The sequence below is a fragment of the Rhamphochromis sp. 'chilingali' genome (assembly GCF_963969265.1).
Source record: "Rhamphochromis sp. 'chilingali' genome assembly, chromosome: 13".
Taxonomy (NCBI): domain Eukaryota; kingdom Metazoa; phylum Chordata; class Actinopteri; order Cichliformes; family Cichlidae; genus Rhamphochromis; species Rhamphochromis sp. 'chilingali'.
In genome coordinates, this window is record NC_137940.1 from 5,193,464 (window position 1) to 5,337,642 (window position 144,179).

A 144,179-nucleotide genomic window follows, 5' to 3' on the forward strand; every position below is an offset into this window, starting at 1 on the left:
TTACAGTTTACTGTGAGCATGAGCAGAGAAGTTATCTCATTCCACTCCAGCATATTTCATGAAGTTAGGCTCTACTCAGTTTTATTGTTGTAATAGAAAGTAGTGGTCTTTCAGAAAATCAAATCTTACTAATACCAAAACTATAAAGTGATGCTACTCTGTTTAGCAATAAAATTGCAGTGGAATAAAGAATAATAAGTGCCTGATTACAGACTGATTACTGATGGGGGGAAAAAACAGGTGAAAGCAATAAGAGAATCAGATATAGACATAAAAGTGACACATAATCTGAACGAACCTTAACCTCTGCCTCTCTCTCTCTCTCTCTCTCTCTCACACACACACAAACACACACACACACACACACACACACACACACACACACACACACACACACACACACACACACACACACACACAAAATAAAAAATGAACTGTGAGTTCCCAACAACTGATACTTAAAAGATAAAGATTGCATAATGAATAAATAAGTACTTCTTCAATCAATACTTTCTCAAGTATTTTTACCTTGTCCTTGTAATATTACTATTATTAACATACTTAATGAATTTTATGGGGGGGGGGGTATTCACCTAATTTTCTCTTCAAATTCAATTTATAAAATATCTGTCAAGCTCTAAAAGTCACTTCTACATGAAGCATTGCTTTTTCAATTACATGGGTAGTTAGATAATTCATAATAAAGAAGCTTACCTAGAAGAAACGCAAAATAAATAGGAACTCCATAATAATAAGAATCATTTTATCATATGGCTTACTAGACCGAAAATTAATTTGTATTTTCTTTTAAAATAATTAAGAGTTCACTGAATCCATCCCATGATTAAAATATAATTCTTGAATGTTGTAGTGGTTTACTGTTCAATTAACTTTGAAATTAAAGCGTGTTCAATCGGTGCAAGGCAGACCTGATGATTAAAAAAGACAAATGATGATATGACTAATGCTGATATACTTAAGCTTATTTAGTCATTATGTAAGAGGCTATCAGGTTGGTCAGTTTCATAAAGCTTCATTGTAAGTATGGATGCTGATTCAGGGAGAACCTTGGAACACTGAGTATATAAGAAAAAATAAATGGTACAAGAGAAACTGCTGCATACAAAAGGTCACTGAAAGGATGTTATTCAAAGATGAATACAATAGCCCATGCAAGGTTTGCTTTATAAAAAAAAACAAAGGGTCGTTTTGCAATTTTTTCCAAGGTACCTAGTGCCAGTGACAAGATAACGAACCCTGTTACATTCTTGAGCAAAGCAGTGATCTCATAGAGTACACTGGTGGCACAGAAGCCTGTCTAAAACTCAAAAATATCAAGACAGGCATTAAAGGCTGGCGTGAGTAAAAATAGGATAACCTGACAAATGTAACCATTTCTTCATCTTTAGACGAGTCCTAAAAGGTGCACCTGTAACCCACATACAATGAGGGTACCACTTTAAGGACTGATATGAGGAGAGATGGACAGCCTGCCCAACCAATCGAAATGCACAGGTCCCAGTATGTTTTGACCAATGGGAGAGCAGTCTGCCGCTGTATGTCCCACCTACGTGCTCTGTGTTTGCTGCTATGTGTGGAGGTAGTCGCGTGCTGGCAGGAGAAAAGAGAGACTGAAGCTTTTGAGCTGGAAAAAAGTATTAGATATAAGTTGCAACCAACTGTGTTGCACATAAGTTCACTGGTTATCAGCTACCTTTCATGTTAAAAGTAGCCACAGTGAGTAAGCAGGCAAATGCTGCATTTTTCTGGTGACTTTAAAAAGTACCGCGTGGAGCTAAACTGTTAGCCTTTGTTAGCTCTGGTTGCTATCAACTGCCTGGAAGTTCATCTCAATCTACTTCCAGAAGTAAGGTAACACTTGAAGCGCAACTTATGTTTATTTTTCCTTCATGTCGTATTACGGTTATTAAAGAGAAAACATGTCCTGTTACGTTATTTAGAGCCCTGCATTTTCCGACCGAGAGACACTATGCCATTGTCTTCGGCCGTGATGCGCTGAGATCGGTGAGCACATGTTGTATGTCTCAGTTAGTTCACGTCTGTTTCACATTTTATCGTTGAGAAACTGAATTAATCTCAATTGTTTGATTAATAATTGTCGCATATGCGACATATATGCATATGCACTGACTTTACTTGGTTTAATGCATAGTTTATGTAAGAGAGATGTTTTATTTAAAGAAGCTTACCTAGAAGAAGCAGAGAAGTTATCTCATTCCACTCCAGCATATTTCATGAAGTTAGGCTCTACTCAGTTTTATTGTTGTAATAGAAAGTAGTGGTCTTTCAGAAAATCAAATCTTACTAATACCAAAACTATAAAGTGATGCTACTCTGTTTAGCAATAAAATTGCAGTGGAATAAAGAATAATAAGTGCCTGATTACAGACTGATTACTGATGGGGGGAAAAAACAGGTGAAAGCAATAAGAGAATCAGATATAGACATAAAAGTGACACATAATCTGAACGAACCTTAACCTCTGCCTCTCTCTCTCTCTCTCTCTCTCTCACACACACACAAACACACACACACACACACACACACACACACACACACACACACACACACACACACACACACACACAAAATAAAAAATGAACTGTGAGTTCCCAACAACTGATACTTAAAAGATAAAGATTGCATAATGAATAAATAAGTACTTCTTCAATCAATACTTTCTCAAGTATTTTTACCTTGTCCTTGTAATATTACTATTATTAACATACTTAATGAATTTTATGGGGGGGGGGTATTCACCTAATTTTCTCTTCAAATTCAATTTATAAAATATCTGTCAAGCTCTAAAAGTCACTTCTACATGAAGCATTGCTTTTTCAATTACATGGGTAGTTAGATAATTCATAATAAAGAAGCTTACCTAGAAGAAACGCAAAATAAATAGGAACTCCATAATAATAAGAATCATTTTATCATATGGCTTACTAGACCGAAAATTAATTTGTATTTTCTTTTAAAATAATTAAGAGTTCACTGAATCCATCCCATGATTAAAATATAATTCTTGAATGTTGTAGTGGTTTACTGTTCAATTAACTTTGAAATTAAAGCGTGTTCAATCGGTGCAAGGCAGACCTGATGATTAAAAAAGACAAATGATGATATGACTAATGCTGATATACTTAAGCTTATTTAGTCATTATGTAAGAGGCTATCAGGTTGGTCAGTTTCATAAAGCTTCATTGTAAGTATGGATGCTGATTCAGGGAGAACCTTGGAACACTGAGTATATAAGAAAAAATAAATGGTACAAGAGAAACTGCTGCATACAAAAGGTCACTGAAAGGATGTTATTCAAAGATGAATACAATAGCCCATGCAAGGTTTGCTTTATAAAAAAAAACAAAGGGTCGTTTTGCAATTTTTTCCAAGGTACCTAGTGCCAGTGACAAGATAACGAACCCTGTTACATTCTTGAGCAAAGCAGTGATCTCATAGAGTACACTGGTGGCACAGAAGCCTGTCTAAAACTCAAAAATATCAAGACAGGCATTAAAGGCTGGCGTGAGTAAAAATAGGATAACCTGACAAATGTAACCATTTCTTCATCTTTAGACGAGTCCTAAAAGGTGCACCTGTAACCCACATACAATGAGGGTACCACTTTAAGGACTGATATGAGGAGAGATGGACAGCCTGCCCAACCAATCGAAATGCACAGGTCCCAGTATGTTTTGACCAATGGGAGAGCAGTCTGCCGCTGTATGTCCCACCTACGTGCTCTGTGTTTGCTGCTATGTGTGGAGGTAGTCGCGTGCTGGCAGGAGAAAAGAGAGACTGAAGCTTTTGAGCTGGAAAAAAGTATTAGATATAAGTTGCAACCAACTGTGTTGCACATAAGTTCACTGGTTATCAGCTACCTTTCATGTTAAAAGTAGCCACAGTGAGTAAGCAGGCAAATGCTGCATTTTTCTGGTGACTTTAAAAAGTACCGCGTGGAGCTAAACTGTTAGCCTTTGTTAGCTCTGGTTGCTATCAACTGCCTGGAAGTTCATCTCAATCTGCTTCCAGAAGTAAGGTAACACTTGAAGCGCAACTTATGTTTATTTTTCCTTCATGTCGTATTACGGTTATTAAAGAGAAAACATGTCCTGTTACGTTATTTAGAGCCCTGCATTTTCCGACCGAGAGACACTATGCCATTGTCTTCGGCCGTGATGCGCTGAGATCGGTGAGCACATGTTGTATGTCTCAGTTAGTTCACGTCTGTTTCACATTTTATCGTTGAGAAACTGAATTAATCTCAATTGTTTGATTAATAATTGTCGCATATGCGACATATATGCATATGCACTGACTTTACTTGGTTTAATGCATAGTTTATGTAAGAGAGATGTTTTATTTTTGCAAAATTGAGTATTTTTATTGCAAATTTATGTTGAATGTGATTTAAACAAAATCCTAAGTTGTGAATTATAGCTAGAACAGCATAATTAATATTTGAATTGCTCTTCTGACCCTGTCTGTTGACAGGTCAGGTTTTTTTTGTATGCTGATTTGTTCCTGAGGTGGATTCCTCCGGTGAAATAGATGGCGAGCCTTCCCACCTGGACTTAGAGAGACTGAGATTCGCTTCTTTTCCACTTGATGATCTGCTGCACCTTGCGGTGTGGTAGGACTGTATCACTCACACTTTCACGCACAGCTGGTTATACATAAGACCACTGACTGACATTCTTTCATCCCTATTTTCTTTCACACCCTGGGAATTTTTTGGACTTTACCCCTTGGACATTTTTTATTTGGGACTTTAAATAATGAGCTGTTGTGTAGAGCATTCTCCACATGTGAAAAGAGTGTGAAATTTTCATTTGAATGTGCATTGGATTTGTGTAATCTGTTTCTATAAGAGTTAAGGAGGCAGGTTACTAGGGTGCACCCGAGCATTGAAACCCGAACATTGAAAACCAAAAATAACACTTGGCCAAGTCATTGCTTTAGTAGTTTGTGTTTTACTTTTCTTTTAATTTTTGTAAGTTTCCTTTCTACCATTGTAAAGTGTCTTTAACCTGTGCTTGTCAACCTTATGGTTTATGTCACTAAAGTTGGCTGGTTCTTTTGAGTTACATTCTTGTCTCTGTGTCTCATTTGAACACACCCCTGTGCTCCTATAGTCGAGCCTATTGGCCCATTGATATATTCTTTTCAACAATTCCCCTTACTGTGTTACAGTGAGAGCTTTGGCGAGCCAGCCAGGAGCATGGTTGTGTGTGTTTAAGTGCTAGACAATTTGTGTGTGGTGTTTAAAAGTGCTTAATCTGAGCTATAACTTCTAGAGAGAAAATGGATGTTGTGCTAAGTGAATCCGTCAGAATTCCCAATTCTGTAGTTGTTAGTGGGATCACAGGATCAGAGACTGATGAGGAAGTGTCCACTTTCCTCCAAAAATATGGTTCCATCAACCGTTACTTTCGTCTAGACGATCCTGAGTCAGATTACCATAAGCACATGATCATCGAGTTTACACATGAGACTGCCATGCACACATTGGAGCCACTGTTACCTCTGCGGCTTCCAAGTACAACCCAAGCAGGCATCGTGTATGAGTTAAAGGCCTTAGGAAGTGTTTACTCCCTTGATGCCAGAAACAAAGCCACTAAAATGTACATGGAACAGCTCCGTGAAATTGCCAAACTGAGTGGAAATTCATTAGAGGAGATGTTAAAGGAAGAACTTAAAAATCTGGTTTCATCGGCAGGAAGTGCTATTTCCCAGTCATCTCAAACTGGTCCAGAATCCTCAACTGTACAGAGCCCACTTCCACAGAAAGACTTAACCAGCAAGGGAGACGTTTCATTTTCTGAGGACCCTCAATCAGGTGTACCTCTAGACTCCACAGTTTTGACATCACCAAATAACGCAAGTAAATCTCTTACCTCTCCCAATTTCAGTGAAAACCTGACTGATTTCAGCCCCTCACAGACTCTTCCAGCTTCTTCTGGGGCCGCTTCTAGCCCCATAATTGATGTTAATCCAACTGCTGTTCAGCGAGTAGTTGTTGAGCATGTAGTGCGCAGCAATGAGAGCTCACCCCAGTTCGCATCATCTGGTAGACTCAGGGCTTATTCGGGCAAGAGCCCACGTCCTAGCCATGAGGCAGATTATGATACGTGGCGAGCTAGTGTTGAAATCCTTATTAGAGATCCTTCTGTGTCTGATCTGCACTGCACACATCGTATACTTGACAGTCTGCTTCCTCCTGCTTCCGAGATGATTAAACATCTGAGTCCACAGTCTAGACCCTCTGCCTATCTTGAGTTGCTTGACTCTGCCTACGGAACAGTCGAAGATGGTGATGAGCTGCATGCTAGGTTCATGAGCACATTTCAAAATGATGGAGAGAGAGCTTCTGTTTTCCTGCAGAGGCTGCACACTGCATTAAGTAGAGCCATGAGACGTGGTGGTGTGTCCGCTCATGATTTTAACCAACAGCTCTTAAAGCAGTTCATTCGAGGTTGTTGGGAGAATGCACTAATAATCGATCTTCAGCTAGAACAAAAAAAAGAAAACCCACCTTCCTTTGCAGAGCTGCTGCTTCTTCTTAGGACAGAAGAAGATAAACAGGCTGCAAAACTGAGCCGCATGAGGCAGCATTTTAGTCATGCTAAGTCTGCCCAAAACTCTAGAAAGCAGCACGCCACGTCACACGTGCAACTCGCTCACCCCACCAATAATCTGGTGGACAAATCTGATCTTGAGACGCTAAAGCAACAAGTTGCTGACCTCAGCATTCAGCTTAACAGTCTTGTATCTGAGAATCATAAGACGAAACAACCTAAGCAGCAAAAAGCGAGGTCCGTCACACCTGACACCCACGGTGTGAAACCAAAAGTGGCCAGTCAGCATCCCTCCACATTTAAAGCTAACAGTAGACCACGTCCATGGTACTGTTTCCAGTGTGGGGAGGATGGCCATGTCGTCTCAGTTTGTGATAAAGCGCCAAACCCTTCCCTTGTAGCAGCTAAGAAAAGACAGCTGAAAGAAAAACAGGCTGCTTGGGAAGCCTCTAATGCTTCTCGAAGTGAGGCACATTTAAACTGAAGCCTACTCCCATAGAGGGACATATGGGAGTGGAGTCTCGCAATGTCAGTCCCAAAATCCTGAAACCTGCCATTAAAAACGTTAAAGTGGAAGGATCAAAATTTCCACATGGCCTTGTAGGAACTAAGACCACAGCTCAAGTAACTATTGCAGGAAGAGACACAAACTGTCTTTTGGACACGGGTTCACAAGTCACAACTGTACCCCAGTCTTTTTATGAAGAACATCTTGCAGATCTGACCATTCATCCCTTAAATGAGTTGCTTGAAGTGGAGGGTGCCAATGGCCAGTCTGTCCCTTACTTAGGATATGTTGAGCTTACCATCACCTTTCCTAAAGAGTTTGTAGGCTCTGATATTGATGTTCACACTCTGGCCTTGGTTATCCCCCATCTCCGCTCTACAGCCCATGAGCAGGTACTCATAGGCACAAACACCCTTGATGCCCTCTATGCTAATTACCAGAAGCTTTCACCCTTTCAGCCTTTGTTTAATGGGTATCAAGCAGTTCTCCAAATACTTGAGATGCGACAAAGAAACTTTAACTCTGGTAGCCTTGGTTGTGCAAAACTGACAGGTAAGATGCCTGCAGTCGTTCCTGCAGGACAGACTGTTGTCCTGGAGGCCTCTGTCAATGTAAATCCCGTGAACATGCAAAGAGATGTTGTCCTTGAACATCCTTCAGCCTCTTCACTACCAAATGGCTTGCTAGTTTCAGCAATTGCAGTCACTTTACCACGCAAACGTCAGTGTCTTCTCCCTGTCGTAGTGAGAAATGAAACCAACCATGACATTGTCATACCCCCCAAAACACCTTTGGCAGATGTTAATGCTATCTTGCAAGTGCTACACAAAGAGCAAACTGTCAGAGAACCAGACTGCTCTAAATTTCAAGCTAAGTCTTCCTCAGAACTGAGCTTTGATTTTGGAGATTCGCCCTTACCCACTGAATGGAAGGAACGAGTTACAAACATGTTAAACGACATGCCAAATGTCTTCTCTCAGAACGAATTGGACTTTGGACACACTGACAAAGTCAAACACCATATCAAACTCAGTGATGAGACACCCTTTAAACAAAGAGCACGTCCCATACACCCCAATGATGTGGATGCTGTGAGACAACATCTACAGGAACTCCTTGATTCTGGTGTTATACGAGAATCTGAGTCCCCGTTTGCTTCCCCCATTGTTGTCGTTCGTAAAAAGAATGGCTCTGTTCGTCTGTGTGTAGACTACAGAAAGCTGAACCTGCAGACCATCAAAGACGCTTATGCCCTTCCAAAATTGGAAGATGCATTCAGTGCTCTTGCAGGTTCTAAGTGGTTTTCGGTCCTAGACCTCAAGTCTGGATACTACCAGGTCGAGATGGAGGAAGCGGACAAGAATAAGACCGCATTTGTTTGCCCACTTGGATTTTGGGAATTTAATAGGATGCCCCAGGGGATCACAAATGCGCCTTCGACGTTCCAGAGATTGATGGAGAAGTGTGTAGGAGATATGAATCTCAAAGAGGTTCTGGTGTTCATTGATGACCTGATTGTCTTCTCATCATCCCTGGAGGAACATGAACAGCGTTTGAAACATGTCCTGCAACGACTGATGTCATATGGCTTGAAACTGGCACCAGAAAAGTGCAAATTCTTTCAGACCTCGGTAAAATACCTTGGTCACATTGTTTCCGCAAGAGGAGTAGAGACTGACCCTGACAAAGTTGAGGCCTTAAAGACCTGGCCCATCCCCACAAATCTTAAGGAACTTCAGTCCTTTTTAGGATTTGCTGGATATTATCGAAGGTTTATTCAGGGGTACTCTGTCATTGTCAGACCACTTAACGAACTAACCTCGGGCTACCCACCAATTAGGAAGCGGAACAACAAGCCAAGGACACACGCAAATTCAGAGTATCGCAACCCAAAGGAACCCTTTGGTCAGCGTTGGACACCTCAATGTCAGGAGGCCTTTGACCAAATAATAGCAAAGCTAACCTCCGCTCCAATCTTGGGATTTGCAGACCCCCAGCTTCCATATGTTTTACATACGGACGCCAGTACCATTGGCCTTGGTGCTGCCTTATATCAGGTACAAGATGGACAGTCCAGGGTCATAGCTTTTGCAAGTCGTGGTCTTTCAAAGAGTGAGAGAAAGTACCCAGCCCATAAGCTGGAGTTTTTGGCCCTTAAGTGGGCAGTCACGGAAAAATTCTCTGACTACCTATATGGTACAGACTTTGTAGTAGTGACTGACAGCAACCCTCTTACATACATTTTGACCTCTGCAAAGCTTGATGCAACAGGGTATAGGTGGCTGTCCAGTCTTTCCACCTATTCATTTAGTCTTCAGTACAGAGCGGGAAAACAAAATCTGGATGCTGATGCGCTCTCGCGTCGTCCTCACAGTCCACCAGAGGATGATTATGCATCTAAGAAGGAGAGTGAGAGAATCCGGCAGTTCACACTGTACCATCTGAGCAACCCTGAGAGTCCAGAGACTGTTCCCTTGGATGTAATTCAGGCTATTTGTGAGCGCCATATGGTCACCTCAGCCGTAGCTAATGTTGGATCCACCACTTCTGGGTTGACCTTAGTTGAATCCCTCACTCACCAGTCCACAGCTATTCCTGACTGCTTCCAACAGGAGCAAGTGGATGGGCTTCCCATTGCCCACTCAATTTCTGAGGAGGAGTTGAGGCAAAAGCAGACATTGGACCCTGCTATCAATGCAGTGATTGTACTCTTGGAGACTGGCGAAACTCCACCTCCCAGCCTTAGGTTAGAGCTACCAGAACTTCCCCTGTTACTCAGAGAGTTAAATCGGCTTGAAATACAGAACGGGGTGCTCTACCGTAAGCGGCAAGATGGTCCCAACACCTCATATCAGCTTGTGCTCCCTGAGGAGCTAAGAGCCACAGCACTTACAAGCCTTCATCATGATATGGGCCATCTTGGAGTCGAACGAACAGTAGACTTGGCAAGGGCCAGATTTTATTGGCCGAAAATGCACATGACCATAGAAAAAATGGTCAAATCTTGTGAGCGATGTATTCGTCGAAAAACACCTCCAGAGAAAGCTGCTCCATTGATAAACATTAAGACCTGCAGACCTCTCGAACTAGTGTGCATGGACTTTTTATCAATAGAGCCAGATCGCTCAAACACGAAAGATGTATTGGTCATAACTGACCATTTCACAAAGTATGCTGTGGCAGTGCCAACTCCAAATCAACGAGCACAGACTGTAGCAAAGTGTCTCTGGGACAACTTCATTGTCCATTATGGTTTTCCCGAAAAGCTTCTTAGTGATCAGGGTCCTGACTTTGAATCAAAGACCATCAAGGAACTCTGTGAACTTACTGGCATGAAGAAAGTGCGTACAACCCCCTACCACCCTAGAGGGAATCCGGTTGAGAGATTCAACCGCACTCTTCTCCAGATGCTTGGGACACTGGATCGGTCAGATAAACTCCACTGGAGAGACTTCGTCAAGTCTCTGGTACATGCTTATAATTGTACGAAGAGTGACGTGACTGGATTTTCCCCCTATGAATTGATGTTTGGGAGGCAACCAAGACTGCCCATTGACTTAATCTTTAGGTTGCCCACTAATGCTACTAAGCAGACTCATTCCCAGTACGTCGGTAACCTAAAATCTCGTTTGGAAGAAAGCTACCGGATTGCCACCAATAATGCACAAAAGAATGCAGGTCGCAACAAAGCCAGATTTGACCGACGAGTGGTTGAATCAACATTGCAGAGTGGAGACAGAGTTCTTGTACGAAATGTGAAGCTGCGTGGAAAACATAAGCTGGCAGATAAGTGGGAAACGGATGTTTACATTGTCCTTAAGCGAGCTGGAGAAATGCCGGTCTACACAGTTAAACCTGAGGGTAAAGATGGACCTGTGCGGACTCTACATCGTGACTTGCTTCTCCCATGTGGATTTCTGTCAGCAGCTGCAGAACCCGAGACAGTCAAAACCCATCCAAACAGGAGACCCAGAACAAGGCAGTGTTCTGTTGTCGAGGGGGAAGATGAAATTCCCTCTGATATGGATGATGTATCTGATTGGACATTTCGCCCTCTCATTACATCAAAGTCCGACGTATATGTCCCAGTACATGAAACTCACAAGTTGAGTAAACCTCCTTGTGTGGTCAGACAATCAGCAGAACCAGAGGTGCCTACAGTTTCACTTCCACCTGATCCTCCTGCCACTAAATCCCTTGTAGAGGAAGGTGAAGGAATGATTCAGGATGTACCTGACCATGGCAACTCACCTGACCGTGACAACTCACCTGAACGTGACAACTCACCTGAAGCAAACATACTGCATGGGCTTGACTCAGCCAAAGGACTTCCTCAAAGTTCAGAATTGCAGCAGTCTGAGGAAGCTCCTCAAGATGATGGGATGAGCTCTGATGCAGCATGTGAAGAAGGATTAAGTGATGTGAACAGACCTGTTACTGAACAGCCTGAACCTGTGATGATCCAGAATAATGGACTTCAAGATGCTGAGCCATCTCTTCGTCGTTCTAACAGATTGCAAGCAAAGCCCAAGAGACTGCATTATGTGACACTTGGGAATCCTCTGATAACGGTGGTGAATTCTCTTTTTCAAGGCCTAAGTGAGGCATTGACTAGCTCTTTAAATGGATTTGAAGATCCAACTAGTAATTATGTTGGAAAGGTCAAAGCAGTGTAACTCAGTGCTACCCTGCAGATGCCCAGGGACGGGCATACCATCAAGAGGGGAGGGTGTAACCCACATACAATGAGGGTACCACTTTAAGGACTGATATGAGGAGAGATGGACAGCCTGCCCAACCAATCGAAATGCACAGGTCCCAGTATGTTTTGACCAATGGGAGAGCAGTCTGCCGCTGTATGTCCCACCTACGTGCTCTGTGTTTGCTGCTATGTGTGGAGGTAGTCGCGTGCTGGCAGGAGAAAAGAGAGACTGAAGCTTTTGAGCTGGAAAAAAGTATTAGATATAAGTTGCAACCAACTGTGTTGCACATAAGTTCACTGGTTATCAGCTACCTTTCATGTTAAAAGTAGCCACAGTGAGTAAGCAGGCAAATGCTGCATTTTTCTGGTGACTTTAAAAAGTACCGCGTGGAGCTAAACTGTTAGCCTTTGTTAGCTCTGGTTGCTATCAACTGCCTGGAAGTTCATCTCAATCTGCTTCCAGAAGTAAGGTAACACTTGAAGCGCAACTTATGTTTATTTTTCCTTCATGTCGTATTACGGTTATTAAAGAGAAAACATGTCCTGTTACGTTATTTAGAGCCCTGCATTTTCCGACCGAGAGACACTATGCCATTGTCTTCGGCCGTGATGCGCTGAGATCGGTGAGCACATGTTGTATGTCTCAGTTAGTTCACGTCTGTTTCACATTTTATCGTTGAGAAACTGAATTAATCTCAATTGTTTGATTAATAATTGTCGCATATGCGACATATATGCATATGCACTGACTTTACTTGGTTTAATGCATAGTTTATGTAAGAGAGATGTTTTATTTTTGCAAAATTGAGTATTTTTATTGCAAATTTATGTTGAATGTGATTTAAACAAAATCCTAAGTTGTGAATTATAGCTAGAACAGCATAATTAATATTTGAATTGCTCTTCTGACCCTGTCTGTTGACAGGTCAGGTTTTTTTTGTATGCTGATTTGTTCCTGAGGTGGATTCCTCCGGTGAAATAGATGGCGAGCCTTCCCACCTGGACTTAGAGAGACTGAGATTCGCTTCTTTTCCACTTGATGATCTGCTGCACCTTGCGGTGTGGTAGGACTGTATCACTCACACTTTCACGCACAGCTGGTTATACATAAGACCACTGACTGACATTCTTTCATCCCTATTTTCTTTCACACCCTGGGAATTTTTTGGACTTTACCCCTTGGACATTTTTTATTTGGGACTTTAAATAATGAGCTGTTGTGTAGAGCATTCTCCACATGTGAAAAGAGTGTGAAATTTTCATTTGAATGTGCATTGGATTTGTGTAATCTGTTTCTATAAGAGTTAAGGAGTCAGGTTACTAGGGTGCACCCGAGCATTGAAACCCGAACATTGAAAACCAAAAATAACACTTGGCCAAGTCATTGCTTTAGTAGTTTGTGTTTTACTTTTCTTTTAATTTTTGTAAGTTTCCTTTCTACCATTGTAAAGTGTCTTTAACCTGTGCTTGTCAACCTTATGGTTTATGTCACTAAAGTTGGCTGGTTCTTTTGAGTTACATTCTTGTCTCTGTGTCTCATTTGAACACACCCCTGTGCTCCTATAGTCGAGCCTATTGGCCCATTGATATATTCTTTTCAACAATTCCCCTTACTGTGTTACACACCTCTATAACTCCATTCAAATTTTGCTGCTTGAGTGATTCTGCTATTCTATCTCGAATTATAGACGTTGTTAATATTACATTAGTCGCGTATTTCCATAACCTAGCTGGCTCATACATTTAGAATTTTCTAGCATCAAAATCAGTGGTGCTGCAAGACTTGAATAATCTGAGAGCCAGAGACTACATAACATAAGGCCACATAACTCTTTCTGTGGCATTCCGAGCTCCCTGACCTGCACTCAATCTACAGCAGGCGGTGCTGGACCAAGGCCAGGAAGATCGTGAAGGACCTCAGCCATCCCAACAACAGACTGTTCTCTCTGTTGAGGTCAGGAAAGCGATTCCGCTCCCTGAAGACCAACACAGAGAGACTGAGGAGGAGCTTCTTCCCGCAGGCGATACGGTCTCTCAATCACACCACCACACAGTACTGACCCACACATATGGTTCTTACACACACACTGGACTTTCTGGACATTGTTTTTGCACAACACTGGTCACTATATTCTTCATTTCCAGTTAATACTTGTACAGCTGCTGTTATTGTGTATATATTTATTTATATTTAGATTTCTTCATACATTCTTATATAGTTCTATATTGTGTATTGTGTATTTTGTTGTACAGTTATTTTATTTTCAACTTTAATTTATATATTTTATCTTATTCTTCCCAGTTAAATTTACCCTTCATTCTAATTTGTGTTGTACAGTTATTTCATTTTTAACCTTAATTTATATTTTATTCCTTCCTAGTTAAATTTACCCTTTTTAATTTTTCATATTTATTTCCTATCTTATTCATAGCCTTTCCTTTTTTTGTTTTCTTTAGGTCACGAGTAGTTGTCCAAGCATTTCACTACATATCGTACTGTGTATGACTGTGTACGTGACAAATAAAAATTTGAATTTGAATTTGAATTTGAATTTGGTTGCTTGTCATTTTGATTGATTTAAAAATTTGATTGATAACTTTTAGTGCTTGTCAAGGCCTTGCTCCCAGCTATGTTTTGGACCTTTTAACCATCTATGAGCCATTGTTCAGCCGTAGAGCTCCAGGCTCTATCGATGCTGGCTTTGTTACACCCAGTCAAACAGTGCTCTCTTTCAAATCACCTGTCAAGACACAGTTCTGTTCTTTTTTCCCTCCCTGATACACTGCTTTTTCATGGAGCCACATCTTGTTAACTAGTCACTTAAGGTCTGCCTATAATACCATAAGAATAAAAAAAATACTCCACATAATGTACATCATATTTTTAGGACACACTGGCCTATAATGAAATATGTGATAACAATGTTTAAACATTAAACAAGATTTTATTTTATTTTACCTTTTTTTAATCTTTATGATTATATAGCTTTTTATACTCAACTTCATCACTGTTCTGATAGGCCAGGTTGTCATTGTCATATCATCATAACATACAATGATTGTTATTATCACTGATTATATGATTATATCATACTATTATGAATGTAATATGTTAATTTATTTTGGTTTATCTTAAGTCTTTATGTTCATGTTACACATAGCATCAGTCAGTGGAAGCAAACTGACTGACTGACAATCAAAGACATGTTTAGCTTTCACAGGCATGGTTTTTACTATTCTGTTGTATGTACACACCATAACGACAGAATTTTGGGAGAATTTTGAATTTTAGATCAGCCATGTAGGATGAAATGAACAGTAAGCTGAACAACAAGCAAATAAACTGGACAGTTAGTTAATCCCCTCAAGGAACTCTCTCTAACCTTATTTCACCACCATATTTGTTTCTAAGTCTCTGCAACTGTGCGAGTAATTAAACCACAAGAAAACTATGTGCCACTGTACCCCAAGATTAACATTCCAGAGATCAAGAAAGAGCTCAAGAACCTTTTGAAAGAATAATTTCCATTTACCCTTTTTCTATCTTTTCCAAACCAAAGAGGGAAAAAAAAGCCTAGAACTTTTCCAAACCCAACTGACATTTTTCACAGAGGGAGACCTTTGATTTCTAATTGTGATAGAGATCACAAGGGTGTGCAGTAAACCCATGGGTGTGTTTCTGTTAAGGTGTAAGATGCTTTTTTTTCTTCAATAATGTCCATACTATGGCTTTTGAGGGTTGCGCGATATAAATCTGTGACATTTTGAGTCTCCATAATGACTAAAGGTGAGTGAGGATAAAATATGCAACCACAGTAACACATGGCTGGAGGCCCAAAGCTGACCACTCCCTGTTAAGTGTCATGTTAGATGACACAAATGTGATGTTTTACTGCAGAGCAAATGAACACGCGCAAATTTGTGCTTTGATGTGCAACAATGAAAAACAATATACCTGTAAGGTTTTTATAAAATATATCAGAGCATTCAGAGATTCTATAAAAATAAAACAAAGTTATTAGTGAATATCGTTCTCTCATTACTGACTCACTATTACACAGCTTTGCAACGATACAACTGTAACCTCCATACACAATAAATGGACAAATATTGGGCCAAACCTCTTAATCTTGAATTCAGGTGTTTTCAGTCACATTCCATGAGGTGTATAAATTCAGCCACCATGCAGCCTGTCTTCACATTTGTGAAAGAATGGATTATTGTAAGAGTTCACTGAATTCAAATGTGGTACTTTGGTTGGATACAACCAACTAGTGGTGCGTGATACAGCATATTTTAGTATCGATCTGATACCAAGTAAATATGGGCCAGTATCGCCGATACTGATACCGATACTTTTCGATAAATAAGTTGGATGTGTCATTGAATTGCTAAATCTCAATTAATTTTCATGACCTTAGGTGTTTGTTGTGTTATTTCCTTTTTTATTATTAAATAGTTAAAACCCAGGACATAATTATACAGAATTTATAATTAAATAGAAAATGCTTATAGAAAATTAATATTATCAAATTGTGTTTTTTTTAAAAATCTTAAATAAAAAGTCCACTCAAACCAGTAAACAAATTAAAACAAACAAGTACTGTTTGGAAACTATAATACAAAAATTACAATTAAAATTCAACAACAAAAACAACAACTGGTGAAAATATAAATAATATGTAAACAACTTAACGACCCCCAAAGCATCTAAATCATGTCACATGACGGCGCAACATCTAAATATAAGAAGGGGGAGGGGGAGCAAAGTGTGCCTGCTCTGCGCTGACACAGGAGCGGCCTGACTGTTTCGTCTGTGCCGAAACCGCAGCATTGCAAACAAGGGTGGAACTTAAAGTAAAGAATTGATCTCGCCAGGCTAGTATTGACCCGATACCAATGCCGACTTGGTATCGATACCGTTGATATTTGGATCGATCCGCCCACCACTACCACCAACGCAGCAAGTCAGTTGCTGAAATTAAATGATCCACAACAGCTCAGTCACAAAGTTGCAGACCATGTAAGGTTACAGACTGAATGCCAAGCTCTGCGGTGCAAAACATTTATTGTGTAAATGTTGACAACACTTCTGACTCAAGAACAGCACTATTCTAAATCTCCTCTGATATTAACATCAGCACAAAAGCTTCATGGCATGGGTTTCCATGGCCGAGTGGTTCCTGTAGGTGAAATGTGTAGGTGACCCAGTACTTATATTTAGATGACTAAGCATAGTATTGGTTATTTTCCTTTCAAAATGTCTACGTGATAGAATCGTTATATTTTCATTGAGATGAGATGAGATGAGATAGCCTTTATTTGTCAGTTGCAGGTGTTTTGCCCACAACCGAGATGACAGACCTTGCCGACCGTACATACAATACACAATTATCACATTGGGGAGACAGGTCAGGCTAGGTAGCGAGGAAAAAAAAATATCGAAATATGTAACACAGAAGGATAATACAGGAATGCACAGATATCAACACACCATAGCACAATAAACACAGACAGCAACATGGGAAAGAGTTCCAGTGTGTACATTTGATCTGGGACCGCTGCAATCTTTCGACTGCGCCTCCAACTGACCCGATGTCCACATCAGAGGGGAGGTAAGCGTTGGAGGTGGCGTTGGATCCGGGGTAGGGAGGGTGATGCGTCAGTGAGTGCTTATCAGTATCAGTATATTGTAACGTTCACAAGAACCAGACGGTTGGGGTCTCAGTTTGTCCGTTTATTCGGCACATAAGCCAGCGGGTTGTTAACTCAGGGGGAAGCGCTCTCGAACTACACCTCTCTTCAGCCTGGCACACACACAGAACAACCAGGTCCCCCCACCCCTTCCTGTACACCACCCTCACTACTTCCTGCAGCCCAACCAAACATGAATCTTAAAGGAACAACAACAGTGTGCAGAGAAAACCAACATGTCACTGTCCAGTAACACTTAACCATCGTTACACTGCCCCCCCAGCAATAAGTTCCTCGTCCCCGAGGGAACGACACAGTCTCTGAGGCGGGGCGGTAGCCTACGTTCCCTCCTTGACCTCCTGAGCCCCTGAGGAGGACGCGGAGCTTCGGGGCTTTGGGGTGAAGAGTCCGAGGGGGGGGAACGCAGCCCCGGTCGGGGGACCCTCTGAGCAGGGTCATGGACGCTCTGTACACGTCCCTCTGGAAAGGAGGGGAGGGACTGTCCTCTGTAGGGGGCCATCCGGTCTCTGTGCAGCGCTACTATCCTCCCCCTAGGAGGCAACTGCACCCTGTAAACAACCTCCCCCACTCGCTCTAGGACGCTGCAAGGCCCCACCCAGCTGCTATCCAGTTTAGGACACCGTCCCTTCTTCCTCTTTGGGCTGTAGACCCACACCAGCTCCCCAGCACGGAAGTGCCTCCCTTTAGTGGTGATGTCGTAATTCCTCTTTTGGCGCAGGCCTGCCTTCGCCAGCTGCTCTCGGGCGTAGGAATGTGCAGAATCCAGCCGGTCCTGCAGCTTCCTTGCGTAGTCCCGGCCCGGTGGTGCCTCTGGCGCGTCCGGGGGTTTCCCAAAAGCCAACTCTGCAGGAGTTCTCAGCTCTCTCCCTAACATGAGCAGGGCAGGCGTACATTGGGTGGAGTCCTGCACTGCCGACCTGTAGGCCATGAGGGTAAGGGGAAGATGGTAATCCCAGTCCCGTTGGTGTTCTGAGGTAAGGATGGCTAGCTGCTGGGCCAGCGTCCTGTTAAACCTTTCCACCAGCCCATCGCTTTGGGGGTGAAGTGGGGTGGTGCGGGTTTTCTTAGTCCCAAGGCGTTCACACATGGCAGCAAATACCTTGGACTCAAAGTTACGCCCCTGGTCACTGTGGAGGGTCTCTGCTGTTCCAAAGCGGCTGAACATCCCCTCCACTAATACATCAGCGACCGTCTCAGCCTCCTGATCTGGGATGGCGTATGCTTCCGGCCACTTGGTAAAATAGTCCATGGCCACAAGAACATAGCGGTTTCCTCTGTCTGTGCGAGGAAATGGGCCCATGACGTCCACAGCTACTCGCTCCATTGGGGCTCCTGCTGGTTGCTGCTGAAGCTGAGCCCGGGACTGGTCTTGTGGCCCTTTGTGTGAGGAACATGCATCACAGCTGCGGCAAAAGTCCTCCACATCCCTCCGCTGTTGACCCCAGTAATAGCCCTGGCGGAGGCGGCGAAGAGTCTTGGAGACCCCAAAGTGGCCAGAGCCAGTGCTCCCATGGCAGGCTCCCAGCACAGCTGACCTCAGCGACCTTGGCACCACAACCTGCCACCTCTCCTCCCCCGTGGCAGGATCCTTCCAGGCACGCTCCAACACCCCCTCCTTCAGCCTGAGAGCTGCAAACTTGGCCCACAGCCCCCTGGTACAGATGGAAAACCCAGTGACCTCATCCCAAAGGGGTTGCTCCCCCTTCTCCAGCCACTGCAGGACCGGCAGCAGGTCTGTGTCTTGTTCCTGCCGTGCCCTCCACTCCGCTGCATCCACCACCAGAAGAACCCTGCAGGCGAGCTGTGCTGCTCCGTCTATTGTCGTGAGTTCCCGCTCTATTTCCTCTCGCTTCTCACAGTAACGGCAGCCAGCTGCAGCACATGGGCGGCGAGAGAGGGCGTCTGCGTTAGAATGGTGCGTCCCTGCTCTGTGCTCCACGGTGAAATTGAAGGCTTGGAGCTCCTCCAGCCAGCGAGCCACCTGTCCCTCTGGCTCCCTGAAAGACATCAGCCACTGAAGGGCAGCATGATCAGTTCTGACAACAAATGCTGTGCCGCACAGGTAGTATTTAAAGTGTCTCACCCCCGCCACCACAGCCAACAGCTCTCGTCGTGTGACACAGTAGCGCCGCTCGCTCCTGTTCAGGACCCGGCTGAAGTACGCCACCACCTTCTCCCCTTCCGGTCCAACCTGCGACAACACCGCTCCCAGCCCCACATTACTTGCGTCAGTGTCCAGGACAAAAGGCAGGGCGGGGTCAGGGGGGGCAAGGACTGGGGACTCTGTCAGCGATCTGCGGAGGGTGTCGAATGCCTGCTGACAGTCCTGGGTCCAGATGAAGTCACGGTCCTTCTGCAGCAGGTGGAAGAGTGGTGCGGCTATGGAGGAAAAGCCCTTCACAAACCTTCTGTAATAAGACGCCAGTCCTAGGAAGCTTTTGAGCTGTTTCTGGTCTGCTGGTGTGGGCCACTCGGTAATGGTGTGAATTTTTTCCTCCAAAGTGCTGATGCCCTCACGACCCAGCTTGTGGCCCAGAAACTCCACCTCCCTCCTCATGAAGTGGCACTTGTCGGGATGCAGCTTCAGGCCTGCAGCCGCCACCCTCTCCAACACTTGTCTCAGGGCATCCAGGGCAGCATCAAAGGAGCTCCCGTGCACTAGAAGATCATCCAGGTAAACCAGACACCGTTGTCGTGGGACGCCAGCCAGCACACTGTCCATGAGCCTCTCGAAGGTCGCAGGAGCGTTGCAAAGGCCAAAACTCAGGACTTTGAACTGCCATAGTCCCCTGTTAGTGCAGAAGGCTGTCTTCGGTCTGGATTCCGGGGACAGTGGCACCTGCCAGTAGCCACTCCGCAGGTCCAGGGTGGAAAACCAGGAGGACCCGGCTACTAAGTCGAGGGACTCATCAATCCTGGGAAGGGGGTAAGAGTCTTTCTTCGTCACTTTGTTGAGTGGTCTGTAGTCCACACAGAAACGCATCCTAGGACTTTTTTTCTTAGGCACCATCACCACCGCGGAGGCCCACGGGCTATCAGATGGTTCTATGATGCCCGCCTTCATCATTTCACACAGCTCCCTGTCTGCAGCCTCCTGATGAGCCAGGGGCAGGCGGCGGGGGCGCACTTTAATAGGCTGGGCATCCCCGGTCTCAATGACGTGCTCTACCAAGTGTGTCAAGCCAACATCACTTTCTTTCAGGGCAAAAATGTCACTAAACTCTTTTAGTACCTGCCATAGACTCTCTTGCTGCTGTGGAGTCAGCCCCTCACAGTTCTTTGACCAGATACTCCTCACTGCTGAGAGCCTCTCCTCCTCCTCCTCCTCCGCTCGCTGTTCTGCTGGCGGGTCTGCAGGGGTCTCTGCGGTGGAGGTGGACGCCGCGGCAGATGCTGTGCAGACCGGGGGAGGAATAAGCGGCACCTTCTTCCCATCAGGGAGTACGAGGAGGCCTTTGCCTAAGTCCAGTACACCACCAATGGCTCGTAAAAAATCCAGCCCAAGGATGCAGGCGTCCTGCACGTCAGCCACCCAGGCAGCATAAGACACACCGAGGTCCCCAACCTTGAACTGGAACACTCCCTTCCCTCTCATTGGGGCCAGATCACCGGTCACAGTCTTAAGTTGCACGTTAGTCGGTTGTACAGCAGCTCCGGTTGGGACAATATCGGGTCGGACCAGCGTTGCATTGGATCCCGTGTCCAGCAGGGCCGTACAGGACACCCCCGCAATCGTCACTGGAACATGGCAAAAGCCGCCAACCTGGGTCCAGCCCACAGTGATGGCCGCACCGGGTGGAGGTGGCGGTGGTGTGGGGATGTCGTTCTCCCAGGCCCGTGTACTCCCGCCTACACGGGCCCGTGGGCGTTTCCCTGAACCGCTGCAAGCTTGGGGCACTGCCTGATGAGGTGTCCGACTTGTCCACATCCCCAGCAGCTCTGAGGTCGGCGGTGTGGGCCAGCCCGAGGGGAAGGCGACTGCAGCGAAGCTGTCTGCACCAAACTGCACAGGCCCGCTGGCGTCTCCATCTGTTCCACAGGTGCTGACACAGCCCTCACCACGTGTGCGTCGTCAGCGCCCCCAGAGGATCCTGCAAGCATCTCCCTCTCCAACGCTAGCTCCAGGGCTGCACTGAGTGTGGCCGGCCGAGCAAGCTGAGTTTGCATGCGGAGCTCTTTAGGGCTCAGGGCCTGCAGGAACTGGTCCCGAGCTAACTCCGCCTGCACTGATGGTGGCATGCTGTCATACGCCCTCCGGCAAAGGCACTCGACTTCATGGGCCAAAATGCGGAGGGGCTCACCTGGCAATCTGCGTCTGTTGTGGAACTCCGACCTCAGCAGCACTGGTTGGTTATACTGCCCGAAGCGCCTCTGAAGTGCTCCGACCAGAGCATTATAATCTCCCCTCTGCTCCTCGGTCAGCAGCAGCAGGCATGCAGCTGCATCCTCACACAGGCACAAAGCCAATTGGAGAGCTTTATGTTCCTCAGACCAGCCAGCTGCAACAGCTAACAGCTCGAACTGTGCGATAAACACTTCCCATGGCGTCTTGCCGCTGAACTTAGGCGTTTTTATATTCGCTGCAGCTTGCTGGGCGCCGCCATGTTTGTTTACATCACGTGACGGCGCGCCAAGCGAGGTCGACTCCTTCCCGCCGGAATCGCGGCCGCTGTGCAAACAGTTCCCGAGCCTAGTCAAACCTGGAGAAAATCCAGCCTCGGCAGACAGCCGCAGCGCCGTTTCCCTCACTCCATGGGCGGGCGAGCGCGGACGAACCTCCCTCTCCTCCGTCTCCTTCTTAATCCTGCCCGGCAACATCCTCGTCTCGTAACGGCAAGCGTCGCCGGCAACAGGGTCTCGGGCGTTCTGGGGTTCTTTTTTCTTTCTTCACTTCTGACACCAATGTAACGTTCACAAGAACCAGACGGTTGGGGTCTCAGTTTGTCCGTTTATTCGGCACATAAGCCAGCGGGTTGTTAACTCAGGGGGAAGCGCTCTCGAACTACACCTCTCTTCAGCCTGGCACACACACAGAACAACCAGGTCCCCCCACCCCTTCCTGTACACCACCCTCACTACTTCCTGCAGCCCAACCAAACATGAATCTTAAAGGAACAACAACAGTGTGCAGAGAAAACCAACATGTCACTGTCCAGTAACACTTAACCATCGTTACAATATGTATGTGTGTGCGTGTCCAGAGTTCAGCTGAGACAGTGTCCTTCGCCCTGCCAGGCTAAGTAAACAGACTACCAGCCAACCCAGGTGGCCTTGCATGGAATGGGAAGGAACAGACTCAACACAGTCGTTATCAGGGAGTTTTTGTTCAGCTCCGGCCTTGAGCCCACAGCTGCCGCCGAAGGGGTAGCCGCATTATAATGGTGATTTTTCTTTTACAAACAACTCATGAGAATTTCATGCTGTTTTTAACACTCCGACACTGACACTGGTCTCTAAATCTCCCGTTGGATAGCTGCGATTTTCTCCATGATGTTATTTACCTTCAATTCCGTGGTCTTTTCACTCTTTTGCTCACAGAGCAGATTCTGAGACCTCACGACTGCAGCCAACTGATCCGCGATGCAATCCAGCTTCCGCCCAGAGGTGTTGTTCCAAGTGGATTCTTCCCTGATGTAATTCAATATACGCTCAGAGGTGTTATTCTGAGCCTTCACTGCAGCCGTTAGCGCCTCCAAGCTCTTAACCATGCTGCATTCAATGAGCCCATTCTGAGAAGTTGCACCTCGTCCCATCGTTTCAATCCCAGCGGGCAGCCTTGGGGGTGTTTGAACAGCCGGTTCCGCTTTCTTAATTCTCTGATAAGCCAGGGCCAAGCCAGCTCCGATCAGTAAGAACCCTGTTATCATGGTTCCGAATAGGTAGATATCTTCAGCATCTTCGATCGACAGTCCCGCCAGGCACACGATCCTCCATGTCTGCCACCCATCCATTGTGCATCCAGCAGGGAAAGTCCCTCCAGGGCACTCGGGCTCTCCCGAGCCCAGACTTCTCGTTGAGAAAAGGGTGTCAATAGCATTCAGAGACCAATTGGTCAAATCCATAATTCTCTTTAGGTTTTAGAAACAGACTATGAGAGTGTGTTCCAGGGAAAGTAATACAAAAAAAAACACGAGACTAGACAAGGACATAAGCAGAGAAGATAAGGGAGAGGAGAAAAAGTCGTCCGCCTCCTCCGAGAGCCAAAGAAATAGAGAAATTGTGATTCAAGAGTGAACACAATGCTCAAGTCACATGTTGGTGCTTTGTGTAAATCTCCTCATGGTTGAGATGCCATGTTGTGATTTTAAACATTCCTGTCTCAAACTGAAAACTGCAGCATGGTTTCTGATTCTGGTTCTGTATGATAGTCATGCACTGGCATCAGAACTGACAGGTAGACTCAATTATACCTCACTGTGGTGTAGCAAAGTATTCAGACGCATTGAAATTCCAGCTTGAGAAAAGGAGGATTTGCTTGAATGTTGACTTGATGTTTCCTACATGGCATGAAAAATGCTGCTTGGAGTGATAGTCTTCCAAAATATCTAAGAGCATGTTTCTGATGATGTAGTTATATGTATGAATTAATTCAGCTGTAATATAACAGCACCTTCACAGTAGCTGAATGAACCACAGCACAGGGATTTTTCATTCTGATACATGTAAACTATTGAATTAAAATGATCAAATTGTGATGTGCTTTGCTCATCTAAATGATAAAATGCATTTAGAAGGAGTTCGTGGATTGATAAGGAGCAAGTTAATTGTATGAGGTGCCGTAAGGGACATTATTACTAAAACGCTCTCACACACACACAACTGAAATGCTCTCACACACACTAGTGAAATTTTAGCTCTCACACACACTACTGAAACGCTCTCACACACACTACTGAAACGCTCTCACACACTACTGAAATGCTCTCACACACACTACTGAAACGCTCTCACACACACTACTGAAACGCTCTCACACACACTACTGAAACGCTCTCACACACACTACTGAAATGCTCTCACACACACTACTGAAACGCTCTCACACACACAACTGAAATGCTCTCACACACACTAGTGAAATTTTAGCTCTCACACACACTACTGAAACGCTCTCACACACACTACTGAAACGCTCTCACACACACTACTGAAATTTTAGCTCTCACACACACTACTAAAACGCTCTCACACACACAACTGAAATGCTCTCACACACACTAGTGAAATTTTACCTCTCACACACACTACTGAAACGCTCTCACACACACTACTGAAATGCTCTCTCACACACTACTGAAACGCTCTCACACACACTACTGAAACGCTCTCACACACACTACTGAAATGCTCTCACACACACTACTGAAACGCTCTCACACACACTACTGAAATTTTACCTCTCACACACACTACTGAAACGCTCTCACACACACTACTGAAAATCCAAGGCATTTCAGTTGAACAGGAAGGCATTTCAGTTAAACAGGAAGGCGTTTCAGTTGAACAGGAAGGCATTTCAGTTAAACAGGAAGGCGTTTCAGTTGAACAGGAAGGCATTTCAGTTAAACAGGAAGGCGTTTCAGTTAAACAGGAAGGCGTTTCAGTTAAACAGGAAGGCATTTCAGTTGAACAGGAAGGAGTTTTAGATGAACAGGAAGTTGTGTCCAGACCAGGAAAGTGAAGGAAAAAGTGGTACACTTCAAACCACTACACAGATGTCTACTCAGCAACCTGCTAGTAGCCTAAGTGAAGCAGCCGCATTACTCAACAGTATATTATCCTCAGCAGAGACCATCAGAACTTTGTCAAATGCCACAGTCGTGGGGCAGCAACCTGTTGCAAGTACCAGTGTGGACGGACTGGATAGTCACTTAACATCCCTCTTTCCCTCACGTCAACGTAGCAGCTTGCCCATGCCAGCGACATCTACAGTCAGGAGAGAATGTGCACCTGCACCACGTTATCAAACTCGGCAATGCTTCGGCAGCTGGACATCAGGCACCAGAAGAAAAAGGTAGTTACAAAGTTTAATGAGTTTGTATTCACTTGCCTGAAATGGGGCCATATGTAATAGTCTGATATTTAATAATATACTGCAGGGCTCGCAAAATCGCTAGCCCGACGTCCTGGGGCTAGCGATTTTTCCAGGCTACCAAAATCTATCTCTGCCCTGCCCGTCGGGCTATCGTAGGAAGGAAAAATATATGTCTATGCTTTTGCCTTCTTTCGGAAATGTAGCTGGGTAATTATGTCATTGGCATCGGTGAGCCACTGTCAATATGTGACATATTGAAATCGCGTTTGAATTTGCGCTTGTTTTTTGCTTTCACTTTGCAATTATGTGTTATGCAACTGTGTATAGAGAGCGACAGTACTGACTGGTGAGTGATGATAATTTGCGCACCAATTCCTCTGATATCGTCTTATCAATCGTTAGCTTACTATGCAAACATGACAAGTGAAATCTCCCGCAGCTTAAACATGTGAGAGGTTGATTGCGCAGAGAATCGCTGAGCGTTATGTGTGTGTGTGTGTGTGTGTGTGTAAAAGCAGCAGGATTTATATTTTAGTTCTGCTGAGCCAAATAAGACAGGTCAGGGTGAAGAAGTGACAGCCAAAGAAAAACTTACCACAAAACGGAAAAGTTATGACAAATCAGACTATAAGGCAAAAAGAAAGTGCAGCTTTATGGTTTCATGGACAAAATAATTTCTGTGGCTGCAATGACGAGCTAAATAACCAGGGCTGCACATAAGTGGTCCGCAGGTGCGCATTCGCTGTCAAAACAAAAGACACGCACAAGATAAGAAGTTGCAACGCGTGTTTGCGTACATAGGATTTTCTGGAGGAGGACAGACATTTGTTTAGAACTCTTAAAGATGTCGAAGAAGCTCCTTTAAGCAATTACTTTGGTTTTCCTCCACCTCCAAAGAAATGTCAGAAGGAGTCCGAACCACAAAAGAAGCACGTATTCTCGGAAAAGTATAAAAAAAAGTATATAAAATTAACCCTTATGTTTGCCTAACTACAACAATTTTGTCTATGAAAGCATTCTGTGTAGGGGTTTGGATAGTGTTCTGCTGTCTGCATCTCAGTATTATTAGTTATCACTTGCTGTTGTTTATGGTATCTAATATTTATATTTCAGAGCTATGGCCCAGCAGCATGACCATTTCAACAAAGATGTTATACTACTTCCAACTCCATCATGGGGAGTAGTGTGCAAACAAGGTTCGAAATTATGGTTACACAAACATGGGCACATCCTCAGTGCTTTTGAATTCCAGAAGACCTGGGACAACCAAACTGTCGTGAAACACCTCAAGGAAAGCTTTGGTGAACGCCTTCCAGAGGATGTCAGGTAAAATACTATTGTTTATTGTTACTGTGTGTATTCATGTAATGACTTGTACTTAAAGATAATATACCAAAGTAAAGAAGTTTAAAATATCATTCATCATTATAAAAACATATGACTATACCAGTAGAATTTAAGTCATAAAAGCATACACACAAACAGAACAATATATAATAAAATATTTAACTAATACTTAAAATATTTAACTAATTAGCAATTGCTGTTGTCCCTATTTATTTTTTGTAGCCTCGAGTTTCTAATGGCTTGTGGCAATAAGCTGGTGTCTCCAAAGCTCCAAGTTGGTCAGGAGCTGAATGGGATGCTGATCCTAAAGGTTTTTAAAACCAAAGCCCTCTATGTAAGGCCATCAAGGACACTTTTAGTAAGTTACTAAAAGAATGAAAAGTAATCATGATTTGGGAAAAAACATGTCAACAATTGGGCTTCTAACAAAATAGAATATATTTATTTAAAACAAGTGTTTGGGAGCAATCAATATGGATATTTCTTATTTTAATCGTTTTAAGATAAGCTATAATTACTTGCTTTTGATATATGTTTTTGGTCTTTTTCTGTTGAAGAGTGAATCAGATGAAGACAAAGATCCTTCCCACATCAGCTCCAAATCAGCATTAAGCAGTTGTGCAACTGATAAGGACAGTGACAATGATTGTTTTGAAGTTGATAGTTCAAAAATCCAACAAGACATGAGCAGCCAAGTCACTACAAGGTTAAGAAGTCATGTTAAAGGTGATAACCCTGGCACTAGCAGTGATGAAGAAGATGATACTGGGACCAACTGTATTTGAAGGAGTGTTGGTAAAAGGCAACGAGCAAAGCAAGGAAGTGATGGGAACAGCATTTGTGATGAAGGCTACATGGCAAGAAGTGATGACAAACCTAGCACAAGCAGTCACAGCAGAGATTTCAATGCAAGAAGTGAAGACATCCCTGCCATGAGCGTTAATGATGAAGATTATTCTTCATATTTAACTCTCGTGGCATCGCTTTCTGGCAATTCTTCAGATGATGAGGATTTAAATCAAGCTATAATTGCGAGCTTGGAGAATCAGATGTGAGTAACAAACATACAGAATTTGAGTTTGAGACATAATTTGGGCTTTCCAGAATTGTCAAATCAATATAAACCTTTAAAGCTTTAACTCTCTATGATCAGTGACACATATTCTCAAATTCTGTAACATGACTACATGGCTGATATATTTTATTTTCTGTTTTATTTTCTTTTTTTAGTGCAGAAAAAGTCCCTGTTCAAGAGATACTGCTGGAACTATCAAGCAAAATTAGCACAAAACAGCAGTGCAAATTTAATATAAATCGCTCTGCTGTGTGGGAGGGAGCCTTGCGTGGTTTTCAAAGGCTATCTTATGATCCCAACTTGATGATCTGTGTGAAATTCTCAGATGATATGGGGAAAAATGAGGAAGGGGTTGATTTAGGTGGGCCAAGGAGGGAATTCTTGAGACTATTGATGGACACCATTGCCAGGTCAGCCATGTTTGAGGGGAAAGAAAACTGCAAGAACTTGGCTCTTGACAGTACTGGTAATTACCTATTTTTCTAAGATTAATAGTGGGAACTGTTTAACTGATATTTATTTTTACAGGCAACATTACTGACAATTTTGCTTTTCCTTTTATTCTGTTGCTTTGCAGCTCTCAGAGGGGACTGGTACTACATCTCTGGGAGAGCCATTGCAGTGAGCTTGGTACATGGTGGTCCACCACCTAACTTTCTGTCACCAACAGTATTTTCCCTTCTGGTTGGAAATTCAGCAAATCCAGCCCTGGAAGACATAGCTGACCTGGAACTCTTTGAAAAAGTCCGAAAGGTCTCTATATGTTTATTTTATAAATCTTATAGTGAATTGAAAATAGTTTGTGTTCCAGTTTTCTTTTGTAGGGAATGTTTATCCGGATCAGTCTGGCCATTGCTGAATGCCAAGTTTTTATATTTTGCTGCTATATTAAACTAGGATTCAGTAGATAAGGGTAGACGAAAGAGTATATTTTATCATTTTTTAAGCACATTGTAAACATATTAAAAAAATATGTGTAGTCATTTGACTTCCAATGTACGCGCGGGCATATTGTGATTGTGTAGACCACTGGTGGCTGGGTTCCTTCTAATAGGTTATAAGACTACTGAGTAACTTCCATAACAAGCCCTTCCTCTGCTCTTTGTGATGCTAGATATCTCAAAGTACAACCCTTGAGGACCTTGAAAAGTCAAAAGAACCTCTGCTTGATTACTTGGCCAATGCAGGATGCCTGAGGCCTATGCGTTCACTAAGAGACAGGGATCTGCTGGTACATGATATTGTCATGTTTCAGGTCATCCACAGGGTTCAAGGTCCATTTCAAAGGTATTTTGGTATTCTGTGTTTTTCAGATTAATTAAAATGTGATAAAAATCTTACCTATTAATCAAAATGGCCAGTTAATAACCTAGTATAACTGATTGTGCCAAATTGATAATATACAATTAACTTAGAAGCATGAAATTGCAGAATTATTGAATAAAATTTCTTTGTGCTGTTTATCCAGATTTTGTGAAGGTCTGAAAACTCTTGGGGTTCTCGAGAAAATGAGGAGGCATCCAGACAGTTTTCGCCCTCTGTTCTGCTATGAGCCACATATGCTGACTGCTGACCAGGTGGATGATCTTTTCAACATTCATCTATCTCCAGAAGGAAGCAACAGAAGAGCTGCTGAGGAGACAGTTGTTACCTTCTGGAGAGACTATCTCCAAGATGCAGAAGGTAATTGTCACTTTAGTGCACAATAAATAGATGTAACGATTTATAGGTTAGCATTTCTGAAATCTTTATTTTAAATAACATACTCATATAACAATAACACCACATTACCCTCTTGGTTGTAGTAACATTTTTACATAGTTCTTTGAGACTATTGAAAGATGAAAAGCATGCTCTATAGTCATTGCAATAACAGTCATTAAGATTCTTGCTTTAGATTTGTACTCACTGACAATTTATGTTGGCCAAATGAAATAACCTTTTAACACTTTTTTCCTTCTCTGTTTTATGCAGAAGAAGAAGGACCTTCCAAATTACAGAAGATATTGGCCTTTGCAACTGGAGCAACTGCGGTGCCACCTATTGGCTTTTCCCCAGCACCCTCGATTGAGTTCATTCATAGAGGAGACGATGACTTCTCTTCTACACCAATTTTCCCTCTTGCCAACACGTGTGTTAACTGCATTAGGCTGCCACTGCATGTTTCATACCAGCTGTTCAAGGAGAAGTTTGATTTTGCATTAGGTAACACTTACGGCTTTGGCAGGGTATGAACACATTATGCTGGAGGAGTTTGCGTGTTTCTCTTTTGTATTGGTCTCTCTTTTGATTCAAAGTGAGTATTGAGTATTAACTTGTTAAGGTTTTAATATTTCCAAATTTACCTGCTTCAGTCAAATTGATGTTTTAAGACATCAATTTGACAAGAAGTGATTGTTCTTCAGGATTCATACAGGTAGATACCAATTGTTTAACAGCACATCAGAAGTTAATTTAGATTGTTGAGTTTGAATATACAAAATTTGTGTCACTTTACTCATTTCATGTGTATGTCCATCGGTTTTTGATTTGGTTGTATTTGTGTCTGTTTATTCTTCTGCCTGTGTCAGTTTCTGTTTGACAACAGAGCTGTCATTTTATCATTTTAAAGAAAATGGTTTCAATATGTTAGTTTCGATCACATATGTTTTCTGAAATGTTTTTTTTATATATCTTTTTTTTATTTTTTGCAAAATATTTTATTTAATGTAGAAGGTGTAAAAGTGAAGAAAACACATCTATTCCATGATTTCCATCATTTTCTAATGGATTCACTTGTTGAATTATGTTCATTGCAGTCTCATTTATGTTGATGTCAATAGCTGGAATATTGACATTATTGTTTGTTTGAAGTTCTGGTAATGGCCCTTCTTCATCAACGCCATAATAGTTATCAACATGAAAAATGTCATTTATAAACGACAGGATTCCCACATTGTTTGTGACACCTGTATGCCACAGCTGAAGAGGGGTCTGTCCTCCTTGTGTAGAGAGACCATGGTTGTTCCACTGATTGACAAATTCTGTTAATGCTCTTTCAATCCTTGGCAAATAAACATAATGCAGACAAAAAAGATGTAGCTCATTCAGTGAATCCAACATACCCTGTTCTTCCATAAAGTTAAAGATATTTATAAAGTGTCTTGATACAACTCTGTTGAGTTCTGCCCACAGTCTTTCAATTCTTTGGTTATGTACTGAAACACCTGTAATAACACTGCCTACTCCTCTTCTCTGTAACATAAAACGAGCAACCTGTATATTTTCCATACCATGATCACACCTGACCCTTAAGGGCAAACCAAAGTTTTGTATTCCTTCCAAAAATAATGACAAGACACTTGAGGCTCTGTTATTGGATAAGCAACGTAAGTATATGATAGTTCGGCTGAAGCCATCAACACAGCCATGCAGGACCAAGCGCCATCTAATCAATTTGTGGTTGCCGTCAAAATGCCTGTTGAGAGATCAGAAAGCATTACTACAGTTCCACATGTTTGTTCATATTATTTAGTAGTGAATTCCTGACCCTGTACTTAAACAAAAACTAGAGGTTTCATTTTGTACATTTACTTCAACAACAGCACACCTCTGTCTCTCTCACACACACACACACACACACACGTGCACACACATACACACAGTGGCATAAAATGTCTTTTTCCACACTACGTTTACCTGGCACAATTGATGTTAGAGATTAAAATTGTGATGTAAAATAAAGGATTAAACAACTCAACAGTATATACATTAGACAACATCTAAATTGATGTACTATGAATCCCCCAAATATTTAACATACTTATATCAATTTCAGTTTTTTTGGTTATTGTTATTTTTTTATTATTATTATCTTATGCTGATCATATAGATTAACTTCAGTAATGTTTTGAATGAAGGACCATTAATTTTGATGTATTGTGTTAATACTTTTAAACACAAGGCCTGATCATTTGTTTCAAACCAGTGAACTTACCATAAGTGGTTGGGGGCCTGAACACTATAGATCCTTCGCCTTATCGCATGACGACGTCTAAATGCACGTCCAATAGGATCCACTTCCTGTAGACTTTGTCTGACCCTCCAACGTTGAACTCTTAAGCCACGAGATCTCAGACTTCCAAGAATGTATACTTCCCCTGCATTTGGAGTGTTCTGTAGGATATCCGTCACAAGGCCATTCAGTTCTTGATTTGAAATATCCACATAGCTTAATGGCTCAACTCCCAAAGTTTGTCTGTGTCTGTACAGGGTTCTTCGACTTATTCCAAAGCATGATGCAATTCTCTGCCATGTCATACCAATGGAAACAAAGTGAGAAATCTGTTCAGCAGATATAGTGTATCGTGGCCGACCTGGATGACCACTCAAGGTGGTTGGGGGTAACAATCTGTGGGTCACATAAGCAGATCTCTGTCTAGCATCATATTCATGTAGCAAGCTGCAAAAGCATCTATACAAGGATTGTAGTAGGTTGGTGGCAACCCTATTATTGGGATCATATCGAGATACAGCAGCAAGAAATTCTGATAGAGTTCGTGTATGATCATCTAGCTCTCTATAAAGCCGCTCTTGTCTGATATTGTCCGAATTTTCATTTTGGAGCGCCCCAATACATTGCAGAGCACAAGTAAAAAATCTTTCAACATCTTCTTCATTGGTTCTCACCTCAAAAAACAAAGAAAGTATGTAAAAAATGACAAGGATCTGATGTAATTTCATTGTAGATGAGGTACTGTCAGACACAGTCTTTCCAGATTATACGGGCAGCTAGCATAGCCAGGATGCCCCGACTTGTTGCAATAGGCTGCTACCCTACAACAATGTTTGGATAGTCACTGATGAAGGCAAAATATTTTTCAATTATACCTCTAACAGACTGTTGTAGACGTCACCGCGGTGTTAGCTGTGCATTAATGTGTTATTTGTTTTTCCTCACCTTCCTGTGCAGCTAAAATGCCTTCCTGTTCAATTGAAATCCTCTTGGTTTTCATTAGTGTGTGTGAGAGCGTTTCAGTAGTGTGTGTGAGAGCGTTTCAGTAGTGTGTGTGAGAGCGTTTCAGTAGTGTGTGTGAGAGCGTTTCAGTAGTGTGTGTGAGAGCGATTCAGTAGTGTGTGTGAGAGTGTTTCAGTAGTGTGTGTGAGAGCGTTTCAGTAGTGTGTGTGAGAGGTAAAATTTCAGTAGTGTGTGTGAGAGCGTTTCAGTAGTGTGTGTGAGAGCGTTTCAGTAGTGTGTGTGAGAGCGTTTCAGTAGTGTGTGTGAGAGCGTTTCAGTAGTGTGTGTGAGAGGTAAAATTTCACTAGTGTGTGTGAGAGCATTTCAGTAGTGTGTGTGAGAGGTAAAATTTCAGTAGTAGTGTGTGTGAGAGCATTTCAGTAGTGTGTGTGAGAGCGTTTCAGTAGTGTGTGTGAGAGGTAAAATTTCAGTAGTGTGTGTGAGAGCGTTTCAGTAGTGTGTGTGAGAGCGTTTCAGTAGTGTGTGTGAGAGCTTTTCAGTAGTGTGTGTGAGAGCGTTTCAGTAGTGTGTGTGAGAGCGTTTCAGTAGTGTGTGTGAGAGCGTTTCAGTAGTGTGTGTGAGAGCATTTCAGTAGTGTGTGTGAGAGCGTTTCAGTAGTGTGTGTGAGAGCATTTCAGTAGCGTGTGTGAGAGCGTTTCAGTAATAATGTCCCTTACGGCACCTCATATAATTGAGTTACCAGCCATGCAGAATATGGAAAAATCTGGCCGCTTCAGCATTAAAGGTGACAAAGAGATTAGCTACAGGAAAGATGATGCAGAATTACTGGACTACAAGTGTCAGCTAAAATCAGTCCTGGCCCCAGTGTCTTAGATTGCCCTTACTTACTGGAACGTGCTCAGCCACTCAACACCAGCCAGGTTTGTCATGATGAGAGCAGATGAAAACGATGAGCAAGATGATATCTTTGCATAGGAGTCATTTCTATAGATCTCTATGGATCTCTCATTCTGCTGATTCCAATAATCTGGCTACAATTCTGGTGATTCTTACTATATATTCAGTGCATCCAGAAAGTATTCACAGGGCTTCAATTGTCCTGTGATGTTACAGTCTTATTCAAAAATTCATTAAATAGATTTTTCACCTGATTTTTCCGTAAAACCAAAATAGAAAAGTATGTTTGAAATTTGTGAAAATTCTGGGAAACATTGTTTTTATATTTTTAAATGATTTACAGTCATTATTCACCAGAAATAATTGTGCACTGTTATTGTATGAAATCAAATCCTTTTAATTGCTAGTGATGAAGAGAGTCTGTCATTACATCACTTTGATGTAAACAAAGACATTTTCCAAGACATACATATTCTTGAAAGATAATATCTAATAATTACAGATATTTTTCCCTTACAGAATCAGGTCAATAGAATAAAATAGAAGCTCAGGTCAATAAAAATAAAATGTTGTTTATTACTGAATACTTAGCAATGAACGTAATGGATGTAGTTATTATAGTAATCAAGATAAATCTCCAGAAATGTAGAGACACATACACGCACATTTACTACTGCATCATTTGTCAGATAATGTAGGCTATTAAATTTTGGCTGGGTAGTTGTTCATAAAATTGCTTCTCATGAGATGTGGAATGAGTCTAGCAATCTTGAATGAATCTTGAATTGTGCAAGATTTTACTAATGAGACATCTGTTTTTCAAACTTTGTAAAATGCTCAGGTTCCCAATCTAGCAACTGAAATGAAAGTATGACACACAAACATTATGAAAGTACATGGGAAAACACACTTCAGTGATTAACTAACACAATTTTTAACACAAAGCTTCATTGTCTTTTCACTTTTTTTTTCCTGCTGTGATCAGTATCCCCTCTGCAAGCTTCATTCATTCAGCTGGAAAGTGTGTTTTTAGATTTCAGATGTTTAGGATATGGGACAGGAAATACTTGAATAGCCAGGTATGTCAGGAGGCATTTTCTCTCTCGTCGTGGCTGTGTGATATTGGCCTCCACTCTGGTGCACCTCAACAATTCCACAGCTTGTCTCTGAGACAGGCAGAGTGTGAGAAGGTTGGCATTTTGCCCTTGGCTGATAACATGCCATCATGAGATTTTGTGTGCAGTTGCACCTGGAATTGAAAGTGTAGAAAAACACCTGTTTATAGCAGATTTGAAAGTGTGAGTTTTTCTCGGCTTTAAAAATAACAATACTATATGTTAATAAGCTTATTAGAATAAAAAAGTGAAATGCAGTATAGATAGAAGAATGAGAGAGAGCGAAGAAAGAAAGAAGAATGTTCAGAATAGTGTATTTACTGATGTGCTATGAGCCATTATATTGTCAGCTGAAGTCCTAATAGACGTTTGTTTGTTTTTTCTCAAATGAGAAAAAAATGCATGTGCATAGTATATTGCAAATAGAAATACAAAGTCTAATGTTAGATGCTGCTGCTCTTGGACCGACTCTCACAGGGTATGAAGCTCTACTGAGATGACTGGAACAGTGCAGTGAAGTAATTGCAGTCTTTACACAATAGGCCATTTTCATAGTAGATATTTTGACATGTTATCAATCAATCAATCAATCAATCTTTATTTATAAAGCACTTTTCATACAGAGAAAATGTAGCACAAAGTGCTTTACATAGTTAAAAGCAGCCCACCCCACCCTCCAACTCACTCCCCACACTCTCAATACACATATATCCCCCCACCCACACACACATACACACACGCGCACACTTAAAGAGTAAAAATTGGGCTGGGCTCGCATGAGCCAAGTGAGGAAACACTATAACAGGGAGCCGTCTGCACCGGGAGCCGGTCACAGACCGCAGCCTCCAGGCTGGGCACACAGCAGGAGGGAGGCAAAGGAGCCCCCCAGCCAGGCTGAGAGGACCCCAGAGACCCAGCAGCCACGGTCAATAACAGCCCCGGTGCAGAGAGCGCCCTCCGAGGAAACACTGGAGATATGACGCAATACAATATATATAGGGTAAAATGATAAAATAAATAAGAACAGGATACAATATAAATATAAATAGAATAAGAAGATTAAAAAACGAATAAGAATAAAATCAAACAAATATTAGGTAAATCCTAAATTAATAATAGAATAACAGGATAGAATAAATAAGCATAAAATAAATAAACGCTAAGTAAAAGCTAAATTAAAAAGGTGGGTCTTGAGCCTGTTCTTAAAAACATGTACGTTCTCTGCGGCCCTGAGCTCCTCCGGCAGGCTGTTCCACAGACGAGGACCATACCACTGAAACGCTGCCTCTCCGTGAGTATGTGTCCTGACTTTAGGGACAATCAAAAGGCCAGTACCAGAGGACCTCAGGGTCCGCGAGGGTTCGTATGGTAAAAGCAGATCTGAGAGATAAGAAGGCCCAAGACCATTAAGACATTTAAAAACCAATAAAAGAACTTTAAAATCGATCCTGAAACACACGGGGAGCCAGTGCAGCGATTCTAAAACCGGTGTAATGTGGGCCCGCCCTCTGGTCTTCGTCAGCACACGAGCTGCCGAGTTTTGCAAGAGTTGTAAAGTTGAAATATTCTTCTTAGGAAGACCAGAGAGCAGGGCATTACAGTAATCAATGCGACTGGTAATAAAAGCATGCATCAGCATCTCCGTGTTGGCCCGAGAGAGAATAGGGCGGACTCTGGCTATATTTTTTAGATGATAAAATCCAATTTTAGTTACATGTTTAATATGTGGGATAAAACCAAGCTCAGAGTCAAAAATAACACCCAGGTTTTTCACTTGTAGCGAAGGACATAGTGAAAATGCCTCTAATTTAGGCAAGAGTTTCTCTCTCTGAGCCTCAGGACCGACAATTAAAACTTCAGTTTTGTCCTGGTTAAGTTGTAAAAAGTTTTCTGCCATCCAAGATCTTATATCCAAGATACAGTTAAAAAGGGCATCCATTTGTCTGGTGTCATCAGGAGACACGGAGATGTACAGCTGCGTGTCATCAGCGTAACTGTGGAAGTTCACTCCATGCCTCCTGATGACACCGCCGAGAGGGAGCATATACAAATTAAAAAGTACAGGGCCTAGAACCGACCCTTGAGGCACACCACATGTCATTTTATGGATCTTAGAGGAGCATGTATCCATACTCACCATAAAAGTTCTGTCAGAGAGATAGGAAGTGAACCAGCTGTGTACAGCACCAGAGAGGCCCACCATGTGTTTCAGTCTGTTTAAAAGAATAGCGTGGTCTACTGTATCAAAGGCTGCGCTTAGATCCAGTAGCACCAGGACTGAGAGCTTTTGGGAGTCCCAGTTACATCTAAGATCATTTAAAACCTTTAGGAGAGCCGTCTCTGTGCTGTGGTTCACCCTAAATCCAGACTGGAATATCTCCAGGATCTGTCTATCATTGAGAAAATCAGTAATCTGAGTAAAAACAAGTTTTTCTAAGACTTTACTTAAAAATGGTAAGTTGGATACAGGTCTGTAGTTATTAAAATCATTACAATCCAAATTGCTCTTCTTCAGAAGGGGCCTCACCACCGCCGTTTTAAAGGCAGCAGGGAAGACACCCAACTGAAGAGAGCAATTCATCATGCATAAAAGCTCAGCCTCAAAAAATCCATAAAGTGTTTTAAAGAGTGAAGAAGGAATTGGATCTAAAAGACATGTGGTGGGTCTCACTGTGGAGAAAACCTTCTGAAAGTTCTCAGCATTAACCAGGACAAAGCTGTCCAGTGTCTCCTCAGGTACAATCGAGCCCTCAGATGTGTTTACAATCATATCGCGATTAGATAAAATATCAGATCTGATGGCGCTGATCTTTTCCCTGAAGTGGTCTGCAAACTGCTCACAGAGCGAGTCTGTGGGGGTTCTTTGGGAGCTGTTAAAATCAGGGTTAAATAAATGATCTATGGTGGAAAAGAGGACCTTGGGATTATTTTTGTTAATACTGATTATTTTGGCGAAGTATGAATTTCTTGACTTCCTTAATGTATTATTGTACACTTTAAGTTGCTCGCAAAATATTTGATGGTTGATAGTATTTTTATTTTTCCTCCATCTCCTTTCTGCTGCCCTGCAATTTCTTTTGAGTTTTTTGACTTCTTCGTTTCTCCAGGGTGATGCATGTTTTACGTTAATCTTTTTGGTGGTGAGTGGAGCAACGGAGTCAAGGCTTTTCTTCAGTTTGCTGTTGAAATAACTAAAAATCAAATCGCAGGATGCAGGTAAAATCACAGGGGGGCATTCGTCTAAAACCCTGGTAAAATTTGCAGCCACTTCAGAGGTTAGATAGCGCCTCCTCACAGTTCGCACCGAGGTCTCCCGCTGAATAAAACCGGTGATGTTAAAAAACACACAGTAGTGGTCAGAGACAGCCAAGTCAACAACAGAGGACACGCTGGTGGACAGCCCATGGGTGATGACCAGGTCCAGAGTGTGTCCTCTGTTGTGAGTCGGCTGCGTGACATGCTGGGTAAAATCCAAACAGTGAAGGATGTTTAAGAATTCTTTTGTTGCAGGGTCAGAAGGATTATCTATGTGCAGGTTAAAATCACCGGTTAAAATTATCATGTTATATTTTGAATGTATGTTTGTTAAAAATTCTGAGAATTCCTTGATAAAAGCAGCGCTGTCTTTAGGTGGTCTATAAATTGTGACAGATAAAACTGGAGGGCTGCTGAAAACAATAGCATGGAATTCAAAAGTGGTAAAATGATCAAATAAAATTTGTTTGGTGGTGAGTGTGTTGTTGGCTAAAGATGCAGTCCCACCACCTCTCTTACCACTTCTAATAGAAAAAGAGAAATTAAAATTTGGTGGGGAGGCCTCAGTGAGAACAACTGGTGCATCCGAACCCAGCCATGTTTCAGTTAAAAATAAACAGTCAAGTTTATTATCTATAATTAAATCATTAATAATAAAAGACTTGTTCGACAGAGAGCGTACATTTAAAAGTGCCATACTGATTGAGACTGGTGGATTTTTGACAATAGAGTTGGATGGATGTTGATATTTTTGAAGAGGCCGGAGGTTATTAATATTTTTGGAGTTACTGGATTTATGATAATTCTGTTGCTCTCTGTTTGTGATTATGACGGGTATTGTGTTGACTGTGGGAGAGAAAGGTCCTAGTCCAGAGTTTTGTGTATTACTGTTAAAAGTGGAACAAATATAGGAGCTGGGACCAGGGGAACATCAGTCAGTGGCAGACGGATCAGCAGGTAATGTCAGTTTGGGGTAGTGACAGGGCGATGTGCGGGAGTGCTGTACGCCAAATGCCAAATTGGCGGACAGCAAACGGCGTCCCCAGGCGTTGAGGTGGAGCCCGTCTGCCCCAAAAAGATGCCTCCTCTCCCAGAAGGCATCAAAGTTGTTAATAAAACCCACGCCGTGGGAGACACAGGCGGAGGAAAGCCAGGTGTTAAGGCTGAGCAGCCGGCTGAAACGGCCTATCCCTCTGCCACAGGTGGGGGTGGGCCCTGAGATAAAAGCACTCACCTGCAGCTGACCAAGGAGGCTGAAGAGTTCGAGGAAGTCCAACTTCAGCAGCTCAGATTGCTGTTTGGGGATGTCATTGGTGCCGATGTGGATGATGAGCCGGTTAACCTGTGGGTGGGATGCCAGAATGTTGGGAATTCTGTCCACTATGTCAACAACAGTGGCTCCCGGGAACGACAGCGTGAGCGCCCCCCTCATCCGCACGTTCCTGACGATGGAATCCCCCGAGGACCAGCGTGTTATAGCTGGAAAAATACAGGTGTAGCTATTAACATTAAAATGTCTGCAATCCATTCAGCTATGCTGGTTGAAAGGCCTTGGTTATTCAGCAGGCTTGGTGGGACACACACATGGCACAGGGCCATTATTAATGTTAGGTACTCCTGTGCTTTTCCTGTTATAAAGAATTAAAAATGTCAGTTCATGCAGGTGTTCAGCAGATGCAGTTCCTTTTTTTGGGTGAATCGGGAACAATTTGGACTACAGATCTCTACTTAAAAATGGCCCAAGGAAACTTACAGTATCCTGTTGGTATGTCATGTTGGCCCAGTTTATTTATTATCTATTTGTTTTTTTGCAAATACTATTCTTGCACTTACCAAATGTTATCGTTTCTTTATATTAGATGTGGTGTTTATAAAGAATTATTGAATGTCAGTAAAATCTTACTTAAAAGAAACTGCAAATTAAATGTTTTAAAGTATTTTAATGTTACTAAATAACGACAATATATATTTTTCCCCTGCCAAGATCTCAAATATCTGCTCCAATGTTAATGGGTTAATTCAACACAATACTATATTTAGATCTATATATATTATGCTTATTGTTGGGAGATTTATTTGGTTTGATTTAGTGTGGCCCAATTCTAGAGGTTTCTGCTCTTGACACTTGTACTGAAAGACCAAAAATATATTTAACAACTTTTTATGTGGTTTTATGTACCAACATAAAGAAGTGTGGAGCTAGTTAACACTTCACTGCCAGTGTTGCCAACTCCTCAGTAAGGAAAATCGCTATTGGTTGTCCTAAAAGTCGCTGGAAGTCGCTAAATGACGTCATTGCTTAATTTGCATAATTGGTCATGCTAATTAAATTCCAAGATGGCGGCGCGTGAACAACGCGAGGCTCAGTGTCTCTCCAGAATCTGCTATTTAGCGGTTTTTTATCTACTTTTAACCGGATTATTCGTCCAGAATTGCTGTGCGTTCCTGACCTACAGCAGACAAGAGCTTCTGGACATCTGGACTCATAACTCCAACAGTTTTATCGCCGATCTCCGACTCATCCCAGAGATCTCCAGAACACCGGAGGCTGCCCACTCTACCCGGCCGGGCGGAAGTGCACGCAGACGGCGCCGAGATCGTAAACAAAGGCGAGGTAGGCGCGGAGGGCTACGGGCTAAGCTAAAGCTAACACCACACCGGCTGCCTTTACCCAGTATTTTCCTCGCCAATGTCCGTTCTCTGGCAAACAAAATGGATGAGATACGGCTCTCCATCACTAACAACAGACGGATTATGGACTCAAATGTCATGTTTTTCACCGAAACATGGTTGAACAACAGCTGCCCGGACAATGCTATCGAGTTAGCAGGACGCCACACACACCGAGCCGACAGGCTAGCAGATGACTCCGGCAAGACCAGAGGTGGAGGTTTGTGCATTTATATTAACAATGCTTGGTGCATGAACTCCACTACTACTGAGAGTCACTGCTCACCTAATGCGGAGTTTTTAATGGTCAAATGCAGACCTTATTATCTCCCCAGAGAACTCACTTCGATCATACTCACTGCCATGTATATACCCCCCGACGCTAATGCTAGGTTGGCCATGAAAGAACTTTCTGCAGCCATTAACAAACACCAGAATAAACACCCCGAGGCTGCTTTTATTGTTGCTGGCGACTTCAACCACACCAACTTAAAGACAGTCCTCCCCAGATTCCACCAACATGTCTCCTGCCACACCAGAGGAGACAAGACTTTAGACCATGTGTATTCCAACCTGGCTGGAGCCTACAAAGCCACACCCCTCCCCCACATTGGACAATCGGACCATCTCTCCCTGTTCCTTACACCTAGGTATTCACCACTCATCCAACGTGTGAAACCTGCTGTGAGGACAATTAAAGTGTGGCCAGAGGGGACAGACGCAGTGCTCCAGGACAGATTTAAAAACACAGACTGGAATATGTTCACCCACACAGACCTGGACCAGTACGCCTCATCTGTACTGGATTACATCTCCGAAACCACAGACAGTGTCACCACCCAGAAACGGATCACCATGTACCCCAACCAGAAGCCTTGGATGAACCGGGATGTTCGTCTCCTCCTGAAGGCCCGCAACACCGCCTTTAGGTCAGGAGATGCACACGCCTACAGTACAGCCAGGGCTAATCTAAAGAAGGGCATCAAAAAAGCCAAACACCATTACAAAAAGAAGGTAGAAGAACACTTCTCCAACTCCAACCCCCGACGCATGTGGCAAGGACTCCAGACCATTACAGACTACAGGACCACCAAACCCTCCCCCGCATCCTCTGATGTCTCCTTCCTCAACGAGCTCAACAACTTTTATGCTCGTTTTGAGCGAGGGAACCCCACAACCACAACCAAAGCAGATGTGACGCCAGACCACCAACCTCTGACTCTCTCCCCCACCGATGTAGGAGCGGTGCTGAGCAGGATCAATGTCCACAAGGCTGCAGGTCCCGATGGCATCCCCGGGCGTGTTCTCAGAGCGTGTTCTGAGGAGCTTGCAGGAGTGCTGACAGACATATTCAACCTGTCCTTGGCCCACGCTGTGGTACCGGCCTGCTTCAAATCCACCTCCATCGTCCCGATACCCAAAAACTCCAACCCATCTTGCCTCAATGACTACCGCCCAGTAGCACTCACCCCCATCATCACTAAGTGCTTAGAGCAGCTGGTCCTAGCACACTTCAAATCCTGTCTCCCCCCCCACCCTGGACCCCCACCAATTCGCATACCGCCAGAACAGGAGCACAGAGGATGCAGTCTCCATCGCACTGCACTCTGTCCTCTCACACCTGGACAACAACAACACCTACGCCAGAATGCTGTTTATAGACTTCAGTTCAGCATTCAATACAATCCACCCCTCACAACTCATCAGGAAACTGACAGACCTGGGCAACAGTTCCCTCATCTGCAAATGGTTACTGGACTTCCTGACCAACCGCCCCCAACATGTCCGGCTGGATAACCGCTGCTCATCTACCATCACAATGAACACCGGTGTACCACAAGGCTGTGTGATGAGCCCTTTCCTCTACTCCCTCTTCACCCACGACTGCAGACCTGCTGATGGTTCCAACACCATCATTAAGTTTGCAGATGACACCACGGTGATTGGCCTCATCAGTGACAACGATGAGGCCGCCTACAGGGAGGAGGTGGATCGTCTGGCTGAGTGGTGTGACACAAACAACCTGCTGCTTAACACCGAGAAGACCAAGGAGCTCATCGTGGACTACAGGAGGAATGCTGACCCACATCCACCCATCCACATTAAGGGGACGGCTGTGGAGCGTGTGAGCAGCTTCAAGTTCCTGGGAGTCCACATCTCCGAGGATCTCACCTGGACGACCAACTGCTCCAAGCTGGTCAAGAAGGCTCACCAGCGCCTCTTCTTCTTGAGGACTCTGAGGAAGAACCACCTGTCCTCAGACATCCTGGTGAACTTCTATCGCTGCACCATCGAGAGCATCCTGACCAACTGTATAACAGTCTGGTACGGGAACTGCTCTGCCTCGGACCGGAAGGCGTTGCAGAGGGTCGTGAAAACTGCCCAGCGCATCGCCGGAGCACCACTTCCTGCCATAAAAGACATCTACAGGAAGCGGTGTCTGAAAAGGGCTGGGAAAATCATCAGAGACCCCAGTCACCCATCACATGGACTCTTCACCCTCCTGCCCTCTGGGAGGCGCTACAGGAGCCTCCGGACTAAGACCACCAGGTACCGGAACAGCTTCTTCCCCACAGCTGTCAGACTCCTGAACTCTGCCTCCTGACATCTGACCCATGTTAACTCATGGACTGAACATACACACACACACACAATGGACAACTGTACCCTCAAACACACAATAATAACATGGACTGAACCACCACTCACAACCACTAGCACTTTATATAGCCTCTGTAGAAATTATCCACACCCTCACTTACCTTAACTGCACTACTGTATAGCCCTGTGTAAACAATCATTCTGTACATACGATAATTTTTAACCCTACAACTGTTTACAACTTGTATAGTTCCCATTTCTGTATAGCTGTATATCTCAGATTCCTGTAAAGTTATTTATTTCATATTCTGTATAGTTTTTCATATTTATATCCTGTCCATATCCTGTACATAGCTTGTACTCACTACAGCCTGTACATACTTATAGTTATAGAATATTCACAACATACTTCATACCGTGTACATTATAACATAATAGACCCATTTCTGTAATATACTTACATATCTATATTATTGCTAATATATATTGTAATATATCTATATCACTAAGCACTTCTGGATGGATGCAAACTGCATTTCGTTGCCCTGTACCTGTGCATGTGCAATGACAATAAAGTTGAATTCTATTCTATTCTAATCTAATTGTAACCTATGTTGTTGGAGAGAGAAATAACATCGTGGAAGAGACATAAAGTGAGTAAAAAACGTCCTAAATGCATTTAGAGTTTATTTAGAACTACAAATTAATTTCTTTTAGCAATTATTGTTTTTTTTTAATGTCACAATTCCAACCCTGCTCCTTTACCCGGGCTTGGACCGGCAAAAGTGACCCGAAACAGGCACTCTGGTGGAGTTAACTTGTGTGTGTGTTTATAAGTAGTTTTAAACCTTGTGATCCACAAAACAGCATAAGAGTAAAAGAAGAACTGACTGCGTTACAGCACCCGCTGCTTGTTGAGAGTAAAAGCGATACGCGCTTTCATGTCTTTTTTAGCGACTTTTTTTTAGAAAAAAAGGGGTCTACAAACTCGCTAAGTTGGCAACACTGTTCACTCCTCTCGAGTTCGATTCCTCAAACAATCGCGTCCCTCTCTAAAGCAACCACTATTGATCCAACTGTTTTGGGAGAGTAATCAGCAGGCCTCAATTTAGGAAGTCTTTTCCAGAATGCAGCTTTAGTGAAAACTCAGATATTCAGATATTCTGAATGTTTTCTAATAGAATTTTTTTGCTGCATTGAGTTCACACATTGATATCCAATTATTAACACTATCCTTGCCATTGACAGATAACTCCAGCAAACATTTTTTTTTTATGTTATGCTGTAGTATTGAAATCAAAATGTTCTCCCCTTTCTTTTTCTATACACTTATCAGTCACTTTTAGGTTCCCCTTTCTAGTAGCAGGTTAATGTCCTTTCCCTCAGGACAGCCTTAATCTTTTATGGCATAGACTCAATAAGGTGCTGTAAATATTCCTGAGATATACTGGTCCATATTGGTGCGATAGTAACTAGAGATGGACCGATCCGATATTACGTATCGGTATCGGTCCGATACTGATGTAAATTACTGGATCGGATATCGGAGAGAAATAAAAAATGTAATCCGATCCATTAAATATCAAAAAAGCACCTCACAAAAAAGCGCCACTATCCCAGAGAGAGCTGAGGAGAGTCCCAGATGAGGGTTCACTCAGCAGCCACGGAGCAGAAGCCAGGGGGAGTTGCAGTGACGCACCCGTGAGCTCCGCCGGCAGCCAGCTGTACCTGAGTGACCGAGCCCCAGGCCGAGAGGCCGGGGGCACCCCACCTCCGAAGTGGCCCGAGCGAGCCCCAGGCTCCAGGGCCCGATAAGCGGCCGCCAAGGAGTGAGCCGGTGTGTACCTGGACGCCCATCCCCAGACACAAAGAACCACCAACGCACTGATGTCTGAGGGAGTCCGCCACTGGCAGGGGAAGTGGTGGTGGGGGGAGATAGGCCTCCAAACCTTGGAGGGCCTGAGATGTCCCCAGAGAGGTGGCGTCTGATACCCAACCTGACATATAGAGACAGACATACAGGCACACACAGACACAAACATCCATTCCCACCCTCATGCTCTCATATGCACTCACTCAACACTCACCCAACGTGGAGACAGACATAAAGAGACGCTGTACACACGATCACACTCCCCAAGCGTACTCTACGAACCGGGTCTAGGTACCCTTGCCCCTGGAGGGGGGAACTGCACCCAGACCCAGGTGGTGTTACCCTTCTCCCTGCGGTGGGGAGAGGCAGACCGCACCGACTCCGCAGCAGCAGGGAGGCCCCACACTCCAGACCGCAGTCGGACGGCCAACTCCTCCTCCTAGCCCCCCCGCTCCAGCAGGCCGCAGAGAACGGGGGTGAGAGAAGACTCCAAACCTTCCTCCACCCGCTCATTGTAGTGCTGATGCATGTGTGTTCTAAGGTGCATTTAAAACCCAGGAGGGCATGGAGCTACCTGCCAGAGAGCAGCAGGTAAGTGGTGGGCAACGACGCCAGGGGTGAGGTGTACACCCTGATGGTAACTTGGACTCCGTGTATCGTGCCCACCCCCAAGATCCTATATGTATGTGTAATGAGAGTGTGAGTAATGTTAATGTCTAAGTTGTGGGATAAAATTGAGGCAGAGGCAGCCAGAAGGGGACGGGGGGGGGGGGGGGGGGTAGCCTCCTCTGCACCCTGGTAACATACCCCTACTCCAAGGCCCTGCATGTGTGGGTGGTTGTGGTGGAGCGGGAAGAGGGAGGCAGCTGGAGATGGGGAGGGAAGGAAGGGAGGGGCAAGTGACCCCTCCCTGGGGCCAGCTCCCCCGCTGACCCCAGTAGGCACCCCCATACTCCGCGACCCGCCAGGGGAAGGGGGCCCAGGCCCATCCAGACCGGGGCCCAGTGCAGCAGCGCCCCCCGGCCCCACAGAGCCCGGGACAGTCCACCCAACCCCACCACAGAGAAAACTGCACCCACCCCACCATCCACTCATCTTCCAGACTACATAAGACAATAGACGCCCAGGCTGAGATCTTCCTCCACCTCTCCTGTATCTCCCCTTCCTGCAGAGAGAGTTCCTGAAGAGAGGAAAGCTCCTGCAAGATGTGACAATCTCCCCCACCAGTTGAAGAGCCCCTCAGGTGGCTCAACGCACCGGCGGCACCCTGCACCCTGCACCATGGCACCCTGCGCCAGGGCTGGGCCCCCATGCACCCACCCGCCCACAACTCCAGCAACACACCAACCAGGACCCAAGCCCCCGAGGCCCGGCCAGGACCCCATCCCACAGACGGAGCTCCCCCAGAACCTCACGCCCATCCCGGACCCACCCAGGGGCAGCCAGGCTACCAGTTCAGTAACCCACGTCCGTCAGCACAGACCCTCCCCTAGCCCCGCTGCACGCAGCCACGAGGAAACAGTCACCTGAGAGCCAACAGAGCCCCTAACCGGACATGACCGCTACCCCGGGTTGAGCCCCCCAAGGAAGATGCCTCCGGGAACCCCCCGACACCCATATCCAAATTTATGATATCGGCATCGGTATCGGACATAAAAAAGTGGTATCGTGCCACTTGCTGCAGATTTGCCAGCTGCACATCAACCATCGAAATCTTCCATTCTACCACATCCCAAAGGAACTCTTTTGCATTGAGATCTGGTGACTGTGGAGGCCATTTAAGTGCAGTGAAATCATTTTGATGTTCAAGGAATCAGTTTGAGATGGTTTGAGCTTTGCGACATGGTGTGTTATTTGGCATAAGCAGCCATCAGAAGATGGTTACACTGTGCTTAGAAGGTGATGAATATGGTGCTAAGGTAAGGTCTAATGTTTAAACGATGCTTAATTGATTTAAGAGGTCAAAGTCTGCTAAGAAATAATCCTCACACCAACAGCATGTTGTTTACACTAAATTTTGATCCTACTATTTGAATGTTGCAGGAGAAATTGAGATTCATCAGACCAACGAATCCTCCTTTTCCTGTTCTTACTTGGCAGTAGTGTCATGTGGTGTGGTTTTCTGTTACTGTAGCTTATCTGCTTCAAGGTTGGCTCTTCAGAGATGCTCCTCTGGAGGCCATTTTTGCAACAAGGGGTTATTTAAGTTACTGTTGCCTTCCTCTTAGCTCAAAGGAGTATGTCCATTCTCCTCTGGCTTCTGGCACAAACAAGGCATTTTCCCCAGAGAATCTCATCTCACTGTATGTTTTCTCTTTTTAGAGCGTTCTCTGTACACCCTAGAGATTGTTTGCTTGGGAAAATCCCAGTAGATCAGTACTTTCTAAAATAGAAATACTCAGACAACCTCACTGGACACCAGCCACCATGCCATTTTCAAAGACACTTTAATCACCGTTCCACCCCATTCTGAACAGATCATTTTGACCACGACTGCATGCCTAACTGGGTTGAGTTGCTACCATGCTGATTAGAGATCAGCTGGACCGGTGTAACTAATGAAGTTAAATGATTCATGAAACCTGAGTGACAAGTTCAGAACAGTTGTCTGGTGGGTAAAGTGTTAAATATTGTCAAGTAACATTTTGATAAATATCATAGATATCAAAAATTTCAAGTTTGAATTTAGACATCTTTTCCACTAGAAGTATCTAAAATCTGGATTACTGAGTTTAACTGCAAATTGTCTACAAGATGTACATCATTATCCATACTGACCTACATTCATATTTCTCACTCTGCTGGATTAAAATGATGGAGACTGATCTTTATTCACAGGTTACCATGGTGAATCCTAGGATCAAACTACCGCTGACAATGGCTTTTTTTTTAATTCCCCACACATGTGCTTAACTTACTTTGAACATACAGGGGGTTGTTTAATTTAGTCTGATCATTTGTTCTAAAACAAAAAAATAATTTTCTCATCTCACAGTTAATCAACACAGAGTTTCTTAATCTATTTTATGGAACTAGCCCAGGAAAGCTTTCTCAGATGTAGTTGAAGGTGTTTTTATATTACAAAATCCAAAGACTATTTTTTTTTATTCTCCATGCTAATGCAGATATTCAGTCAGTACTTCTGGTGCTGCATTAGTTTGGAAAGCTGTCGGAAAATGTTGTCAAGTATCTGAATATTCCCCATAAATCAAGAGCAACTGCTGTCATTTTCAAGGAATCCAAGAGCAGTACAGCTTTTTGTAATCAATGTCTGCACACACACTATCTTTATCAACTTTTTCTACATGGCCCAAGCTGCTAAGAATTGATCTTACAAAAGAAACAGGGCTTTAAGGGAATTTCAGTTCAACCCAAAAAGGACAAAGAGACATGTGGACAGGATGCAAGAAGATGATAAACCTTAATGGAACTAAATTAAACAAAGACACCAAACAAACGGCAATTGAAGTAGCCAAGGTGCAATACAGCAAAAGGCCATAAGATGATAAAGAAAAACTAATCCAAAGAAACTTACTTTCAACAAAGGAAACATTACAGAGGTGCAGATGTACATAGGAACTGGAAAGCAACAAGAACGAGCGTAAGACTGTAACTAAACAAATAATTAACTGAACATAGGTCAAATACATTAAGTCAGTAATCAAGTGTTTGATCTTCCGTCAGTCACAGTGATTTTACTTAGAAGCAGGCATGTACATGCACAAGTTTATAGGCACACCTTTATTTTATTTTAAGTTACTGTGATTTTAAGGATTCCAACATCTGTTATATGTGTTGGATGAATAATTTCATTTCTTTCCTCTATGTGATGGTTCAAGAAACAGCTCTTTTTATTATGGCATCACAAAGACACTGTAGCAGCACAAAGCCAAGCAATATGCCAATATGTGTAAGAATTCAACAATGCACTATGTGAGTAGAATTTTGATCACTAAACCTGCAGTCTTTCATCCAGCGTCCACATGGCTACACCTCTGTCTGCAATTCTTGACCTCCTCTTCAACTCTTCTCAGTCCAACCCATTTGGTTGTTCTGCTCTGGAATTCACACCTTTCATTTATTCTGATTAGTTAAAGACACTCTAGACTGTGCAGATCAGCTCCAGTTCCCCCGCTGCTCAAAACAGCTAGCTTGTGCAGATTTCCACATGTTTCGCACTACCTCGCTCCACTCTCGCTCAAATCCCACCCTTAGCCTAACTGTATGTATTTATTTATAAATCACATCAAAATGTGTGTAAATAATCATGTTGCTAGTCAACAGTGGTAGCGGTTTTACATTATGGGGTTTTTATGGGGTCAACCTGATGTACATGGAGGTTCTAGGTAGTGGCCACATTTTTTCTTCTTTTGATCTTGCACAACTCAAATTTCAGCATTTGACCAATAACCTCATTTTGGGAAACACCATTAAAAGTGAGATCGTGGGGTTTTAATTCAACAGAGTTGCACAATTTTTAAGTCGCCAATGGGTCAAATGACCCCCTTGTGGCTCTGGGGTTAAGGATGGCATATACTAATAATTATCAGCTTAAGATAACATACATTTTAATTGCTTCTTTAACCTGGCGTCAGTCAACAAGATGCTCGGGTGCCAGAACAGATCATACACAATCAATGTCTGTCCTGCAGGGAATAAGAGGGTGCAAGGTCAGTCAACAAAGCAAATACTCCCGTTCTCTCAGCAGCGGGTGTTAGAGCCCATTATGTGTGGTAACTCCCTTTGGATGTGTCTTGCTGTCCAAGACTCTGTGCCCTCTGGCCCTTATTTGAAAGACAGACGTGACCTTCAAGCTGAGAACTGAACACCATAGTACTGATCCTCACAGATTTTTATTATGCAGCACACTGAAGAAAATATTCATCACAATGGTAAAAAAAAAAAAAAAAACAACAAACAAACAAAAGTATGATGAAAATTAAACATTAATTTGCTTTTGTCATTAATTTATGAAAAAAAATTCGATATTTTAAATTTTCACATGTTTAATAATGAATAGTTTAAAATTTTGAAAGATCTTTTCATTTTCGTGCATCTTGTTTGAGCAGCTGAACATGTAATACATAACACTGCAGGTAAAATGTGTAAAAAGAATAATTTATTTAATATTTCATGAATTGTATGACAGATTTTGTTTGTCAGCTGGTATCAATCTCCCGAGCACATTTCATACATTTGCCAGTATAATATAGTTGTAGTAGTTTTGTCAGAAGGCACTGGAGGAGAAGAAGTAGGTGGAATGTGTTATATCTAAAATGATAGAAACCTTTTCGCTGAGTCACATGCGCACTTTACCAGCTGCTAGATTATCAGACAGTTGGTGAGTGAGTTGCTGCTTATTTCATGAGATGGTCTGCATGCAGGACATTTTTATGGGCAAGTGTGTGTAAATATCTACCATCTCTACTATGGCTAGATGTGTTGAACCAAATAAATAAACTAATTGTGAATCTGAAATAGTTGTAAAAGAGGCAACAAACCCCAGACAGAAAGGTTGATACACAACAATTCATTATAGAGGAATAATTTTCTTTTCATATCTTGAGGATTAAGCTCACTTTTACATGTTTAACTGTCACACAGAATCCATGCTAACTTTGATGGTCTGAATAACAGTGGCATTTATATGAATTAGTGTTTATGTCTTTTTCTGGCACTGGGATCAAAAGGGGATGCTGGGGGAATCTGCAGTGGCAATGCAACAAAAGCTACTGAGATGAACTACATTTGCTGCTGCTCCAAGTAACTGCTGGGTATTTTTATTGGCAGAGGCTTGAGCATGAAGGCAATTATACAGGGCCTGTGGTTTTGAAAACTTGGTGTGACCCTGGCTCCCATCAGAACAAGGTGTTTGTTTAGATTAAACTCCTCTTCTTCTTTTGAACTTATGCATATCCTGGACTGACACTCAAGATTTATGTTAAACCAACTGCTGATTGAATGTTTGAGGCAAGGAAGACTTTGTAACAATCTATGTTGATAGACTACAAATCAGAAGTGTCGATTAACTGTAGGTTATTATCTTTATCTTTTATCGTCTTTCCTCCTCCTCTCAATTGTACCTTATTTATTTATAAAATGTTCAGAAAATTATCGCCAACCAAAATGATAACCAGAAACTTGACTCCTTTTAAAGAGTTTCATTGTTGTCACATTGTCTTTAAAGTCAGGCTTAGGGTATTTTTTTTTTTTTTTTGTGGAAATTAACTTGGAATTTATTTCCACACTATAGCAGTCTATTTAAACCCTTGCATACAGTTCATGTCAAATTTTAACTAATTAGACAAGTCAAGTCAGGTGGCTTTATTGTCATTTCAACCATGTGCAGTGGTACAGTACACAATAAAGCGAGACAATGTTCCTCCAAGACCATGGTGCTACATATAACAGGCAATCAACACGGGACTACATAAAGTTCAAGTGTGCAAAAATTGCAAAAAACCCCAGTGCAACACCAGGCAGAACAGAACTATACAGACACAAGGCAGTGCAGATACAACAGTGCAATAGAAAAGCGCACCAATGTCAGTGGGTTGTGCAAAAAAACAGCATTGTGCAAAAAGTAACTTGATGTATGAAGGTGTGCGTGTGTATGAGATTGTGCAGATAGTAAAAATAATGTAAATATCATGCTTTTGGTCAGACGTCTTAAAATGAAAATACAAAAAGATAAAAATAAAAATTTTATCCTGTTTTATCCTATAAAAATATTTATACTGTTGGACAAATGCTAGAATTGAAGCCTCATTTGCCAGTGTATATCAAATAAAGGAAAATGAAGGTTTCAGACAATCTTAAAAATGTAACTCTATGTGCCATGTTTATGTATTTTTTATGAAACAACGATGACAGAGTTACAGGTGTCTTGATGCATTCTCAATCATCCAGGAAAGTAAATCTCCAATAGTTGATTCTGTTCATCTGGACGTAGCGTTTTGTGGGAGAAACGTTTCGTCACTCATCCAGGTGACTTCTTCAGTCTCAGCTGACTGCAGGTTTCCCCAAATCGTATAAACAGTGCATTTGCATAATGACTGAAACCAACCCACTGAAGGAACGATGGGCTGGGAGGTCAGTTCCTTAATCATAATTATGCAAATTCTCATGATCATTGATCAAAACCCACTGATCAAAACCCACTGATCAAAACCCACTGATCAAAGACCACTGATCAATGGCCATGAGTACCATTCACAGAGAGTTGGTGAATGGCTGCAATCACAACATAACAACATTATCATCCTTCTGGCAGACAAGGGTAGGTGCACAGTATTGCTAAACCAGAAAGACTATCATGAGAAAATTTTGTCACTACTCAGTGATGAAAATATTTTTGAGCCCCTGAAATGAGACCCAGGAAATGGCTACAGGAAGAGGGTGATAGACTGTCTGAAGCAGTTAGAACAAGACAAGGCTATTGACCGGACCTCATACCACAGGCTATACCCAGGTGAACCTACACCAAGCCTGTATGGTTTACCAAAAATACATAAACAGGGTGCACCTTTAAGACCGATTGTCAGCACGATCAACTCGGTCACCTATAACATCTCCAAGTTTCTGGCTTTGATCCTCAACCCGCTGGTGGGCAGCTCTGAACACCACATCCAGAACACCCTGGATTTTATTGAGAAGGTGAGAGATGTCATCATGGAGGCAGATGAAACCATGGTCTCGTACAATGTTACATCTCTCTTCACTTGCATCCCAGTCATGGAAGCGCTGGAGGTAGTCCGTAAGAGGTTACAGGATGACACCAACCTCAGCAACAGGACCACTCTCAGCATCGACCAAGTGTGTTTGCTTTTGGAACTGTGTCTTCATTCCACCTACTTCACATACAAGGGTCAGTTCTACAGGCAGAAACATGGGTGTGCCATGGGCTCCCCAGTTTCACCCATCGTGGCCAATTTGTACATGGAAGAAGTGGAAAAAAGAGGGCTTTGCTATCCTACCCTGGAACACCACCAAGCCATTGGTTCAGATATGTGGATGACACCTGGGTGAAAATCAAATCTCAGGACGTACCACATTTCACGGATCACATTAACTCGGTGGACCGACACATAAAATTCACCAGGGAGGATATGAAAAGTGGCAGGTTAGCCTTCTTAGACTGTGAGATTTCCATCAGTAATGGGGGACATCTAAAGGCTGACGTGTACCGTAAACCTACACATACGGATCAGTATCTAAGGTTTGACTTTCATCATCCACTGGAGCACAAACTGGGTGTCATCAGGACGCTACAACACAGAGCGAACACCATCCCCACAGACACAGCGGCCAGGGAGGCAGAAGAACAGTACATCAAGAAGGGAAGAGGGAACAATTATTATGGTGCATGCTTTTCATGCACTGTTCCTTTTAAGGGTTTAATTTAAAGTGTTATTGTAAATAGTTTTTTTCATTCATAGTCAAACTAAATCTGTGAATTTAGATAAGAGTAGTTGGGGGAAAAGAACACAAACAGTGTTTATGCATTGTTCATGGTTGCAAAGGAAGTTATCCCTGGGGCTTTTAAGACAAATATGCATGTACACCAACGGAGTTCACATAACATACAGTGTAGTTTTGAGAGCGAGGCAATGCTGCCCAGATTATGTTTGTTTAAATCTAAATGGCTTATATTTGCTAACAATTGCTGTTAGCATATATAATTTTTTCCCCATTTATTAGTAGCAGCTGACCGAAGCTATTCTACTGTAAAATTTGTTTAACAGGAGGGTCATTCAGTTTTGCTATGTTAGTAAATATTTATCAAGGAAACTAGTACTGATAATCCAGTTGTCCAGTTGTCTTGTTTATGTTTTAATGCACAACACTAATTACTATCTTTTTCTACTTTTACTTTTTTTATAGGGGTATAAGGTCAGGTTTTTATCTCCACTTGGAGAGCTTTGGTAGTAGCCTGAAGTTGTTAGAACATAATGTATGAGGCAGATAACAAAAAAAACCCCAAAAACCTTTGTTCTTTGACTAAAGACCTGTTTTGACCTGTTTCCCAGAGAAACATTATAGTTGCTCAAAAACACGTCTGACCTTACATTTTTGGAGGGCTGGATAGTGTACTTACACGGGAAAAAAGATATACACATTAAATCATTATGCTCTCCTGTTTCAACGACGAATTATTGCAATGCTGCACTCTTAAAACTTCCTGTAAATGACAGTGTCAATTATACAATTAAATCCCCAGAATGGAAATATTTAGTCATATTATTGAAGAAAATGAATATAATGAGTCTCATCAGTATGTAGTGATTTAAAATCTTATTCTCACTTTCTGAGAATTTGCATGTTTCACATCTTATTTTGTACTGTACATGCTGTAGAGACGCTCTATGAATCAGAAAAAGGCAGATGTGGTGCTACGTTTTGTGAGACAGAGACACTTTTATTTTTCAAAATAAATGTGCTGTTTAAACACTGCTTCTAAATTTCCCTTAAATTGCCCAGCCCATTAAATAACTGTGTAATGATAATTAGTTATAAAGTATTTAACTCTACTACATGAAAGGCAAATGCTATTTTTCAATTACTGTGCACATCAAAATTGCAAGCTAATTAGCTAAGGTCACATTTGGAGAATTGCTGGTTAGAGGGGTAAATTAAACATATATATATATATATATATATATATATATATATATATATATATATATATATATATATATATATATATATATATATATATATGTATGTATATATATATATATATATATGTATGTATATATATATGTATACATATATATATGTATATATATATATATATATGTATGTATGTATGTATGTATACATATATATATATATATATATATATATATATATATATATATATATATATATATATATATATATATATATATATAAAGGTGACACAAAATTATGCAATTTTGTAAACTCTTCGAACTGTCAACTCTAAGGAGAAGAGACCTCTGTACTTTTGGATGACGGTTCCCAATATTTGGTAAATAAACCCCCTCAGAGAACCGATGTTGATTTGCATAAAATTTAGATGGAGGCAACTGTTGTAATGTGAGGATTATAACCAGTACAGAAGATTTTTTTGCTCTCTGTTGATGAAAATCTCCAAGAAGAAAAACAATATATAGCAGCTCATTGCAGAGATGATAATTGTTGTTCCTAACAGAATTTACAGTGTGTGGGAGTGTGGTTAAGCAGCTTGGCTTAAGAGCTGGCACAAGGGCCAGTTCCAGCTCAAAAACAAAACATGTGCAGTGCAGTGTGCATTATATTGTACCTGTGAACACAGTGTGCTCCATGACAATTTTGATCAGATACCTGAATAACCTTTTCACCCAGCATGCTTTGATAATGAGCTCAAACAAGTACAGTAAATAAGTGAGACTCATTTTCTCAGCAACGCAGCAGCTCATAGAAAATGCTGTGTGCATTATAAGTGAATAAAATACACATGAAATGATGGATATTTGAAATTAGTGAGGGTATCCTGGGAGTGAGGTATGGATAAAAACACAGTTTGTGCTATTTTGCCTCTGCACACGGTCACAGAGGATTTCAAATCAAAGAATCAATAATTGTGTCTGAAGTGCAGACTTTTAGGAGTTAAATGATGACTCCAGTGGATGTTGAGAGTCAAACCTTAGATACTGATCCGTATGTTAGGGCGACCGTGGCTCAGGGGGTTGGGAATCGCATCTGTAACCGGAAGGTTGCCGGTTCGATCCCTGGGCTCTCTATCCTGGTCGTTGTGTCCTTGGGCAAGACACTTTACCCTACTTGCCTACTGGTGTTGGCCAGAGGGGCCGATGGCGCGATATGGCAGCCTCGCTTCTGTCAGTCTGCCCCAGGGCAGCTGTGGCTACAACTGTAGCTGCCTCCACTAGTGTATGAATGTGAGAGTGAATGAATAGTGGCATTGTAAAGCGCTTTGGGTGCCTTGAAAAGCGCTATATAAATCCAATCCATTATTATTAAACTATTTTTACACATATATTGCTGTGAAAAAATATTTTTCCCCTTCTTGCTTTCTTAATTTCTTGCATGTTTCTCATGGAGATTAGTAACAAATTTTAATATTAGAGAAAGATAACCAGAGTAAATACAACATGCATTCTTTGTCCGACAGATTAAACTTACAAAGAAGATTTTACAAACAAGTTTTTTACATAACTAATGACTAATGACTACTGATTATTTGATGTACCAACAAATATGGTTGATTGTTCTATAAAACTCAGCAGTCAATTATACAGATAGTCAATAATCTTTATTTATAACAAGATATAAAAAAAGCTACTCCTATATGTAATTTAGCATTTTGGACACAAATTTCATTTCAAGTCATTTGATAACCAGAAAACAACTAAACCATGTAAAGAAAAAGTAAAAGTCTCCTAAGGCTACTTAAATGAATTAGAAGCTGGCAGTATCTAATTAAATTTAGCCGTCTAAAAAAAGTCTAATGAACCGCCTTTAAGGGCTCAAAAATTAAAGCCTAATGAAATGTGGATATACCAATAAACTGGGTTTATATCATCTTTGTAGTCAGAGGATGTTGTGTGTCAGCTTCTCTGTGAGGTAAGGTTTAAATTTGAAAAGAAAAATAAGAATACGCATCTTGGAAAGCAATGGAGAGGGGTGATTGATCAAAGGTTTTTATATACAGACAGGGGGGCATTACCTTGTTAAGTTTACTCGTTATTAGTTGTTGTTTTAACGATTCATCACACTGTCTGTGCATGGCTTCATTTACCTTAAGTGTTTTCTTTGTAGTACACAGATTGGATGATTGTGGACTTGAACTCCAAGGCTAACTATTTTCTCTCTTCCTGGAAAGATGTGGGGCTTTGGCCTCCCCAACGCTTTTAGAAGTGCTGAGAGATGCATAAGAAGAGCCAGGTGAGACTGGGAAGCCATCTGGAAGAGGCGTTTGGTTTCATATTGAGAACGCTCTGCTAGAAACAATTAGAATATTGTCTGAAACCATTTTAGCCCTGGGTTTGGATTCTTTCAAAATGTCTTTAGCACAGTTGGCCTTGTATGTGTAAACAGCTGGAAAAAAAGGGCAAAAGCATTCACGTGGCTAAAACGTCACAGACAAAAAAACATTTTAGTTTCCATGTAAATTTTTTGGAAACTGAACTGATGGCCTCACTGGGTAAGCTGCTTATTATCCAAACACAGATGCTTTATTCTGTCGATACATACAGTGTTCAGTCACACTGAGTTTCACTGTTGGAGACAATGTTGGCTTCATAAGCAGGGGACCAGTGGACAGCTATAAAACCCTGTTGTGTAAAGAGTTCATCAGGATGTGACTGAGATTTGAATCTAGCAATTCTAACTCCATCTTTCATAAAGCTTTTAGTTGTTTCAGAAGTTTTTTGTGTGCGATGCTGAGTCTTTCTTACTACTTTCTTTCATAAAAAGGCAAGTCTGTCTTTTTAGTGCATTGTAAAGGGTTTACGCAGTGCTGCTACAAAACCCTCTCTTCCAAATAGGAGTGCTTAGGGGAAAGTGCTAGACTTCAGCCCCCACTGTTGCTATGCAACCACAGAAAACCCAGTTGAATCATGGCACCTTTACTTAAATTTGGGTGTTATATATTATTTATTTATTTTTTTTAACTTTCAGCCCCCACTGTGTTCAGTTTATGAAGTCACTCAGCATTGTTAGGAAGTTGCAGGAGAAATGTCTTATCGCTGAAAAAGAAATGTGTGACTGCAGAAAGAAGCACCCAGCGGACAAACAGACATAGCTGTGCATGTCTCCCTTTGAAAGATTTTCTGTGGGAAAACAAGATTGTTCCTTTTCTTCACCTTTTTGCAATATTTCAATCAGTTTTACTTTCTTCTGTGTTCTAAATACTTAAAGGGGGCATAAAGGACAAACGTAGACGCTAAGTTTAACAGTCATTTCTATCAGATTTTCATAGTCCTAAAGCTGTCTGTAAAAGTGGAAGCATATAGTTACTATCCTTTATACATCTCAGTAGAGAACACCTATGCAAACTTTAAAACACTATAAAAGTTTTGCACTGAAATAACTACATAACTACAAGGACAAAATTATTTATCCAAACCCAAACTAATCTTGTAAAAATGCAAAAAATTTGACGTGTATTTTTTGCTAGAGTGCAGTCAATGTTGTGTAAAATGGAAACACTTTTGTGTAGAATTGCAGTTTTCAAACTATATATATTCTTTTCATCAAATGCTGTATGTGAATCTATGAATCTATGAATACAGAACTCTTTTATTAATCCTATCACTTTAAAATTGAATCCTCCATTCATCATTTATATATAATGGCAGTCTGGACAAAAGGTTATAAAAAAAACAGCAATAAACAAAAGCACATAAGGCACAAAGCGAATAATCAAATGCTTACAATGAAGGTGGAAAAAATTGGAGTGTAATCTTTCAACTCTCAAAATTGAACCTTCAATTTATGGAATCCACAATGATAAACATAAACAAAGACACACACGCACACACACACACACACACACACACACACACACACACACACACACACGCGCACACACACAGGGTGCAATACAGGTGCAATTTGTAGGAAAAAAATAAAGGGGAGAGATGTTTTCTTTTCATGAAAACAGGAACTTAACAAAACGTTTGCTTGTTTGTTTGTTTTTTGGTTTGGTTTTAGATTTGTTTTTTTTAATTGGAATTAATATGCACAATATTCTAATGTTTCCTGTTTTCCACATCAGACACAGATGATCCAATCAAACATAATAACAGTTTAACATGCCAGAATTAAAACCCCTTTCCACTGGGTGCTATTTGACCAGCTGTGCCATTTAACTCCAATATTTAATATGACTTTTTTTTTATATAATAATAAATTAATTCTCCACTACAGTAGATTCCAAAGAAAGCAATCTGCTTTGATGATGGGCTATTTCTGCTTTCCTGCAGAGCGTCATTTGCAGTGCATCACCCACTTGTACCCACATCTGCAACTCTCTGGCACCCTGTTCCATTTACTGAGATGAACACCAGACTTTGTGAGCTTGAGAGTCAATAAATATGTGAAAATGACTGCAGTTTGTTAGAACTAGTGAGAGCCTACAGTGTGAACTGTAGGTCCTAACTTGTGATAGAGGCAATAAATTGGCCCATCACACCCTGCACCATCAGCAAGCTTCAGAGTCCCTTTACAGCAAACTTAGACTCTCTAACTGTTTGGTGGGAGACAGCAGCCTTAGTGCATGACTGCAGTTCACCAAGTTGAAATGAGCTGCAAAACTCACCTTTGAAAAGAATTCTGCTATAGATGACCACCACGTTTATGGCACTCAGTGGAAGCACTTCTAGTGTGATTTTTGTGAGTCTATCTAAATCTGATTCATTTCTCATTTTAGTTAGCAGTAGTTTGCAGAGATGGTTTAATAAATAGTTGGAATGAAATGGAATCCATTCATCATCAAAGCAGGGAGATCTAAAAGAAAGTGCAGAAAGTGAATTTCTGATTTTTTTTTTTTTTTTTTTTTTGTGGTTTGTTAGTCTATTTCATGATTCAGCCTAAAAATCAGGTGGATAAAAATGTAGCCTATATTTTTATCAATGGAGGATACAAATATGTATCTTTTTATCCCTCAAGTAAGACATATTTTATCAGTGGGGATAAAAATGTGTATACTGTTATCCCCTCCAGGAATAAAAAGAAAATAAATAAAATTTAACAGAGGCAGGGATGTGTTGACCAGGGGGGATAATATCTTCTGTAGATTATCGCTTGTAAATTATGGAACTTTGAGATAGCAAAGTGAAAATACAATCTTATTTTGCTCTTCATTTTGTAGATTCAGATGTAACTAAAAATACAGTAGCAGCAGCAATCCTATTATATTTTAAACCAGGGGCGATTCTAGGATCAGAGCTTTGGGGGTGCTGAGCACCCAGAGAGCTGCCCAGCCAGGCAAGATAAACTTTACTCGTCACGATGAGACGTCTTCCCCGTGTCTGTCAGTCCCTGCATCCTTAAATGTCTCCAGTTATCCCAAGTTCTCTATGACTGTTTCCTTGGTGCATTTAAACCCCTGTTCCTCCCTGTCCTCGTCGTCTGTTGTCTTCGTCTCCGTTATCAGTCATCATAATTTTACCATCTCTGTGCAAGTCTGCAAATTTCTTTATTGAATCGCAAGATTCTTAAATTCATCAAGTCTCTCTGTGCCTGGGTCCTCGTAACAAAACATGACATCACTGTTTTGTACATTTTAACACAATTTAATCCCCATATTTGTGAAAGAAAAGCAAAACACTTTTTTAAAAGTCAGTAACAAAACCATCAAATCAGATAAAGGTTATTTAAATGCTGCAAGCGAAGAATGGATTAAAAAAAAATACATATCCTAACCTTAATTACTGGGGGAAAATGATGAATGATGAGTGAGTAAGAAGTAAACAGAGTGCATTTTTTGGACAGATTCACTTTTAATGTGTATGTATAATACAATACAGATATATAAAAATACACTCCAAAAATAGAGTCCTTGAAATGTAAAAATGTACAAAATATTGATAAATAAAATTATAAAAATGGAGGCAACTTTGCCTATGGTACAATGTATGAAAAGATCTTTACTGCAGGCTCTGCAGATTTTTTATTTTATTTTAACCTATGTCGGCTCACCTTGAGGTTGGCAAATCTGTCTGTCACTTTTTGGTGATCAAGTCTTTCAAGCAGTTTAACAGTTTCTGTTGTCCCTGTCACTGTTCCCTGTCTGTTTTCTTACCTGGTTCTTCCTGACCTTGTACTTTCTCCTCATGTTCCCCTCTTTCCTCTCTCCCTCTTTTGACTTACAATCATACACAAATAGATTGTATTCAATTAGATGTAAAAAATTACATTAATATGAAAAAACAAATACTATTAAGACCACTAATAAAAAAAAAAGTCCTCTCTCAGTGTACTTTCAACCAAAAGGCAAATAACCAAACCACATGAACATCTAATAAAATATATAAATACTGAAACACTGATCCAACATTATTCTTGATTGACGGATCATTTGATCTTACACTTTTACCTGAATGTTGCTCCTGGGTTTAATCTTGGCACATGCACATATGACAAAATAACCAACTTCTCTCATTCCATTTCAAACAGGACAGTGGTAACAACAGCAGGCTACAGACAATTTTAAGTTTTCGATTTTAAATAGGCTATATAAATTTCAATGGGAGCAACAGGACGGTCAAATGTCGCTGATTTTACTACAGAGCAGGACGGATTGTAGGGTAGCAAACATCGTCGGAAAACACGTTTCCAACACTGCAGGTTACCTGGGTGTAAGGTTTTTCAGCTAAAAAGAAACATGGTCTGACTCCTACTTAACTATATAAAGAGTAACTGAAGGTTAAATGCAGCTAATATGTCCTGTTTTAAGCCAGGCACTTACACCTCCGCTCCGCTGCGTCTCAGCCACCATCGCTCTGGCAGAAAGGGCTAGAGCCAGAGCAGGGGAGAGGCGAGCTGGAACAAACCATTTGGGGGGGGGGGGGTTATCGCCCTTGCTTTAAACCATTCCTTGTTCAATTTAATTTACAACTTTGACGTTTTAGATTGATAAATGTTGATTTGTGTAGAGAAATAAGATTGTAGAGATAAGATCATGATTTTCTTGGCCAGCCTAAGTTTTCCGACTTATATAAAACATCATCCCTTTCATTATTTTTTATTCTAATAGGCACCTGGTAATTTGTGCGACATTTCATCCTAATTTGCTTCGGAATTGTTAAAAGAATTATGACGTCAGTGATCTCAAAAACCAAAACAGTATCAATTCATCCTTGACTGCTAATACATAGAAGAAGTTTGCCTTAAGGGCTCTGTGCCAACTCTCTTTCGTTGGGCATTTGAAAAGGGCAACATCATGGTTTAGGTTAAAATGCATGCTTAGCAACATGCACCACTTTACAAAAAGCTTGTCTGGTAATTAGCCTTTCCACTTCCTCTTAGATTTCTGGAACTCTAACAGAAATTTGTTATCTGATAAGATACTATAGATTTTGTTTTGTTAGGTTACACTGACTGATTTTTTTTAATCGCTTTCTCCAAATGGACATTCATACTCACAAAAAACACTCAAAGAACAAACAGCCACAGCTGAAATCTTCATTTTTTCTGTTGAACAGTGAACTAAAAAAAAATACCTTTTTAGCTATAAAATGAGAATGGGAGTACACAAAGCTCTGCAAGAGTGACTCGTTGCCATATAGTGAGTGCACTGTAAGTGATGGACTGTAAATACTCGCACAGCTTGTTGGTGGAGCTACTGTTCCAGACAGTGCAGGTCCCAGAGGTGCTACTGAAAAAGGATTTTGTTTAATGAATAAAATCCAAAGTGATTCTGACAGGAAAAAAAATCTTACAATGGCAACTCAATTTGAGTTGATGCAAGGTCTGTCTTGCAAAAATATCTGCACATGATTGCTAATAGCAATCATTACCAAGGGCTAATACCAAGACCCATTAAATCTGTCTGTGTTTCCATAATACTATTTTATTTGGTCTGGGAACCGGCGGTGATTGGTGGGCAGCATGTGAGAAAGGTTCAAATGATAATGAATACAGATCAGACTATTATACCTTAGTGTAAGAAATTAATAGGAACTAGCGCATTTTTGGGCCTGGTAAACTTGGTGAAAAAATTATACATAGTGAGCAGTAAATGTAAGTTCATTTTAATCTGACTGAATTGAACTTTAAGTTAGCTCTTGCAAGGTGTGAGCTTTCACACACTGCCAACAGCTGATATGGGTATTTGTGTGATGTGATTTCTAATTGTATAATAATTAACTTTGGTCTACTTGAGAGATTCATAAAAGATCTTATAGGTGGAAATCTGGCATGGAGAATTTTGTATATGTTTGTGGTTTCTTAAAAAGAAAATGCTCTGGGGTTGTGGTTGAACTAAAATGGAACACAGTCAGATCTTCCAGACTGTAGGACCTCAAATCTATTTTTAATAATAATGCATAAAAATAACCAATAAAAGGGACCATGAGACATAATAAACATCCAGCATATTGCACAGGCATTAATGATAGCATATGAAGTCAGATGGACTGACCAGAGCAGATGCACTAACCACAGAACAATCATATTTCAAAGCTAGATCTGGGGTCACATTTTTCTAAAAAGAGACAAGAAAGGTTTTGCAGTTGCTATGCTGACAATCCTGAAGGTGTAACACTTGCTAGCAGTCTTGTCTTTAATGGGTTCCCTTAGACTTCATATCTATCAAGAGACAAAGCTTGACTCAGAAGTATTGGTGAACTTAAAAGCAAACTGACAACTTTAGTGCTAGCCACAATAGAAAGTTAGACATGATGGATGCTTTTTTATAACTAATAGAATAGATAATTGTAGCATTATCCTTTCTAGTCCACCAAAGAATACGATATACTGGTTGTGATTCATTCAGAATTGTGAAAGTAAAGAGTAATACACAAATTGAAAGTGCATATTAAACCTATTTGTCCTTTAGAATTTTAACTATTAAAAGTTGCATTATTTTATTAGCTAACATAAGTAATAAAATAATGCAAAAAATGTATATGGAATTGCAACAGACTGCCAAGAAGGCTAGAGAAACTGCAGACTGTGTGTTTACTCTGATTTTTATATAATATCTATAATTATGTGCTTTTTGTATGTGGTTATAAATATTATCATTGTAAATTAAATTATTCTGTTTTGTATCAACAGTTATATTTTGTTGTAGCTTACTTTAGCCCTGCGACAGACTGGCAACCTGTCCAGGATGTACCCTCACCTCCTAACATATGGTAGCTGGGACAGGCTCCAGCCCCCCCACAACCCTGATAAGTATAAGTGGAACAGACTCAACGGCTGGTTGGGTAGATTATTTACTGTAGTCAGTTTTGCTTATATTATTGGATATTATTAGTTTAATTTGTACTGTTCATTTCATTTATTTTAATTTAAACCTGCAATACCTACAATAGATCATTTCTGGCCCTCTACCCATTTGAAATTGTGCCACAGGCACATAGAACAATTCCAGTCTCATTACTGCAATGAAAGAAAAAAAATATAGACAAGCAATTCAAATGCTGATGCTGTCATTTTTTCTGAAGCTGCTACAAAGAACAACACAATAATTTGATAATAAAGAGTTAAAGCAAAACCTTTAAATCTTTATCCCACTTTAACTACTCGTTATTAGGGTGTCACTAAATGTTTACACTGACTGATAAATTCATTTTACAGTTAATGCAATATGGAGACAGACCTGTATTGCACTTTCTCAGAAGAACTTTTAGCAACATGTTCTTCAGGGTTTCACTCTAATGTACCCAGGGATTTAAGTGTAATCACACCGAATGTTTAGTTCTCTCTGCTGCCGTGATTAAGACCAGGGCCTGTGTGTGTGTGCGGGTGCATCTGAGTGTGTTCCATGGGGCTCCATGGTGCTGCTGTGAGAGCGCTGACCTCACCCCTTGCACATATGTTCAGAGAGAAATCTCTTTCCTAGGCTGGGCAAATGCACTTTGAATGTTTTAAACGTCTGTGAATTTGAAACACAAGTGATAGAAACATGTATGTTGCAAATGATTATTATTACTAACTATGGCATTCTCCAAAACAATCGTGTTTTTATAAGCTATTCAACAAATATTATTGTTATATTTGCTAAACAGCTGCTTAAGATCCTCAAGTATATTAGGTTTGGATCAACCTTGTGTGCTGTGTCAGGCAATGTAATTACTTAGCTGGAACAGCTGTAATTGTGTAGCATCTTGAGGAAACTCTTTGCACCTAGGACTGCCTGCATTCTGCAAAGATCTACAGTGAGAGCCATTGCAACTGTAATTGTAAATGTAAATGTCATCATCTCTTTCCACTGACTTAATGTAAAGAGATTAATTAATCATCTCTTTCTGTAGTGGGTTCCTATTCTAGTGACGCTCACTTATATCTTTCTTCTGTGTGGAAGAAGGAAGGAAGATGCCTTGTTCTATAAGATCTTTAAACTTCTAAATCAACACACCTTTTTTAGAGCAAAGGTCTGGGCACTTTCCCTTTTTCCTCTAAACCAGACTCTAAGAAGAACTGGGAGATACACATATGTTTTATCGCCTTAAAAAAAATCCATCCACTGGGCCTATCTGTCCTGTCCAGAAATTCAGTTACATCTCTTTTGATGTCTTTCAAATAACTGTTAAAGTGCGAAATCATACATTGTGGTACTTGGACAGGGAGTTCTTAGCTCTGGAAATTACAAAAAAAATGAGAAAGTAGGATGTGCTTTAGTTGATGAAAACCAGTGCACGCCACTGAATGTGCAATAGCATTACATATTTCACTCGGTGGAATCCTGATTTTTATTAAATTGTACCACATGTCAGATACCTGCACTTGGAATTTCACCACATTTATAGGTGACAGTATGAACTATTTTCTCTGGGACTAAATGTGACAAAGCAACTGGCGTATACTGGTACATACTGTAAAAGAGTACATATTTAGAATTGCTAGAAATGGACTGCATCCCTCATTCCACTTGCATACAGTCACAGTCCCAAAAGAAATACAGGCTATAAAGTTAGTTTATGAACACTGAAAGTGGGCTGTAATGTGTTTTCCCCCCCTTTCCCCCAAATTTTGATGTTCCATCCATCCATTTGCTTCCGCTTATCCTTTTCAGGGTCGCAGGGGGGCGCTGGAGCCTATCCCAGCTGTCATAGGGCGAGAGGCGGGGTACACCCTGGACAGGTCGCCAGTCTGTCGCAGGGCTAACACACAGGGACAGACAACCATTCACACTCACATTCACTCGCACATTCACACCTAGTGGCAATTTGGATTATCCAATTAACCTATCCCCACAAGTTGCATGTCTTTGGACAGTGGCAGGAAGCCGGAGTACCCGGAGAGAACCCACGCAAACACGGGGAGAACATGCAAACTCCTCACAGAAAGACCCCGGCCTGATGTTGGAATTGAACTCAGGACCTTCTTGCTGTGCGGCAACAGTGCTAACCACCGTGCCACCGTGCTATAAAATGAGAATGGGAGTACACAAAGCTCTGCAAGAGTGACTCGTTGCCATATAGTGAGTGCACTGTAAGTGATGGATTGTAAATACTCGTACAGCTTGTTGGTGGAGCTACTTTTCCAGACAGTGATGTTATTTTCTAAAATAATAATTATAATTATAATTATTTTATCCAGGTTGAAAATATTTGAAATATTCAAGCAGTTAAGTGATCAGAGTTCAGATTTAGTCTGATGCTGAAAAAACTCTGAAGTGCGCAGTTATCTAAATCCACAGATAATAACAATATACACTATATAAATACTATACTATGTAATGTTTATGGTTTATCCTGAATACTCCACCACATTGGCACATGGTGGGAAGTGATCTTCAATTAACCTGTCAATCAAATGTAGTTATTTTAGGTCAGAATTAATTTCTTCCATCAGTCCAAGGTGAAAGGTCTCATTTTGCTATTACTTTCTCAAAAGTCTTCATATGTGGAGCAATTTAAATCTAACAGGCTTAATAAGGGACACTGAGGACCGCAGAACCTGGAAACTGACAGACCAACGCACAATCTCAAAGCTTATGGTGCTGAAACTGTAATTAATTGAGAATAATTATTGCTTTCAAAGGCTGAATTATGTTAGAAAAGCAGTTTCAGAACCTTCTGAATGACTTGGTAAGAGGCTGGTTAAGCTTCATTTGAATATTTTTAAGGTGTAAAAAAAACCCCAAAATAATCTTGAAAATCTTCATTCATACAACTTGGAAATGAGCTACAGAAAAGAGTCACCCTTAAAAACAGATCTAATATAGATCATATTTGCTTTTAAAATTCTCCAGTGGTCAGAAGCAAGCAAACAGTTGCAAAAGACATTTGTTAATAAATAATTATATTAAAAGAAAAGCTTTTTCCGAAAAGCAAGCAGCTGAAATGGTCAACATGCAATTTTATTATTTATTTTTTTTGCTTAAAGAAAATAAAACATAAAAAAATAATACAATCAATACTTGCTTCAGGAAATCATTCCATTATACAGTTTGGCTTCCAAGAGTCAATGATGCAGTACACATGGTATAAATAACATGATGAACCCTTTTTCTAAAAGACGAATATGCATGTTTCACATGATATTAATATATACATGAGCTGTTCATGAAAAGCTAATCCATGCTGGTCAGGTATTGGGGAAACATATTTATTTTCATTCTACTCACTATTAACCAGATTTATAGATGATATATAAGCTCACACTGAAGGTCAGTATAAGAATGCTGTTATGGAAAAACAGAAACAACCTTTTGACTTAGGCTTAGCAGGCCATAAATGAAATGTGTTGTGCTCATTCCCAGCTCCATATTTTTATTCTTAGATTCTACTAGAGTTGCTTTGCATTATTCACAGTTATTCTAGTTCTTTTTGCAGCCAAGGGCAGACAAAACTACGTGAAACTGTCTGAAACTGCGTGTTTGAAGCTTTCTGACGCCTGAGCATAAGTCTTCAGAGGTTTGCTGATACACTGACCTCAATATTTGAACTTTTGACCATCTTCAACATGGATGCCCAACAATATAAAATTGTAATTTTGTAATACCAAAGCTCATATACTATCACAGAACCTAATAAAATAAAAGCAAAATACATTCTGAATGCGACCTTGTCTCATTTAAAACAACTGTTTAAATATATTATTAGTATTTGGCAGCACACAATTGGTCATTTCTATACAGAGTTTCTGGTCGAGCCCTCAAAAGCTGTGGGAACACTTATATTATTAAGCACTAAAGGAAATGCCAAACTATGGCATGACCTCGATTAAGATGCAGATCTGCAAGCAGTGGGGAATTCTCTATTTTCTATTACCTCTAATAAATATTCAAATGAATGGCCTAAAGAATATATTGGAATTGCAGAAAAAAATATTGACTGAAGGTTGAAAAGGCAAGGTGTACTTCATTTGAAACATTACTTTGTGCAAGAAAGTATTGTAATCCAGACTGAAGAACAAAAACAGACAAAAAAAAAGAAGAAGAAACTAGTCATTGATGTGTCAACTACGCAAAAACAGTTATTTCCTGTGGATAATAACACATAATGGGAAAAAAGTAGAAATTAAAAATCACTTTGCTTATTAAAAAAAATAAAATGAAGATGATTCAGGTCAGTTCACAGACTATTACTCATAAACTGTTCAATTAGTCATCGCTCTAGATACTGGTCAGAGACACCCTGATGATCACAGGCTACTAAGAAAAAATGTTTATCCCCCAACCAGCGGTGGGTGGTTGCTGATGGCCATCGCTGGGTGGAATTAATCATAAAACAGGTACTGTGCCAAAACCCTCTTTGTGCATGCTTTATTAGCCACCTTCAAAGTAAAAGTTGTGCCTTATCACTTGATTCAAAACGGTGCAACTTTTTTAGCACACACAGCAATGTCCACCAACCATTCACCAACTGGCAGGCACTCTCTAGGCTTGTGTGACTGAGGCCTAGGATCTGCTAATGTTAGTAGTTTGTCAAAGAATCAAGCATCACACAGCCTGATATTGGAATTCTTACTCAATCCACTTTAGGAACACCAAAGTCAGCATTTTATCCTGTGGGAAATATGACAGTCTGCTATGCTGAAAATGATCATTTGGTAGTTTGAAAGATGTTTCTTTGAATACCAAAAGTCAGTGCAATGGCAAATAATTTAAATTCTTACTCTGTAAGTCACAATGGTTGCAAAATTTAAGGTCAGCCCATTCACATCTAGCCACTGCTTGGCTACAAATGTTTCTATTCTTTAAACTTATATAGCCTTCAGTCTCTAAAGTCAAATTATATACTCTGGGTGAAATGAATGTGATAAGACGACACAAGGTTTTGAACATAATCTTTTGAGTAATTACAAAAGTCCGCCAATATTCAAACTTCTCAAGGTTTGCATGTGTATATACTTATGTAGATTAGGTGACCTAAGACTGAATAAGCAACCTTTTCGCAGATCAGAGAAAATGTATCAGTCAATGCCATGCTGGTCATGTGACTCTACAAATAAAAGAAACATTCTCATATAGTGAAAGACAAACAGTACCATTATGCCAAAGGTGTACTGCAGTTGTGCCACAACAAATACAAGCATTTTTCATTTTCATCATATTTTCTCACATAACATCTATGGGAGTTATATGTATGTAAACATGTTTACATCATGTCCGCAGCACTTTAAACCATTAAGAAATTATTGTTATATCACGGGAAGTGAGGTATTACAAGTTTAGAGGCACTTTGCCAGTGAGTAAACAGGATCGTCTCCTCATTTTAAACATCTACCTCTAATAATCTGACAACATTTTCACTTGACGATTTGAAAGTCACTCAGGATGGACATTTTTTGTCAAGATAATGTTTTGATCTGTAAATGGTGCTTGTCACATCGCTTTTTGCACTCTGTATGTGAGATTTAAATTAAAAATGCAGCCTGTCTCCCAAATGTGCCCACTTTGAATTAACGAGTATGTCCACTCTCAGTTCATGAGTATGTGTTTTTCCTCATTTATTTGAGTATACACTGATCAACCATCATTAAAACCACTGACAAGTAAAGTGAATAACATTGATTATCTTGTTACAGTGGCACCTGTCAAGGGGTGGAATATATTTGGCAGCGAGTGCACAGTCATTTCTTGAAACTGATGTGTTGAAGCACGAAAAATGGACAAGCATAATGACCTGATCGACTTTGACAAGAGCCTAATTGTGATGGCTAGACAGCTGGGTCAGAGAATTTCCAAAAAGGGAGGTCTTGTGGGGTTTTTCTGAAATGGAGCAGTTAGCATATACCAAAGTGGTTTGCACAAGAACGACTTTTGAAGGTTTGACAGGGTCATGAACAGTCAAGGCTCATTAATGTGTATGAGAAATAAACATTGTGGGTCATTCTTACTTGTCTTATTGACCAGTTAGTGTTTTACACTGAGGGCCTCACACAGACAAGATCAAACAGGGCGCTTTTTATTTATTAATACTTTGCTCTTTCTTCTATAAACTCGCACTCATACTGTTTCGGGTTCAGCATCTACCCAAGATCATCTACCCGCTTAGGCACTGAAGAGATTGGGGATCAGCCCAGCTGTAAACTGCTGAAAATATACACTGACTAAGACATGAAGGTGTCATTGCTGCAGAGTTTGTAGACTCATGTGGAGGGTTAGAAGTTGAGGACAGATGGAAAAAAAGGGGTAAACAGGAAAACACCAGGTAAACAGGCACTGTGACTCTGGAATGACAGGATTAGATACATACTAGTAAAGTAAAAGAGGAAATAAATAACAATAACTAAAGAGGGAAACACAGACACAAGAAAACACTTGACACAGGGGGAAGACATAGTAGGGCAGAAAAAAGGAACCACAGAGAAAAATACTACTAAAATATGAGTGAAAGCTCAAAAGTGAAGAAATGACTGATAACTACAAACCTAGCAATAACACTGAGAACAGAAGATTTTCTTTTATAACATTAATAACCAAAAACTACAAAGATAAAACAAAACCTCAAATCTCACAAAATAAACCCACAGACCATGACCCTGCCTCAAAGTGTTGACTTCTCCTCCAAAATTCCCTAAACCATAATCCAGAAGTGCATCTATGGAATGTGCATCTATGGAAGTTAAGCCCAGAACCTACAGCATAAATGGCTTAAAGGTGGAACTGGACAAAAAAGGGACTGTTTTAGCACTATAAGGGGGCTACAAAGTAAATTGCAAGCAGTTTTAATGTTTTACAAGTCTGGAGCCAGAACCATGTTTTCTACCATTGTGAGTTTAAATTTTTAGTTTTGTTTTTCTATTATATATTTTCTGCTTTGTTTGTTCTGGTCATTTCGAGTTTTCTACTCTAGCTTATTTCTCCTCATGATTTTATTCTCAGTTTTGTAATTTAGTATTCTAAGTTTCAGTGTTCTTTCCTGCTTGTGTGCCCAACATTTGGTCTGTTTCATTTTTGGTAGCGCTTGTCCTTGTGTGTGTTGTGTTTAGTTTTGGTTCCCCTGCTTTCTTATTTGTGATTAGTTTCAGCCATGTAGCCCAGTTTCCCATTCCCCTAATTACATCATGTGTCTATTTAAAGCCTCAGTTTGTTTTTTGTGTTATCATACTGTTGCCAGCTGTTTTTTCTCCCTGATTATGTTTCTGTTCTTTTATATTGACTTTTGTTTGGACCTTTATTAAAGTAAAAATGCACCATTAAAGGTGCATTTTTACTTTATTCAGTTTGTATCCCGTATCTGCCTTTGTTTCTTAATTTACCCTCACTTGAGAGGATTATTAATTTAGCTTTTATCAGTCTCATATAATTCAGCTTTTTAGCCAAGAACTTTTCTTAAAATGAAAAAAATATTCATAGACTGGTGAATGACAAATATTTTAGTCGTGTTTAAGGGCTTTGATTGATGTCACTTCCAAACCGACACAGTGTTAGCATTAATAAGGCTAAGATAAATCAGGGATTTATCTAAAAAAGCATGCTTACCATCAGTATGATAGTAAGTAAGTGTTGAAATTGCTGTAATGGTTACTTTCAGGGGTCGTGATGACATATTTACACTTAGTGGTGCCTTACGTAATTATACCTTTTCAGCATCTGGCAAGAAAGTGTTTAAATTCACCTCCCCTTTAGAACGCTTCCTAGCTGCATTTGCATTTAGGTTTTTTTCCTATTGCAGAACGGTCCCAACCACACATGCACTAAGATAATGTGAATGTTTGGGATTTTTTTTTTTCATTTCTCTCAGCCTTTAAATTCTCTGTAGCCGTTTTCCTGACTGACCTAGTACATGACTAAGTGGACTGCTAACATCAGCAGTTACCAGGCCACAAAAACTCCACATGCCACTTTAAAGGGACAGGAAACAGCACAATATCAGCCATGCCAGGTATCAGTCAAAGTCAAACTTAAAAAAAAAAAATTATACTGATACTGTTTAGACTGTGTGACAATAACCCCACTATAAGTTCATTACCTACTTAAGAATTAAGATCTAATATAGAGGAGGAATTGCTATTCTCTGCACATCATCTGACTCACTCACCTGCTGGCTTAGCTCTCCCCAATATCCTATTCTCTAATAAAAATAGAATATAGTTTCTTGGTCCTTTTTTTTCTCAGTTGCTGCAAAGAATATTTCTTATTTCGTCCAAGGTCCAAGAGCTTTATTTATGCTGCACCACCATACACAATTGAACAGGAGTGAAACTAAAAAATATAAACAAATAAACACAATAACGATGATGGAAAAAAACATTATATAGCACAACTCCATATGCAGCTGTTTGATAATGTTAAAGTTTATAGCTGGTACTAGAGAGAAGTGAAGCTAGAATATATCAAATATAAGAATAAAAATGCAAATATGAAAGCTCCTTTAAATTCAGTCAATAACCTGCAACTAGTCAAGTAGAGCAATAAAAGACAAACACGTGTTTATATACCACAACATCCTTTGTATACATGAGATGTGTTTACACTAGCAAGAAACTAAGACACAATCTTACTTTATAGTCTGTGGCTAACAAATACGTATAGGCAGTGTGTTTGAAGGCTTAAACAAGAACAGTGATTGTAACAGATAGTTACAGGGACCCATCAGCAAATGTGAAGCTGCTTACCTCACCTACAGTAGTTGACTTCATTTTCTGGATCAAAGTGCGGTCCAGTAGTGGGCACTATGTATTCACTATGTTTCAGCAGCAAAAGTAGCATTTTCTATTTGATGTTCCAAAACAAACATTAAATAATAAGAGCAGCGGATGTAGTTTTCCGTCATTCTATTGTTATTGTAGGGTCTTTACCTTACAATAAAAAGCAGCTTGAGGCAACTGTTGTTGTGATCTGGCAACATCTGCCTTGCCTTTCTAACTTTTTTTTCTCCAAACCACTCAACCCGAGTTGTCCTTCTAGTATACTTATTTCCACGTCACCAAGCATCTTCAATTCTACCTTCTCCAGCTCTGTCACTCATCTTTTGTCAATCCCCCATCCTGTACATTATAGCACTACCAGGCTTGATGCCATTTTTCAATCACATATTTGTGACAACTCCACCCTTTCTAGCTCCCCCCCCCCTTTCATACACATGTATTCTGTCTTTTTTCTACTGACATTCATTCCTCTTCTTTCCTCCACCACCTCTTCAAGCTCTCGCCTACCTCCCCCTACTTTCACTACAGATCAAAATGTCATCTGCAAATATCTTAACCCATGGACTCCCTGCTTGACTTCATGTGTCAACTTATCACCATTGCAAACAAGAAGGAGCTCAGAGCCAGTTTCTGATGAAATCCCACCTTGACCACATCTTTCACTCCTACCACACATCTCACCACTGTCTTGCTGTCCTCATGCATGTCCTGCACCACCCTCTGATACCTCTCTGCCACTCATGACTCCCTCATGCAGTACCACAGTTTCTCTAGAAAAACATTTCCTCCTATCTAATACTCTACATTTACTAATTCAGTTCAATTCCTCTATCCCTCCTCCTCCTATTTAAATGAAATTAAGAAAAAAAATTTTTTTGCATTAACAATAATATCTACGTATACCACATCCTCAATATGGAGACCATCCCTTACAACTGTACAGAATTCTGGCTTGCACCTATAATGTGGGCACAGATGGTGTCGCTTCTCTTCAGCTTTATTAGTTGTCTTATGTTGCACAGGAAACACATTAACAGAGGAGTTGTCTGGTGTTTTTCTGATCGTAGTCCCCCCAAGGCCTGTGTCTGTATCCTTTTGCTCTCATTACTGTGCCATCAGTGCCTCATCATCGGCACAGGCTTCCAACCCCCTGTAAACCAAAGAACCCAAACCATATAAATTACCTATTAAATATGTAACACTTCCTAAAAGCAGTGTGGTTTATGGATTATTTAAAGGACTATATAGGTTTTATAAAATAAGTATTGTGGTCTTTGTATTATTGTATGTATTTTCAATAACTAATAAAATATGGGCTACCAACTGATCTGTGTTTACACAGATGTGGATAGAAAACAATATTCCATTTAAACATAAACAGACAGGAGGACAAAACAAAAGAAAAGCAAAGGACAATGGACTCACCGCCTGAAGCTGGGTGCACAGGAACTACTCAATTACTTGAAAACCTGACACTTTGTTGGCACTGCTAAGCTTGTAAGTAGCTATAGTGATGTCCACTTTAACTCAGGAAGGGCAATTTTATTGACACAGTATTGGCAAAAACGAAGAAAGCAGCCTGCAGTACGGTGTACATTTTAGGACATCGTCAGGTATCAGACAAAAAATTGTCAGGTGTCAGTTGTCAAAAAAAAAATTGTCAGGTATCAGAAAAAAAATTGTCAGGTGTCAGTTGTCAAAAAAAAAATTGTCAGGTATCAGAAAAAAAATTGTCAATGGAAAACCAGCATACTCTTGGGGAATGTAACAAAAACCAAACATAGTGCCAAAACATGATTAAATCATATGTACAAGTGGCCACTTTTCTGTTTCTTTCTTTTCAGATTTTCCAGGAAGGTTCTATGGCTAAAGGTGGGCACATCCAACCGCAAGCAAAACTTTGTGGCCAGATACTTCTTTGAGGCTGTTCAAGAACAGGGTGGTATGCAATATACTAAAAAAAGGGGGGTTAAAAAAGATTACATTTTGTTAATAAATTTATTTTTTCATCATTCACTAATTATCTTCAGTTTGTGTCTTTAGGCTGTCCTCAAATGATTCGGGGGGACAGAGGAAAGGAGAAACTTGTTGTGGGTCAAATGCAGATGGCATTTCACATGCGAGATCTTGGGAATCAGGCATGGAGGTGCTTCAGAATGGGGACATCAGTGCACAACCAGGTATGTCTTTAAGCTGGTAAATGACTATTTCTAAAGTAACAACCTGACAACAAAACTGATAATGTCATGTTTCTGTTGTTTAGAGAGCTGAATGTTTCAACAGTATTTTAAAGCGGACATGGATTAAGAAATGGCTGACAACATTTGAGGTAAAGCAAATCTTTCACCTGTAAAACCTATTAACAAAGAGTAGCCATCCAAATTTCGTTAAACATACGATGGATTAGTTTATCTGAAAACACAAGGCCAGAATCTGTGTTTATGTACATCTGTACCTTTTCACTAATGAAATTCTCACCTTCACAACTTATGTCTTTTTCAAAACAACATGCGTAGGCCATGATGGAGTCTGGGATCCTTGAACTGGACAATCCTGTGCACATGTAAGTCAATATTTTTAGACATGAAAAATAATCAAGCAGCAGTATGAAAGTATGTGGTCTAGGAATGCCTTTGTTTTTTGAGTACTGATTAAAATTTAGCTTTTACTTATTCTACCTCAAAGAAGCAGATGAACATATTAATTTTTTAATTCTCCTTTTTCATAGCAACTGCTTGCAGTACTCACACTTGCCACTGCTTCAAAGAGACTTAAAAACAGAGCAAACAGTTTGGAACACCCATGACATCCGCAAGCAACGCAATGCACCTGGTCCATTTGGGAAACCCGACCTTCTGTTTACCTCACCACCTCCTGGTATGTCATTTGAAAGCCTGTGGGGTTTTATTTTTTTGTTTGTTTTTTAACTTTCATTAGTTTACTTTTACTTTGATATAGCACTCTTCACAGGATAAAAACCACAAAGTGGCTTCACAATAATATAAAACAGATAAACATAAAACAGCACAATCGAACATACAGAATAAATGCAATCAAGGAAACGTAATGATGGAGGCAGAGCATTCCATGACCTGGGAGCCACCGCTTTGGAAGATCTATTGCCTCTGGTCTTCTGGTGGGACTACTAACAGCCATTGATTAGATGATCACAGGCTGGGAGAGGGAGCGTGGGGTTCTATAAGATCAGAAATTAAGGCAGGAGCTTCACGATTCGGAGCATTGAAAGTCATTACTAAAATTTTAAAATGAATTTTCTAAAATATACTGGAAGCCAGTGTAATGAGCGTAAAACTGTTATAATGTGCTTTCTCTTTTGTGTCTTCCGAAGAAGCCTACTTGTAGTACAATAAGAGATTTCTGAATTTCTACTGTCAATACTAAAATGGCTTCATATTGACACCTTTAACTAAAAATTTATCTAAATGTTTGAGTGATATTTCCATCTTTAAGTTTCTGTAATAACATCTGTAAACACTGACTGCTTCTTATACAGGTTCTAGAACAGCTTTGTCATTATTCATTTATTTTTAACATTCAAAGTGAACATCTTTTCAATATTGTCTTTCATTCGCAGGATATGGCAATGTGCTGCACATTGTTGACCCAGACCTTTTAGACTATGCCAAGCAATTAATCTGTGAGAGGGAAGAGCCTTCACTGGTAGCAAACCAGGAATTCAGAGACATGTGCCAGAACATTTTAGAAAACAGCCAGTTTCCCTGCACACCTGATGGTTGCCTTGCTGCATACCTCATGCTAGTCCAAGAGCTCACAACTGCCATGAACAGAAATGCAGTTCCTACACTTTCTACGTTTGCCGAGGCAAATGACATATACATCTTTCTGAAGAGAGAGAGGATGGAAGGTGCACCAGTAAACATTTCCAATGACCAATAAAATCATACAACAGTGTTTGTTAACATTTATTTATCCTTGTTTAAAATCAACAGGTAATTTGAAAACTGTCTGACCAACAAAATGTACAATAAAATGTTGAAATACAATTGACAAGGTGCCATCTTTCATAATGATTCAGTGTTTCATTTACCACAACTTTTGTTAACAATAATGTAGAACATAATTCACATTGAAAGACTTTTGAACTGCAGACTGTAGCAACATTACCACTTGTAGCCATATCGGCTCGTAAGATCAAGGCCTGACTTGAGAAACTTAACAACATCAGATGCGGAAGGCCTTGAGTCTGGGTCATAGCTCACCAAACCACCAAGAAAACTGTTTTTGTCACTGAGATGTGATAGGGCATGTGGTGGGGTTTTGGTGGCCATTAGTGCAGCCAGTTCTCTTTGTTTTTTAACCATCCACGGAGCGGAACCCGTCAGGATCTCCAGATATGTGGCTCCGAGGGACCACATGTCTGTCTGGAACGAGGCCTCTTCAAACATCAGTATGCATTCAGGGGCCATGTAAAGATATGTGCCACCAGCTGGACCAGTAGCCTGGGCAGTGAACTTACTCCCTTGACGAAGCATCACAGTGTCTCTTATGTTTGCCATGCCCCAGTCTGTCAGGACTGCCTTCTTAGAAGGGTGGTGAACCTATAAGGTATACATATGAGAACTTACCAGGTTGTCTAAAATTTCACAAATGTTATCAAAAATGTCATTCCAAAGACCACAGCTCATAATTGGGGGGAAAAAAAACCCCTCAAAGCTTTTAGCACCCAGATCACCCAATCACTGCAGATTTATTCTGAGATTGTTTATTATACCCAACATTAAAATTAACAGATTGGTTAATGATCCAACCCGGTTTTATAGTCCTGTGCATTTTTTAATCCCCATTCCACTTAAGCAAGTGGTACAGACTAATAAAATAATAGAAACTTTCAGTTTGTAAAGCCTAAACTTACAACATGTTTGGGAATTTTGTAGGTGTGCAAGAACCAACATATTAAAGAAAAATTGGACTATTAAATAAACAATGTAAGGCTTCTTACTTAAAAATCCTTTATATGAATATGCCAGAAAAGTTTCTCATTGTTCAAATGTAGTGTTTAATAGACTGAAGAGAATAAAGTTAAATAAATAATATACTATTTTTATTTTGATCTTCAAAAACAAAGTGGAGAAAAAGAAAAATACAATATGGCTTACCATGACATTTGCTGGCTTTATATCCTGGTGAATGATTCTCTGTGCATGGATGTACTCTACTGCCATGGATAAGTCCAGTGATATGAAACCGGCATCATCCCCTTCAAGCTATCAAGACAATAGATAATATTAATAAAACAATGCATAGCCAGGTGTGACAATCTAACATGTCTACCACTGGAAATGTATTACTTCAAATAGGATTAGTATTCAAATGCAACTGCTCGTAAGCTTTCAGCTTGTCCATTTGCTGAAATGTATACAAAACAATTACTGAACAGTTTAAATTTGAATCACGTTTCACCACTGTCGCTAGCTAGAATGAATTAGCCAGACAAAAATAGTACTGATTTGGTTTCGTACAAAACTGGCTTTCCGTCTCTGATATGTAACTTTCACAACATAACTGCAACTTAATATAACACAACTGTGGCAAAAATATGAACAAAAGGGAGAAAAAGTTAAACTTACCTTGTGTCGTTAGGAGCCTGAACCACAGTAAAACTCCGGTGAGGTCAATGACCTTACGCTCTCTCACGGTCACACGTTGATGACGTATTTGGAAATCAATTCGGGTGGGACATGACAACAGCGCCACCTGCAGGAAGATTTTCTTTCTGGTACCTTGTGTTCTGATACCTGACAATTTTTTTTTTGACAACTGACACCTGACAATTTTTTTTCTGATACCTGACAACTTTTTTTCTGATACCTGACTTTTTTTTTTTGACAACTGACACCTGACAATTTTTTTTCTGATACCTGACATTTTTTTTTCTGACACCTGACAATTTTTTTTCTGATACCTGACATTTTTTTTTTCTGACACCTGACAATTTTTTTTCTGACACCTGACAATTTTTTTTCTGACACCTGACAATTTTTTTTCTGATACCTGACATTTTTTTTTTTCTGACACCTGACAATTTTTTTTCTGACACCTGACAATTTTTTTTCTGATACCTGACTTTTTTTTTTTTTTGACAACTGACACCTGACAATTTTTTTTCTGACACCTGACAATTTTTTTTCTGATACCTGTCTTTTTTTTTTTTTTTTGACAACTGACACCTGACAATTTTTTGTCTGATACCTGACAATTTTTTTTTTGACAACTGACACCTGACAATTTTTTTTCTGATACCTGACAATTTTTTTTTTGACAACTGACAATTTTTTTTTTGACAACTGACACCTGACAATTTTTTGTCTGATACCTGACGATGTCCTAAAATGTACACCGTACTGCAGATTAGTACTAAATTAGTTTGAGTGAAACAGCCCACAGAGTCACTATCACAAGTGTGACACAATATGCAGTGAGTCAGGATGAGTTAACTAAACCACCCTCAATGCACAGGCAGAAACGACCCTGACTTTCCTAACTTTGTTTGAGAGGTTTTTTTTTCGAAGTTTTGACTACCCTGAAAACAGCTCATGATAGACTCAGTATTGACTTTCTCTGAATTCATTATGAACCACAACACAGGGACAACTGAACACAGAGGCCAAACCACAACTGAAACTGCAAGCAACTGAAACCAAAAAACTAAGATGTTTCATTGACATATGGTTACACCTTACAGAATTCAAACACTGCTAAACTTTTTCATGATAGCTGTACAGTAATGAAAATCTGGTCTTATTCCAGATGGCCCACACAAGGCAAGCGTTCTCCTGAACATAAGGATACCAGTCTTTAATGAGACATCTGCTTTACCTTTAAAATAAATCACCCAGGCTTTGAACATCACCAATAAGTTAAGCAGTTGGCAAAACATGATGTAGAATTTATTTTTGCCGTTCTAAAAATCCATTTATCCATTTCTTCCTTACAGATTAGACTGTTTACCAGTCAGTCAGGGGGATGACATAGAGACAAACACAGTTACCCAAAAGAGATTCAGTTTCCAATTTACTTACCTCGTATGTCTGCCGACAACATTTAGCAGGGTAAGAATATGTAAATAGCCATTTTTTCTTTGTACAAATATAATAAAATGCAGAAGCCATAGCTTGTTACTATTTGAATCTATCACTGCAAAATATTAATAGTCACTGATTTGAATTACCAGTGTCTACCCAGAATATATATATATTTTTTAATTAGACGTGATAGCTTATGTCTTGAAAGGGTTGGGTTTAGAACAACTGAAAGAGTAAGAAAAGCTTTTTGAAAGTTTTATATATTCATTGTTCATTTATCATTTATTCATCTGTCTGTTTCATATAAACACTCATTAGCTTGAGCCCATTTTGTAAAACATTTCAGAGAGTTATAGTGCACCGAAATCAAGGTAGGTTAATGCATTTAAGAATCGTTGTGGTCTTGCTTACGCAAATAAAACACGACTGTGTTAAACAGAACTTGATACTCTAGTGGTGAAGGCAAACACACATGCACAGAAAGACAATCGTATTGTTTGAGATGAGAGTCGCAACAGAAACCAGCACTTAACAATAAACTATTGGGTTCATGGTTATGTACAAGCATGACTACTGAGATGGAAATCCAAGAAGTAAAATCAAAGGAAGACCTCTACACCTGTTTTTTTTTTTGGTTTTTTTTTGGTTTAATTTCCACTATGTGGTTGTCACAGTTAAACCAAAACACACATAAATAAATAACAGGAAAGCAGCAGTTACTTCTGTACTTGCACTGGTTCTTTCTTCAAATATGCCGGTAAATTCAGTAAAGTGTCAATTTTAACTTACAGATGACATGGCACGTTACAAACCTTTGATCAACCTCGATTACATGTAGGGCTGCCACGATTGGTCGACTAGTCACGATTACGTCGACTATTAAAATTGTGGACGACTAATTTAATAGTCGACGCGTCGTTTTAAGCTTTGTAAGATCCCAAAAGACGCAGGAATGAGTAGTAGGATTTAAGAGTGTAATAACGGACTGAAACAGAAGATGGCAGCACTGCATGTACAAGGATGCCAGCTGCCGTTAAACCCCGAAGAAGAAGAAGTAGCTCTTTCCCAGAATTCATAGCGCCCAGTTCAGTTTCCAACAATGGCGGCAGCTAGTTAGTTTTAATATTACTCTTATTATTCTTTTTGGGTCACAAAATACACGTTTAACATATTTTCAGGCGAGAATGTAGCTGTGTAAACCTCAAATATCTGCTCAGTTTATCAAGACACCGCATATTTTCAAAAGCGCTCCGACGTTTCCGGAGACGTCTGTTACCCACTAGCTCGATAGCTAGCCGGGGGCAAGGTCACTAGAGCCGTGAGAACACCGGACTCCCGGCAAATCGTTTTCAAACCCACCGCCGTCTTTCGCTACTCAGGTTAAACATACATAAGTCACTTAGATAACTTAAAAATGTTATTGTTTGGCTTTTTTAGTATTTTATTTGTTCCTGAGTAAATCGGTTTGGCTGAGATTAAAGTTATAGTTTTTACACAGCTGGATAAATGTCAAGCAGACAGCTGATTATCAGAAGTGTGAGATGCTGGAGAATATACTCCGGTGTCCTGTTATATTTTAGATAGCAAGGAGTTTATTAAACTTCACGGAAACAATCTGCAAATTTCATTAAAATTTAATAAACTATCATCTTGTCTTTATTTTTAGTTAGCACAGACCTTAAACACTTAAAGCTGAAAGCTAATGATAGTTATACAGTGGGGCAAAAAAGTATTTAGTCAGCCACCGATTGTGCAAGTTCCCCCACCTAAAATGATGACAGAGGTCAGTAATTTGCACCAGAGGTACACTTCAACTGTGAGAGACAGAATGTGAAAAAAAAATCCATGAATCCACATGGTAGGATTTGTAAAGAATTTATTCGTAAATCAGGGTGGAAAATAAGTATTTGGTCAATAACAAAAATACAACTCAATACTTTGTAACATAACCTTTGTTGGCAATAACAGAGGTCAAACGTTTACTATAGGTCTTTACCAGGTTTGCACACACAGTAGCTGGTATTTTGGCCCATTCCTCCATGTAGATCTTCTCGAGAGCAGTGATGTTTTGGGGCTGTCGCCGAGCAACACGGACTTTCAACTCCCGCCACAGATTTTCTATGGGGTTGAGGTCTGGAGACTGGCTAGGCCACTCCAGGACTTTCAAATGCTTCTTACGGAGCCACTCCTTTGTTGCCCGGGCGGTGTGTTTTGGATCATTGTCATGTTGGAAGACCCAGCCTTGTTTCATCTTCAAAGTTCTCACTGATGGAAGGAGGTTTTGGCTCAAAATCTCACGATACATGGCCCCATTCATTCTGTCCTTAACACGGATCAGTCGTCCTGTCCCCTTGGCAGAAAAACAGCCCCATAGCATGATGTTTCCACCCCCATGCTTCACAGTAGGTATGGTGTTCTTGGGATGCAACTCAGTATTCTTCTTCCTCCAAACACGACGAGTTGAGTTTATACCAAAAAGTTCTACTTTGGTTTCATCTGACCACATGACATTCTCCCAATCCTCTGCTGTATCATCCATGTGCTCTCTGGCAAACTTCAGACGGGCCTGGACATGCACTGGCTTCAGCAGCGGAACACGTCTGGCACTGCGGGATTTGATTCCCTGCCGTTGTAGTGTGTTACTGATGGTGACCTTTGTTACTTTGGTCCCAGCTCTCTGCAGGTCATTCACCAGGTCCCCCCGTGTGGTTCTGGGATCTTTGCTCACCGTTCTCATGATCATTTTGACCCCACGGGATGAGATCTTGCGTGGAGCCCCAGATCGAGGGAGATTATCAGTGGTCTTGTATGTCTTCCATTTTCTGATGATTGCTCCCACAGTTGATTTTTTCACACCAAGCTGCTTGCCTATTGTAGATTCACTCTTCCCAGTCTGGTGCAGGTCTACAATACTTTTCCTGGTGTCCTTCGAAAGCTCTTTGGTCTTGGCCATGGCGGAGTTTGGAGTCTGACTGTTTGAGGCTGTGGACAGGTGTCTTTTATACAGATGATGAGTTCAAACAGGTGCCATTCATACAGGTAACGAGTGGGGGACAGAAAAGCTTCTTACAGAAGATGTTACAGGTCTGTGAGAGCCAGAGATTTTCCTTGTTTGAGGTGACCAAATACTTATTTTCCACCCTGATTTACGAATAAATTCTTTACAAATCCTACCATGTGAATTCATGGATTTTTTTTTCACATTCTGTCTCTCACAGTTGAAGTGTACCTCTGGTGCAAATTACTGACCTCTGTCATCATTTTAAGTGGGGGAACTTGCACAATCGGTGGCTGACTAAATACTTTTTTGCCCCACTGTATAAGAGCAGATGCTGCTGGTGCAATAAGCTGTACGTTTTACGTCCAATGGATGATGATCTGATTAGTCGACTAATCACAAAAATAATCGGTGACTAGTCGACTATCAAAATAATTGTTTGTGGCAGCCCTAATTACATGTTATCTTGGCCACTTTTTCATTGCTTTTTTTAAAGTGCTCCCACTCCAATATATGATTTCTGCATGCTTCCACTCTTTTTGGCTCCTCCTCATTTGGGGATAAATAGAAAACACTGTCAGGCACTTCAACTTCAACAGTGAAGGGGAAAATTAATCTTAGCTGAGGAGAGCAGATCGGCGGGCGACAAAGCAGCACAGCCATTAGGGCTGCAGAGGAGGCCAAATGCGCTTGTGGTCATAGATCGACGCAAATGACTGCGCCAGGGGGACTACAATTCCCCACTGCTGGAGCTTCTGCTAGATGATCATTAGTATGGTGGTTTTGATTGATAAAGCACATTTCCGATGGCAGATGGACAACTCATCTCTACATGGAAATCCCCAGAGATTAATTTCATTTTAAGATGCATCTGGAGGAGTCAACACATCTGGATTGGCTGGTGTAAGTTAAAATAAATAAGAATGCAACATGGCTATTTGAGTTAGGCTAAACTGAAACGTCAGAGTTTCACATCATTCATGAACTGCGAAGATACACTGCGGGCCAGAAGAATAAATATGATGGCATGAAGCAAGAGTCAGATGAATAGTCAAATAATTCAACTCACCGTTGTGATAAAGAAGCGTACAGTGTTGAGACATGCAGGTACAACTTACATTTAGAATGATTAATCAAATCTTTGTTCTAACTGCAACAATGATGGCAACACATACAGTGGATTGATTAAAACCCTTGATCGGCCATTTTGAAATCACAGCTGTAAAGCCCATTTCGTTTACAGCTGGCTGCGAGGGGTAAAATAAAGACTACATGGCAGTATGTTCAGGAGGAGAGTGCTGATAAAGAGTATGTTTGGTCAGCAAAACAATTAACCTTGAAAAATAAAGGTATAAATACTGCAGCAGAGGCTTAGGTGCCCAAGGTTAATGGTTTGGGAGAAACCATTTCTGGCCTCAAGAGATTATAGTAATTATAGGTTCTAGAGGATGTAATTCTACAAGTGAAATTAGAAGTTTTTTTTCCTGTGGCACTCAAAATCATGGGTCTGTATGGAGAGGATAGAAAATCTCTTGATATGAAAAAGCAGTTTGCTCATTTCACACAGTCTAAAACGATTGAACTCTTTCTGAAGTCTTATTCAGTGGGGTTCAGTCGAAGGGCTCCAAGGCTATAGAGTTCAGTGGTAACCATGAATTCTTCCATTCATTTAATGACTTTTGCTTGAAAGTGAAACACAGCCTGAGAACTCATTGTCTGCTCCAGATATTTAATTGAAACAGAGTAAGGGGGTTTGTCATTTGAACTCATTCGAAAGACTTCTCTAGTGTTGTAAAACTTTCTATGTAGACTTGATTTTAAATTATTCTTTTTCTTCTTCTTATAAGTCTGCTACTAGTTTATGCTTGGCTAACACTTCTCTTTTCTCAAGAATACTGCTGTGCCCTGCACTGCTAATAGTAACATGATAATCCAGGACTTACTGAATACTGAATTATAATTGCATTTTTATCATCAAAAAGATTCATATTTCACAAGTTAAAGACAGATGCTTATGCTTTCACTTAGTGCATAAAAAGCCATGCTATCCTAAAGGCTAAAAACTTCAGTTTTATACTTTATATCTGTAGTGTATTAGTGCATATTCTGTTGATGAGTGTCAAATAGGGGTAAGCACAGTATGGGGTAATGTGTGTAGATTCATTATGGGAAAAAAATTAAGCACAGCTTCTGACATAAAATGCAGACAAAGTAAAAGAGTCTAAACATTTTATGAATGCACAACATGTGCACTGTACAGTGTCCAGCCAAAAAAACAAGTAAAAACAGAAACTAAAACACTCACTAGCTGTATTTACCCAACTAAAGTGGAAGGTAAAGCACTTCCATTGGATATTAATAAGATTAAAATCATTGCATCAGGGATGGTTATTTACCTCCACACTTAACATAAATGTTTAATAGGATTAAGATCTGGGCTCGTGGCAGGCTATTCTTGAGCGCTGTCAGCTGTATGATATGGGTCATTATCAGTGTTGGTCAAGTTACTTGAAAAAAGTAATCAGTAGCTGATTACTGATTACTTCCCCAAAAAAGTAAAGTAATCCCATTACTTTACTGATTACTTATTTTCAAAAGTAATTAATTACTTAGTTACTTAGTTTTAAAAACACAATTTACAACCTGAATAGGTGATAAAGCGATAGATCTTTCAGCCCAATTCTACTTTTTCTACATAATCCATCATACAAAATGTAATCAAATGGAAAAGTCTCTTTTTAAAACTTGTTTTATCAGTTTTAATCTTTTAACTTTATGCATCAAGCAAAAATTAAATTATATGCACCATTCTCTGACTTGAATAAATTAGTTTAATAACATTTAAACCTATTTTCTGCACATTCCAGCACATAAAATAAAATATTTTTTGTGTTTAAAATGGTAAATGGCCTGCCTTTGTATAGCGCTTTTCTAGTCCCTAAGGACCCCAAAGCGCTTCACACTACATTCAGTCATTCACCCATTCACACACAGGCGATGGCAAGCTACACTGTAGCCACAGCTGCCCTGGGGCGCACTGACAGAGGCGAGGCTGCCAGACACTGGCGCCACCGGGCCCTCTGACCACCACCAGTAGGCAAACACGGGGTTAGTATCTTGCCCAAGGATATTTGGCATGCAGCCAAGGGGCAGCCTGGGATCGAACCACCAACCTTCTGATTAGTGGCTGACCTGCTCTGCCACCTGAGCTACAGCCACTCTCAGTCTTTCAAATAGATGCAAGTAAAACACAGCAGAAAATAAATAAAGTCAAAGACTAGCAGTCCTTTTGCTCTATTTTCACCTGTAAAGCAGTAGTGGGGTAGGCGGAGGTTTACCCTGGTGCAGGTGTGCCGCAACGGTCAGTGGAAGAATCCACGAGTTTCTCTGTGAATTTCCCATTACGTGGTAGCGCACTCGGTGCTTGTTTAGGGTTTTTTTTTTTCGCTGTAAAAAGAAGTTCTCTTCCCACGCACAACGGACACTAATACCATAGTAATCCCTTACTTTACTCGTTACTTTAAAAAAGTAATCAGATTACAGTAACGCGTTACTGCCCATCTCTGGTCATTATCCTGTTAGAGGACCGATGACCTGTCACTGAGACTGACCTTTCTGATACTAAGTAGTATGTTTTGGTCCAGGATGTCTTGGTATTCCTGACACTTCATTGTCTCTTGCACACATTCAAAGTTTCTCTGGCCCGATGCAGCAAAGCAGCAGATATGTGACACTAGGTATGTTTTCTTTTCTTTTTTTTAAGCTCCATGTTTCCTTCTGTAAACATAGAGCTGTTATGAAGTGACTGGCTAAAAGATATTCACACCAAAATTTGGGGGCTTGTAAACATGCATTTTAGTGAATTCTAGCTGGATATTTCTTTTGTGGACTACAGTATTTTTCAAAATGTGATGGATGGTGTGATCAAAAAGTGACGTACCCTGACCTGCTTTTAGATGATGTCATTGGAGCTCCTTCTGATCAGTCAACACCTGGTATGTGTCTGCACTTCCTCTTGCATCCAGGTAGGCTGGATATAGTCCAGTGAACCCTAAACCTTTTAATAATACTGGCAATCGTGGTCACAGGAAAATGAAGCTGATTGGAGATGGTTATAGTCTTTAACACTGACATGGATCAATATATATATATCAATATATATATATATATATATATATATATATATATATATATATATATATATATATATATATATATATATATATATATGAGACATCTACAGGAAGCGGTGTCTGAAAAGGGCTGGGAAAATCATCAAAGACCCCAGTCACCCATCACATGGACTCTTCACCCTCCTGCCCTCTGGGAGGCACTACAGGAGCCTCCGGACTAAGACCACCAGGTACCGGAACAGCTTCTTCCCCACAGCTGTCAAACTCCTGAACTCTGCCTCCTGACATCTGACCCACACTAAACTCATGGACTGGACATACACACACCCACAACCACCTACACACACACACAATGGACAACCGTACCCTCAAACACACAATAATAACATGGACTGAACCACCACTCACAACCACTAGCACTTTATATAGCCTCTGTGGAAATTATCCACATATCTCACTTATGTATAGTTCTGTGTAAATAATCATTCTGTACATACGATAATTTTTAATCCTACAACTGTTTATAACTTGCATAGTTCACATTTCTGTATAACTGTATATCTCAGATTTCTGTATAGTTTTTTTATTTCATATTTATATCCTGTTCATAGCCTGTACATAGCTTGTACTCCCTACAGCCTGTACATACTTATAGTTATAGAATATTCTCAACATACCTTCATACTGTGTACATTATAACATACCATAATAGACCCATTTCTGTAATATACTTACATATCTATATTATTGCTAATATATATTGTAATATATCTATATCACTAAAGCACTTCTGGATGGATGCAAACTGCATTTCGTTGCCCTGTACCTGTGCATGTGCAATGACAATAAAGTTGAATTCTATTCTATTCTAATTCTATTCTATTCTATTATGAGCTCCTTGGACAGCTATCTCCTTTGCTTTCTGTGGTCCATGTTAAGTGTGATGCACACAATGATGTCAAACTACACAGCAGCATGTTTTTTCACCTTCAAATAGACTGAATGGCTGGTGAAAGCTTGAAGGCACTTGGCATCATGATAAAACACTTAGTCTGAAATATAACTATAATGCAAAGATTAATAGCATCTCCCAAACAAGTCCATAATATTCTAGCATTCCTTTTGAATGTCTTTGTGAAATGAACAACTTCCTTTCCCCTTTTTTTATCGGTTTAATCTATCATAAATTATAGGCGTGTAGGTATATGTTAGACAACTGAATCATTTTTCAGGAGACCTGAAGCATTGTTTCAATAGCCTCTAAATTGTGCAACTCTGTAGGCCAGATACACGGATATTAGACTTGGCTTAAATATTTAATTGGCTTATGCTGATTCATATTTGTTTCATAAAGACTACAGTTGTTTTGTGAGTTAAGAAATGTGTGTAAGTTCTGTTAGCCTCCTGTGAAAAACCAAATACTGCTGACGCAAAGCCTGTCAGTCAATTTGGGAGTGATAAGTTCAGCATTTCCTTTTGAATGTTTTTGTTGAAGCTTTTAATGTCTGGATCAGAGATTGTGCCTTTATGTCAAGTGTATGTCAGGCAGAGGTCTTTTTGAATGAGCAGAAAATGATCCGTGTTCTGTCTCCACTTGACCTGCATGTCATGTTTTCACAAAGACAAACATCAAATGGAAAAAAAAGAAAATCTAAAGCTGTTGCTGAACGGCACCTATATCTTTTTGAACACATGGCGACCCTTTTTCATCCAGTTGGTTCCATGTGAGCATTGTTGCCTCTTGCTACAGTGAATGCAGCAGGAGAAATGGGAAAATATAATGGTCTGTATTTGTATGGCGCTTTACTTAGTCCCTATGGACCCCAAAGCGCTTTACGCTACATTCAGTCGTCCACCCATTCACACACTGGTGATGGCAAGCTACATTGTAGCCACAGCTGCCCTGGGGCGCACTGACAGAGGCGAGGCTGCCAGACACTGGCGCCACCGGGCCCTCTGACCACCACCAGTAGGAAATGGGTGAAGTGTCTTGCCCAAGGACACAACGACTGAGACTGTCAGAGCCAGGGCTCGAACCAGCAACCTTCCGATTGCAAGGCGAACTGCCAACTCCTGAGCCACGATCGCCCCAATATGTAACTTATTGCCTTTAGGTAGAAAAGTGAAACTCACTGTCCTCATTGGGTAGGTTTATTCCACAATGCTTGTCATTCAGTGTGATCAGCTGTCAACTTTGAAATTGTGTCTGGCTTAAGGCTAATGTAACTGCCTTTCTAAAGCCTCTACAGCATAGGTGTCAAACTCTGGCCCGCGGGCCAAATTTGGCCCGCAGCCTACTTACATTTGGCCCGCAAAGCCATACCAAATTACTATTAGAGCTGGCCTACTGGTATTATACAGCTAATATATATATTGTTTAGTATTAAGCTTTGCATGTTCCATATTCAGTTTTTCAGCAAAACGTGTCCATAAGAAAAGATTCATTCTTATATCTGGAGGAATAAATTTATTTCAATAAATATTAATGTTAGCCCGCGACTCTGTTCCAGTTTTGAATTTTGGCCCACTGTGTATTTGAGTTTGACACCCCTGCTCTATAGGTAATCAGAGGACAATCTGCAGTAGAAATATTGAACCTGTGTGCCTTCAGTGTTTGTTTTTTTTATGTTTTGGCATAATTATGCAATTCCATCTTGAGAGCTAAAAAGCAATTTACCATTACTCATGCCCGATTTTATGGTGATGATGAAAACTTGCAGACCGCCATCATTACTTGAAAATGTAATTGTATATAAAGCATATAGTAAGTTGTGGTGTATCTTTTTTTTACATTTTGAAAAACAATTACTCCTGCCTCAACGGGGAGGACCCAACATGGATGAAGACACCACATACTGAGGATAATGCAATGCCCATTATACACCAGGATTTCTTCCAGGATACGTCTGGCATACAAAAGTAATCAATACAGTGGAAGTAGGAAAGAAGCTGCTTGGTCAGGTGTATGGAAGGTTATAATCAGAGTGGTCTAAAATCAGGACATATATATATGCATCTCATAAATAGGGACCATATCAATAATATTAAAATCAATTGTTTCAGTTGCCAAATGTAGAATATGTACATAGTTTTACTTTCTCTGACACCCTATAAAAAAAAGCTCTCATTTAACATGAAAAAAGCCAGTGAAATATATAGTTGTTGTTTTTTACTCTGGCTTTATTTTTGTTGTCTATGTTATGCTGCAAGATAATGCAAACATGTGCAAGGTAATATTTTCAACATGATACAAATAATTTGACATCTGTAAAGCCTAAAGACACTGAAAACAGCTGGTCTCTTCTGATCATCCCAAATAGGCCAAATCAGCTTCTTTTAGGCACTTTTATGTGGGCAGGTGTAAGACCACCTGCCACCACAGAAATCCACCTGGTATGACTGACAATTACTTTCCAGATCCCTGAGTCTGCCATATTTATTCCCACAGTCACAGGCTGAATAACTGACCCAAGGTTTTCATCCCAGCACATATCTTAGTTCAGTTGGACTGGATGCTTATCTACTTGTGAAATAGGATTTTTGGATCAATAAACAAAGACATCCAACTTGTTTTTGCGCATGATGGTAACAAAAATAATTTTTTCTGAAGCATTTTCTGTATGGATGGTTGTGTAGGTGAGATACCACCTTCGCAACACTTTTCTCTTTTCCTTGGTGTGTCTTCTGCTTGAAAGACTCTACATATACACCATCTATAGGGCTGCCTGTCCCAAAGATGCAGAAAATCACACAGCTAATATGTGTATACATGACGGGGTTTTTTCCCCAGTGTTTTTTATTTATTTATTTATTTTTGTCAGGCTACCTTTTACGAATTCCTAGTGGGCATTTTCAATTCTTTCATGGTAGATTGAGCTTTTCAGGCTTTGTCTGAATTGTTTAAATTTTTAACAAGTGGGGGAAAAAAACAAAGACACAAAGACGAAGGGAAAATCCTTCAGCTGAAAACAAAGGTATATTTCCCATGAAATGTTGTGCAGTGATGTGGAATAGTCTTCGCCTTTTGTGTCTTTTGATGCCAATGGCCCCATTTTAACCAAATGGTGAAAACGCTACAGGCTTCAGCTTTTACAGTCTGGGTTGGCCTACCAAGAATAACTTTGTCCCAGGTGGTTTAAACTGAACAAGCTTCTTAAAATTCCTTTAAATTCACTCCAGGTCGCTTTCTCTAAAAGTAGTTTGAGAAGTATATTACGTTAGCTCTGGCTATGCAGGTTGCTTTATGAGCTTACTTTGTTTGAGCTCTAGGGTGATGGAATCTCAATAAAAAGAATTATGCTAATCAGTGCCAATTTTCTGTTATACTCCACACATGCTTCCCTTGATTGAAATGTAATTGGGTAATATCAGCAGCGGAGAAGCAGAAACGGCATCATACTTCATGTTGTCTTCAACAAGGAGTCATCTAATTTTGTGACAGGTGTGATGGTAATTGAACACTACCAGACATCAGACGAAAAGGAAGAATGTGAACATCGGAAAACAAAAACACACCAAAATGAGCTTGAAAGCTTGAGTTTAATACCAAACACACACATAAGCCATCCATATACAGTGGGGCAAAAAAGTATTTAGTCAGCCACCGATTGTGCAAGTTCCCCCACCTAAAATGATGACAGAGGTCAATAATTTGCACCAGAGGTACACTTCAACTGTGAGAGACAGAATGTGAAAAAAAAATCCATGAATCCACATGGTAGGATTTGTAAAGAATGTATTCGTAAATCAGGGTGGAAAATAAGTATTTGGTCAATAACAAAAATACAACTCAATACTTTGTAACATAACCTTTGTTGGCAATAACAGAGGTCAAACGTTTACTATAGGTCTTTACCAGGTTTGCACACACAGTAGCTGGTATTTTGGCCCATTCCTCCATGTAGATCTTCTCGAGAGCAGTGATGTTTTGGGGCTGTCGCTGAGCAACACGGACTTTCAACTCCCGCCACAGATTTTCTATGGGGTTGAGGTCTGGAGACTGGCCAGGCCACTCCAGGACTTTCAAATGCTTCTTACGGAGCCACTCCTTTGTTGCCCGGGCGGTGTGTTTTGGATCATTGTCATGTTGGAAGACCCAGCCTCGTTTCATCTTCAAAGTTCTCACTGATGGAAGGAGGTTTTGGCTCAAAATCTCACGATACATGGCCCCATTCATTCTGTCCTTAACACGGATCAGTCGTCTTGTCCCCTTGGCAGAAAAACAGCCCCATAGCATGATGTTTCCACCCCCATGCTTCACAGTAGGTATGGTGTTCTTGGGATGCAACTCAGTATTCTTCTTCCTCCAAACACGACGAGTTGAGTTTATACCAAAAAGTTCTACTTTGGTTTCATCTGACCACATGACATTCTCCCAATCCTCTGCTGTATCATCCATGTGCTCTCTGGCAAACTTCAGACGGGCCTGGACATGCACTGGCTTCAGCAGCGGAACACGTCTGGCACTGCGGGATTTGATTCCCTGCCGTTGTAGTGTGTTACTGATGGTGACCTTTGTTACTTTGGTCCCAGCTCTCTGCAGGTCATTCACCAGGTCCCCCCGTGTGGTTCTGGGATCTTTGCTCACCGTTCTCATGATCATTTTGACCCCACGGGATGAGATCTTGCGTGGAGCCCCAGATTGAGGGAGATTATCAGTGGTCTTGTATGTCTTCCATTTTCTGATGATTGCTCCCACAGTTGATTTTTTCACACCAAGCTGCTTGCCTATTGTAGATTCACTCTTCCCAGTCTGGTGCAGGTCTACAATACTTTTCCTGGTGTCCTTCGAAAGCTCTTTGGTCTTGGCCATGGCGGAGTTTGGAGTCTGACTGTTTGAGGCTGTGGACAGGTGTCTTTTATACAGATGATGAGTTCAAACAGGTGCCATTCATACAGGTAACGAGTGGGGGACAGAAAAGCTTCTTACAGAAGATGTTACAGGTCTGTGAGAGCCAGAGATTTTCCATGTTTGAGGTGACCAAATACTTATTTTCCACCCTAATTTACGAATAAATTCTTTACAAATCCTACCATGTGGATTCATGGATTTTTTTTTCACATTCTGTCTCTCACAGTTGAAGTGTACCTCTGGTGCAAATTACTGACCTCTGTCATCATTTTAAGTGGGGGAACTTGCACAATCGGTGGCTGACTAAATACTTTTTTGCCCCACTGTATTTAGCTAAAGTCTAAATGTCCTTTATTTGGACATCTTAATGAAGACAGGGTGTTTACTGTGGAACTCATTTACCTAATAAACTTTTCTTGAGAATATGAGGGATTTAAAGAAGAAATGTTAGTTATTAGGACAAACTGGACTAAAAGAAAATATCAGTAAAGGACCTCTGTAAAAAACTTCAGAAATGCTGTAGTGATTTTCAGTTACAACTGCGTATGTGTTGTACAGACTTAATTTGAACTACGTTGTGTTATAATACAAACACAAAACAAGCATATGATCCCTATGCGATGCTTTTGACAGCCTGACAATGTCAAATGAAACAAAGAGAGTCTGAGTGAGTTGTCACACTGGTTCCATCTTGTGGAAGAGACAAGATTGAATGCAGCCCTACCGTTACATATTTATTATACTTTGTGGATACTTACAAAACGCTATTGCATGTGTGCTAGAATGTTTACACAGCACATGAACTTAGCACGAAACTGTCAGAGCAAAGCTTCTGGAGGATGACAACACAGCCAGCATTACGTGCTTGATTTCTGCTGAAAGTACCACTGAACAAACGGCATTGAAATAATTGAAAAAGCAAGAAGACTGTGTCTTTTGGATTTGTTTGGATCTTTTCAAACTATAAAAACAAATCCACACGAAAACTGGACAAAGCCAAATAGGAAAATAGGACTAGTTATATATTGAGCGCTAAGTGGGGATTGGAAACAGGAGGGGAAGAAGATAAATGTGAAACCTATTAGAGTAAAACAGGAAACAAACCAGGAGATGGATTCATAACATGCGCACAAGAAGGTTTACACTAAATAAGAAGAGTCCAAAAAGCTAACAAACATCAAGTACATAACACACTAGAATTAAGTAAACAAAAACTCTTAACTGTAACCCAAGGACCATTACATTTAACATATATACTGACACACAAACTGCTTAATATTCTTTGCCCTCAGTCAAAAGAATCAATGTAAATGCATAATAAACTTTGCTCTAGCGATGAATGCTCATGGAAATATCAACTGGTCATCCATAGTCGGCAATAATGTCCTTCCTATTAGACTGTGCTGCAGGGAAATAACACGGAAAAATGTAAACACCTGCAAAATTCACAGGATTACCACAGCTCACTTGTCACAATCCAATTACTTTGTCTATGTTTGCAGAGGATCTTCACTCCTCCTCTTTCAGCTTCAGCCTGCTTCCTAGCTTAATAACTTATTATTTTTGACTACACATTTTGCAAGCTGCATCTGAATACATCTTTAGACTTTCATAAACCTAAAACTGAAAAAAAAAATCTATTCTGATGCATATGAAAATGTCAACACTTTGATGCCTGAAATTATATATGTTCCACAGTTCATTAATACAGCATTGCCCTGTGTGGCTTCCAGCATATTGGATTTTCCAGTGGGGAAGCAGCATTTATTTTCAGCTGTTTGGTGGGGTTTAGAAAACAAGGACTGATCCTTATTGTGCATCTTAAGCTGGTCCCGCTCCCTTAAATGAATTCGTTTAACAAGCACTTCTTGAGGGTTTGTGTGCCAAGAAGCACTAGTTACAGCTGTTCCACAATGCTTCTGCCACATTCCAGATTTAGCTGAATAGCTGGAAGGGAAAGTGCTCTCCCAGCTGGTTCAGGACCTTGGAGGTGCACCCAAGAACAAAGCACTACCACATTTTCTGGCCTTTATGAAACAAAAAGTGCAATATTTACTCACCCATGACACAAAATGACTGTGCTATGTCTGCGGGGGGTTGAAAGGCTTGTTGATCAAGCCATATTGATTCACTGCTTTTCTTTAGTTTTGAGTCTTGCACTCCCTTTGCACTCCAATTTTTAAGAAGAACAACACCACACACTCCTTTCTTCCACTGTGTCTTTAAGCTTAGAGAGTCCCATGATTCAGTTACTGATGTCCAATTCACTTGTGTCATGATTTGTGAGCTTAATACATAAATTCCCTTTTGAAGTGAACTGTTTTTTAAAGACCCATGGGTTTTTGTCTTCCTTGCAAAATTTGCATTTCTTTCATTCCTCTTTACATGTACATGCATATAAAAAAACTAAATTGAATAATAAAACGAATAAAGCACAGACTGCCCAACAGCCCTGAGCACCTGCTGCTTGTTTATTCCCTCGTGTGGTTTTAGCTTGTTTGCTACTTTGCAGCGTTGTAACATTTGATGAAAAAAAAACAAAAAAAACAAAACCCAACTGCTTCTGATCAAAAAAAGAAATTACCTTACCTGCATGTGCAGACAATGCAGATGTTGTAAATGCTTTACAATACTGTTCTACTGTGATATGTATAATATAAACAATCCTGATGCTCGAATAAAGAAATGAAATTGCAAATGGCTGTAACCAAGATAAAGTAGCCTCCTGAAAAACTGGCTAGCTGATAAAGGGGATACTTTGCCACCAAATTTCACTTGAACCCACTCTGATAAATTGGCTGTCAGTTATAGACAGCCAATACCATGGCTGTTCACCTTGAGGGGTGCCTAGAAGATTGGCTTCACTGGAGCTAACTGATATGGACTAGAGCCCAATTTCCTCTTGGCTAATTAAGCTGGCCACAATACTAGTGGTAGTGCTTATCAGCCTACGAGCCTTCTGCTCCCTGTCTGTCTATTCTGTTTTGTTTTTTTAATTGTCTGAAGCACAGTACAATATTGAGGAGCCTCATTTCCACTAAATAGAATGACTTGACTACAGTCATTCTACTTTCCTTTTTTCAGTGTGGATAGTACCTTTCATTAGGTAGCACTTGCTGCTACCCTTTTACCTTTTTCACGAGGATCTGGTATGATAGCATCATGTAGCTGGTGCAGATTTGTTGGCTGCACATCTGTGACACAAATCTCTAACTGGACTTAAATGTTTTGACTATTTAAATACAGTGAAGTCATTACCACGTCAAAGAAACCATTTTGGGATCATTTGAGTTCTGTGACATGATGCTTTATCCAGCTGGAAGAAGTAATCAGAAGATGGGTACGCGTTGGTCATAAAGGGATGGGCATACTCATCAACAATACTCAGGTAGGCTATAGCCTTTAAACTATGCAGATTGGTACTAAAGGGCCCCAAGTGTGCAAAGAAAATATCCCCCAATACCATTAAACTACTGACACCAGCCAGAAACACTGACAGAAGATAGGAGGGGTCCATACTTTTATCTTGCTTATACCATATTCTGACTTACCCTGTACTACCAAATGTTGCAGCAGAAATCAAAGCTCCTTAGCCTGACAATTTTGAATGAAACTTTTAAAATTGTAACCTTAGTGTCTTGTTCTTTACTGCCAGGATGACAGGAGCGGCACCTGCCGTAGTCTTCTGTTGTAGCCCATCGGTTACCATGTGCCTTGTTTTGTGTTTGTTTCTTTCCCTCTCTAGGGCTGGGCGATATGACCTAAAATTCATATGGCGATATAATTTGAAGCATGTGCGGTAACGATATATATCGCGATATATTCTTTTCTTCTGTATAACGTATTTCCCACATTATAAAGGCACACTTAAAATCCTTTAATTTTCTCAAAAATCGAGAGTGTGCCTTATGTATGAATTCTGGTTGTGCTTACGACTTATGACTCCTGAGTGTATCTTGCTACAATGCACCTTAGCCAGGGTTCAAAGCAAGCTCAGCTGCATACCACTGATTGGTCAGAGAGAATCTTCACTATAATTATCACAAGTGTAACACTAGATCTGTGATATGGGGTGCAGAGTGAGCTACAGGCAACTACTCTGACAAATAAGTACACAAATAGGTACATATTTACCTTACTAATGACCAAAAACTCTGAATTATAAATGTAAATATTTATCCAGAAAAAAATAAAAAAAATAAAATGTTGTTCTTCATTTTTAATATCCCAGAATCATCTTTTTCCCCATGGACCTGTGAAGTGAGTACCAAGTTTAGCTTAGAGGGTTTAGAGGGACTTAATGCCTTATATCTAATAATCATAAAAACAACTGTACAACTGTGTAACCTCTAGAGTCACTTTAGATGTTGGATGTTGTTTAATCTCTCTTTTGTTTTCCATTTGACTGTTTTGCTTGTACATTCACTCGGGAACGAAATGCACCCACTGAGCAGAAACACTTATTGTGTGAAATTTCTTCAGTGTCCCGGATATCTTCAGCAAACCTTATTCTAATTCATGTAATCCTCAGAGATGGCACAGGCCCAGCATGCAGCCATTCAGAATGCACCAGTGCCCTCAAATGCCTGCTCAGTCCCAGAACGCAGACAGTAAGGGCCTCTGGGTAATTTCACACTCTGTTATATGATTTTGTTCAGAAATAATATGGGTTTGGAGAGAAGTTTGAGTTGACTTCAAAGAAAAAAAAAACATATTGGTGTTGCTGAAATTTGACTTTACATAAGTCTAGAAAGACCAGTATATGTCAAATGAATGCAAATATGTTTGTATATGAAGCAAGAAAACTGCAGTAATTGTTATTGCTGCATCAATAAGCAGCTGGCGTTAGCATTATTATCCAGCAGCAACCATTATATTCTAATGAAACTAAAGCAACAGCATTATTGGAATACGATCTATTAACTGTGCTGCATATTTCGTGATGGCAAAAAAACATGAACCGCAAAAAAGCATTGACTGTTTCCTTAATATGTTTCCTTAGAACTGTTGGCTGCAGGGCATCACTGGCTGACACATGTACACAATAACAGCAGACCAAAAGAAGCATAGGGGCATATAATAGCTTTCATGACCATTAAACTTTAAAAGGTAGACATAACTAATATGGTTAAACACGCTGCAGGTTTCCCTTTGTCCCAGACCACCAGTCTCTGATTAGATTGATTTGCACAGACATGACCAATGGCATTAATGTGATAATGCATCATGGGTCAGTGTACTGTTATGGTGCTGGAGAGAATGACTGTGGTCACAATTACGTGACTAGGTTTCTGTTCATATGGCAAACAACACAATTACCACCACGCAAAGGATGTCAAGGTAACGTAATACTCTGTCATTGAAACCCATCTCAATTAAACTGAGGTTGGACAGGTGCCTGGGAGTTCACTGAATAGTTCTTCCCTCCACATCTCGATTTGGTGGTGATGTTTTCTAAGATGAAAAATTGGAGTTCCTCTGTACTGGGAGACATCAACTAACTCTTTAAAGTACAAAGCAAGGCCTCCTGGATGTGATAATGGCTTCACTTTACTCTTTCAAATACTCCTGTGATCTAAGCATTTCAAGAAAAAAATTAATTGTTACTCCTGGTTTCATTTTGTACACTCTTTAGTTTTATTAATAATGGTGGTGTGATACTTAATGAAAATCATGCATGTTTTAAAAAAACAACAACAATAATTGATCTAGATTTTCTTTTGCTTTTTTCAACCATGGCATGGCTTGTTTAAAACCTGCTGGCTGTGGCCCTGGGTTTTTTTTTTTTTTTTTTAAATAAACAATGTCAAAACAGGAAACGATTTCTGACCATTTACACATAAAAAGGGCAAAGGCAGTAACATCTAATTGATAGTGATTTTTTTGTCAGTTAAGAAACTGTAAGCTTTTTTAGACAAATGATGATATATGATATATGCTGTAATATATTGTTGTGATTTGGCACTATGTAAATAACACTGATTTGAATTAGTCGTCTCTGTGTTAGTCACTCCCTCTTTTATTTTTCCAATCCCTTGTCTCGTGTGAGTTATCTTCAGTTTTGCTTCCACTGTCTTGTGAGTCAGTTTCTGTTTAGCTGTGTTCACTCTGCCCTAATTCCCTCCTATGTAAATATTGTCCATCTCTCTGTTCATTGTTGCGTCCTCCCTCATTGTGTGTGCGGCTTCCATCAGTCTGTTTTCTCCCTCAAGTTGCGTGGTCTCCCGTTGGTCCGTCAGCCTTTCGTTTTTCAGTTAGTGTGCTCCGCCTTATGTTTAGTTGTTTCTGCCTGTATCTAGCAAATAAAGCTGTGACTCCAAGTCCTGGATCTGGGTCCACTTTCTGTCTGCCACATGCCCTGCTTCCGACTACACTTTTCTAGTCTGAATGAAACTCCACTGTCTTTGCTGTAAATCCTAATCATGTGGATAAATGAATCGATGTCTTGTTTACCCCTGGCATACAACTTGAAGACATAAATGTAGAGGAGATGGCTGATGTTTGCTGTATTCTGTAGTGTGTATCTGTAGCCAGCCTTATTAATGACCTTACTGGGGGGTTCAGGGTTATGCAGAACAGCAGTGGGGATAGTGCATCTCCTTGGTAAATCCCGCACATAATGGGAACTCATACTATTGGCTTGTTTGCCACATCTCCATGGATACAGTTCTAGGCATTCCAGGATCCATGTGTGGGGCATTGAGTTACATAGGCTTCCTTGTAGTCAATTCAGGCAGTACACAGGCCTTAGTACAAAGCTTATAGTCATGAGAGACTGCTATATCTATTGGTAGCTGGTGTTTTACCCCTCTGGTATCCCTGCCAATTCCTTTCAATTCAGCTGTGATGGTTGCTGGATCCTGTTCAGGGAGATTGCTGTGGTCTGCTTTTAGCTCCACTAGCTACTGAGCAATGTTACGTGTTGCATTCTTCTCCCATTTGCTCTTCCAGTACCGCTCTGTCTGTAGCCTTGGTGGGTTTTTCCCCCATATTGTTCCCCTGCCACTGAGAGTACACCGTGGATGGTTTAGTGAAAAAAATGCTGGTTTATTCTTCAGGCTTCTATCTTTAGTATACCTCTTCATTGGTTAGCCAAGGCTGTGAATCTTTGCTTGACAGTTATGCTTTATACATAATTCTAATTAACTATTCATTTACTCATATTTCTGTTTGAATCAAACACCTTTAGCCTATTAGTTTTCTTCATTTAAACAGAGTGTAAATGTAACTAAAACAAAATGTTAATTAATATCCATAACATTTTTGCTATAAAATAAATGGCATTTGGAATTATATAGCTTACAGTTGCCATGTTTGCTACAGGTGAACAATATACAACAATCTGAGGATATCATTCTCTGATATTACCTCAGATTTTAGCTTCTCTCACCAGTTAACCATGAGTATGCATACTCATGGTTAACTATGCTACATGAACAACCCACAATTTTCCATTAATGCTGGCCATTTTTTTTTGAGTCGACTACAGCCTGACATGCTTTTGCCACCTTCCTTAAAATTAGGGGAAGTACATTATTTTCAGAAAAGACGTATAAACTGTGCTGGTTGTCATGACAAAATAGAAGTAACTGATGTGAAGCCCTCCACTGAAACCCCACACTGTCAAATGAAAAGCACTAGCTGGCAACTTCACTTGTGTTAGAGGAGACAAATGGCAGTATGTACTTTGCCAAGGCTTACTAAGGGGCTGGCAGTGACAATAGCTGAGCTTCACACTGGGAATTGGTGACAAAAATCTTCATCATTTTCTTGGAAATTGCATTGTAAATTAACAAATAGTTGTGTGATCACAGCCAAGACAGTGGCACACAGGTGTTAACAAATTTCTAGCATCATCACATTAACTGACCAGACTGAAATGATGGTCAAATGCTTGGTATGTAATGGAACAGTCACTTGGACTACCTGATGGGTAGGCTTTATCAGATATCAGCTATAAGGACAGTTTCTTATTGTTGTGCGAAGAATCCTAATCAGAATCAGTGGGCATTTGTCTTTTAAACATCCTTTGGGGAAATTCCAGCTGTCTTCCTTCGTGTTTTTTGAGAAAAGAAAAAAACTGACCTGGTTCTTGTTTGAGTACATGACATAAGCCCCAAATATATATATAAGCATTACTATTCTTGTAATTCAATTTAGTACTTAACAATTTAAAATACACCTCTCTTATATGAATCATGAAAGACAATTATATAGGCTGATCATTAAGTAAGTACAGGAAGTGAATCCTTGACATTACCTTTGGATGAGTTAATGATTGAATCCATAGCTCTATATTAACTTTAATTAAACTGATTAATTTCATTTTAACAAAAGAATTTATTGAGGACCAAAGGGAACTTTTAATTCATAATATTAAATATTAATGCACATAGTATTATGCTCCACCTGTGGCAATGGCAAAATAAATTATTTCAGCGTAGTGTTAGCCTGACTACTTAAAGGAATGGCAGTCAATGTGAGCCCTCCATTTAATTTTTGGATAATTATCACTATACGGTGGACACTATTATTTTTGTAATTCCAAGACGCCTAAGGTTTGCTTAATTTCCCATCGCCCATTTGACCTTTTTCTCTCATTGAAATTTCTTAAGCATTCTTTAGCAGTCTGATAATGGATTCCAGAAGAGGCTAAAATTATGTTTTACTTTAACAGGTGCACAGGCAGAAGGGCAAAAATTATGTTTTATCCTTAATGGTTTTGTTGGATAAAAAGTCATGAAGACTCCGTTCTACTGGAAATGAAAGTGTTACACTTTTCTTTGCTCCAACAACTGAACAGTAACTGTGTGCTTTAGCCCATAATAAAGTATACATATTATAACATAACACTCCTTTTTGCAGAGCACAAAGCACTTCGTGGATTTAGAAAATATCTCTATACAACAGGCTGACTAATATCAGTTCATAAATATTATGGTAGTCAATTTAGAGGATGAAATTTTCAACTCTGTATTTAAACAACAAGTTTGATCTGTGTAACTAAGACTAGAAAAATTAAGTCCTACATCTGATTAAAGTTCAATTTGTGTTTTTTATTGCTTAAAAAAGGCAATAACCCCTCTTGAGTGAGAAAGAGCAGAGCATGTAATTAAATGTTGCATTCTCTCACTGGTTATATTGTTAACCCAGTGCGCATCCGTCAGTGCACATTTACACTTTTCTTAGACCCTTATCAGATAAGAAATTTATGTAGGCATTCAAGACAGCATTTTGTTTTGTGCTAAATGCAAATATGTAGTGAATGTCACTGTATATAATCTTTGCAATAACTTTCTTCCCCCTAACGGCTCACTATAGCCTTCTAGCCCTAGCCTTGTGTATAGCCCACCAATCAGCAACAAGGTGGTGTGGAACAGTTGCTATCTTTCTGCTTGATGGGTACAATTCACATTCAATTCAGTTTTATTTATATTGTGTCAAATCACCACAACACTGCCCAGATAATCATACCACTTCCTATTAGCAAACACTTTGGTGACAGTGGGAAGGAAAAACTCCCTTTATAATAGAAGGAAACCTCCAACAGGAACTGGTTATTTCACATCTGATTTCTGGTTATTGTGCGAGTTCTAGAGGGAGTATTACTAATCTTTCCCTGAAACTTTATCCTCAAGACAACACAACTGAACATAAACACGTGACGATAAACTAACAAATACAAAGCTTTGGATCCAAACATGCAGAAGAGAGATGTGTGATATTTCCGTACGTAAAAGGAAAAGTGACAAGTCCAGAGAGGCAAGGACCTATGTACCTGTCATTTCAGTCCTGTTCTTCTTCTTGTGATGACCTTATTATTCATCTCTTACAATTGTACTGTCCAGACAGTCCTGAAGTCTGTATTCTCTTGGGATGACAGGATGGCCTGCTGGTTAGAGGCCAGTGAAATGTGCCCATGTTGCAATGTAGACTTGTGTTAGATATTGATGTAGTACTTACTGTGTCAGTAAAAGTTCTGACCGTGCACCTTTTCCTGTGTGATGTTGGGCTGTGTTTGTGTTCCCTTTCATGTTCTTCAAGTGCTTCATGTTACTTTTTTTTTTTTACCTTTCCTTTATTTCTATTTCTACTTCCTCTTTTACTCTTCAGTTCGTGTATACATTCCATAATAGTGATTTAAATTTAAAAATGAATCCTCACAAGTTTAGAAGTGTACTCAAAATGTTCAAGTATTCACTCTGCGAAAAAAAGCAAGTAACTGAAACCTGTAAGACAGTTAACCGCATACAGCAATTCTAACTTCCTTCCCTTTGTCTACCTGTTTTATTTAGACCAGTCCATTATACTGTTCTGTTTAAATAATTTTCAGACAGACTTACTTACCTTCTGGGTCTAAAAAAGTGAAGTCTTAACCCTTTGTATCCCATAATATCTGTGGGCAGCAGTGTATGGAAATATTTTTTCTTACTCATTTCTTTCCTGGTAAGTTTCTCTTTTCTATGCCTAATCTACTGATAATTCCTTAACTGTATTTTAAATATTGTAACTAAATGGTTTACAGCTCAGACCTTGGCTCTAGAACAGAGTTCAGAATCAACTCACTGAGTGTAAGGTGCCAAGCAATGTTCCCTCTATTTTTTCATGTGTCTGAGCGAACAAACAAACTCCCTGAGCGATCCCTTGGACCACTGTGAGCAACATTAGACGCGTGCACTGTGGTCACACCAGCATCGAACCCATCCAAGTTACATTGTTTATTAAAATAATCAAATTACAGCATTTACATTTATGTTAGACTACTTTTAATTAACTGCTTTAGCCCACTTACAATGAAAATTTAAAAACATCTTGTTTATGACCTGTGTAGTATATTAACACTATTGGAAGAAAAAATAACTTGAACTCCAATTTTGAAAACACAACTTTCTCTCTTTTTTTTGTTTTGCAAACAAAGTTTTTTGCAGCTGTTTACCTAAAAATGCAGCCAATCCGGTTTTTTAAGCCAGGAGGAGTCTGCTGGTCTTCGCTGGATCGTTGTCTACGATGCGTCAGTGAGAGTCAAGCTACAGCTCAAGCTAACTCAAGTGTCTATTGTGAATGTTGTAACCCATTCTCGTTTCCTTGCCTACAGACCTCCTGGATAACCTTTCCAGTGTGAATCTTTGTGTCAAGTGTGGAGAAAGGAACTGCGGTCGTGAGTGTGGAGAGTTGGAGAACGAGTGATTCCCCCCCTTTGGATTCCCCTGCAGCCCCGTTCCCCACATTGTTATATATAGCACTGCCCTGCACTTCCTGTATATACACCTGGTGAACTCTTTAAATGCTTGTGTTCAGCTGATTCTGGAGTCCTGCGCTTGAGTCCCCCATGTTGAACTGGAAAAAATACACAACTTCTTACATTCACTGAAATATACTTTGCACATTCACAAACTTCTTACTGATAATATTTAAATTGAATCTACACACATCTATAGAAAACCTTTTTCACAAATTAATTCAGGGTGTGTATGCATATGCATATTTTTTATGATTGATGGGAATGTGCCCCATAATATAATAAAGTTCATTTAAGTATGAAATTGTAGGCGTCATTTTTAGAAGTCCAGAAATGGTATCTACTGCTTCAGCAACCTCTACTGTCAATGGGGCAGTTTAGGCTTCTCTTTTCATTATATCACAAATTAGAGCCTCTGTTCTACTGTAGCTCTAGACCTAAAAAACAAATTATCCAGAAAGCTGCAGTGTTTATGCTTGGCATCCGTCTGTTGCTTCTCAAGTATACAGAAAGTAAAGATGATCAGGACCACCTGCTAGTCCGATGAAATAGACTGATAAGCTGAAGGTTATGATCTTTAATTGATTCTGCTCCCATTTCACTCATGAAGGGAGATGTAGATGAAATCGTTTTTCAACCCTGATGACATGGTGGAAAGTAGGGCAATGCTAGCAAGATGTGCTAATATTTTGTCTAGTCGGACGATGTGGAATCAGATAATTAGACCTGCATGGTAAGAAACACCCCCTTGAAAAAGACTTTTTAATGTTGGATTTTTCTTTAAATCACTGCAGCTGTTTTATGCCAGATATATATATATATATTTGTGTAGAGCACACTGATTAGCAGCATTAAAACCACCAGCCTAACACTGTGCACTGCAGGTCCCCCTTGTGGCAAAACAACTGACTGATAGAGGTCCATCAAGCAGTCATGACATAGGCATTGTTGCACTTACGCTGTATAGTAAGCCATCTCAGATTCTTTTGGAGCTGTTGGTGTCAGGGTGGGGCCTGCAGATTTTTCTTTCAGCACAGTTGCTTCAGGTTCCTTGTGATCTGATGGGTTTGCCATCTCAGCTTCATTCCCTGAGCCATTATTGCAGTGTGGTGGCATTGCTGGGTGCATTGTTTTGCTGTCACTGGAGTGGGCTGTTGCCATGTGAAACTGTGGTAGGTCTGCATTTACAACTGAATCAATTCCTTCATAGTGTGTGTGTGTATGAGATTTTTCAACCAAACACATTTCTTTTAGGGACACATCTTTTTCTGAGAAACTTTTGAATTTAGTTGAAACACTGCATATCCCCCCCCCCCCCCCCCCCCCCCCCCCCCCCGGCTGGTAGACCCATTTCATATTAAAAATTGCTCATTGATTATATTAAAGAGGTTAATAGAATATTTCTGTGGAAAATGACCAAAACAACAAATTACTGTTCTAAACAGATTATCATGTCTTAAAACGTGTGTAGAGGGGATTTTAAAAAGGCAGGATATTTTTTTCTTCTTCTGCAACAACTTTTAAACACACTGACCTTTTAGATTATTATAACAACGCTGTTAGCAAACACTTTGTTATTTACTGTTATGTATTCAGTGGCATTACATGTGTCTCTTCTGCCGCAGAAATCACCAAGCGTTAAGGAATTGCAGTCGCCAGTGAGAGCAGAAAACCCCTATTTAAATACTATTGCTTTTATTTTAGTGCTGAGTTAACATTAAAATACAATGTGGACAATGTAACAATAAACTGAGATTCAGCGTTAAGCTCCATAAGATATTGGAACGCTCCCAGTTCAAGTAATTATTGTCTGTAGGTTGTGTGAACCCTTTCTCACCTTAACACTTCCTTTGCAGTGACATTTGAAACATTGTTATTACAAAGATATAAATTACGGTCATACAATAACACTGTGTGAAAGGATATAAAGGTCAAAAACACAGCTAGTCATACTACATCAGTGCTATCATTTTATTAGCTGCTATATCTAATGTCGAGAATTATCTTCGAAACCGAAGATACTATTACTTTCATTTTTGATCTGAGAAGACCAGCAAACGTTTACAAAAAAATTAAATAAGTGAATGAATGAATACAGTTGTGCATTACCTATAAGACACACTACAATCATGAATGACAAAAAACAGAACAAAAAAAAAAAAACAAAGAAAAAAAAAGGGCGCTGTTCAGCTCTAAATATGAGATAGCTTACTGTTCAACAAAAGAATGCAACAAAGTCTATTTCATGACAGCTTTTGTGGACACTCTCATTATGCCTAATTTATTGCAAAAACACAGCGCTTCATATTCGACATTCTAAAAATGAAAAAAAAAAAAGTAGTGGTTACTGCTTGAGGAGAGGCAGCATGAACAGACTCTTTATACACCAGATGCACCCTCAAGTGAATAGGGACATAATCAGTGAGATGTCCCTCCCAACACACCCTCCCTTTCAACTCCACCATCTGGCTGACGCTACAGGTGGTTTAAAGAGAAGTCAAAATATTTCAGCTATCTCTTCTTTCCCCCAAGCTGTGTCAGTCCACATCTGTCACCGATCGGCTTTATTATCAGTCATTTTAACAATAATGACATCATTACAACAAATGTGAAAGCATTTGTGTGGCTTTTTTTTCTTTTTTGCAAATAAAAGAAAAGTACACATGCCCATGTTTAGATATCTGTCTTGACTCCCTCACATATGATGAATTGATTTTCAAACTACAGTATAGTATTATTGTTCTCTTAGCAGCAGAATTGTGCTAGTTTGGCTTAACATACCTACAGACAGCATTTGGGTTTGACTTTATGCATGTTGCATGAAGTGCTAAATTAGTTAGTCTTTTTTTGACAATTTTTATGCTTTAAATAACCGGCACTAAAATAAAAGCAGTGAAAATGCAGGGAAAGATTTTTTATAAAGACGCACACAATTTAATAAATAATGGAGAAAAAGAAAATATTCTTTTTTGCCTTTCAAAGGTGGACTTGCATGCTTGAATCTCGGGACACAAACTGATGGTTGGACTCTTTCAGGATTGTTTGGAAGCAGATGGAATGAAGCAGCCAAAGCATTAAAGTACTATCGCTGTGTTTGACCGTTGATATGATATTCATTTTATAACACGCTGTGTTAGATTTATGCCAAATGTAATGGGACCATTGACTGTTTTCTACAGTCAATGAATGGGACTCAAACGTCCTAAAAACTTGTGCTAATCCATAGAATATTTTCCCAAAAGCCATAAGAATTGCAAAATCTGTAAAAAGTCTCCATTTCATTTCAAATCACTGAGGAGAACCAAACTTATTACATTCTCATCACTGTCATGAACTCCACCTGTTTTTTTAAACTTAGGGAGTCAGAGTCAAGTCAGAGTTACTTGCAACCATGACAATGAACTTGGTTGTCTGATTTCACCCAGCACCAACCAAAAATCTTCAGCAACCAGTCACCAACATTCTGAGAACAATGTTTCCCTAGCAACCGGTTGCTAGCCAGTCTCGTGGCCAATGTTGAGTGATAACTTCTAAACACAGACACAATTGTTTCTTAAGAAAACAGCACTGCAGTGGAAAAATAGCAATGTTTATACTTCAAAGAACTGTTAAAAAAAAACAACCTCTGTTTAGTACAGAATGAACTCTTTTGAACCTGGAAACCAGCTGATATCCAGAAAATGCACAAGTTCAAAACACACTGAATGAGAGAGCAACTGGAGCTTATGTACAAGGAAACAAACGAGACACAAATATAAAGGAACAAAGCTTTTAAGCTTCCTGTGTGATCCTTTAAAACTATCCTGTATATCCACTACATTTACAAAAGGTTGAGAAAGTGTTACACAATCATATAGAGCCACACACAAGATTAGATTGACTGAAACTAAATAGTGTCCAGAGGGGTTCTTTATCAAAATCTAAAGGAGGAATAGCGGAAAGAGAGGGAAGACAAAGTGAGACTTTGAGAGGAGAGAGGAAGAAGCAATGAGTGAGAGAGAATTTTGAATTTCTGCCTGCTACAATGTGAAAGTTATCTCTCTATTAGCATAAAATTACAATGGCGGAGGGTTGCCTCTGCTTGAGGGATTGTCTGAGATCAGCTTAATCTCCAAGTGCCAGCAAATCTGATGACTCTTCCAAAGTTTAATCATGCCACGAGGGCAAGAGAGGACCTGACGAGTACCAAATGACACGCTGGGGTATCCACTTCAACAAACTGGTTTCTTTATGAGGGCCTCGTGATTCCTGGATGTCTTGCACAACAGGACATCAAAGTTTTAATGTGTCTGCTGGCCACAGACTGCCCCTATAAATGTTGCTTCCACGACATTAAGTGACACCTTTTGATTTTTTTTACTTGTAAGAAAGGCCACTGGATATAATATATTGTAGGTTTTATACTGAATAAGGATTTTTCTTTTGTTACCACTGAATGCATTTCTAGAAGGTGTTCAAATGTCATCAAGGTTTGCTTGCAGTACCTTTGACTTACAGCTTTAACCCACGTGTCAACACTGCCTTTAACAGATCACAAAAGTAGCAAGGATTAGTTTAAATCAATGAGATATTTCAACTTTGGCTGTCCCAGATCTTACCTAAAGCATATTTCCTCCTCACCTTGCAGTGCTGTGTGGCCTTGACAGAGCGTTGTAGTGTTCTCACCTTGAATCAGCTCTGACTTTATCTTCAGGCATTAACATCTGTAACGTGATTGATCAGGACACTTACAGGGTGTGCTGTATTTTTCAGGTCTCGTGGGGTGTTCTTTTGTGCATAATTGCTGTCCATGGACTTGTTCGCAACCTCTGGCAGTGAATTCCGGTCAGAAGCCTCTTATGTCATCAATATAAATCGCATGGCATTTTCATTGTTTTTCCCCATACGGTGATATTTAGTGACAGACTTCTTAAGTATTCTCTTCTGTCAAGCAATAAACCCAAATGGAAAGTATATTGGAAAAGGTCTGCGTTTACTTAAAAAAGCTAAATTGTACATTGTTCTGAAAACTATAAACCTTATTCCCTGGGAGGCTTGGTAATCTACAAACAACATACTCAGTCCAGATTATTCATTTGTTTTGTCAGCATTGCTGCTGAACTGTGAAGAGTGCTTCCTCTTTATTACTAACATGGCACACCATTTTATTTTCACAAACAGTGCCACGGAAGACATTTTCAGAGTGAACTAGCTACAATGAACTCCCCGATGTGGCACATCACTCCATTCCTATTTTTTTTTCTTATCAAGAGCCTAATTCCTTATTTGCTGCTCATAATTGCATGTTAATCAATGCAGTCATTTATGGAGAGGCAAAAACATTAAAGCTGTGAAGAGAAACTGACATTTACATTTAAGGTATTACGCTTCTGTTCTTACAAAGAAGAACTTAGAAAATGCACACAATGTGAATTTATCACAGCTAATTGTCTTTTTCTCAGTGCTTTGCAGTTCCATTAAGCCAGAAGTGGAGTTACATCAGAATTATCTACAGACAAGTCCTCATGAATCCCTTCTTTCTTTCTGGATGGGGATTCTTAGTTTGCATTCAAGGTCCAGTAAGACATGTTTGATCTTTACAATACAAGTGCCAGTAAAAGTTAAGCTTGAAGATTTAAATTCACTCTAAAATTCATCCTCTGTCTCCGAGAACAATACCTCCATAAGCTCCAACACTTTGTGCACTTCAGAAGCCTTAAAACTGTGGCTTCTTTGTGCTTAAAACAAAGAAGTTCCTACTTTCTTTCAGGTTTTGGAGGGCAATATCAACAGAAAACCTCTAAAGAATTAGGATAGAAACTCAACAGAAAAATTCACCTGAAAAAGTTTTGACCTTTTTCACTCAAATTCTACTGTAAAGTTGTTGAAACAAATGACTGTACGGTCTGTGCCTAGACAAAGCTCGTAAAAAGCACAGAGAGTAAGCGAATGTGCCCCGTCTTATCATCTGCTGCCACTGCACAGATTAGTGCTGAACGGAATAGAAAAAGGTTGTGAAGGAGGAAAAAAAAAAAAGAATAAAAGCTGCTCTCCAGTATTAGAACAGACAGTTGCATTAGCTTTCTAATAAGAAGAGACAGAGCAATACTGAGCTCTGGAAAGGGAGAGAGAAGCATTTCCTTACTACTCGCAGGGTCCCCCACCCTCCAGTTCTCACCCACCCATTGTGCTTTCTCTCCACCCACATTTTCTCCTTCGTCCTTTCTGCTTAAATCAGATAGTGGTGGATAGCAGGGGAAGCATGTCATAGGTTTAACTCATACAGTATTAATTATACTTCCATCCCCTGACCTCACTTGTACTGATAATCTACTTCCCACAACCCTGCTCTCTGAATGGAGGCTCTTATCGTTACTAAAGCTGAACCCTTTAGCATCTCCTGCACTCGGGTGCCATGTGATCCCCTTTGTCCTATAGGCCCCGATGATTTATGAGGCTTCCAGCTGGAATTCATGGTAATATTCTAGATGTGTCAGGCAAGGCAAGGAAAACTCCTCCTCACTTTTTACTTAGCAGACTGACTGCATTAGGACGATGAGTCTGCAGTCCTGAAATGGTGCTCATTTGACATGCAGTAGCTACATCGTACAGCCCATTCATAGTGATTTGGATAGACTGCTATGAATGTAGTTAGAAATCCTATTTACCAAGTAAACAACATCTATCATACATATGAACCTCCAGAAAGTTTTTTTTCTTTAAAGGAATTAATACAATATTCATCTTGTGCTCCTTTAAACTATGTCAGCACAACATTTGGCACTCATCATTCTAAATCATCAATAGTGAAGTAACATTCATAAGGATAATGTTGGTCTAACCTACTGCTAAATCTAAAACTGATATAGTGCTTAACACACTGATTAGACCACAGGCCCAGTGTGAGGTTAATGCCACACTTTTCTTAAATTAACACAATCCACCAGTATGCCCAATCCCTATTTTTAGATATTTTCCATTTATAAAACATAATTGTTGCTGAATGTTAAACGTGCCTTAAAAAAAAAAAGAAAAAAAGAAGAAGAACAGCTAAAAACGTAAAATACTTTACCTTTTTTTAAAAAAGTTTTTTACTAAGGTGCCAAATTACAGCTATTTACTCATGTTCCTGAAAATAGTTGTAGTGGTTAAATGTTCTGCTTGTTTAACTTCCGACTTCTCAGAGAAGTCCATTGTGCAGGCTCAAATTTGGGTATGATCACAAAATTTATTTATTTGCCTAATAAATAAAAGATTTAATTTTAGTTTTATAAAAGATTTCTAGAGTATTTGTGTTGTCTTGTTTTTATGGGAGGTGGTCATAAAAATAAATTTGTTAAGCAATGTACGTATCACATTTCTATTATTTTTGGCTGTTCTTGAAGTGCAATTAATTACGATGAAAATAAGCAGAAGCTGGAGGAAAAAGCTGAGGTGCTTTTGTTACTATTGTTTGATCTTTCAGCAACTGAACTATTGTGCCTGTATATGCTCAGTGCCCTTGCCAGTATAGGAATTGCAGTAGCCTTTATGTGGCGCATTAAAATGTGTGGAAGTCACTGAGGGATGTATAGTACATCAGACTTTAATGCCAGATGGTAGCTGGATTGACAGTTAATCTCTATGACAACTGGTGCTGTCTACGTATAGCTGTCAGCACATTCAATTCATTGTCCTCTACTCAGATACAGGTGACGAGGGAAGTGGTATAGCATGCATGCTTTCCTTGACTTGAAGACTCAGGATTTTTTTTTCCCCCCCCAAAACTTTGAAACACAGTATTTACAAAAAAGATAAGCAACCAGTAACGCTAGCACTGAATTATCTAACACATTATCTTTTTGTTGCCAGAATAGTTTATTATTTTAGTTTATTGTTGCTACTTTTATGTGGTTTATTTGCAAGAAAATATTCGGTTTTATATTCCAAATTTACAACAGATATTACCAAAACTAAGTGTCGCCTGTACAGTAGCATGCAACTACTAGATTGATATATATTTTAGGCCTTGGCTAAAAAGATTTCACTCAGTTACTTTGAGGCAGACTAAGATTTACATTTCAAGACAGATGGCCTTGAATGAATGCAGTCTACAGTGTTGCATCAGGAAATTTAATTTTAACTGCAGCATTCACCTTTTACACAACATTGAAGATTTTTATTCAAATGTGCTAGATTGCCTTAGGATTAGAAATTTTTTACTTCAAGATTAATATCAGTGAACAAGTCAGTCAACATCCATAAATCAGTTTTAGTGCCATCACTAAATTTGAAATGTTAATAATTAACTAAACAAGAGTTTAGATGTACATGAAAGCCACAAAGAGTTGTCAGGATAAAATATAAAACAGACTCTGCAAAATGAATAACATTGCTTTAAAAATGACAGTATTGTTGCCATCCATCCATCCAAGAACAAATCAGCTTCAAAGCAAAATGTGCTGATTTTCCAAAAAGCATAACATGAAAATAATAATAATAATAATAATAATAATAATAATAATAAATTCAGCAAACGTTACTCCAAATGTAGGCCATAAGTTCAGGTGCACTTGTAATGGAAAACATAAATGAGTTGCTGCAGTTTTCCTTTACAGGGTGACCAGTAGCTGCAGGAAGATGGGGCTGAGTGATCACAAAAGATCTGAAAGTCTTCAATTTTTGTCACAACGGGTGTCCATTGGGCTCAGGATGAGAAGAAACTGTAGCAAGCCACTGTCAGGTCTTAGCATTAGAGAGCACATACACACTGCCAAAGAAGGAAAAGAAGGAATAGCGAGCTGAATCCCAACACCTGGCTCTAATGAGATTGGCATGCACACCCAGCAGCCATTAGCTTCAACCCAGCCGTGTGAAATGTAGATTCCTGGAGATGGCAAAACTAATAGGATTAGCCTCCCAGGTCTTTTGTCCACCTACTGTATTTCTCAGTATTGCCGTCTTATACATACACTGCTCAATCATAATAGATAAACATGCACATAACACAGCTGTCAAAGTGCATGTGTTTACAAACATGGACCCACCCCTTTCATTTTGTCAAGAAATTCGGGGGAGTTGACTATTCATGACCAATTATGCAAAAGAGCTGCCGTGTAATATTTTTGTTTGTATTTTCAGTGCTTCTTTTGATTCTTGGTGTGCCTAATGGTGAGTCTGCTTTTTTCACAACATGCTGTGCTCAACATCAAGCAATTAAAACTTTAATTAGGCTGAAATGAGAAACTGTCTCTGATGCTTAATTTCTCATTTACTCATGTAAGAGAGAGGCTATGAAGTTTCATTAAGCTCTATCCACCAGAACAAAATATAGATCAGCTACAAGAGCTGGACCAAGTACCTGCAAATTCATTGATATATTTGAGTTTTGTGTAACCCACATACAATGAGGGTACCACTTTAAGGACTGATATGAGGAGAGATGGACAGCCTGCCCAACCAATCGAAATGCACAGGTCCCAGTATGTTTTGACCAATGGGAGAGCAGTCTGCCGCTGTATGTCCCACCTACGTGCTCTGTGTTTGCTGCTATGTGTGGAGGTAGTCGCGTGCTGGCAGGAGAAAAGAGAGACTGAAGCTTTTGAGCTGGAAAAAAGTATTAGATATAAGTTGCAACCAACTATGTTGCACATAAGTTCACTGGTTATCAGCTAACTTTCATGTTAGAAGTAGCCGCAGTGAGTAAACAGGCAAATGCTGCATTTTTCTGGTGACTTTAGAAAGTACCACGTGGAGGTAAACTGTTAGCCTTTGTTAGCTCTGGTTGCTATCAACTGCCTGGAAGTTCATCTCAATCTGCTTCCAGAAGCAAGGTAACACTTGAAGCGCAACTTATGTTTATTTTCCCTTCATGTCGTATTACGGTTATTAAAGAGACAACATGTCCTGTACATTACGTTATTTAGAGCCCTGCATTTTCCGACCGAGAGACACTATGCCATTGTCTTCGGCCGTGATGCGCTGAGATCGGTGAGCACATGTTGTATGTCTCAGTTAGTTCATGTCTGTTTCACATTTTATCGTTGAGAAACTGAATTAATCTCAATTGTTTGATTAATAATTGCCGCATATGCGACATATATGCATATGCACTGACTTTACTTGGTTTAATGCATAGTTTATGTAAGAGAGATGTTTTATTTTTGCAAAATTGAGTATTTTTATTGCAAATTTATGTTGAATGTGATTTAAACAAAATCCTAAGTTGTGAATTATAGCTAGAACAGCATAATTAATATTTGAATTGCTCTTCTGACCCTGTCTGTTGACAGGTCAGGTTTTTTTTTGTATGCTGAATTGTTCCTGAGGTGGATTCCTCCGGTGAAATAGATGGCGAGCCTTCCCACCTGGACTTAGAGAGACTGAGATTCGCTTCTTTTCCACTTGATGATCTGCTGCACCTTGCGGTGTGGTAGGACTGTATCACTCACACTTTCACGCACAGCTGGTTATACATAAGACCACTGACTGACATTCTTTCATCCCTATTTTCTTTCACACCCTGGGAATTTTTTGGACTTTACCCCTTGGACATTTTTTATTTGGGACTTTAAATAATGAGCTGTTGTGTAGAGCATTCTCCACATGTGAAAAGAGTGTGAGATTTTCATTTGAATGTACATTGGATTTGTGTAATCTGTTTCTATAAGAGTTAAGGAGTCAGGTTACTAGGGTGCACCCGAGCATTGAAACCCGAACATTGAAAACCAAAAATAACACTTGGCCAAGTCATTGTTTAGTAGTTTGTGTTTTACTTTTCTTTTAATTTTTGTAAGTTTCCTTTCTACCATTGTAAAGTGTCTTTAACCTGTGCTTGTCAATCTTATGGTTTATGTCACTAAAGTTGGCTGGTTCTTTTGAGTTACATTCTTGTCTCTGTGTCTCATTTGAACACACCCCTGTGCTCCTATAGTCGAGCCTATTGGCCCATTGATATATTCTTTTCAACAATTCCCCTTACTGTGTTACATTTGCAATTAGGAGATCATGAGATTTTGAACTTTAAGTTCTAGTTATTTTAATAAACAAACTATATTGTATGATATTGTTTAAACTGCCAAATGTTTAAAATAACATGAAAAAAAGCAGAAAACAAACTTACAAATAGTAGCAGTAGTAGTAGTAATACAATATATTTATTGTAGTAACTGAGCCTAAATTCAGTCTTTCTTGCCAACTGTGTCACAAACCTTTTCTTCATCTGTCATTGTAACAACAATTTAGAACAATTTCACAGCTCATCTCAGATTTCTGACACCATTAGGAACCTTGTATGGATTTTACCCCATGATTTTGATCATTGAGATGCTCCAGAAAACTTGGACTATCTTTTTTTTTTTTTTTTTTTTTTTATTGCCTGGCCACCTTGAGATAAGCGAAGTTAAAAACTCAACCCTTTTGCTGTTCTTTGACGCAATTCTTTGCTTTTAAATACTGTAACTGCAAAGCAAACCAATTATCTACATCCGTCTGCCTGCTTTTAACAATGTGCCGACCGGAATAATGATGCAGTCTTGTGCATCTGAAATTTACATTTCTTCTACGAGATACTTTGTGTGAATACAAAGCAGACTGAATTCTCTAATTTTAAAGCTGGCTGTTGCGTCTCAGGTTCAAGGACTGTGCCTACTGTTGCATAGCTTCAAAGATTTCGGAGGAGGATGAAAGTAATAATCTGCTTTTCAGTCACTCCCAACTGTGCTTGCTTCTTGGACCACATAGACAGTCTGTGGAATCAGAGTTGAGGCTGCTTTCCAGTCACTCTCTTCCTGTCAACATGGTAAAATGTATGCCTAATGATAGGGCTTCTCACTTAAGACTATGCAACTGCACTAAGGAGACTAAACTAAGCTGCAGTGTGAAGAGCCGATCAGTATTCCTGTCTCATATTTGAATGCAGAAACATGTTAGTCTGTTCCCTCTGGCTCATTCGCAATCCCAAACCGCCACAAAGATTTTTAGTATTCTTGTGTGCTCAAATCTGGTTTGCCCTGCATGTCACAGCTGTCATGTCTTCCTGTTATTAGTCTGTGCTCACACCGCATCTTATTCAGGATTCAAGATAAATAAAGAAAAATGCACAATGTAACTGAGATATTTTGGTTAACTGGTTTGATTTTACAAGGTGTCACTCAGAGCAAGCTCGGCTGTAAAAATATCGTTATATTAAAACAAGTGAGATCAATGCTTAAGGTGATTAAATATTTATAAAGAAAATAAGCTAATTCAAGGTGAATTCCAGCTCATACTGGCATTTAAAATTCTCTGGTGACACTGCATTTACTAACTTTGCCAGCCATTCGTGCGTGCGTGGGTTAGAGAGAGAGTATGGCAAAGTGTGATCCTGGATACACCTAATGTGGCAACAGCAACAAAGGCAGTATGGGGTATTCTGGCATGTGTTTATATTGCTGGATGTGTACTGATTTTGTCAACACTCTTACAGCGGAACACAAAAATAATAAATATATACATACATATCAACATCAGGAAGAAGGAACCCGAGACGCTCGAGAAATACCAAGGGCTGAGAGAAGGAAGAAGATGTGGAGGGTGAAGGCAACAATGCTAAGCGAGTGGATCTGGCAGATCCCTGGGACAACATCTGAGATCTGTCCAGTAGAGTGCAGTCCTAGGAACAGCAAAGTTTGAAGGACAAAAGAGCACCCACAGGGGTGAGAGGGGAATTTTTATATATAATTTTATTTATTTTGCCCCCCCATTGATCCTTCCATACATGATCATACATTAAAACAAACGTTTAGGTGTATTTCCTTTCTGGTACTCATGATGTCCACTACAGTAGTTGCATATCTGTAAAAATGGCTTTTAGAAGATCTTTTTGGATAACTAGTAATGGAACTATAAAGGAAAACACTTTGCTGTAATTCTAACATTTTGTACATGAAAGAATTCAGTTATGATATCCATCCATCATTTATTGCATCTTGGGTTGCAGCATTTATCCCACAAAATACTACATCAATACCTCAATATTACATCAGATAAAAAGTGCATGATACATCAAGTACAAACCATGACTGGAAACAGTGGTAAATAATGACCTGACAGATACTAAGTCCACACTGGGAAAGATGAGACAAAAAGACAGAAACCTGTAAAGAGCTTGGACCGCTCTCCAAAAAGTCACAAGTGCAGTTCAATTTCATATACCCATGATAAATTTGGTTTGCATTTCCTGTAATGTTGTCATATACCCTTGGGAGACGCCCAATCCAAATCTTTCTGTGTGTGTTGGAACTCCAGAAAAATCCAACCTGCAATTCACAAAGCGACTCCTTCTACACTAAAGTCTAATTTTGACAGGAAATTTCACAAATCCAGACAATTTGTGAAAAGTGTCAGGGTACATAATTGACCTGTGCCTATGACTTCTAAGAATGTCTGACAAGATAATAGAGTTCAAATTACATGGGCCACCAGCATCCAAGATGAGCAGTCAAATAATGACCTTTAGATACAAAATTACAGTATTTCAGTGTTGCGCTACAAAAAATTAGAATAAACTGTATATATGTCCTCCCAAATTAACTATTAAAATACTGCTTGGTGATCTGCCCTTTGCTTAGTACATTTTAAAGAGGGACGAGAGTCAGGGATCAGGGGAAGTTGGATTTAAAAAAGTGTTTTTGAGGGTTGTTGTAACAGTGGCACAAGTTTCACGTTGTCAGGGGACGGTCAAGGAAACAGGCTGCTATGCTCCAAAAGTGCTTTGTGGTTTGCAATTAGGACAGTGCAGCCTCAGTAAACGCTGAATCTATATTTTTCATCCTTTGTCACCATCAGCATCTTTGAAAGACGTAGATTAATCTAAGCCAGTAAAGTGCAACCACATTAAACGCATGCTTCTCACTTCCACTGCTTTGAGACATTTCACACAGTAATAATGGAAAGGGGTCAGACTTATCGCAGATCACAAGGGCTACTTGTGATTGCAACATGAACTGTATAATATTTGTATTACACCCATAGCCATCTCTGGAGAAGTTAGTGTTTGCATTGTTTGAAACTTAGCTTAAGGCAGTGGTTCCCAAACTTTTTTTGCTGGGCCCCCCTTTGTTTTACAAGAAAAATGTTCGTTTCTTGCGCATGCACACGCACAACCACATCCTCCAACCACACACACCAATATTTTGCTCCATTGCGGTTTCTTTCACACCTCAAACATTTAGTAAACAATTAAGCAAATACAAGTAATCTGCAATAAATTACAGGTAGTAAGAAAGTAAACTACTAACTCTTTTACGCTACGCCCACACCTACACGGATATTTTTGAAAACGCAGCTGTTTCGTCCACACGTAAACGCCGTTCCGAATCACCGAAAACTGAGATTTTTTAAAACTCCTTTTTCCTGTTTACATGTGGACGAGGAGTACAGAGTTTGTCACGCAACGTCAAAGGTATGTGCCTTTTTTCACGTCACACTGTGCGCCACGTCATTGTTTACCGAGATGAATTGCTATTACTGTTAATCTTACCGTCTTCAGGTTTTACACGCTAACATATACACACGCAGTTACTGTCCCTCCATTTAGAAAGGCAGAGGCGTCACAGTGTGATTATTTAATAATAAGTAATAATATTCAACATTGCTACCAATGCATTTTTCAAAAAATGCCTCTCTGTGCAAAATGGGTTTAAAAACATAAACAACTGTAGGATGCTGTTTGTCCGTGATTTAAACAGCCCGGCGCTGCTCCCGACGCAGGGAAAACCAATTCTGCAGGGGAGACCTACCTCGGACCCTGTGCAGGTGAAGCCAAAGGGAAGATATGCTTCACCATATTTTCTAGTCTTTGGCTTAGAAGGAAATTGGTTTGGAAACATATTCAGCGATACTTCATCTCCTGCTTTGCATTTCTGTGGGCGCCCTGTGCTAGCAGTGTCCAAGCGTTTTGTTTTTTCTTCCCCCCCTTTTCATACCGCGCCCCCCCCCCCCCCCCCCCCCCTGCAATGGCTCTGCGCCTCCCCTGGGGGGTGGGCCCCACACTTTGGGAAGGTCTGGCTTAAGGAGAGATGACTTAGATTCTATGCGCTTTCAATAATTGGAGATTATATCAATCATTTGGGGAAATAACAAAAACGTGTTTTGAACAAAAACTCTCTAGTGATTATGAGAGAACCAAAAGAGGATGCCAGGGTGGCTTGATGGGTTGTAAAAACATCAGATTTGAACAAGGGTCATAGTGTTAAATGCATTCCTAATTCAACTGACTGTCATTGACTGTTTATTTTAACAGGAGTTTCAAAACCTTAACAGCATGTTTCACTAAGGTACTTATGAAGATAAAGATCATATGTGTACAGTACTTTTATCAACTTAAACCTTCACAATTCATTTCCAATCCTGCAGTCACACACTGCAGCACAACCAAAAGTGTTGTAACCGTGTGCAATGAACCTGAAATTTCTTTGCCTTTCAAATGGTTGCTTCATCTGTGACTCACAGCCAGTTGTCTGGTGCATTAAGATGGCAGTAAAACAGCAAGAAGATGGAGTCAGGTCGCCTTTTGGAGTAAAACAGCGATTAACTACGTAAATCTGAGAAAAATCCAAATTCGTTGTCTTCTGTTGCTGCATATATACAGAGTAATTCACATTAAAACACAAATCCACATTAAGTGATCACATTCAGACTCAACCAGAACCTCACAGATTTGAAACAGAATTATGAATTTCTTCTGCAAATAATGACATACAGTAGTTGCTGCAGGAGGACAATTTAAAAGGGAAATTACACTAGTACCTGACAGCTTTTTATATAGGACTATAACCAGAATACAACCAGCTGGAAATCACCTGAGACAAATCTCCCATTGCAAAGAGATGCACTCACTAGTGTGAATAGGCTGATTTTGCTTACAGTGTGTTGGAAATCTATTAACATTTATAAATTAGGTGGCAGTTCAGTTACTTTCAGACTTTTAGTAAGCTGTCTAAGAGTGACTGCTGCCAGCCTACTTGCAGCTGGTCTCCAAGGGCAAAAAAAAAAAATGAAACGCAATCAAGGAGCAACCACTGACTTTTCTTTAGTGTGACTGTAAACTTAGGAGAAATGTTTTTGTGCTAAAACCTAATTAATAAAAGCCCAGACCCATTTTTAATGTCAGGGAAACTTTGGGAGAGTCAGTGTTGAAACTTTAACAGGACCTTCTTCAATGTGTGGTTCTTATGGATGAAAACATCCCTTTATGTGTCACATCATAAAGGGTTAGTTGTTGTTTAGGACTTCGTCACCACTATATTCATATGGTTTGTATTAGAGAATACTGACCAACAGTCAGCAGTATACTGTCATTTAGGATATTTATGTACAATTTATTTAATATGTTTTGTCACAAACTGAATATTCAGGGGAAAGGAGCATACTGACATATTTATCCAGCTAAGCCGCCTGGAAGCATCTCGGGCCTGAGGTGAGACATGCACAAAACAACTAGGAAGTGGCCAGTAAAATTTAAATGTAACAGTTGGAGGTTAATTGTGTTGTTCAACGGCAACAGTTAAAAATACTTAAGAGTGGATAGTGGCAGTCATGTTTGATATAAACCACTCATATCTCTGAAGCGGATATAAAGATTTGGACATTACAGATGGTGACATATTCATTTCTGCTGCTAATGCCTCTATTCTATGGATCCATCTGGATTTTCATAGAGCACAAAAAGGTTTGTGTTCGTAGATACTGTACTGTGCTGTTAAAAATGGTGATTGATTTGTTGAGTCAAATAGACTTCACAGAGATTTTCATTGTTGCAATCTATTTCTCAAGTTCTGCAATGGTTGAATGTTTCCACAACAGCTCTTTCATTATTGTTGGAGCGCAGATATCTTCCCACATCCATTAGAACTAATGGTGTGGTATATTATGAATGGAGAGTGTGCAGCGCTGCCTTTCTCAAATGGATTGGGCTTATTGTGAATGACCCATGGTGGTTCATTTTAGCCTACACAGGCATTAACATTTTATTGCATTGAAAGAACATTCTCAAGCTCTGTATTGCCAGCACATTGCACCACTTTTACAAACCTAACAGCCAGGAACACAAACATAAAAAAAAAAAAAAACATTAGAAGAGCTATTAAAACTAAATCTGCTTTAATAGGTTTAGTGGTGTATTCCTTGACCCACTGAATCTTTTGGGGTCTGCATTTAACGTCTCTTTCTCCTGATATTATACAAAAAAGTACTGTGAAATGTCAGCATTCAAAAGAGGTATACAGAAGAGTAATATAATGCTATATGAATTCTTTATTTTTTTTTTACTTGTTCTCTATAAAAGTTATCATTATATTGTCAAGGGCAATATTTAAGAAATAAACAATAGGTGTGATATCCCAGCCTCAGATACTTGCACCAATTTGACCAAAACTAAAGCTTTGTCTTTGTGTGTGAAAAAGTTGGAACACTGAGAAGATGAGTGGGCAGTGTATGCCATGGGCATCTCCTCTGTTGAACAAATTGTATGAAGACATTGAGAACTATTGTCACGGTCTTTTATGTTCCAAACACGTCCAAGAAAAGGCCGTGGGTGGCAACGGGAGGTTTATTTTAGAACGCACTTCTGACTCCATTGTTTAAAAATCATATGCCGTTTATTTTGTGGAAAATTATAAACAAAAAACCAAATAACTTCTTAAAACTTAAAATTAAACGAAAGTTTAAGTTAATTTGCTTTAACAACTTCAAAAGTGGTCAAAAAACCCTCCCGTCTTCCCATCAGACATTTGGCGCAAAAAAAAACAAAAAAAAAAACACCATCTTTACCACACCCCTCCAGGGTGGTCTTAATCCCCTGATTAATGGGAGGGTCCATAAGCCAATAATCCAATCACTTTCCAAAAACATTTACAATAAAATGAATTCCAAATTTACATAACAAAATTAGGTCAGCATATTCTTACAACTTTAAAGAAAAAACAAAAATGAATACAAATTGCGTTTTTTATAAACATTCAACAAAAATGGCCAGAACAACTATATTACTTATACAGTATGAATAACTTACATAGGCTGTTTAATTTGTTTAGATGAACTTAACCCCAATACGGTGTACATTTTAGGACATCGTCAGGTATCAGACAAAAAATTGTCAGGTGTCAGTTGTCAAAAAAAAAATTGTCAGGTATCAGAAAAAAAATTGTCAGGTGTCAGAAAAAAAATTGTCAGGTGTCAGTTGTCAAAAAAAAAAAAGTCAGGTATCAGAAAAAAAATTGTCAGGTGTCAGAAAAAAATTGTCAGGTGTCAGAAAAAAAATTGTCAGGTGTCAGAAAAAAAGTTGTCAGGTGTCAGAACACAAGGTACCAGAGAGAAAATCTTCCTGCAGGTGGCGCTGTTGTCATGTCCCACCCGAATTGATTTCCAAATATGTCATCAACGTGTGACCGTGGGAGAGCGTAAGGTCATTGACCTCACCGGAGTTTTACCGTGGTTCAGGCTCCTAACGACACAAGGTAAGTTTAACTTTTTCTCCCTTTTGTTCATATTTTTGCCACAGTTGTGTTATATTAAGTTGCAGTTATGCTGTGAAAGTTACATATCAGAGACGGAAAGCCAGTTTTGTACGAAACCAAATCAGTACTATTTTTGTCTGGCTAATTCATTCTAGCTAGCGACAGTGGTGAAACGTGATTCAAATTTAAACTGTTCAGTAATTGTTTTGTATACATTTCAGCAAATGGACAAGCTGAAAGCTTACGAGCAGTTGCATTTGAATACTAATCCTATTGGAAGTAATACATTTCCAGTGGTAGACATGTTAGATTGTCACACCTGGCTATGCATTGTTTTATTAATATTATATATTGTCTTGATAGCTTGAAGGGGATGATGCCGGTTTCATATCACTGGACTTATCCATGGCAGTAGAGTACATCCATGCACAGAGAATCATTCACCAGGATATAAAGCCAGCAAATGTCATGGTAAGCCATATTGTATTTTTCTTTTTCTCCACTTTGTTTTTGAAGATCAAAATAAAAATAGTATATTATTTATTTAACTTTATTCTCTTCAGTCTATTAAACACTACATTTGAACAATGAGAAACTTTTCTGGCATATTCATATAAAAGATTTTTTTTTTTAAAGTAAGAAGCCTTACATTGTTTATTTAATAGTCCAATTTTTCTTTAATATGTTGGTTCTTGCACACCTACAAAATTCCCAAACATGTTGTAAGTTTAGGCTTTACAAACTGAAAGTTTCTATTATTTTATTAGTCTGTACCACTTGCTTAAGTGGAATGGGGATTAAAAAATGCACAGGACTATAAAACCGGGTTGGATCATTAACCAATCTGTTAATTTTAATGTTGGGTATAATAAACAATCTCAGAATAAATCTGCAGTGATTGGGTGATCTGGGTGCTAAAAGCTTTGAGGGTTTTTTTTTCCCCAATTATGAGCTGTGGTCTTTGGAATGACATTTTTGATAACATTTGTGAAATTTTAGACAACCTGGTAAGTTCTCATATGTATACCTTATAGGTTCACCACCCTTCTAAGAAGGCAGTCCTGACAGACTGGGGCATGGCAAACATAAGAGACACTGTGATGCTTCGTCAAGGGAGTAAGTTCACTGCCCAGGCTACTGGTCCAGCTGGTGGCACATATCTTTACATGGCCCCTGAATGCATACTGATGTTTGAAGAGGCCTCGTTCCAGACAGACATGTGGTCCCTCGGAGCCACATATCTGGAGATCCTGACGGGTTCCGCTCCGTGGATGGTTAAAAAACAAAGAGAACTGGCTGCACTAATGGCCACCAAAACCCCACCACATGCCCTATCACATCTCAGTGACAAAAACAGTTTTCTTGGTGGTTTGGTGAGCTATGACCCAGACTCAAGGCCTTCCGCATCTGATGTTGTTAAGTTTCTCAAGTCAGGCCTTGATCTTACGAGCCGATATGGCTACAAGTGGTAATGTTGCTACAGTCTGCAGTTCAAAAGTCTTTCAATGTGAATTATGTTCTACATTATTGTTAACAAAAGTTGTGGTAAATGAAACACTGAATCATTATGAAAGATGGCACCTTGTCAATTGTATTTCAACATTTTATTGTACATTTTGTTGGTCAGACAGTTTTCAAATTACCTGTTGATTTTAAACAAGGATAAATAAATGTTAACAAACACTGTTGTATGATTTTATTGGTCATTGGAAATGTTTACTGGTGCACCTTCCATCCTCTCTCTCTTCAGAAAGATGTATATGTCATTTGCCTCGGCAAACGTAGAAAGTGTAGGAACTGCATTTCTGTTCATGGCAGTTGTGAGCTCTTGGACTAGCATGAGGTATGCAGCAAGGCAACCATCAGGTGTGCAGGGAAACTGGCTGTTTTCTAAAATGTTCTGGCACATGTCTCTGAATTCCTGGTTTGCTACCAGTGAAGGCTCTTCCCTCTCACAGATTAATTGCTTGGCATAGTCTAAAAGGTCTGGGTCAACAATGTGCAGCACATTGCCATATCCTGCGAATGAAAGACAATATTGAAAAGATGTTCACTTTGAATGTTAAAAATAAATGAATAATGACAAAGCTGTTCTAGAACCTGTATAAGAAGCAGTCAGTGTTTACAGATGTTATTACAGAAACTTAAAGATGGAAATATCACTCAAACATTTAGATACATTTTTAGTTAAAGGTGTCAATATGAAGCCATTTTAGTATTGACAGTAGAAATTCAGAAATCTCTTATTGTACTACAAGTAGGCTTCTTCGGAAGACACAAAAGAGAAAGCACATTATAACAGTTTTACGCTCATTACACTGGCTTCCAGTATATTTTAGAAAATTCATTTTAAAATTTTAGTAATGACTTTCAATGCTCCGAATCGTGAAGCTCCTGCCTTAATTTCTGATCTTATAGAACCCCACGCTCCCTCTCCCAGCCTGTGATCATCTAATCAATGGCTGTTAGTAGTCCCACCAGAAGACCAGAGGCAAGAGATCTTCCAAAGCGGTGGCTCCCAGGTCATGGAATGCTCTGCCTCCATCATTACGTTTCCTTTATTGCATTTATTCTGTATGTTCGATTGTGCTGTTTTATGTTTATCTGTTTTATATTATTGTGAAGCCACTTTGTGGTTTTTATCCTGTGAAGAGTGCTATATCAAAGTAAAAGTAAACTAATGAAAGTTAAAAAACAAACAAAAAAATAAAACCCCACAGGCTTTCAAATGACATACCAGGAGGTGGTGAGGTAAACAGAAGGTCGGGTTTCCCAAATGGACCAGGGGCCCGTTCTTCGTACGTCGCTCACTACATCCAAGATCAAATGACACATCCAAGATCAAACCATCGCGCTAACCGTGAGCTCGCTAATCCGGTTCCCCGAACACACCTGCTGTTGACGATTAGTACAGCTGGACGCAGTAATGTGACATCACTGGGTGTCATAAAAGGGGCTACGCATCGATAGTAGAAACATTGATCGGCAACCCTCTGATTGGTCGGCGAAAATGTCGAAGGAGCGCGCTCGGCTCGGTATTTTTCGGCAGCAGAGCAAGAACTCCTGAGTGAGGGATTTCAGGAGTTTCAGAGTTTAATCAGAACGCAAGGGAACACTGCAAAGGCTGCAAAAGCAAGGAGAGAGGGCTGGCAGGAAGTTGCTGACAAATTAAACTCGTAAGTAATTTAATAATATATTGGATTTATATAGCGCTTTTCAAGGCACCCAAAGCGCTTTACAATGCCACTATTCATTCACTCTCACATTCACACACTGGTGGAGGCAGCTACGGTTGTAGCCACAGCTGCCCTGGGGCAGACTGACAGAAGCGAGGCTGCCATATTGCGCCATCGGCCCCTCTGGCCAACACCAGTAGGCGGTAGGGTAGATTTATTATATTACACTATATTATCCAATATTATATTACATTATATTATATTGTTATATTATATCCTCTTTCACATTAGAGCCACAACAGGACCCACTAGAACATGGGAACAAGTAAAAGTGAAATATAAGAATATTCTACAGAATGGTAATATTTATCACTTATATTGCTTTTCGTCTCTTGGAAAGAGAGCCTGAAATAATCTGTTTGTTTGTTTATAACAGCAACCAAGAAAAGGGCAGAGCAAAAAAAAGACAGGTGGTGGTCCTGCACCCCCTCGTCAACAAGTTGGTTAAGTAAATAATATCCTCACGGGAAAATCGATATCTCTCAATGAGCACACTGTCGCGCTGAGCTAAAGGATCCTGTCTGTCCCGCAATATACGCTGGATTCTGAGGACTCTCCTTATCAATCTTGCACCTTCCGCAATGGGTTGCTCGCGTAAACGGACAGGACATGGCTGCGACAGGCTTCCCAAATCCACCTTCGCTTTTATAGCCGTGGTCTCTCATCTTGATTACACGAAGTAATTTACAATTACTACTCTGAAATATGAATTACATCTGTAATAATCACATACATGTAATAGAATGTTAATAGTACATTTCCCTTTTTTAGGAAATGACCTGTATGTATCTGTGTGACATCAATAAAAGGATCAAGTGCTGCATTATCTTCAGTTACATTGATGTTATTTATTTATCGCTGTTGCTTTCGTATAAATGAAGCGGACATACCTGCGTGGCCGCGATCTAATCCTGTTTACATAAAGTAAACCTGCTCCCGAGCAGGTTTACGCTTACGGCTCTGTTGCTATGACAGCAAGTCCCGGATGAGCTTCGGGGAACCGACTGATCCAGGATCACGCGAAATCGTCAACAATCTAATCCAGCTAACTTACTTAGCGAGGTACGAAGAACAGGCCCCAGGTGCATTGCGTTGCTTGCGGATGTCATGGGTGTTCCAAACTGTTTGCTCTGTTTTTAAGTCTCTTTGAAGCAGTGGCAAGTGTGAGTACTGCAAGCAGTTGCTATGAAAAAGGAGAATTAAAAAATTAATATGTTCATCTGCTTCTTTGAGGTAGAATAAGTAAAAGCTAAATTTTAATCAGTACTCAAAAAACAAAGGCATTCCTAGACCACATACTTTCATACTGCTGCTTGATTATTTTTCATGTCTAAAAATATTGACTTACATGTGCACAGGATTGTCCAGTTCAAGGATCCCAGACTCCATCATGACCTACGCATGTTGTTTTGAAAAAGACATAAGTTGTGAAGGTGAGAATTTCATTAGTGAAAAGGTACAGATGTACATAAACACAGATTCTGGCCTTGTGTTTTCAGATAAACTAATCCATCGTATGTTTAACGAAATTTGGATGGCTACTCTTTGTTAATAGGTTTTACAGGTGAAAGATTTGCTTTACCTCAAATCTTGTCAGCCATTTCTTAATCCATGTCTGCTTTAAAATACTGTTGAAACATTCAGCTCTCTAAACAACAGAAACATGACATTATCAGTTTTGTTGTCAGGTTGTTACTTTAGAAATAGTCATTTACCAGCTTAAAGACATACCTGGTTGTGCACTGATGTCCCCATTCTGAAGCACCTCCATGCCTGATTCCCAAGATCTCGCATGTGAAATGCCATCTGCATTTGACCCACAACAAGGTTCTCCTTTCCTCTGTCCCCCCGAATCATTTGAGGACAGCCTAAAGACACAAACTGAAGATAATTAGTGAATGATGAAAAAATAAATTTATTAACAAAATGTAATCTTTTTTAACCCCCCATTTTTTAGTATATTGCATACCACCCTGTTCTTGAACAGCCTCAAAGAAGTATCTGGCCACAAAGTTTTGCTTGCGGTTGGATGTGCCCACCTTTAGCCATAGAACCGTCCTGGAAAATCTGAAAAGAAAGAAACAGAAAAGTGGCCACTTGTACATATGATTTAATCATGTTTTGGCACTATGTTTGGTTTTTGTTACATTCCCCAAGAGTATGCTGGTTTTCCATTGTATTATGTCTAGGCGTTGTTTCTGGTTCCTCTGGCCATTTTGACTGCCATAGTTGTGTAGGCTTACATGCCTTTGGAATTGAATGTGACTCTTGACTGTGTTCAGACTGACGCGAGGGGAGAGCTGCCTTTTGTTTTGTAATCCCTTGTATTCTCCTGTTTATGTGTTGGTTAGGTAGGTTATCGTAAATTGTACATTTTATTTTCTTTGGAGTTAAATTCTGTTTACTTTATATCAGGGATGTTTTGTTTGTTGTGTTGGTCTTGGCCCTCCCTGAAATTAACTGCCAGTCTGAAATGGAACTTTAAGACTAGCAGGAAATAAGCCTTTTAAAAACCGCCATCTTGAATCCTCCTTCACTATTCATACTTTATCTTGGTCCCTTAGACCAGGCTTGGCCAAATCCAGACCTCGAGGGCCAGTGTCCTGCATGTTTTAGATATCACCCTGGGTAAACACACTTGAATAAAATGATTAGTTCATTACCAGGCCTCTGGAGAACTACAAAACATGTTGTGAGGGTAATTTAGCCATTTGAATCAGCTGTGGATCAAGGACACATCTAAAACCTGCAGGACACCGGCCCTCGAGGCCTGGACTTGCCCATCCCTGCCCTAGACTACTCAGGAGAGATAACACCTCAGTTTACCGCACATCCTTATCTTGAAGCAACTTTGTACTATCACTGAATATAATAAATTAAGTAGCGAATGCCATATTCAAACCTACCCATCAATCCCCAAATGTATCCACATTCCAAAGAACTTCAGTTTATCATTGCCTATATGAAACAACAAATAATAATTACAATTTGTTTCAACAGAAGTACCATCAAAACATGTTTGGAAGGTTAATTGAAAAGATAAAATACCATCAATGTGCCGTGTGTCATTTGGACCACGGCTGATGTAATTCCGACGGGGAATTTTCTTCTTTCCAGGAGATCTCCTCTGAAGACCACTTGCATCCATATACCTCATTATATTAGCAACATCGTCTCTACAGTAACAATAGATTTTACTCTGAGCTCAACAGTAAAACAAGAGAACACTTGATCATATACACACTATTTAACCAACCTGTAACAAGGCCGCACTCCTCTGACATCCCTTACCCGCTTTACCATTGCCCTGATTCCTTGTTCAGGAGACCACTGTTTCATCTCACTCTAAAAAACAAACAAACAGACAATTGAATGTTTTTTTTTTTTTTAAATCACTACAGAAAATAACATTTATTGTTTCTACAATAGCTCATGACACAGACTTCAGGAAAATATATATTTTTTGCACTGATGTTTTAACGCTTACCTCCACAGCTTTGTGGATTTCAGTAAAAGGTCGTTGGGGGCATCTTCGCTTCAACCCTAGAAGTTTTAAAACTCGTCTCAGATGCCTCTCACTGTTAAAAGACAACACAGACTTACATTATATTAAATGCAAACTGCATGTTTTGTCATTTTAGAGAGTTGTCACGGAAACTGTTGAAATGCAGACTTACCTTATTTTATGCCCATATGAATTCAGTGCACAGCTGATTTCCTTTTGTTTTAAGCCTTTGTTGAACAATGTTATTATCATCATATCTTGAAAGGTTAAGTGTAACAACAACAGTCTAATTGATCACCCACCTCTTACACTGAACATAAGTAATTAACCAGTAAAGTACTAAATCTTTTTATGTGGCAATTACACTAAAAGCATCGTCTATTCAGTGCCCACAAATAAAACGTGTGTAGCAAAAAATACACTTCTTTGATATGAAAGAGGTGAACAGTAGTTAATAAATAAGTTGTACTTTAGTCATTTATTTTTAATGCTCTTTTTTTAATAAAAAAAAAAAAAGTATTTTTGGTACAGTCATGGGAACCAGCCAGAGTCGGATACTCCTTTCATCATCGTCAGATGACATATTGCAGCAAAGTCTAAAAACAACAACAGAAAAAAACATATCGGGATCAAAAAATATCCCGACAGTAGCAATATAGAAAAGAGAAATAAAGAAAAAGAGCGACAGAAAGGATGCAGGCTGCTCGTGAGCTTTCAGCTTGTCCATTTGCTGAAATGTATACAAAACAATTACTGAACAGTTTAAATTTGAATCACGTTTCACCACTGTCGCTAGCTAGAATGAATTAGCCAGACAAAAATAGTACTGATTTGGTTTCGTACAAAACTGGCTTTCCGTCTCTGATATGTAACTTTCACAACATAACTGCAACTTAATATAACACAACTGTGGCAAAAATATGAACAAAAGGGAGAAAAAGTTAAACTTACCTTGTGTCGTTAGGAGCCTGAACCACGGTAAAACTCCGGTGAGGTCAATGACCTTACGCTCTCTCACGGTCACACGTTGATGACGTATTTGGAAATCAATTCGGGTGGGACATGACAACAGCGCCACCTGCAGGAAGATTTTCTCTCTGGTACCTTGTGTTCTGATACCTGACAATTTTTTTTTTGACAACTGACACCTGACAATTTTTTTTCTGACACCTGACAACTTTTTTGTCTGACACCTGACAATTTTTTTTCCTGACACCTGACAACTTTTTTACGGAAGCGTAGAGCTGCCACCCAGGCAAAAGAAAAATACAAGTGTATCACGTTATAACGTGAAAGGTTTATTGTTCTAACAAGATACTTTTCCTGTTTGTACAATATACTTTTCACGTTTGAACAACATAATATCACGTTATTACAATATACATAATTATCACGTTCGTACAATATAAATATTATATTGTACGAACGTGATGATTATGTTCGTACAATATAATAGGAGATAAGATGTACCACAATGTAAGGAGTGCTCTGACACGTTGATAAATATGTTTTTTTTCCCCCTTTCTCGCAGTCGATTAGATGAGATGATAAGGCTGTATGAAAAAATGTTCCTATTAAGTTTTGAACTGAACTGCCAGTAGCTTTTGGTGTACAATTCAAACACTGCAGATGTATTTGCTAAAAACAAACACAAATAATCTGTCACTAGAACAAACAAACAAAAAAGAATGACCATTCATATAAGGAAGGAATCAATTATCACGTTCGTACAATATAATATTTATATTGTACGAATGTGATGATTATGTATATTGTAATAACGTGATATTATGTTGTTCAAACGTGAAAAGTATATTGTACAAACAGGAAAAGTATCTTGTTAGAACAATAAACCTTTCACGTTATAACGTGATACACTTGTATTTTTCTTTTGCCTGGATGGCAGCTCTACGCTTCCGTACTTTTTTGTCTGACACCTGACAATTTTTTTTCTGATACCTGACTTTTTTTTTTTGACAACTGACACCTGACAATTTTTTTTCTGACACCTGACAATTTTTTTTCTGACAACTGACACCTGACAATTTTTTTTCTGATACCTGACGATGTCCTAAAATGTACACCGTACCCCAAAGTTGAACTCAAGTATTTGGGTTAAAATAATTTCTTACTGTGCACTGTGACTACAAAAAAAAAAAAAAAAAAGAATAAATAAAGATTAAGACTTCAAACTTCCTACAGTATTTTTATCATCAACTTCTTCAATTTAAACCTCAGTGTTGAAGATGACAGCTTATCCAGTTTCAGCACAACTTTAAAGGATTTTTTGAAAAAGATTCATATCAAGGCCAGAGTGGAAATGGAAGCAAACACATAACTTCACAATTTTTATGGGTTTCATATTAAGTTTGATTCAGTAATACTTCAGTTGGCCATGTCTTCCACAGACATGCCCTGGACAGCAGAGCCATGTCAACTATATACTTTTTTTTATTTTATTTTTTTTTATTGCTGAACCAAGGTTGTTGTGACAACAATAGGTCTGTGCACATTGTGAGGAGAATATATGGAACCGGTCTGTCAAAATCAGTGAGGTAGAATGATAGCAGTGGGTTTCAAAAAGCAAACTGTCCAACAGTCAATTTGTAACTATGGCTGTTGGAACTTTGCCCGTCAGTTTTGCAAAGTTTGTCTTTATTTTGAATTCCTTCTGATAACTCTACAGACGTTAAGCTAAAGTTCTATTAAAACATCCAATACTTTCTCCTTGTTATAATTTCATAGTTTTATTCATAGGATCCAAGGTTAAAAGATGACAAGTGACCAGGCTGACAGGAAATTTGTGTTTGCCGTTGTCATCCTTTTTATAAATTATGTCACTCTTTGTGTCATTTTGGCTTATTGTGGAACTGGCCTGGCAGCTATAGGCTGAAAGCAGGTGTGCACGAGTAGTTTGTCTTTAAATACATTTTAGGTATATGTGAGTAGAGAGGGATAGATTCTGAGATGGATTAAAGACAGATTGTATAAATGTTTTTCAAATTCTGAAACAAACTGTTATTTAAAAATAAAAAAATAAAAAAAAGGTTGAGTTGGGACACCTATCATTTAAGAGTCAATTGCAGTGAGTAGAATGCACCTAAAGCAACAGTATAAATGGTTATAGTATAAATGCACTGTTCGTGTTACAGTTCACATGAGCAATGACCAACTTCTCCAGCATGACCACAACATGAGCCCGCACCTCAATAAAGTAACACCTTTAACAAACAGAGAGGGTTTGTCTTACCATTTAACAATACCACTTGATGGCCAATAGTACACAGGATTAACAAATTTATAATTTGTCTTCATATGACTTCAATTTGTCAGCCAAGGCAAAGGAAAACTGTGGCATTCGTGATCAGCTTACACCGAGTGGACTATACTTCTCATTAATTGAGTTACCATTATTACTAAAGAAAAACATGTTTTAAAAGCCATTTGGATTGTATTTATTAATTTATTTAGCAGAAGCATAAAAGCTCAGCCAGTATCCTCACACTCAACTGCTTGCGGATGCTGGCTTGATGTAGCATTTTCATGCATTTCTGAAACACTTGAGTAGAACAGAACTGTCATTGTTAGCAGTGCAGTCCAGTTTGTATCCTATATGGACAGGTGTAAAAAAAATAAAAAAAATAATCCACTGTACAAAATGCCACCACACCACAACAATATCATAGTTGGAAAAAACAATTAATGATAGAATCAGTTAAATTTTATGTAATGTCAACAGAGAGAGAGAAAAAATGTACATTAGTCATCCATTTGAAGTTTTTAAAAGTTAGCAATATGTAATAATATGCAAGAACAGAAATTACTTAAAATAACTTAAATGTAACAGTTCTAATAGGTTTCTCTATGTATTTTTGAGCCAAAGTCTACTGTAGTACTTCCAGAATTAAAGGGAAACCTTGCATGAAAGTGATCATTACCAGTGGCCTCTGAGGAAAATTAATTTAGAGATTCCATTTTTTTCTGGGCAGTTAGAGAAACCGATTTAAAGTAAATAAATAAAACGAAATGAAAATTAATAAATCATAAATTGCAGTGACATTATTTATTTCATCAGGATTATGTTATTTCTCTTTATGTCACTTAAAAACTGGTAGCCAGGATTTACTTTAGTTTAAAATAATAATAATAATAATAATAATAATGTTCTTAGTACAATCATTCACATATTGGTTCATTTAAGTGAACCAATCTGTGAATGATTATGTTGCCATGTCTTCTTCTAGTTTGTCAACTTCACCAGTAAAGGTTAAAAATATGTTCCTCATTGCATTTTATTAGCATTTTGCTTTGTAGTTATTCAGTAAGAGACAATAAAGCTCCTTACGTGCATGGAGGCTTTCATCCCAAATCCTGAAACTGTACACTAAACAGATGAAGGGAAGCTGAGGACTAGTGAGTGTCAGAACTACAGGGTGGGCCATTTATATTGAGTTATTTACAAGTTTCTGACCACTTATAAAATGTGTTCAATGTGCTGCCCATTGTGTTGGATTGTCAATCAACCCTCTTCTCCCACTCTTCACACACTGATAGCAACACCGCAGAAGAAATGCCAGCACAGGCATCCAGCATCCGTAGTTTCAGGTGCTGCACATCTCGTATCTTCACACCATAGACAATTGCCTTCAGATGACCCCAAAGATAAAAGTCTAAGGGGGTCAGATCGTGAGACCTTGGGGGCCATTCAACTGGCCCACGACGACCAATCCACTTTCCAGGAAACTGTTCATCTAGGAATGCTTGGACCTGGCACCCATAATGTGGTGGTGCACCATCCTGCTGGAAAAACTCAGGGAATGTGCCAGCTTCAGTGCATAAAGAGGGAAACACATCATGTAGCAATTTCAAATATCGAGTGGCCTTGAGGTTTCCATTGATGAAGAATGGACCCACTATCGTTGTACCCCATATACCACACCAAACCTTCACTTTTGTTGTTCCAACAGTCTTGGAGGGATCCATCCAATGTGGGTTAGTGTCAGACCAATAGCGGTGGTTTTGTTTGTTGACCTCAAATTGTTACTTAAGCCCTCTCTAGACCCAGCGGTCTTAGCTAATAGGCCAATCTTCCTTTCATATCAAAAATTCTTGAAAGAGTTGTCAAACAGCTAACTGATCATCTGCAGGGGGCTCTTTTTTGAAGAATCTCAGAGCTCATCACAGCACAGAAACAGCTTTAGTGAAGGTTACAAAGGATCTTCTTATGGCCTCTGACAGTGGACTCATCTCTGTGCTTATCCTCAGCGCAGCGTTCGATACTGTTGACCATAATATTCTATTAGAACATGCTGCAGGCAGTACAGGTACTGCGCTGCAGTGGTTTTCTACCTAGTTGACTCCAATTTGTTCATGTAAATGGAGAGTCCTCTTCACACACTCAGGTTAATTATGGAGTTCCACAGGGTTCGGTGCTAAGCCCAATTCTGTTTACATTATACATGCTTCCCTTAGGCAGCATCATTAGAAGGCATAGCATCCATTTTCACTGCCATGCAGATGACAAATTTATCCATCCATGAAGCCAGAAAACACACCAGTTAGTTAAACTGCAGGAATGTTCTAAAGACCTGGATGACCTCTTGTTTTCTGCTTCTAAATTCAGGTTATTGTACTCAGAGTTATTTTTGAACAGGATGTGTTCTTCAACGCACATATTAAACAAATATGTAGCACTGCTTTTAATCCGTTTGTGCAATATCTCAAGATATTTCTAATTTTAGAGTGACGCTGAAAAACTAGTTCATGCATTTATTACTTCTCGGCTGGACTACTGTAATTCATTATTATCAGGAAGTCCTAAAAACTCCCTGGAAAGCCTTCAGCTAATCCAAAATGCTGCAGCAAGAGTCCCGACAGGGACTAGAAAGAGCAGATTTGTCCTGTATTGGCTTCCTGTTAAATCCAGAATTGAATTCAAAATCCTGCTCCTCACATACAAGGTCTTAAATAATCAGGCCCCATCTTATCTTAATGACTTCATAGTATCACATTAGAGCACTTCGCTCCTGTGCCACAAGCTTACTTGTTGTTCCTAGAGTATTTAAAAGTAGAATAGGAGGCAAAGCCTTTAGTTTTCAGGCCTCTTCTCTGGAACCAGCTTCCAGTTTGGATTCAGGAGACACACACCATCTCTACTTTTTTGTCTAAGATCAGGCTTAAAACTTTCCTTTTTGCTAAAGCATATAATTAGGGCTGGATCAGGTGACCATGAATCCTCCCTTAGTTATGCTGCAATAGGTGTAGGCTGCTGGGGATTCCCATGATGCATTGAGTATTTCTTCTTCAATCACTGTTCTCACTCACTGTATTAATAGACCTTTTTGCACTGAATCTGCACTGAAGGGAGTTTCTCTTTCTCACTGTTACCAAAGTGCTTGCTCATAGGGGGTCATATGATTGTTGGGTTTTTCTCTGTATGTATTATTGTAGGGTCTGCCTTATAATATAAATAAAATGTAATTGAATACCTCAGGCAGCAGAACGAAAGAATAAGAGCAAGAACTACTGTCATAGAAGGACAGGCCTCTGCACGGCATATACTATTGACATATAGGATTTTTCAATATCCACCATTTCTCCTACCAATGGTTGGACAAAGCCAAATTGAAAGACAGCACAGAAGCACTAACCATGGCAGCACAGGAATGAGCTTTAACATCTAAGACTGATACAAACTGAGGTCTATAACACCAGGCAAAACCTCAGACAATCCAGCACATAATAGCCTGGTGCAAGGTGCTAGCAGGCAGGGTATACAACCAGATATACTGCTGATAACAGGCAGAGGAAGAAGGCTGTAGTGATAGACACAGGTAATAACAGTAAAATCAGGATGTGGGAACACAAGGAGCTTGAGAAATACCAAGAGCAAAGAGAAGATAGAAAAAGATGTGGAAGGTGGAGGCAGGAGTAGTCCTCATGATAACTGGAATGGTTACCTCCAAACTGGGCAAGTGGTTCCAGCAGATCCCAGGAGCAACATCTGAGATCTGTGTCCAGAAGGGTGGAGTCCTAGGAACAGCACAGATACTGTGCTGACATGTGACAAGCACTTCAGTTTTGCATCTTTACACACTCACATTAGTTTACATTTTAAACTTGAATGCAGTTAATTCAGGCAGCAAATGTTTTGCGTAATTCATTATAATTCATTTTGTTTCTGGCATTAGACAATTACTTTTACTAGGATATTAAATTATTGACATTAAAGTTAGAGCTTGGTTGTTTCTATACTTTATGTCATAGCAGAGCAGCCGGTGTGTTAGTGGAGTGCAGACACTTAAGGAGACAGAATGGAATCTTAACAAAAAATGAGTCGTTTATTTCGCCAAAAACACGAATACAAAACAAGGCAAAAATGAACAGAGACAAAACTAAAAGTAAAACCTAAACTGGGAAAAGCTAGACTGTGAAAACTATGATAAGCGAGTCTTGGACATGCTTCTGAGCAAGTATACAATAGTGATGTGACGTTCTGTATCGAGGCTTCGAAGCGTGTGTCGAGTAATGGAGGGGGCGTTTCCGCGAAGCGCGTATCGAGGCTTGCTTCATTTATGGGAGGAGCTGAAAATGATGACGTCCGAAGCCTCGCTGCCCGGCTGTACCACGTGACTGGTTCAGGAAGCGGTTCGAACTTTGCCGTGAGCTATGACAGCGATATAAACCCCTCAGACTTCATTCAAAATGTGGGTGTTTGATGGAGAGTTGCGGTTAGTGAGAGTTAGAGACAGTTTAGGGGAAAAAAAAAAATCGCCTACGACCTGCCACAGTGGAGAAACTGTTATTTTTAAATAAAAACCAATGATGTGTCCCCTAAACACTAATCACTGTCCTTGCCTCAATGTTACAAAAGCACAACCACTGTCCACACCTCACAGTATATGATCATTTCCATTTTAGGCATTTCCAAATAATCATTTTCCATACTGCCAGCATAAATATACACAGTATACTGCCATCACTACAATATACATGTTTTACACACTCCTTTTGTTGTTGACATTTACAGGCTGTGTGCAAAATGCCACACTCTTCAAATTCATGCCAACTAATATTTTTACGTCCAGTAGGTGTCCTACTAGAGCAAATGAAGCTTCAAGAAGCTTCGCGTTGGGGTGAACCAATTGGATGAAAAGCTTCAGTGCTTCATGAGGCTTCATCTGCCCATCACTAGTATACAAGAGTAACTATTATGAGAAAACCTGTGAACATGAAATATGAACGTAACCTGACCAGCATCATGAGGTACCTGGAATCCAGTATGACATGGAGGAAGGAAAACAGACACACCATCAATGAACAAAGAGAAACAGAGGACTTAAATAGACAGGAGGGAAATGAGGGAAGTGGAAACACCTGGGGAGACGCAGCTGACACAAATTATCATGACGCCACAGGGGAAAGTAAAACTAAGCACAATGAACATAGTAACAAGGCTTTCAAAATAAAACAGGAAACATGGAGAGACATGATCTGGGACATGCAAGCTTGACACAAGAGACAGAGGGAGAGAGAGAGGGAGAGGAACACAGAGGAGAGAGACACAAGGAACCTACATAGACGGGGAAGCACAGAAAAAACCAGACTAAAACTCAACTCAATTACTAATAATACTAGAACATATCATTATCTCATAAGTTATACAAAATAACTCAACTCGACCCTTAACTTAAGAATAGCACATGATTTTAATATAATATTAACATGAGAAATCAACAATACAAAGTAAGACCCAGCCCCTGACAGCTTTACTTATTTATTATTTCTACTCTTTGCCTGTACTTAACTGTTTTATGGATTTGTATGTGTATGTATGTGTACTGCTGTCCTTGTGTCCGGGGACACTGTTGTAAAAGAGATTTTTAATCCAAGAGTTTTGTTTTTACCTGGTTAAATAAAGGTTATGAGGGAGAGTCAAAATACAAGGCACAAATCCTAATGCCATCTTGTGGCTCTAGTTTGAGCAACACATTACACATTATATGCTGGGCTACTTACACATATGACACTTTTTATTTTGCTTGCCTTTTTGCAATCCTCCCTCCTACTCACAGCTTCCAGTTCTTTAAATAAAGCTTAATGAGAACAGGGAGACTTATGGAGCAGTCAAGACAGAGAAGACATGTGTGTTAAAGGATACAGGTATATAAATAGTTAGTTTGAACCATGAATCACAAGCATTATAGACCCACTTAAAATTTAGTAGGTAGATAAAAGAAAAGAGAAATATAAAAAGAGATCTCAGCCTCAGTGGTACTACTTGTTTCATAAAGTTAACAATAATAATAATAATCATTATCATTTAGCTAAAAAAACAAACAAACAAGTATTTCTTCAGTAGCCAAAGCCTGATGCAGCTTATTTTACTTCTATTTTTGTGCAAATCTATTAAAAACAAATCAGTAAGGCACACTGTCACCCTGAAGGACATATTTTATTTTTAATTATGATGAACCTGGTGACTTGAGTATGTTGACTCCATCCCAGATAAATGCACCGAATGCTATGACTACTAACTACTGCACTTAGTAATCAGTTGGTTTAAAAAGCCCATGAAAGCACATTTTTGCTTTCCCAACTGAGGTGCTAAAATGCAGCAAAATGAAAAAGTCATTTTCCACATTAAGGTTTATGTTTATATTGTGCGACCTGATTAATGCTTGAGCACAAAACAGTAGGAAAAGTAAAACTACTGATGGTGTTACGTTATTTCTTGAAATTTGTTGACCTATTTTTTTTAAAGTAGTCATAGAGTTTCCCTTTGAAAATATATAACTTAAAACAAATCTTACTTTTAGGCTATTTTATTAGTCTTTACATACAGCCCTGTCACGTTGTGCATAACGTATACATCTGAGATTATGACATATGGTGCGAAAGAAAACATCTGGAAATATATTGGCAGGCTAAGTTAAATCAACACCAGCACTTTAGAGATAATATTAAATTACTCAATGTCACTGAAAAAGAAAAAACACATTTCTGACTCAGGGAAGGCGCATGAATACTCAGTGGTATTTATTTAAAAACAAATAACCTTATGTGACTTTATATTTTTACACATTTAAGGTCAGCTACACTGACATCTGGCTGTTTGTTCATTAGCAATAAATTAAGAATATGTCATATATAATTTCCTTCATCTCTCTACATTCATGATTTCGTTTAATATAAACCACTTGGGCTGAATCAATAGCATTTATTTTCATAAACAGGAAAGACACCCACTGCCTAATATTGAATGCAGTTATCTAAAATAATAATGCAACTGTCTAGTGAATTTGGTATTTTATAATTTATAACATTGATATTTAATTAAAATGTACTTCAAAATATTGCTGTTTATCTACTGTATTATCCATCCTCTGAGATTCTGAAAATATGCAGATATGGTTTCAGTTCCCAAAGGCAATCATAACAAGTGCAGGGTATGAGATAAGAGAGCAAGGTTTTAATCAACTACTATTGATTAAATTAAGCAACCCAGAAGGCTGTCTTACAAGATCAACTTTCTGCTTCCTCTTGTAATGAAACTGAGATGGGGGTGCAAAAAGACATTTCTAAACAATGGTGCTAGTGATGTTTGTCACATCAACAACTCCATCAAATGGGAGATGAATAAAGAACTGCCCAAAACTCAGACAGGTGCCTGTCATTTAGTATCTCATCAAATGCTAAATCCTTATTATATGAATGAAAGATGAGTGCATAAATGAATGCAACTGCCTATTTGAAAATAAAGCATTGTGCGTGTGCACACGTGTGTGTGCTCATCAATAATATTTTTTTTTCTTTCTCATCTTTGAAATTAAATCATTATGCACCCCCCGGCTAACCTGAGGTATTTCTCTAATTAAGCTAAGTAATTCATGTCTAATTGCCTTTAACTTCAGTCAAAATAGTAAAAGGATTCAGTTCTTATCTCTATGAATTTGCAATGTGATCAGGATCCAGTTGCACAAAATGTTAACATAAAAGTAGGACAAAAAGTTTCAGACAGAGCAAGTATAAGACATTTGTTTCCACCATCTTTGCCCAGTTTCACTGATTTAATGCTGCTCTTCTACCTAGAGCCATGTAAGACCTCAACTATAGGACATAATTGGATAATTTTTTTAATCAGCTTGTTATCAGACATGACAAAGTCTAAGTCATGTCTAATTACATGCATATGAGAATTGCAGGTCTCTGGTGAATTGTCTGTGACTGACATGTTCTTCCATAGTTTGAAAATAACTGGTACGCTGCATGGAAAAAAATACCTATAGGGTTTAATTTGTTTTGGGACAACAGTCACATGTGAGACTAGAAACTGTTACGCACACTTCACTTGTGTTTTCTCCTCAATTAACTACCCAAGGTTGAGGTTGCAAATATCCCAAGGTGCTTAACCTCTCTTCTACCTTGCATTTTCCCCCTGACAACCCTTAGGCAGCTACAATACATCTATCTCACCACTTTCCAATTGGCTGTCTGGATGCAGTCGTGATTGTGAAGAATATTAATGTTTATAGATACCCTTTGGCTGCCTATTAATTAACCCAGCTCATTTATAGTTGATTGATGAACTGTGCTATGCTGTTACAGCAAGACTGCAGTTGCAATTGGAAAGTGATTTTTGGGTGAGATTGTGTTGGTTTTGTGTTTACTGAAAGACTCATTAGAGGCTGCATGTCAGGAATAAGTAATATTTTCTTTTATCTAGAAATCTCATCCAGTCAAGAAGTAAGAAGAAAGTGTATTTGTTTAAGCGCACTTCGCTGGTACTTACACTGCTAATTCCTAGAGAAGCAGTGACAGTGTACGTCATTTTGTCAAACACTTCTGGTTTTTGTTAAATAAAAAATTGTAGTAAAGTAAGTAAGTAAGTAAAATTTTATTTATATAGCACATTTCTAGATAAGAGATCACAAAGTGCTTTACAAGGTATAGACACAGATTAAAAGACACAGATTAGTGTGCTATTGCTCATCTGTTATTGTATTTATCTAATTTTAAAGGCCTGATAAAGACCATGTTGTTGTTGTTATTATTATTATTATTATTGTTATTATTATTATTATTATTATTATTATTATTATTATTATTATTGTTATTATTATTATTATTATTATTATTATTATTATTATTATTATTTATTTATTTTTCATTGTCAATGACAATAATAACACTTTCTTTTCTCATGACTGTAAATACGTGATGTGCTAATGTTTTTTTTAAATAAATGTCCAAATATAAGGGAGAGATATTTTAGATTAATCTTACATAAACATAATAAATAAAGTAGCAGTACAGAATTGATAAATGCCATAAGAGCTTATGGAATGTCAGTCAGAGTCATGCATTCCATATTTTTGTCCAGTTTAGACAATATCATGATGAGTTTTACATTTTATCCCACCTGTTGTTGTCAAATAATTTATGTTTGCACAAAATGCTGCACTAAATATTAACTTGGCTGACTAGATAAAATCTAAAACCATATTATTTGACTGTTTTTTGCACACAATGGACTGGTTATGTACCGCAGCCAGGAGAACAGGATATATAAAGCTGTACGGCAAATCAGGTCAAAAAATAACGCTGTTGTACCGCTTAATCCACTCTTAATGTTGTTGTTTAATTCTGACATTGCATATTAGAGCTCTTTAAAAATGAAGTGATTTTGATTTCTCCCTCATTATGGAATTGTGTCAGAACCAAAAGGACTTGTTTGGTAGCCTTTTAAAATTTATTTTTCTATTAAAACAAAGTGAAAAGAGCAATTTAATATTTTCTCTGATAAATACCAATAGATTAATCAATTACTTTAGAATCTAGTCTGCAGTATCGCCAGTAGTAAACCAGAACAAAATATAAAAGAGCATTTATACATATCCAACTAAATGTAGATATGTTTCCATGGCAACGTGCAATGGCAACATGCTACATACAGTTTGAACCACTTCAGTCTCTATATACAGAAAGCATTGTGAGTATGCTTAGTTTTTAGGCAAGGAGCATAATTTCTGATACATGGCAAATCGATGATGATGATCATGATGTGCGATCTAGATAAGAACCCTCTTAGGGTTCCGAGATATACTTGTCTGCCAAGTTTGGTCGCTCACCTACTGATCATGACACGTTAGATCAGGGACGTGGCCTGAGATGTAAATCGCAGGCCACATACAGTCGACATTGCTCTTATGTGTGCCAGACCAGTGTAAATCCTTTTTGTCGGTGTGCAGAAGCTTAACAACACCTTTAATTTCTGGGATATTTTAATGTAAGAAAAGGTATCGCAATTGAAAGAAAAGCTGCTGTAGTAAATGAAAGAAATCTGTAAGGGCGACTCTTTAGGCTTAAATTAGTGCCTAAAGTTGGAAGTTGTAAATGTGTAAAAATTTATCTATTATTTATTTATTTTGGTTAAGGATGAATGGCTGTGGAAGATCTGCATCAGTAAAAAAAACAAAAATGTCTGTAAAACCTATGAAAATATACACTGAACAAAAATATAAACGCAACACTTTTGTTTTTGCTCCCATTCCCCATGGGATGGACGTAGAGACCTAAAATTCATTCCAGATACACAATATAACCATCCCTCCCAAACAGTGGTCACAAATCAGTCCAAATGTGTGGTAGTGGGCACATCTGCTATATTGAGATAATCCATCCCACCTCACAGGTGTGCCACATCAGGATGCTGATCTGACATCATGAGTAGTGCACAGGTGTACCTCAGACTGCCCACAACAAAAGGCCACCCTGGAATGTGCAGTTTTTTGCGCTATTGGGGGTCTGGGGACCCAGAACCGGTCAGTATCTGGTGTGACCACCATTTGCCTCATGCAGTGCAACACATCGTCGCATGGAGTCTATCAGATTGTCAATTGTGGCCTGTGGAATGTTGGTCCACTCCACTTCAATGGCTGTGCGAGGTTGTTGGATATTCGTGGGAACTGGTACACGCTGTCGTATACGCCGGTCAAGCACATCCCGAACATGCTCAATGGGTGACATGTCCGGTGAGTATGCTGGCCATGCAAGAACTGGGACATTCTCAGCTGCCATCTGCCCTGAACAATGTGAACCATGATTCATCCGTGAAGCGCACACCTCTCCAACGTGCCAGACGCCATCGAATGTGAGCATTTGCCCACACAAGTCTGTTACGGCGACGAGCTGGAGTCAGGTCAAAACCCAGATGAGGACGACGGGCATGCAGTTGAGCATCCCTGAGACGGTTTCTGACAGTTTGTGCAGAAATTGTTTGGTTGTGCAAACCAATTGTTCCAGCAGCTGTCTGGGTGGCTGGTCTCAGACGATCTTGGAGGTGAACCTGCTGGATGTGGAGGTCCTGGGCTGGTGTGGTTACACGAGGTCTGCGGTTGTGAGGCCGGTTGGATGTGCTGCCATATTCTCGGAAACGCCTGTGGAGACGGCTTATGGTTGAGAAATGAACATTCAATGCATGGGCGACAGATCTGGTTGACATTCCTGCTGTCAGCATGCCAATTGCACGCTCCCTCATTGCTTGTGGCATCTGTGGCATTTTGCTGTGAGACAAAACTGCACATTCCAGGGTGGCCTTTTGTTGTGG

The 144,179-nt window shown here is 39.7% G+C and overlaps 3 protein-coding genes and 2 long non-coding RNA genes across 9 annotated transcripts; 3 read left to right on the top strand and 2 right to left on the bottom strand.

The window, feature by feature from the left end:
• Positions 1-25,170: 25,170 nt before the first annotated feature.
• On the top strand, positions 25,171-30,412 carry LOC308408694 (G2/M phase-specific E3 ubiquitin-protein ligase-like). 3 transcript variants are annotated; one of them, XM_080901070.1, is made up of 9 exons: positions 25,171-25,538; positions 26,673-26,885; positions 27,129-27,264; positions 27,464-27,957; positions 28,137-28,447; positions 28,559-28,734; positions 29,096-29,268; positions 29,450-29,664; positions 29,956-30,412. In XM_080901070.1, exons 4-9 carry the CDS (start codon positions 27,761-27,763, stop codon positions 30,213-30,215), a joined length of 1,332 nt encoding a protein of 443 aa, XP_080757196.1. In that variant the 5' UTR covers positions 25,171-25,538; positions 26,673-26,885; positions 27,129-27,264; positions 27,464-27,760; the 3' UTR covers positions 30,216-30,412. The 3 variants fall into 3 exon arrangements, with proteins under 3 accessions (XP_080757196.1, XP_080757197.1, XP_080757198.1); XM_080901071.1 differs by having other exon boundaries at positions 27,129-27,240; XM_080901072.1 differs by lacking the exon at positions 27,129-27,264.
• A 10,138-nt stretch (positions 30,413-40,550) lies between these two features.
• LOC308408293 (uncharacterized protein) lies at positions 40,551-77,020 on the top strand. 2 transcript variants are annotated; one of them, XM_080900495.1, is made up of 8 exons: positions 40,551-41,095; positions 57,195-57,256; positions 74,935-75,032; positions 75,134-75,270; positions 75,354-75,419; positions 75,607-75,653; positions 75,819-75,967; positions 76,686-77,020. In XM_080900495.1, exons 1-8 carry the CDS (start codon positions 41,069-41,071, stop codon positions 77,006-77,008), a joined length of 909 nt encoding a protein of 302 aa, XP_080756621.1. In that variant the 5' UTR covers positions 40,551-41,068; the 3' UTR covers positions 77,009-77,020. The 2 variants fall into 2 exon arrangements, with proteins under 2 accessions (XP_080756621.1, XP_080756620.1); XM_080900494.1 differs by lacking the exons at positions 57,195-57,256; positions 74,935-75,032; positions 75,134-75,270; ... (2 more) ...; positions 75,819-75,967; positions 76,686-77,020 and adding an exon at positions 41,268-42,802.
• Position 77,021: 1 nt separating this feature from the next.
• Positions 77,022-79,162, bottom strand: LOC308408294. The gene is made up of 5 exons (XR_013973779.1): positions 79,148-79,162; positions 79,013-79,057; positions 78,700-78,896; positions 78,229-78,336; positions 77,022-77,670 (listed from the first exon to the last, which is right to left on the bottom strand). It is a non-coding gene; the product is annotated as an uncharacterized lncRNA (long non-coding RNA).
• Positions 79,163-122,509: 43,347 nt separating this feature from the next.
• Positions 122,510-124,513, top strand: LOC308409162. The gene is made up of 4 exons (XR_013973957.1): positions 122,510-122,524; positions 122,641-122,830; positions 123,194-123,301; positions 123,865-124,513. It is a non-coding gene; the product is annotated as an uncharacterized lncRNA (long non-coding RNA).
• A 2,454-nt stretch (positions 124,514-126,967) lies between these two features.
• Positions 126,968-130,604, bottom strand: LOC308409165 (uncharacterized protein). Of its 2 annotated transcripts, none has more exons than XM_080901726.1 (12): positions 130,523-130,604; positions 130,130-130,167; positions 129,744-129,828; positions 129,554-129,644; positions 129,323-129,411; positions 129,115-129,203; positions 128,973-129,024; positions 128,036-128,133; positions 127,798-127,934; positions 127,649-127,714; positions 127,415-127,461; positions 126,968-127,249 (listed from the first exon to the last, which is right to left on the bottom strand). In XM_080901726.1, exons 2-12 carry the CDS (start codon positions 130,152-130,154, stop codon positions 127,117-127,119), a joined length of 912 nt encoding a protein of 303 aa, XP_080757852.1. In that variant the 5' UTR covers positions 130,155-130,167; positions 130,523-130,604; the 3' UTR covers positions 126,968-127,116. The 2 variants fall into 2 exon arrangements, with proteins under 2 accessions (XP_080757852.1, XP_080757851.1); XM_080901725.1 differs by having other exon boundaries at positions 129,115-129,242.
• Positions 130,605-144,179: the final 13,575 nt, after the last annotated feature.

Coding starts and splice junctions, on each gene's coding strand:
- LOC308408694 (XM_080901070.1), top strand. CDS start 27,761: ATGGCAAGAAGTGATGACAAACCTAGCACAAGCAGTCACAGCAGAGAT. Junction 27,958..28,136: donor GCGAGCTTGGAGAATCAGAT/GTGAGTAACAAA, acceptor TTCTTTTTTTAG/TGCAGAAAAAGTCCCTGTTC. Junction 28,735..29,095: donor TCTTTGAAAAAGTCCGAAAG/GTCTCTATATGT, acceptor TTGTGATGCTAG/ATATCTCAAAGTACAACCCT.
- LOC308408293 (XM_080900494.1), top strand. CDS start 41,275: ATGAAAGAACTTTCTGCAGCCATTAACAAACACCAGAATAAACACCCC.
- LOC308409165 (XM_080901725.1), bottom strand. CDS start 130,154: ATGTCATCTGACGATGATGAAAGGA. Junction 127,935..128,035: donor GGCTGTTCAAGAACAGGGTG/GTATGCAATATA, acceptor TTGTGTCTTTAG/GCTGTCCTCAAATGATTCGG. Junction 127,715..127,797: donor GGACATCAGTGCACAACCAG/GTATGTCTTTAA, acceptor TCTGTTGTTTAG/AGAGCTGAATGTTTCAACAG.